This window comes from Triturus cristatus, chromosome 10, assembly GCF_964204655.1.
Source record: "Triturus cristatus chromosome 10, aTriCri1.1, whole genome shotgun sequence".
Classification (NCBI taxonomy): Eukaryota; Metazoa; Chordata; class Amphibia; order Caudata; family Salamandridae; genus Triturus; species Triturus cristatus.
The window spans coordinates 708,503,211-708,647,389 of NC_140593.1; positions in this window are offsets into that span (position 1 = coordinate 708,503,211).

Genomic DNA, 144,179 nt, shown 5'->3' on the forward strand with positions numbered 1-144,179 from the left:
GGAAAAGAATGTTTTGATTTTCCTATGGATAATTGGTCCTAACTCTAACGCTAACTACCTACTGGCGACCGCCAGTAGATAATATATATATATATATATATATATATATATTAACTGCTTCCCACTCCAAACGAAGAGGTAGAGGCCACTCGGGGAATGATGCTGAGAAAACTTTATTCAGTACAGCTCACGCATAATGCATTTCGGCCGTCATGGCCTTTCTCAAATGCCGCTGTGATCAAGGTGCAGCTCCTCCCCCGCTTTTCAATACTCAGAGGTCACCCCCATTGGCGGAAGTCCATTGACCGGTGGTCACTGCTAGCAACTACACTGTGGTTCTTGAAAAATACTACAGTTCCCAAGATGCTGTTTTTCGGGTAAGTGTTGCTAGGGGGGACTCTCGAAAATGAAGCCTCAGTAGGTGCTAGTAATTGTAAGAAAAGCGTTTTTAGAGTTCTTCAGCCCTTGACAAGTTGAATTCACAATTTTCCTCGCGTCCCTTTTAATGCTCCAACCGAGTCCTGCAAGTGTCTGCCGGGCCGAGAGTCACGATTTCAGTAAATCTGACAACCTCGTTAAGTAACGATCCGCTGTGCGCAGCAGCCCATGGCATGATTAGCAGTTCCTGGCGGGCCGGAGTGAAGTCAATACCTTGACAACAAAAGAATACTGCCGTAGCAGACGATGCCAGTGAAAACTCCAGCCTCTTTGTGGAACAGAGCCTCCAACGCGCCTCTGGCAGGCACGACAACATTAACTGCTTCCCACTCCAAACGAAGAGGTAGAGGCCACTCGGGGAATGATGCTGAGAAAACTTTATTCAGTACAGCTCACGCATAATGCATTTCGGCCGTTATGGCCTTTCTCAAATGCCGCTGTGATCAAGGTGCAGCTCCTCCCCCGCTTTTCAATACTCAGAGGTCACCCCCATTGGCGGAAGTCCATTGACCGGTGGTCACTGCTAGCAACTACACTGTGGTTCTTGAAAAATACTACAGTTCCCAAGATGTTGTTTTTCGGGTAAGTGTTGCTAGGGGGGACTCTCGAAAATGAAGCCTCAGTAGGTGCTAGTAATTGTAAGAAAAGCATTTTTAGAGTTCTTGAGCCCTTGACAAGTTGAATTCACAATTTTCCTCGCGTCCCCTTCAATGCTCCAACCGAGTCCTGCAAGTGTCTGCCGGGCCGATATATATATATATATATATATATATATATATATATATATATATATATATATATATATATATATATATATATATTATCTACTGGCGGTCGCCAGTAGATAGTTATAGTTAGGACCGAGTTCCCATAGGAAATCTGAAAATTCTATTTTGAATAACTTTGGCGCCGGTTGACTTATCTTCGTGAAATTTCAAAACTAATGGTGCGCTCTGTTCAGCTCCTACCCTGAAAGTCTCGGGGTGATTCGTCAAGCGGGGGCAGAGAAAGAAGGGGGGTCCCAACACATTTTCCCCATGCATTTTCCCATAGGACCTTTAGTCGAAGGTACAGCCCGAACGGCTGAACAGAATTACTTGAAATTTGGCAAAGAGGTAGTCCTCAGGTCAGGCATGTGCCTTTTGCATATATGATGTCAATCTGTTCAGTAGTTCCTGAGAAAATTGCAGCTAAAAGTACATAAATATCTATAGGCGCGCAGTGTGCGCGCACGGTGCGCGCACCAAATGTCCGCGAGCGTAATTCTGATTGGTGGTTAGATGTCAGTCAACATTCCAATCGGTCGAAATCAGGAAGTGTTGGATGCCATTTTGTGTGTGACAGTGAAAAAGAAAGGTGGAGAACGTGAAATGGGGGCAGGCTAGAGAGTTCCTGACCCCCTAGCCTTTGTCAGGAGGTCCCTGAAGGACCCCGAAGGGTAAAAAAACATTTTATATTTTTTCAAAAAATCGCGGGGTGCGCGCACCCCCTAGCCGCCATTTTGAGTTTTAGAGGCAGAAGAGAGCTAAAAACACAAGTGGAGAACGTGAAAAGGGGGCAGGGTAGAGAGTCCCTGACCCCCTAGACCTTCTCAGGGGGTCCCTAAAGGACCTCGTAAATCAAAAAAAAACATTTCGTTTAATAAAAAAAATTGCCTGTGCGCGCACGGTGCGCGCAGCGTGAAAAACCCTTAAAAGAAAAAAATACATTTTAAACTGTTTATAAGTTTATAGACGATATTAACTATGCTGTTCAGCTTTAACCAAATTAAAAAAAAAAGAGCTGAGCCATTCCATATTACAGGATACAGTCAATCTATAACTATATACATAGGTCGTTTATTGTAAAATAAATATATAAAAAATATAATAATACATACATAAGTTAGCATTTAAAAAAACTTTACATATTCACTAAAAAAAACATAGGTTTCACACACGTTATAGTTAGGAATTAGCATTTAAAAAACCTTGCAAATTCACTGAAAAAACCATAGGTTTCACACATGTTATAGTTAGCTGGACATTTCACTCGTAAAAAACAATTGAAATTCCCCCGTTATAGTTAGTTCAGCTAACTATAACTCGCGCGACCGCAATTCACTGCTGATGACGTCACATATTACATCACTCATGACATGGTCAGTGACATCACTCATGGCATCACTGATGACATCTCAAATGACTCACTTATAGAGTCAGTTACGCACCTAGAAAATCATCCATTCACACACTTGTACAGCCACTCATTATTCCACAGGCCTTTCCCTATATATATTCTACATATTTAAACTTTACAGAAACACACACTCACTGGATGACGTCATCAGTGATGTAATATGTGACGTCATCAGCAGTGGATTGCGGTCGCGCGAGTTATAGTTAGCTGAACTAACTATAACGGGGGAATTTCAATGGTTTTTTACGAGTGAAATGTCCAGCTAACTATAACATGTGTGAAACCTATGGTTTTTTCAGTGAATTTATATATATGTATGTGTTCACTGAAAAAAAACATGGGTTTCAGGGGCGTTATAGTTAGTTGGACTTTTCACTCATACAAAACCATTGAAATTCCCCCGTTATAGTTAGTTCAGCTAACTATAACTCGCGCGCCCGCAATGCACTGCTGATGACGTCACATATTACATCACTCATGACATGGTCAGTGACATCACTCATGACATCACTGACGACATCTCAAGTGACATCACTGATGACATCATCCAGTGAATGTGTGTTTTTCTGAAAATTAAATATGTTTTATATATGTATATCTCAAGGTCGATGGAAGAATAAATGGGTATATAAGTGTCTAAATGGATGTTTTTTTTTCAAGTGATTGTATAACTGACTGATTAAGTGTATCTTAGTGAATACATGGGTTAGTGAGTAATGTTTAAATATGTAAATATCTGTATCAGTCTCTCACTTTTTGTGTACAAGTGGCTGCATGGGTTGGTGAGTAGCAAAATGAGTGTCTATATAGGTTATTAGTTGTTTTTTTAAGTATCAGTATGAGTGTCTGAGTGTCTGTATGGTTCGGTGGGGGGTATTACGTAGTGCATAGATGCATGAATGAGTTATTCACTGTTTGTATGTGTTGAAGACAGCAAGTGTGCAGGACTGAATGGGTGGATGAGTGTGTGTATGGGTGTGTTAGTGAGTGAATCACTGTCTCAATAGTGTCTTTATGAGTAACTACATATGTTTTAAACTAGTATATGTGAGCATTGGTGTATATAAGTGAGTATATGTGAGAGTGAGAGATTGGAAGGGTTCCTGTATAAATTAGTATGTGTTTCTATAAGTGATTGCTTAAGAGAGTAAGTATGTGTACGTTTCTGTAGCAGTAAGTGTGGTGGTGTGTGTATGACTGCATATGCAATTTAATGGATGTTTGATACTTTGTTTGCATGTGTGACTATGTGTGTGAGTAACTCTATGGATGAGTGTCACTGTGTAACAGGATGTATAGGTGTATAAGTACATATGATGAGTGAGCACATGTATGAGTGACTGTATAGGACTGTTGGTGAATGAGAGGATGTGTGTGTAGATCTTGGAATTACTGAATAGTTGTGTTGTAAGTGGTATTGGTATGTCCATTGTTTTGAAAATGTTAGTTCCATTTTTGAGTGTGTGTATCAAAGGTTATGTTAGTGTGAGAGGAGGTCTGCCACTCTATCACAAGGATGATGTCATCAGTGATATCATTTGAGATGTCATCAGTGATGTCATGAGTGATGTCACTGACCATGTCATGATTGATGTAATATGTGATGTCATCAGCAGTGCATTGCGGGCGCACGAGTTATAGTTAGCTGAACTAACTATAACGGGGGAATTTCAATGTTTTGTACGAGTGAAATGTCCAACTAACTATAACGCCCCTGAAACCTATGGTTTTTTCAGTGAATTTCTAAGGTTTTTTAAATGCTAATTCCTAACTATAATGTTCCTGAAACCTATGGTTTTTTCAGTGCATTTCAAAGGTTTTTTAAATGCTAATCTGTAACTATAACGTGCCTGAAACCTATGGTTTTTACAGTGAATTTCAAAGGTGTTTTAAATGCTAGTTTCTGCCAATGCCTACAGACGTACGACATGTGAAGAAACAAGAAAAAACACACAGAAAGAAGCAAAAGAAATGCAGAATGAAGTAACAGAAGTCCTCAAAGACGAAGAAAAGTGCAGGAAGAAGGAAGACATGCAGAAAGAACAAACAGAGGAGCAGAAAGTCCTTGTTGCAAAATCATCCTGTACCCTCAACTTTTTTAGATGGGTACTGGTGGTTACTGACTGACTAACCAGTCCTAGAGCCAGTGCTATGCTAAAAGACACTTAGAATACAGTTAGAACACCTACATACACTAGGGAACACTATGCATCGCGGTACCCCTATGATTACCATGTCCTCCTCTGTAAGCTCCTAGTACAAAATAGGGAAGGGGGATTAAAACTACCTCTTAAAACGTGCCACGGGGTGCGTTTGCACACTGATGAAGGAAGGGGGAGAGCCTGAGGTGACATGTGTGCAAACACGCCCTGTGGGCATTTTAAGTTGGGGGATAAAGTCCCCTTGAATCCTGAGGGTCCCTGGGGGCCAACTAGCCCACCAGGTGCTTCCAGTAAGCACCACAGAGCGGCATTGCAGAGAGTTGTAAAAAGGGGCACAGCCTAGACCACCTCTCTGCAACGCTGCGCAGTGGCGCTTACTGGAAGCACTTGGTGGGCTAGTTGGCCTCCAGTGTCCGTCAGGATTGAGGGGGACTTATTTCCCCAACTTAAAACGTGCCACAGTCCGTGTTTGCACACGTCACCTCAGGCCCCGTTCCCTCCCTTCACCACTGTGTAAACGCGCCCTGTGGCCGTTTTAAGTTGGATGATTAAGTCCTCTTGAATCCTGAGGGTCCCTAGGGTCCAACTAGCCCACTAGATACCTCCAGAAATCGCCACAGAGCTGTGTTGCAGAGAGATGTAAAAAGGGGCATGGCCTAGACCACCTCTCTGCAATGCAGCGCCTTGGCGCTTACTGGAAGCACCTGGTGGGCTAGTTGGCCCCCACAGTCCCACAGGATTGAAGGGGAATTATTTCCCCAACTTAAAACGTGCCTCCCTTCACCACTGTGTAAACACGCCCTGTGGCCATTTTAATTTGGGAGGTTAAGCCCCCTTGAATCCTGAGGGTCCCTAGGGTCCAAGTAGCCCACTAGGTACCTCCAGTAAGTGCCACATGGCTGCGTTGCAGAGAGTTGTAAAAAGGGGCACGTCCTAGACCACCTCTCTGCAACGCAGCGCACTGGCGCCTACTGGAAGCACCTGGTGGGCTAGTTGGCCCCCACGGTCCCTCAAGCACCTGGTGGGCTAGTTGGCCCCCCGATGCCCTCTGGATTGAAGGGGAACTATTTCCCCAACTTAAAACGTGCCACAGGGCGTGTTTGCACACGTCACCTCAGGCCCCGTGCCCTCCCTTCACCACTGTGTAAACACGTCCTGTGGCCGTTTTACGTTGGGAGATTGAGTTCATTTGAATTCAGAGGGTCCCTAGGGTCCAACTAGCCCACTAGGTACGTTCAGTAAGCGCCATTGCAGAGAGGTGTAAAAACCACCTCTCCGCAAGGCAGCGCAGTGGCACTTACTGGAAGCATCTGGTGGGCTAGTTGGCCCCCAGGGTCCCTCAGGATTGAAGGGGAATTATTTCCCCAACTTAAAACGCAACACAAGGCGTGTTTGCACACGTCACCTCAGGCCCCGTCCCCTCCCTTCACCACTGTGTAAACGCGTCCTGTGGCCGTTTTAATTTGGTAGATTAAGTCCCCTTGAATCCTGAGGGTCCCTAGGGTCCAACTAGCCCGCTAGGTACCTCCAGTAAGCACCACAGTGCTGCGTTGCAGAGAGATGTAAAAAGGGGCACGGCCTAGACCATCTCTCTGCAACACAGCACAGTGGCGCTCAATGGAAGCACCTGTTGGGCTAGTTGGTCCCCAGTGTCCCTCAGGATTGAAGGGGAATTATTTCCCCAACTTAAAACGCGCCACAGGGCATGTTTGCACACGTCACCTCAGGCCCCCCTGTACAAACGCGTCCTGTGGCCGTTCTAAGTTTGAGGGATTAAGTCCCCTTGAATCCTAAGGGTCCCTAGGGTCAAACTAGCCCACTAGGTACCTCCAGTAAGCGTCACAGAGCTGCATTGCAGAGAGGTGTAAAAAGGGGTGTGGCCTCTGAACACCTGTCTGCAACGCAGCTCCCTGGCGCATACTGGAGATACCTGTTGGGCTAGTTGGCCCTCAGGGACCCTCAGTATTGAAAGAGAATCATTTCCCCAACTTACAACTCACCACAGGGCGCGTTTGCACACTGGTGAAGGAAGAGGGCGTGACCTGAGGTGACATGTCTGCAAACACGCCCTGTGGCACGTTTTAAGTTGGAGAATTTATTCCTCCTCAATCCTGAGGGTCCTTGGGGCCCAATTAGCCCACCAGGTACCTCCAGTATGTGCCAGAGAGCTGCGTTGCTGAGAGGTGTTCAGAGGCCAAGCCCCTTTTTACAACACTCTGCAACGCAGCACAGCAGCTGAACCAAAAAGGGGAAGGTTTTAGAAAATGTCATGAAGATTCGTCAAGCGATGCCAAGGTTTTTGGCAAAACAAAAATTGCATTTCCTATGTAAACTTTGGTTCTAACTACAGCAACCTACTGGTGACCGCCTGTAGGTAGTAAATATATGTAACTTCTAATTACACAGTGAATGCACTTTATGCACTTCAGTACTGAGCTCAAGTGCAATACTTTACATTAATAACATAAAAAATGCAGTGCTAAGTGCCCATATAGGGTTGCGTATTTGTGATGTGTAAGGGGGAGCCAAATTTACGATGCTCAAGTCCTCCCCCTTTCTCTATGCTCCACTGATCTCCAGGCGAACGGTCTCAGTGGGGAAGAAAGACGGGATCGTCGCCCACAGCATCCCCAATATCAAGGTAATGGGGACAGAATGGGCCATGTCACCTCCAAGGCCTGCAGTCTGCAGAAGGCATCAGATCCCGTTAGTAGATCTCAGCACAGGAGGGCTGTTGGCATGGCCAGTGGCTGTAGGTGGGTCCCGGTGCTTGCCCAGCAGTGCATCTTAGCCACGGCAGCGTGGAAGAAAACTGCGACGAATGAGGTGCTATTGGCTCCTGAATGGAAAGAGGCCAAAGCATTGCAAGGGAGTGATTGTTTATGCAGTGGGAGAAGGCCTCTCATAGATGTATTTGAATCAGGTGCAGAAAGAAGGAGGGCTGTGTGTTAAAGATTGTAAGCAATGTAAACGTTTAGGGCCTGCTTGTACCTTGGGAGCTCTTCGCCGGTGCTACCATCCCAGCCTCTGGCGCCTAGCCCTGCTCTTGATGCTTTCCTTTTCAATGTAAATATACAAGCCAGAAAAAAATGGAAATAATGATACAACACAATAAGCACTCCTGAAATGAGAATTAATAGAGTGAAGCAACTCAAATAAAAACAAAGATTAGAAATATGAGAACTAAACAACACAATGGAAAAAAGATGAAAGTTGAGCAAACACATATGACAATACAAACAAGAAGGAAAAGGCAGGAAAGATATGAAGGCCTATCCAACTAACTAAATAGAAACACAGACAAAAGAAAAGCTTAGCATGAATGCAGAGGTAAGCAGTTAAAAATGAGTCTGTATACATTTCCAAAATGGCTGCCCCAACACCAGCAAGTACGTAAGTGGTGCTGCTTCATTTGTATTAGAACATTTCAAAAGGGTGTTTGGAAGGACAGACTCCAGCTTGTAATGTTAGGGTCTTTTTCATATTTTTCTAAGAGTTGAATGCTTTTTTAGCCATTTATAGTATCCTTGCAAAACTTATTAACGCAATGTTGAATCTTCTCATTCAACTGCAGAACTGCGGCACAGCTTCACTCTTTGCAAAGTCATGACCTTGAGCCTATCTTTATGGGGTGGTCGATTTGAGTCCAATACTGCACAGTTGGCTTTTGTTCATTAAATTACTTAAATTACGTCTTATGAAACCAAACACTTTTACAGATAATCACTGATTTCCACAAGCACCTTGAACTAGTCAATATCCTTGGATTCTTCAAATCCATATACATTGTGCCTCACAAAGAAGGAGAACCTTGGTCTGCAACTCAGAAAAGGCATTTCACAATTAAACCATTCAAAATAGACACTGGCATGTTATATAGTATACTGTAAACATATACCTGGGGCCTGAGCAGTCTCTGTAACCATACTCATTAAAGAGCTATTTTTGGTGGGGAGGAGCTTTATATTGAAAGACTATGCCACCTTTTGGCATCTTGAGACTACTTTTAGACACTCGAGTATTGAGTAAGCATTGATAAAGTTAACAGATCTGACTATTTTTTGCCGATATATTTTTGTGTGCATTGAGCATGAAGAATTGTGGTTATTTTTCTGTAAAACTTCAATGAAAAGAGTATGGTTGACTTTGTTGATCAAATCTCCTATTAAAAAGACACCGTCCTTTAGGTTGTGATATACTTGATGCATCAAGCATATATTTGTCTAAACTAAATGTCTTTAATTTATCGGGGCGCTATTGTAGTTAATTTAATCAAAATTACATAAGGCAGGTGTCACAATGAACATTTTCAAATCTGCACGACTTCTCAACTCTGTATTTAGGAGTTTCAGGAATTCACATATACCCCTTAAGTTTTACGCTTGGAGAACTATCGCAGTAGCAGGTTTTCAGGCCTGCTACTATGAATGTCGTGTGAAATTCTTCTTAGTTTCTATTTCCCTCCAATGTAGTTATACACACAGCTCCCAGTTTGGGAAAGGCAGCGTAGATGAATATTTAGTTTGCTTTAGTTTTTTTCTTGAAGGAGAATGTATTACAGACACAAGGCAAGCACAAGGAGATGATGGACGGAGCACTGAAACTTTTCAGACACTCACCCCCAGTCACAGATCCAGGCTGGATCCATCATCGTTCTTTAGCGCACTTTGCCATCTCAGTTCAGACTCAGCTATATGCAAATCCGTCTTGACCCTGTGCCTCATGGGAACAGTCCAGCCTGAAATGCCAAGCCTGGTCTTCCCTGAACCAGAAACAAGCATCCTGTGGATTGATTTTAGGGTAACACCACTCATCAACCAGGCTAGCTTGACTCCAGTGGCAAAGTGAGCAAGGGACCCACGTCTGGGCATACCCTGCCAACTAAGGGCGAACAAAACAAACAGAAGGAGATGATGGGTGAAGCACTAAAACGTTTCAGCCACTAACAACTAGTCACAGATCTGGGTTCAATCCATCATCATTCTTTAGCTCACTTTAGCACTTCAGTTCAGACCCAGCTATATACAAATCAGTCTTGACCCTTTGCCTCATGGGAATAGTTCAGCCCAAACCGGTTTCGGTAACGCCCCTCATCAGCCAGGCTAGCTTGAATCCGGTGATAAAGTGAGCAAGGGACTCACGTCTAGGCACACCCTGCCAACTAAGGGAAAACAAAGCAAGCACAAGGAGATGATGGATAGAGCGCTAAAACCTTTCAAACACTTATCCTCAGTTCCAGATCTGTGTTTAATCCATCAATGTTCTTTAGCTCACTTTGCTACCTAAGTCCAGACCCAGCTATATGCCACTGAGCCTCATGAGAACAGTCCAGCCCAAACTGCCATATTACTCAGTGGGGAAAAAAACCTTTCCCTACACCACCAGTAGTGTGATAGTGTTCTGTACCGCTACCTACTCTAGAAGGGTGTAAGCTTCAACCATTTCCAGGGTCAGAATGCATGAAATAGGTGTTTGTGAAGGTTCATAACCTAACTATAGTTTCATGGGTGTTGTCGGCCCTTTAATACCCTACTTTCCCTAGTGCATGTGTGTAGCTTTATCAATGAGGATAGTACTTTTTGACCTACACATGCACAATGCACCGTGAAAGGAAGAGGGCGAGTAGCAATTTGGAGGTTGTGAGTATTTGCAACATGTCCTAAGGACACCTGTATGCCCCTTTTGTCCCTGCACATGGCGTGCAACAAGGTTTTCTCTAATGGAGTTGGTGTTTTAAATACTCCCTTTTTCTGGAAGGATTGTTTATGGGCTACTTTTTACAGATTGCCGGGTGCCTTCCTAACATCTCATGTGGTGTGGGCTTTATTGTGGCATATGAGTGGCGGTTGAGTGGCTGCTCTGTGGCTCCTGTGTGATTTAGATGTGGCAATGAACAGGATTGGGCCTATTGCTCCCTTGGATGATGTTTGTGAGGCCCTATGTATCTTATTCAACAAGCTGGGTGTGGTGGTGAGCCTAGCCGTGTACCTTGTGCAGGGACTGCGATCGTCATCTTCAGAACCCCTATCCCTTCAATCGCCCCCCTCTCCCTCAGATCCATGGTGCTTTGGTTCTGCTGCTTTCTGTGGGAATCAGGGAATTCCCACCCAGTGACATGCTACTACTGCTGTTTTGGAGGAACATGATCCGATGAGCAGACTTTGGATGGTTAGAAGGATTAGTAGAGAGGAGGTGGCAGAATGTCCTGGTTATGACGGGAGTCAGGTGTGTGGCTGGGGCCTGTTGTGTTGCAAGCAAGGAACTAAGATGGCTGATTGCCCTGGTGATTTTCCCTACTGACTTGGTGCCGAAATTGTGCGTGGACTTCACAGTTCTAAGGGAGAGACCGTTATCCCATGTGTGTAAAACACCTGGCTTCTGGCACTGGTGAGTCACCTCGTTTTTTAACTGAATGGGAGCCTCTATTAGCTGGAGCCCTAAAAATATTGAGAAATGGGGTCCTTTCAACCTAGTCAAAGGAACCCACCCCAATTGATTGGGACAATGGGACCTGGGTGCCTGTTTTTATGCACTGGTTGTGGGCCTCCCTAGTCCCTCATCAGACTTCCCTCCCACTGGAGCTTGACCAGCCACTCATTCCTCTGGGACTAACAGCAGAGTGGGGCCTAGGCCCCTGCAGGCACCAGAGATGACAGATGTTGGCGTGGATTCCCAATCGACCGAACATACAGCAGCCCTGAGTTTTTATTTAACACAAGTAAAGGCTTAAGTTTTCTCCTAATGCTGTGTCACTACTCTTTATTATTATGGTGAGTTTTCTGAAGCAGGTATGAAGTGGATGCTTCATTTTGGGGTTTGGATTTACTGCATATTTGGATTGGACAGTTGCATGAAGGTATTGCCTCCCCAGATAGTCACCCCTCCCTGTTGCCGCTGTGGCCCCGGTGCTTGCTTGGCTGGGTTCCCAGCCTACTGGGGTTGACATGTGTTTGGCCAGCCACCTAATCCTTGTTGTAGTAGTGTGTTGTTGACTGATTTCCTTGTGGCTGAATGTGCTGCATGCTTAGGTTGATCTGGGCTTTGCTTTGTGGATGGGGATTTCGAGGGGACTGTGTCAGACCAATTATTGATCTTTGCTCATGTTAAGCTTTCAGGTGGCAATGTCCAGTCAGGTAGCCCATCCGGAGGCAGTAGAAACACTCTCTAGGGTTTGACTGCTGCCAGCCTTCCTGACCCCTGCTGTTGTAACTTGGCTGGAGCCTTCTGGGGTTCCGCGGTGGTGTAGCTCTCAAGACTGGTGTCATGTGCATGATTGGGGCCAATGCAGCCTGCTTGGGGGTGGTTTTACTCAGTTTGTGAGGGTCCAGCTTAATGGAGTTTTTCTCTGCAAGCTACTGGTTCTGTCCTTTTGTAGTGGGCCATTGCATGGGGAGCAGGTGGTGGCCACTCCCCATCCGGCTCCAGGATGCTCCCCAAGTAGCAGATTGGGGCACTTCCTTGGGGTGGTGTATTGTTTACTTGGTGTGCCGAGTTCCCTCCAATGGTCTCCTGCTTAGGCACTACATTCGGCAGCAGGTAGGGGGCTTTGGGTGTGGTGAACGTGCCACATAGTGCCGGACTACCTTGTCTGTGCGACTTCCTCATTTGGGTAGGTGCCAGAGTGGCGACAGAGGCTGAGCTTTGTAAGCCCTGGGTACACACAGCCTGTTTGTCACCACCATTGTCCCTATGAACCTTGGGCCAACTGCCCACCTAACCTCAGGGCAATTAGAAGGCATGCACAAGTCGATGTCCCAGATCTCTTCCCCTTGTGTAGTTTACTGACTGACAGCATCTTCGTCTTTTTGGAAGTCACTATTAGGAGGTGGTGTGCGCAGCATGCCCACTACCGAGCTAATTCCCATAGCTCAGGGGACCTTCCCGGTATACTCCAGTACCGCCCCCGTGAAGGGGGTCCGGCTGGTCAGGGCCACCCTGGCTGTTGTTCATGTGGATTGGGAGTGTATTGCTTGTCAGTGCCCTGAGGGGGGACTCCAAGGGAGGAGCAGGATATTGCCCCATCCTCAGCAAACTGGATCGACATTTTTAGTTTGGTCATTAATTCTCGTCCGAAGATATTAGCCGGGGAGGAGGGAAAGTTCTTCACCCTTTTCCCACCCATCTCCTGCTCGAGGGTTTCTGTAAAGGGGATCCCTGCCACCATACCTGAGACCTCTTGTACATTGCAGTGCTTTTTGATAGGGGAACTCTCCCCTCCCAGAGGCAAGACCTTCTTGCCCCCTTGTCTAGTAGAAAGTGATACGGTGTCTCGTTTATCAGCATGGTGACCACAGTGTCCTCCAAAAGGCAGCCTGGTGAGGGCAGTAGTTGAAGCGCGCCTTTGGGTGTCCTGACGGTCTCTGGTGTGACTATCTCTTTTTGCCTTCTTCCTCTGATTTGTTTACCTGTTGTGTTGGCTTTAGGACTCTGGGCACTTTACCACTGCTAATCAGTGCTAAAGTGCATATGCTCTCTGTGTAAATTGTATTGGTGATTGGTTTATCCATGATTGGCATATTTGACTTACTGGTAAAACCCTAATTAAGTGCACTGTGTGTGCCCAGGGTCTATAAATAGTGGGCCTGCAGCATTGATTGTGCCACCCACATGTGTAGCTCTCCAAACACCTCTCAGACCTGCCACTGCAAGGTCTGCAAGTACAGTTTTAAATTGCCATATCGACCTGTCAAGGGCACCCACTTGCAAGGCCCCAAACCCTCCTTTTCTACTACATGTAAGGCACTCCTAAGATAGTCGCCAGGTAGTCCCATGGTCAGGGTGCAGTGTATGTGAAAGGTAGGGCATGTACTGGTGTGTTTTGCATGTCCTGATAGGGAAAAACTGCCAATTTTGTTTTTCACGATTGCAAGGACTTGCTCTCCCATAGGTTATCATTTGAGCTTCCTTGTAACATCTTACAAACATAACTTTCAATTCTGATTTGCAGTTTGGGTTCCCTGAATTCAGAATTTAAAAACACATCTTTCTGTGAATGTGGTTTTTAAATTGTGTGTTTAAAAATGCCACTTTTAGAAAGAGGGTATTTTCTTGCCTTACCATCCTGTACTTCTGCCTACCTGTGGAATCAACATCTGGATTAGACTGGCAGCTGGGTTGTTTGTGGTTCAATCTAGGCAGTCACACAAAGGGAGCTGAGGTGTGCCCTGCAAATCCTAATTGCCCATCATCAGGCTAATTGGCCTTCCTGAGCTAGAGTGGTGGCACCTGAATGGCCTGGCCTCTCACAATGTTGCCTCCCCCCCTGTAGTGTGTCTAGAACTAGGACAGGCCAAGATATAATTTTTTTACTACAACGGCTATCCTTTGAAGTATTCCTACTTCAAAGGCCAAAAGGGGTATAAGTATTGGGCCTGTAACCCCAGACAATTGGAACACTTCTGGGTCAAGAGGAAACTCTGCTAAGAGTAAGAGCAGGAGAGCTGTCAGGCATAATACTGCCCCTTTGCTGTGTTTGCTATGCTGGGCTGGCCTGCAGTGGCTGCTTTAACCTTGGAGAGACTAAGGACTGGACTTTTGTTTTAGTATCCTGCTTGAGAAGATTCTCCAAGGGTTTGTGTGTGCTTGCCTCTTGTTAAGAAGTATCAAGGTCATCCAAGACTTCACCTGCAGTCCCTTACCTCCTCTGCTGGGTGTTATGACCTGACAAGTGGTGTCAATCCCAGTTGTAGGCCCTTGAAGGTGGCTTCTGCTGCAAGAGCTGGAAAGCTATGAAGCCACCTTCCAGGACAGTTTTTCCAGCCGCAAGCTTGCTGTGCGGTTGAAAAACAAACCCATCAATGCAGTGTGGCTGACACAGTGCCTGTTTGCAGCCCGAAGAAACGCTGCAGCCCAAGTCCAGAGCACTGTGTCTCCGATTTCCGAGATCCCCGCTCCGATTCCGATGCAAGCCCTGATGTGCAACTGAAGGAACTGAGGCATCACCAACTTGTGGCTGGAAGAATCAACGCAGCGCCTGTTTCACCACCACAGCATCGACTCCAGCGCATCTGGCTTAATCATGCACCGCACCTATCTGCCAAGTCTACATCAATGCTGGGCTTCAATAATTTACTGATGCCACGTGGCCGGAGAATTGATGCATCACCTCCTCTCGCAAAAGGAAAGCGATGCATCGCCCCCTTCGCAGTAAGAAACTGATGCATCACCTTCTCTCTCAGTAAGGAACCGACACAACATCTCCCCTGCATAGCAGTAAGGAACCGATGCATCAACTCACCTGAAGTAAGGAACCAACGCATCACCTTCCCTACAAGTAAGAAACCGACGCATCACCTTTCCTGTATGTGGGGAACCAACATTTCACTTTGCTTTCCATCCCCTAACCTCCCCCGTGCCTGTTTTCGTCTTGTGATTTTGACGTATCCCATGTACTTTGTACAAAAAGTGACACATTCATAGTTTATTTGGACTGAACTCTTTTAAACCTTTATAAAGTGCTATCTTGATCTGTGTATGTAGGTTTTTAATCATTTTGGTCTTGTTTGGTTTAGATAAATGTAGTTCTTTTTCTAAAGTGTCCTGATGTCCATTTGTAGTGTTTCACTGTCTCACTGTTTGTCATGTACAATGCTTTACACATGGCCTTTGAGATAGGCCTGGCTGCTCGCTCCAAGCTACCAAGGGGGTGAGCAGGGGTTATCTTTAGTGGGTAACTCCCTTACCCTGACTAGAAGAAAGTGTTGCTACATGGAAAAGGTACATACCACTGCCAACTAGACCCCCATTTCTAACAGTCGCTATATGGCTAGCCTTCTTAGTATCTCTATGGGTCTCTATATATGTATGTAACTGGCTGCAAAGATTACTTACAGATTGTATTAGTAAATATTGGGGTTTATAATTGTGTGTGCAACTGGCTCTATCACTGCTGGATATATAACTTTCTCTATGGGCATATGACTGAATGTGTAAGTGCCTCGGTGCCTGGTAAGGTAAGTTTTATTATGCACAGTTAATTAAAACCAGTGCAAACATTTTACAAAAGTTTAAAATAACATAAAAGTTTGTTCATTATAATCATCATTTTTAAAAGCGTACAGTAAAAGACCCAGAGTAATTGTCCAGCAGCATTTTTTCCCTGGTGCAGGGCAGCATGTTACTTGGCGTCTTAATGACCTCCTACTTGTTATCTGTGTAGTTGATCGCCGGTTTTAGTGAGTTTAACAGACTGGCTGAGAGAGTGTCTCTATACTTTTGCAAATATGTATGTGAGTTGCAGTATGGCTGAGACACTATGTTTTGCTTTGCTTATGAGTATGAAAGTACGTATGTGAATCACTCAAACTTCAAACTACATGTTTTACCTTCTAAAAACATAACACCTGATCCTATCGCCTAGGTACACCCAACCTTAGGGGTGAGTTATATCTATTATAAGGAACATTTAAGGCTTAGTAAGCAGTTATCAATGCCAACTCAACCTGACATTAATACTACATGCATCGTCTCTGCAGCAGTAGACCCTACGCATGTTTAAAGAGCTACTTGTCTAAATTTCTGACTAGTCATGCTAATACTTCTCTTCAAATCTAAATAAGGATATCAGTTCCTTCCTGGGTGTGTTACTTCATAAGGTATTAACTTTAAAGCTATATGACTATCTGTCTTATTTTCTTTATGGGTCTCTACATTTCTATGTTAACCAACAGTATATATTACTTGCTAGCTCTATTTCTGAGTGTTGAGGTTTATAATTGTGTGTGCAGCTAGCTCTGTTACTACTGGGTACATGCATGCCGTATGGGCATCCAATTGAATGTGTAAGTGCCTCTGTCTCTGTGTGACTGACTAAGTGAGTGACCCTGCTATTATAAATACAAATGAGAGTTGCAGTGTGGGTGGTAGACTGTATGTTTAACTAGGCATATGCATCTGGAACTTCACATATGACTCACTGAAACTTCAAAGTACATGTCTTACTGTCTAAAGACATAGCACCACCCAAATGGCCTACTTGCATCCTACTTTAGACGTTTAAGGCTTGGTAAGGGGTTATCAGTGCCAAGCCAACCTGGCAGTAAAACTGCACACATAGGCTCTGCAGTAGCAGGCCCGACACTTGTTTAAAGAGCTATTGTCTGGATAGATGACTGAGAAATTCACTACTTGAGTACAAACCTAAATAAGTGCATCAGTACCCCTCTGGGTGTGTCACTGGATGAGGAAGTAACTATATCGCTATATGACTAGATGTCTTAGTATCTCTATGGCTGTCTATATGTGTATGTAACCGCCTGTATATATTGCTTATTGGCTCCACAAATGAGTGTTGAGATATATAACTGTGTGTGCAAATGGCTCTGTTACTGCTGGACACATACGTGCTGTATGGACATGTGACTAAATGTGTAAGTACTTCTGTCTCTGTCTGACTGGGTGGGTGAGTGCCTCTATGCTTTTGTTAATCAATATGTGAGTCACAGTATGGATGGTAATCAATTTAAAATCCCAACTGAACCTCTCAGTCAAACTGCCTGCACAGCCTCTTCCAATGCAGGCAGGCCACACATTTAAAGGTCTACTAGTCTGGAAGAATGATTGGGAGGATCACTACTTCAGTACACATCTAAATAAGTGTTTCCGTCCCTCTATGGCTGTGTCACTGAATGAGAAAGTAACTAAGTCACAATTCCTTTATGTCTATTTATGTGGCAGCATATATTACTTACTGCCTCTATTACTGACTGTTGGGTTTATAAATGTGTATGCAACTGCCTCTGTCATTGCTACATACATAAGGGCTGTATGGGTTTGTCACTGAATATATACATGCCTCTGTCTCTCACTTACAGGCAAGGTGAGTAACTCTCCTTTTGTAAATATGTATATAACTTAAAGTGTCGGTGAAAGACAACATTTATAACTATGTCCAGGGCTCTCAAACTGCACATGTGAGGTAGTGAGACTTTAAAGTGCATGTCTTGCCCTCTAAGCACATACCATTCTGCCCTATGATTTATCTACACCCTACCAAAGGGGTAAATTGTACAGAGTATAACAGAAGATTAAAGCTCAGCAAGGAGTTGTCTAGAGTCCAAATATATAATTGAATTACAAACAAAAGTCATACCGGGCTTAAATAATGAAGAAGAACTGGTGGTCTATAGAGGCCATTTAGGCAATATGATCCAGAGACTAGAGCCTATTCTCTTCCTCAGTGGAATATTTATTTACAAATAATTGTCAGTAATTAGTTTGGGTAGATACAAATACATATTTTTCATTTCCTTTTATCTATATTTTTCTAGCTTTTTATGTAACAACTTTGTAGTAATATGAATTCTAGAAGGGTCATTCATGCCTCTTGGCCCATTCAGGGCTTGATTGAGGAGAAGCTGATGGGCAACTAATGAAATTTAAACTGATATCTGACATCAGGCGGATTACGTGACTATGTATTTGGATGATGGTACCCTATTACTTTGATTGCGTCATACATTGCTTAATGATTAATGTTAACAGATTTATGGATCATCTCCCTGATACTCCACCTTTCACCACTGAGGTTATATTTATTATATACCATCGCCTTGATAATGTGCGGTTATTGACAACATTGACTCTTGGCCCATTTTAAGCCTGGGGAAGGGTTGTTATGTGATTTATGAAATTTAAATCTATATTTTATGCCAGGGAAGCTATGCTATAATGATTTTGGATTACTGCATTTTAGTAGATTGCGTAGAGATTTTGCCATAATTCTGGTCAATTGAGTCATGGCTTCCCATTGCTACACCTCCTCTTTCGTCATTGAAATTGAAATTGAATTTATTTCATATTTTGCTCCTTTTACTGTGTGGCAAACAATGACATTGTGATGAGAGCTGTAATTTATAGAGTGAGAAGTATCATTTTAAGATGGCTGCCACACTGACATCATATTATGTAGAGCGCCCAGACCTTCATCGCTTTGTATGAAAGGTTGTAAGTAAAGTATTCTTACTGGGTTTAAATTGCGAATTAATTACTGACTACACTGACATTGAAAAAGGCGGTGTGCTGAAAGGCATTGTGCCAAAACTCATCTGTCAGTGCTTTTCAACTAGCCAATAAAAACATTTTGTTGAAATGAGTGCGGTCGCCAGTAGTTAGTTATAGTTAAAACCTTGTTTCCATAGGAAAAGCATATTTTGATTTGCCAATAACTTTGGTGCCGTTTGACAAATCTTCACAAAATTTTCTAAACTAATTCTTCACTCAGGTCAGTTCCTGTCTTGAAAGTTTCGGGATGATTCGTCAAGGGGGGGGCGAGAAAAAAGGAGGTTCCCAAAATGTGTTTTCTCCATGTTAATTTCCATAGGAAACTTTAGACATGGCTACAGCCTGAAGTGCTGAACGGAATCACACCAAATTTGGCAGAGAGATAGCTCTGCCAAAGCACACTTTTTTTAAATGGTGTAAATCCATTCAGCAGTTATTGAGATATTTAAAGATTTACAGATATTGATATTTGAACATTGTGAGATATGATTGGCTGAGCCCTCCCGAGCATGAGATTGCCTCTGATTGGCTGCCAACACTTCAAACCAGGAAGAGTTGGCAGCCATCTTGTAACTCGGTATGAGGAGAAGGAAAAAGGTGAGTGAAACATTAAAAAAGAAGAAAAGGAGGCCAGGTAAAAACACCCTGAGCCCCTAGGCCTGGGCAGGGGGTCCCACAGGGACCCCCCAGGGCAAAAAAATGCATTTATAAAAATTAATTTGACCGGATTAGCGCACCCGGCACCACTCCGGTTGAAAATAAAAAAAAACAAAGTGAAGGCTCCCGAGCTTCGTTTTTTAAAACACCCCAGTGGGCCAAGTCCATTGATAATTTATGTAGCTGGGGCCTGGGGGTCCCCGCAGCCCCGGAGACTGCCACCTCCCCTGGGCTTTATTGTTTATGTGCTGGGGGCACGGGAACCCCCGCAGCCCCGGGGACCGCCACCTCCCAGGGCTTTATTTGTAAATGCAAATGCATGAGGGGCTCCTTCCCCCCAACTCTACCCCGTGGATCACCACCTCCCCAGGGCAATACTAGTTATGTTTGGGGAGGCCTTGCACCCCCAAGCCCCGGGCACTGCCAACTCCCCGGGGCCTAAGTAAAATTATAAAAAGTGTGGGGAGGGCTCCTGCCCCTCCCCACACTGCCTCAGGGACCGCCATCTCCCCAGGTTAAACTTCATTTAAATACAGGGGTCTGTTACAGACCCCCGGGCCTCGGGGACCACCACCTCCCCGGGGCTTTGAAAATGTTGGGAGGGGGGCCACGTGGAGCCTCTCCTGGAGCCATTGATGACCCTAGGGACCGCCACCCCCCAGGGCTGGCTCCTGCAATGTCCCACACCCGAGACATTGCCATTTGCTATCACAGGCCGGGATATGGCTACCGCCCTGTCATAGGAAACTCTGCTTTGCTTCGTTGAAGCAAAGCAGGATTGCTTTTGAGCAAGGGGAGCTGCATGTTAGCAATCGCTTTGGGGTGGGGGACCGTGCAGCCCCCCTCCTCAAATAAAAATAATGTAAATAATGGCCAAGCCCTGGAGGATGGGGTTCCTGGGGCCAATAATGGCCCAGGGAAGTGGGGGGCACACGGCCCCTGCCCTAATTAAATTTTTTTTTTTTTTTTAAAGCTCGAGGCACAGCCCCAGGGATGGGGTCGCCAGGGCCAATAATGGCCTTAGGAGGGCCACGCAGCCCCCTCCTTTAACATAATTTAAAAAAAATATTAAATATGTCGCCATGCCCCAGGGGATGGGGGTCTCCAGGGCCGAAATTGGCCTTGTGATGGGGGCCTCTCAACCCCTTCCCGTGTTTTTTTTTTAATGTTGCAGGCCCCGGGGGATGGGGTCCCCAGGGCCCAAAAAAGATGGAAAGAAGGGGGCCACACAGCCTCCCTTCTAACAATTTTTTTTTAAATGCCGGCATCTCGCAGGAGGCCCCGCCCCCTCCCTTCACCACTCTGCAAACACAACCCCTGTTGCGTTCTAAGTTGGGGAATTAAGTCCCCTAGAATACTGAGGGTCCCTGGGGGCCTACTAGCCCACCAGGTACCACCAGTAAGTGCCACACAGCTGGATTGTAGAGAGGTGGTCTGAGGCCACACCCCTTTATACACTACTCTGCAAACACGCCTCTTGGAGCACTGCTGGTGCAGTGATGAGATCCTCTTGCGTCCCGAAGACCACAGGACACAAGTGGACTTTATCCCCTGAGCAGCAGTTTGAGATGTCATCAGTAATATCATGAGTGATGTCACTGATCATGTCATGAGTGATGTAATATGTGACGTCATCAGCAGTGCATAGCGGGGGCGTGAGTTATAGTTTGCTGAACTAACCAGAACGGAATAATTTCTCTGGTTTTGCACGAGTGAAATGTCCAACTGACTATAACATCCCTGAAACCTATAGTTTTTTCAGTGAATATATATATATATATATATATATATATATATATAAATATATTACCTACTTGCAGTTCCCAGTAGGTAGTTATAGTTAGGACCTAGTATCCATAGGAAATCCGCAACATTCTATTTGGAATAACTTCGGCGCCAGTTAACGAATCTTCGTGAAATTTTCAAAACTGGTGGGGCGCTCCGGTCCGCTCCTATCCTAAAAGTCTTGGGGTGATTCGTCAAGCGGGGGCTGAGAAAAACATGTTTTCCCCATGCAATTTTCCATAGGAACCGTTACTCACAGCTGCAGCCCGAACTGCTGAACGCAATTACACCAAATTTGGCAAAGAGGTAGCCCTTGGTTCACACTCGTGCCTTTTGGTTAAATGGTGTAAATCCTTTCAGTAGCTGCTGAGAAAATGAAAAGTAAAATCATAGATATATCTATGGCCTCGGAGGATCCGCGCACCCTATGCTCACCCAGCACACACCCTCCTGATCACGAGCTGTATGCTAATTGGCTGTCAACACTCCAAATCAGGAAGTGTTGGCAGCCATCTTGTGCCTCGGTAGAACTGAGGCACAAGAAAACAGTAAAACAAATGCGCAAAACGCAAAAAGGGTGCAGGGTAGAAATACCCTGATCCCCTAGGCCTAGGCTGGGTGCGCGGATCCTGCCAATAAAAAAAAACAAAGCGCGGGCTCCCGTGCTTCCTTGCTAGTTAGCCCCCGGGGGGCCAAATCCTGGGGGCAATGATAGTATTGGGTTGGGGGGCCCAAAGGGGTCCCCCAGACCTGAGGACCACCACTCCCGGGGACCACCACCCACCACCCCCGGGGCTTTATGTAATTATGTGGGGGGGCTCACTGCCCCCAGCCCTGGAGACCGTCACCCCGGGGCTTCAAAACTGAATGGGTTAGGGGGCTCAAAGGCCCCCCCAAGCCCCGGGGACCACCACCCCCAGGGCTTTGTGAAAATATTTGCGGGGGACTCATGGCCCCCCTGCAGCCCCAGGGACCGCCACCCCCGAGGCTTGTGTAATTAAAAAAAAAAGAAATAGCCTGTTTGGGGGGCTCGAGCCCCCCAACATGCCCCAGGGCTTTGGAAAGGTTGGGAGGGGGGGCCATGGGGCCGCGCTCCTGGAGCCCTTGATGGCCCTCGGGACCGCCACCCCCCAGGGCCAGCTGCTGCAGTGTCCCGGTGTGCCCACCCCAGGACACTGTAGTTTGCTATGTCAGGGCGGGAGCCTCGCGGCTCCCACCCTGCTGTAGCAAACATGGTTTGAATTTTGAAAGAGAGAGCAGGAAACCTGCTCTCTCTTTCCAAATTCAAACCAAATTGCTTTTCCACACGGAGAGCTGCCCATGTGGAAAAGCAATGCCAGCTCCCGCAGGATGCGAGGAGCCGGATGGGACCGTGGAGGCATTGGGGCTCCCCCTCGGTCTCCAACGAGGTGGACAGGCTCCGGGGGATGGGGTCCCCGGGGCCATAAATGGTCTTAAGAGGGGGACATGCACTATAAAACTATAAAAAAATGCCCATGCCCCGGGGGATTGGGTCCCCGGGGCCCGTAATTGGGCACAGGATGGGGGCCCACGCAGCCCCCTTCACATTAATATATATATTTTTTTTATATTCGGGGTCAGGCCCTGGGGGATGGGGTCCCCAGGGCCCCAAAAAAGTAAAAAGAGGGGGCTACACAGACCTCCTTCCCCCAAGTTTTTTTTTTTAAAGATACGCGATCGTGTCTAGGCCCCACCCCCTCATGGAACCACTCTGCAAACGCGCCCTGTGGCGCGTTTTAAATTGAGAAATTAAATCCCCTTCAATACTGAAGGTCCCTGGGGGCCATCTATCCCATTAGGAACCTCCAGTATGCGCCACGGAGCTGCGTTGCAGAGAGGTGTTATGAGGCCACGCCCCTTTTTACACCTCTCTGCAACGCAGCTCTGTGGCACTTAATGGAGGTATCTGGTGGGTTAGTTGCACCCCAGGGACCCTCAGGATTCAAGGGGAGTTAATCCTCCAACTTAAAATGCGCCACAGGCCTGGTTTGCACAGTGGTGAAGGAAGGGGGCGGGGCCTGAGTTGACATGTGTTCAAACACGCCCCGTGGGGCATTTTAAGTTGGGGAATTAATTCCTCTTCAAACCTGAGGGTCCCTGGGGCCAACTTGCCCAACAGGTACTTCCAGTAAGCGCCACGGAGCTGCGTTGCTGAGTGTTGTAAAAAGGGGCATGGCCTTTGAACACCTCTCTGCAACGCAGTTCCCTGGTGCATACTGGAGGTACCTGGTGGGCTAGTTGGTCCCCAGGGACCCTTAGGATTGAAGAGGAATTTATTCCCCAACTTAAAATGCGCCACAGGGCGAGTTTGAACACATGTCAACTCAGGCCCCGCCCCATTCCTTCACCATTGTGCAAACGCACCCCCTGGCGAGTTGTAAGTTGGGGAATTAATTCCCCTTCAATACTGAGGGTCCCAGAGGGCCAACTATCCCACCAGGTATCTCCAGTATGTGCCAGGGAGCTGCGTTGGATTACTTTTCTAACCACAGGACAGGATCCTAGATTCAGTCCTTGGACATCTCCTGTAAACAGTTGTGTAAAAGCGTTTTGGTTACAGTAATGATTTTTAAGGAATATTATTGTATTTTAAAAGTTGTCATAAATTTTTTCACATAGAATCACCAATGTTATCCTACGGCAGAAAATTCACTTAGCAGGTAAGTAGTGTTATCGTTACTTTTTCTTACTCAGTGTTGGATCCTGGATCCAGCACTGGTGAGTCTCCTGTAAACAGTTGAAAGAATGTGTTTAAGTCATACAGACGATTTTTTAGGAATATTTTTAGTTTGTGAAAATAGACACTTAGAAACTTTTCTGCTGAATACCACACAATGGATTCCTATGGAAGGAAATACAAGTTACTGCTAAGTACGCTTAGAATTACTTTTCAGGGTCAGTGCTGGGCTAAAAGATGCAGCTCTGGGTTCTCTCCTGATCACAGGTAAGTAAATCGGAATTCGTAGTTCGGCTGATTTTAGAGGAATATTTGTACGTTTCAAAAATGGACACTTAGAAACGTTTCTGCTGAAAACCACACAATGGATTCCTATGGAAGGAAATACAAGTTACTGGTAAGTATGCTTAGAATTACTTTCCAGGGTCAGTGCTGGGCTAAAAGATACAGCCCTGGGTTCTCTCCTGATAACAGGTGAGTAAATTCCAATTCGTAGTTTGGCTGATTTTAGAGGAATATTTGTACGTTTCAAAATTGGACACTTAGAAACTTTTCTGCTGAAAACCACACAATGGATTCCTATTGAAGTTAATACAAGTTACTGGTAAGTACGCTTAGAATTACTTTTCAGGGTCAGTGCTGGGCTAAAAGATGAAACCCTGGGTTCTCTCCTGATAACAGGTGAGTAAATTGGAATTTGTAGTTCGTCTGATTTTAGAGAAATATTTGTACGTTTCAAAATTGGACACTGAAACTTTTCTGGTGAAAACCACACAATGGATTCCTATAGAAGGAAATACAAGTTAATGGTAAGTACGCTTAGAATTACTTTTCAGGGTCAGTGCTGGGCTAAAAGATGCAGCCCTCGGTTCTCTCCTGCTAACAGGTGAGTAAACCGGAATTCGTAGTTCGGCTGATTTTAGAGGACTATTTGTACGTTTCAAAATTGGACACTTAGAAACTTTTCTGGTGAAAACGACACAATGGACTCCTATGGAAAGAAATACAAGTTACTGGTAAAAACGCTTAGAATTACTTTTCAGGGTCAGTGGTGTGCTAAAAGATGCAGCCCTGGGTTCTCTCCTGATAACAAGTGAGTAAATCGGAATTCGTAGTTCGGCTGATTTTAGAGGAATATTTGCACAATGGTGAAGGAAGGGGCGGGGCCTGAGGTGATATGTGTGCAAACACGCCCTGTGGCGCATTTTAAGTTGGGGAATTATTTCCTCCTCAATCCTGAGGTCCCCTGGGGGCCAACTAGTCCACCAGGTACCTCCAGTATGCGCCAGGGAGCTGGGTTGCAGAGAGGTGTTCAGAGGCCACACCCCTTTTTACAACACTCTGCAACACAGCTCCGTGGCGCTTACTGGAGGTACCTGGTGGGCTAGTTCGCCCCCAGGGGACCCCAGGAATGAAGAGGAATTAATTCCCCAACTTAAAACACGCCACAGGGTGTGTTTGCACACATATCACCTCAGGCCCCGTCCCCTACCTTCACCATTGTGCAAATGTGCCCCGTGCCGTGTTTTAAGTTGGGGGATTAAGTCCCTTTGAATCTGGAGGGTCCCTGGGGTCCAACTAGCCCACCAGGTACCTCCAGTAAACACCACAAGGCTGCGTTGCAGAGAGGTGTAAAAGGGGGCGTGGCCTGGAACACCTCTCTGCAACGCAGGCCTGTGGCGCTTACTGGAGGTACCCGGTGGGCTAGTTGGCCCCCAGGGACCGCCAGTATTGAAGGGGAATCAATTCCCCAATTTAAAACGCGCCACAGGTCGCGTTTGCAGAGTGTGCTTCTGAGGGGGCAGGGCCTAGGGACGATCGCATCTTTTTTAAACAAAAATATTTTTTGAAAGGGGGTAGTGTGGCCCCCCTTCCTTTTACTCTTTTGTGTCCCTGGGGACCCCATCCCCCAGGGCCTCACCCCCAAACTCAAATTTCCCCAAAAATGTACGGGAAGGGGGCCGCATGGCCCCCTCCCATGGCCAATTCCGGGCCCCGGGGACCACATCCCCCGGGGCATGGCCAACTTGTTTAAACTTTTTATGGAGGGGGGCTGCATAACCCCTCTTCTCTGGCCACTTACGGCCCCGGGGACCCCATCCCCTGGGGCCGTCCAATGATTTTTTTAAAAAAAATCATTAATGGGGAGGGGGCCGCGTGGCCCCCTCCCGAGACACTTATGGCCCCGGGGACCCCACCCCTGGGGCCTGGCCACCTCGTTGGGGACCGTGGGAGGGTTCCAATCCCCCCAAGGTCCCTGCCGGCTCCCCGCCTCCTCCAGGAGCCGGAATTGCTTTTCCACATGGGGAGCAGCTAACATGCTGCTCCCCATGTGGAAAATCAATCTGCTTTGCTTCATTGAAGCGAGAGCAGTTTTCTCTGAAGCAAAGCAGTTTGCAATGGCAGGGTGAGAGCTGCGAGGCTCCCGCCCTGCCATTACAAACAGCAGTGTTCCGGGGGTGGGCACTCCAGGACACTGCAGGAGCCAGCCCTGGGGGGTGGTGGTCCCCAGGGCCTGTGCAAGGCTCCAGGAGGGGGGCCGCATGGCCCCCCTCCCACATTTTAAAGTTGCCCCGGGGGGTGGCATTCCCTGGGGCTTGGGGTGCCTGAGAGCCCCCCCACCCATTTTAAAGTAGCCCCGGGGTGTGGCAGTCCCTGGTGCTGGGGGGCCTGAGAGCCCCCCCACCCATTTTAAAGTAGCCCCGGGGGGTGGTGGTCCCAGGGCTGGGGGGCCTGAGTGCCCCCCACCCATTTTAAACAAGCCCCAGGGGGTGGCGGTCCCCGGGGCTGGGGGGGCCTGAGAGCCCCCCATCTATTTTAAAGTTACCCCGGGGGGTGGCGGTCCCCAGGGCTGGGGAGGCCTGAGAGCCCCCCCACCCATTTTTATGAATCTCGGGGGTGGTGGTCCCCGGGGCTGCGGGGGGGCCATGAGCCACCCTGCCGATATTATGTTAGTGCCCCGGGGGGTGGCGGTCCCCAGGGCAGTGTGAGGGGGATTGGGACTCCCCCTCGCCTATTTATTCACTATGGCCCCGGGATTTGGCCCTCCGGTGGCAAATTAGCATATTCAGCGTGGGAGCCCGCACTGAATTTTTTTTTCTATCGGGAGGATCCGCGCATCCAGCGCGCATCCTCCTGTTTTAAAAAAAAATAATTTTATTTTGGCCTAGGGGGTCCTTGTGGGACCCCCTGAGCAGGCCTAGAAGGTCAGGGTGTTTCTACCCTGCCCCCTTTTCGCGGTTTGTGCCTTTTTTGGGGGGTTTCTTGTGCCTCGGTTCTACCGAGGCACAAGATGGCTGCCAACACTTCCTGATTCAGATTCAATTAAAATTCAGCTCATGATCGGGAGGGTGCTCGGATCCTCCGAGGCTGTAGATATATATGTACATTTAACTCTAATCTTCTCAGGAACTACTGAACGGATTTACACCATTTAAGCAAAAGGCACAAGTCTGAACTGAGGACTACCTCTTTGCCAAATTTTGTGTAATTCCGTTCAGCAGTTCGGGCTCTAGCTGCGGCTAAAGGTCCTATGGGAAAATTCATGGGGAAAACGCGTATTGGGACCCCCATTTTTTCCCGGCCCCCACTTGACGAATCACCGTGAAACTTTCAGGATAGGAGCGGACCGGAGGTGGCCAAAAGTTTGGATAATTTCATGAAGACTCATCAATCGGCACCAAAGTTATTCCAAAAAGAATGTTTGGATTTCCTATAGAAAATAGGTCCTAACTATATCTACCTACTGGCGACCGCCAGTAGGTAATATATAAATATATATATATATATTCAACAATCCAGTTCAAGCTGTTTATGAAGAGGCGCTGACTCCGTGGGAGATTCGTCAAAGAAAAATATTTATTTACAGCAAATGGCCAAACGCGTTTCGACGGACTCGCCGCCTTGGTCACTGAACACAGGTACAGCACAATTACCACGTTATTTAAATCCTTTGTTGCCATAGTTACCCAACCAATTGGTAATAGACATAGAAATTTTTTTCATTTTGTCAACAAGAAAAGAAAAAGATACACAAATCAAACACGAGTAAAATACTCATACATTAGAACTTGCATATTGTCGACTACAAAGAATACAACTATGTAAATTTTTACCCCAGTGGGTAGTGATAACATGTGGCTCCATTAGTCGAACTACTAACATTGGTTGAGAGACAACATAAAAGAAAGAAATGAATATCTACATGTCTAAGGTGCTGCCTGTGTCGGTGGAGTGGATTAGAACAGAGAGGAGTAGACCCCATAATTTTCTAAAATAACTTGAGTTAAAGTACAATACTTATTGCAGATGTACACTTAGAGCTTCATCAGCGTTCAATCCTGTAGGGATTTTGCTGTCTAGTAACATGATGTACCTTGATTCCAATTTACGTAAAGACAACAATCTATTCCCTCCCCTGTTGTTCTTAGGGATGTTGTCTATTACAAAAAATGTAAGGTCTTCACTTCTGCCATTGTGTATGGTGTTTATGTGTCGGGCCACTGGATAAGTTGGATCATCCTTGTTAATGGCACGTAGATGCTGCAGTATTCTTACGTGAACTTGGTGAATGGTACTACCTACGTAGAATTTATTGCAGGTACACCTTAAGACATAAACAGCAAAATCGGTTTTGCAAGTGTAATTGCTGCGGATTTCAAACGGAGTGTTCCTGAATGGTAGTGTAAGGCTGCGGGTGTTAATACCATACTTGCATGCCTTACATTTAGCGCACTTGAAAAATCCTTTTTGCGGTTTAAGCCATTCAGTTTTGGCACTCGCTCTAGGGGAGTTACAGACAAGTTCTTGGCGCATAGATTTGGCCCGCCTAAATGTAATTTGCGGGGGTTTTTTACATAACTCGCCTATTACGGGATCATTCCGTACTGATGGCCAATGTCTAAGCAGTATTTTTCTTAGATTATTATGATAGAGATTATAGCCAGTGATGAGTCTGGGGGGTGTCTTTTTGTGATAATCTCCTGTCTCTTGTGACGTTTTCTTATTGTCTGGTTTCAGTAGCTCTATTCTCTGGATTTTAGCACTTTTATTCTCTGCTTTAGTCAATATTTGTTCATTATATCCTCTATGACTAAGTCTAGTAAAGAGTTCTTTCTTAGCTTGATTGAAAGTGGTGACAGAGCTGCAATTTCTTTTCATCCTCAAACATTCCCCATATGGAATGTTGTGAATAAGTTTGTTCGGATGAAAACTACTTGCGTGTAGTATGGAGTTCCCTGATGTTAATTTTCTGAAGGTTTTTGTTTCTATCCTTTCATTCTTCTGGTATATTTCTAAATCTAGAAAATGAATCACCTCTTTACTTGTAGTGCATGTGAATTTTAAATTTAGGTCATTTTTGTTTAGATCCATAGCAAATTTAATAGCAGATTCTTCCGTGCCTTCCCACAAAATAAAAATATCATCTATGTATCTGGTATACAGTTTGATGTTGTTTGACATTTCTTGTGGATATTGGTGCCTGAGTACCTGCTCCTCCCACCAGCCCATATGCAAATTAGCATAACTGGGGGCGAAGCAGGTACCCATGGCTGTACCTTGGATTTGTTTATAATACAACCTATCAAACAGAAAGAAATTATTGTTTAAACACCATTGTGTCATGTCCAATAACATGGCTGTGTGTTGGTAAAGTTCCATTTCCCTTTTGCTTAAAAAAAAGGTCATGGCGTTCAAACCGTCTTTGTGCCTGATACTCGTGTACAAACTTTGTACATCCAACGTCAAAAACACATAATTGTCACTCCATTGATGATTGTCAATTTTGTTCAAGAAGTCTCTAGTGTCTCCTATGTATGCTGGTAGACTCCGAACAAAGTGCTGAAGGAAGTGATCAATGTACCTGCTCGTATTTTCAAATAGCCCTCCAATTGCTGAGATAATTGGTCTCCCAGGGGGACTGAGTGGATCTTTATGAATTTTTGGAATGAGATATAGTTCCGGTGTAACTGGGAAGTCATTCTTTAAAAACTCCATCTCTTCTTTAGATAACAATCCCATTCTCTTCCAATCGTATAGTGCTACATGAAATCTTTCTTTTACTCCTGTCGAGTGTGTAGAGCTGATGCGACAGTAACAGTTATGGTCCTGAAGTTGTTTCATTGCTTCTTGCTGATACATGTCCGTGGGCTACAGGACTATATTGCCTCCTTTATCCGACCATCTAACCATAATGTCATTCCTGGTTTTAATCTTTTTCATTAGATTGTTATATTCAAAGATATTTTTATTCAGACTTGTTCTGAACTGCTTGCTACTCATTATGGCTAGTTCTTTCAGATCTTTAATCACATTTTCTGAAAAAATGTCTATGCCGTCTCTGGGCATCATTGGTAGAAAGATTGATTTTGGTTTGAAGGGACTTTGCGTTTTTGAAAATATGTTTATATTTGAACCTGTGGCTGCATCAGTAGGAGATATCTGACTCATCTCTTGATTCAATTCTTCTAGATGTTGAAGAAGAGGCATGTCTGCTACTGTTAGAATATTAGTAGTGGTCTCTGTGTTGTCATTCGAGGGCATTAGTGTCTGATTCCTATTTACATTATAGAAATATTTGCACAATTTCAATTTCCTGATGTAGTGGAATAGATCTATTCTCGTCTGAGTGTAATCAAAATTTGTGACGGTACAATATGAGAGTCCTAATGATAGAATCTTTTTTTCTTTTTCTGTAATATCCATCTTGCTTAAATTGATCACTGTGTTATCTGATTCTTCATTACTATTCATTTGCGATTGTTCCTTCTGTATGTTGGTTTTCCGATCTTTTGCTGCACTTTTCCCCCACCTCCGGTTTTTCCTTCGCCTTGATTTTGTTTTTGTGTTTGTTGATTTTTCTGTGTTGGTTCTGGTCTTGACGTTCGTGGTCTGAGACTCATAATTCTTTCTAGACGTAAAAAACCAAACTCTTGGATTGGTGTAGGAGCATTCTGGATTGAGTCCTTAGCCATTGCACCTTCAGGATCTGATTCCAATTCAGAACTTAATTCCGACTCGCTTGGGTCACTCATTCTTGGGATGTTGCTTGCCGATGTTGATAACTGTTGTCTTCTGATGTTATCAAATTTTTTTGAGAATGTGTAAATTCTTCCTTGGAGATAATCGTTCCTATCTCTTTGGAACTTCGTGGCTTTTCGTTCTTTTATGGTCTGTTCATGTTTGGATACCTTTGTTTCGATTTCCATTAGTAATTTAGTAACTTCATCCTGATTCTCTAATTCTTGCAGTTGCTTAAGGATTTGATTTATTCTTTCCATGAGTTTTTCACGATCACTTGCAGCGAATTTTATCAGAATTTGCAACATATTTTTCGATGACTGTGCGCTATTTTCCGCCCACATTTGTAGCATAGCGGGATCGGGGTTCTCATATGTCGGGGCGATTAAGATTCTCAAGCCCCTTGGAATGCGTCCAACATCCAAGTACCGCTGCAAGGATTTACACTCCCACCATTTGGAGACCTCCGTCTTCCTCAGTTTCTCTAGCTCATATGTAAGCCTCTTGACATCACTCACTGGTTGTAAATCTCTCGATATATTACTGCCAGTAGCTGAAGACCCACCAGTGTCTGCATCCCTGAAAATATCAAGGGCCTCTTCCTCCCGTTTTCTAACCCACTCCTCTGTCATCGCTGTAAATTATATGTCAGTCTTTGGCGCCCACTGCTCGCAATGAGAGTTTGCGAACTACCTTTCCCACAAGCCACTGTAAGGGATCGCGTAACGCGCACACCGCTCACTCACAGGCTTACCTGAGAACCCGGATTGCCCTCCAGCGACCTCGGGGCTCGGCTTGCCTGTTTCCGTGAGAGTGCACTGAAAACGCTTCGTTCCCGTATTTTTCGGCTCGTCAGGGGGCTCTTCGAATTCCTTGACTCCAAAGAAATACCATTGCGTGCACCGGTAACCGAAGAGCTCCAGAACAAGGAGGGTCAGCGTGTGAGATCCCGGCCGGTCTCTGTAAATTCAACAATCCAGTTCAAGCTGTTTATGAAGAGGCGCTGACTCTGTGGGAGATTCGTCAAAGAAAAACATTTATTTACAGCAAATGGCCACATATATGTATTACCTATATTACCTACTGGGGGTCAAGTGTAGGTAGTTATAGTTAGGACCTAGTTTCCAAAGGAAAAGCTTTTTTTGACTTGCCTATAACTTTGGCGTTGTTTGATCAATCTGCATGAAATGTTGTAATGTTAATTCCCATGGGAACATGTTGTTGAACCCACAGCCGGAGCCGCTGGACAGAATTACACCAAATTAGGTAGAAGCGTAGATGTTGTCATGCAGATTGTGCGTTTTGTTATTTTGTGCAAATCTGTTCAGTAGTTCTTGAGAAATGAAATCTGAACAGTATGGATATATCTTTTGTCACAAATATTTTGTGGAAGTTTTGCGGAGGTCGCAGTGAATCCGCGAGGAGTTCGCGGTAATCCACAAAAGCGCACGTGAACGGGGATGCTCTCATTGGCTGGACACAACCTTAACATAAAGTTGCAGTGGTTTTGCAGTGCTTGTGGTTACATCACAACATGTTCAAGGTAAATTTCGAAGGCGCACCAAAGGGAATCCTGTGATTGGCTGCAAGTAACCTGAACAGAAAGTTGTGCCTGCCATTTTATTTATCAGGGATGGTTCCCAGGGCTGAAAATAGTTTTTGAAAGTGAGAGAAGGGGTCATGGTAAAGGTACTCTCACCCCATGGTTGACAAATGGGGGTATTAGGGACACAAGGTATGTGTTCAAAATTGATTTTTTAAATCACATGTGTGGTATTCGTGGCGACAATGCGACCGCCAGCGCAGCCTTCTGTGTACTGTCTTGGTTATTGACTTATTCGCAACACCCGGCGTAACTGTGAAAATATGAAGATCGATTTTAAAGATGAGTTTTATACTAGGCCTGGGCTAAAATTTCGTTCCGTTCGCGGAAATTGCGATAATTTGACATTTTCGCGTTCTGCGGAGAGAGCGAAAATGTCAAAATTTCCGCTGCCCGCAGCTTGGCGATAATTTGTTTCTTGCTCGCGCTGTAAAATAATACATTCTCGCGCGCACGCGATCGCCTTACCTGAATCCCTGCGTTCGCCGACAAGTTTTCTTGATCCGGTCGCGTTCTCCATGAGATGTTGTATTGTTTTTAGCCATTTGCGCTGTCTCGCGACAGTTAGCGCCCGCAGTGACGTCATGCGTCGCGCGATCACGTCTTTCTTCTCGCGATCATGCACCGTGAGACAACTCAAAACAAGATGGCCGTGCCCGCGAGCAACCGGATGGGTAAGTTGGCGACCCGCAACCATGCAGAAAATCTCGCGAACATGCGGGAAAAAAACGTCCGCATCTTCGCGATATTTCCGCTTGTTTGCGATAATTTTAAACATTTTCGCGATAATTTGCGAAAGTGGATTTCGCAAATTCCGCCCACCCCTATTTTATACGAACTACCTTGAAAAATATTATTTTAAACAGTGCATTATTAAACCCCTAGTATCTACACAAACATGGAAAATTGGTTTACAAGATAATTTTTATACAAACTCCCTATAAAATATGACTTTAAACTGTGCAGAAATAAACCCCTAGTGTCTACAATAGTGCAACATGTGTGCATATAAATCTATGTTTCACTGCTTAATTACACTGCGGTTGTCAAAATCATTGCAACTCTCGGCCTTTTCACGTAAAAAACAAGTAGGGTTCAAACACAGTTTTTTTAAAAGTTACTACAAAAATTTGTGTACAAACTTGTTCTCTAAGTTATCAATGTGTGTTTTGTAACAATTAGAATTACATTTTTAAGTTAACATTTTGGAATGTGGTGGTGGTCATTGAATTTCTGCTTTTGTTTTGCGATTTCACAACACCAGCAACTGATGAAACTTTAACCCTCTCTGGCCAATCAAAGCAATCTCCACATTCGGCAGTCCCAAGTCCATGTCAATACCTGTCTTTTTTGGTGTCTCAATAGCCCAAAACACACAGTAATGGGCAAGAATACACACTCTAAACATTTTGAAGGAGCATTGGCAGTCAGGAGAAGGCTGGAGGTGAATGAGGCAGTTTTCCAAATGAAAAGCAGTTAAATTGGAGGTGTTTTCTTTTTTTAAAGATATGTTTTTATTGGATGCTGTTAGTATGTAAGTCAATAAAATTAGGAAGTGTGTTGGATGCAATACGAAGAAGTCCTATTATTGGCTGTTGTTTAAAAAGACAATGTCATGCAGACATGGATATGTTTTTGAAACAGTAGAATAAACCACACCTGCTGCATCTCATTTGGAAGTAGCGGGTACCCTCTGGAATGTACTGTGAACTTGTGACCTACGGGTTCCACTGGCTTGCTATAGACACTGAGTTGAGAGCGTTTTTGTGGTGTGAATGGGTTAAGAGACAGAACATTTTTTTAAATGTTGGACTGATAACATCATTTATTTAATGGTAAACTTTACATTCCAATTGAGGACTATGTAATGAACTGTTGTGCAGTATTTCAGTTTAAAGAAACTGATGCTAAATTTCTCACAATTACTCCACGATGATTGTGAAAACATTGCAAACACGCGGAGACCAGAATCTTGTTTTGAAGGCGAGAAAAAGGGTTAACAGATGCTAACCATTCACAAGTGGAGCTAGAGTAGTCTAAAATTAAAGACATTATTTCACGTGCAAAGTTGAAGAGGTTGCCATTTTATAGTTCCTTTGTATGAGAGTGGTGTGCAATTCTTGTGTTTAGTTTTTACAAAACTAAACAATGTCAAAACTATCCAGAAAGAGCTAAAACAACAATATCATCTACAGACTGAATTCACTGGTATGTATATAACTTTTGAATTATTTTAAAAATGTAGATTAGAAATGAAGATGTATATGAGGGTTTGACACATAACAGTATCGCAGTGATATGAAAATATATATATCAGATGAACGGAATCTGGCAGAGGGTATGTGGTTAAGATCTTGGTACTGCTGAAATTAGCCATGAACAATGGCTTTAAAAATGACAATATTTTATATGTCTAAGCATCATGTCTAGAACAGACAGATCTATGTTATTTGCATTGTAGGAGTTACAGTACTTTTAGTCACATTATTAAACAGGAGTCGTTGTCATGAATAAAAGGTAGGAAAATGTGCTGTGCTTGTATATGAATTATAAAGTAGTAATACTTGTTCGGTATACATTAGTAAGAGTTTGTCAATGTGATTTTAACTTATATGACCAGTTTGATATGTTTAGATGGTGAGATATGCTTTTTTTTGGTTGGAGATTGTTATATGTACGATAAGACTCTTGAGTTTATTTAAAAATGTAGAGAAGTATATATTTTTGGAAAGATGGCCTGAAAGTGTATTTCTATTATAAAATCACATATCTGTTTATATGGTGATCTATGTTCTTTAAGGCTGTTGAAAATGTAATGTAAATGGTGAGGGTGGTGCATTTCTTTAAACATTCTCTGTTTAAAATTGAGGAGGGTTAATAGTGCAGAATGTGACAAGAGTTTTTTTGTTAGCTTCACATGGTGTGTAACTTTTCTTTGAGAAATGCTGAATATTTGTTTTGAAGACTGAAGAAATATTTGAGAATAATGTAGGTATGATATTTAAAGAAAACTGTGCATTGAAACAGTGAGAATTGTTGTTTTCAATTTTAGAAAGTTAGTGATGCATTTGCATGCTGAGTAACAGAGCAATGTTTGCTCCGAGGGTGCCATGTTTCTTTTTTTTTCCAAGTGTGATGAGTTCACTCATACATAGCTCCTTAGAAAAGGATAGATGCACTAAAACCTTTAGTTTCATACTGACAGAAGGATTAAAACAATGTGAGAGAGTGTCTATTTTATATCATAGGGTACCCCAGGCCCGTTCTGCCTACATCTGAGGTATAAGACCCTTGTCCTTGCCCTGCCAGCCTAATTTGTAGGCCATGTTAAATTGACCGGAGGGTCCTGTTTTACTATATAACAAATGCCAATCAGCCAGTATGAACCCCCTACGTAGGCCCTGCCAGCCCAATTTGTAAGCCTCTCTCTCTGCAAGGCCTCCTGCTCCAAACTATAGAGCCCCCACCCTACCCGTGTGCAAAGATTACTAGTGCAGAGTTCACCGTTTCTCTATTCTGTCGACATATAGCACATCACATCCTGGGTCTGTACATGAGAAATAGAGAAGTTCCCACCACAGCAACCGTCGGCCCACGTCAGACCGGCGTGATGAATGTGGCAACCCAGAGACATATATCTATATACATATATATGTATTATTCCTTTGCATTACATATTTTCTGCTTGCCCTATGCAATTTACGACGAGCGCTTGGCCTGAGAAAATAACCTTTCACCTAGTCTACGTTCCGCATTTAGTGGGATAGACAAGACACGTCTGATAAAAGTTGCAAACCAAGCTTTAAGTAACTGACGTAGGTAGAAGTGGCGTGAGATGACGTTATTGTAGGCGCTTCTCGTAGCCTAAACCAGTATAAAAAGGGAGCTCACACAGTCCTCGGCGGACTACCCCACCGTCTGTTAGTAGATGGCAGGGGGGTGTGGGTGCTTCCCAAGAGCTCTTGTTTTTTGTTTTTAAGATACAATTTAACTTGCCAATATATTTGCTGTATATGCTATGTATGCTATTTTTCTATGGTATTTTATGGTGTTTTCTTATTGACAATTTAAAGCTTATGTTACATTTGCAAGGCTGCTTTTCTTTAGGTTTTAGGTAGGTACGTGAGTTTTTCTTGATTTAACTTATGTTTTTCATAATGCATTTATAAATGTGTCTTTGAGGTTTTCTGAAGTTTTTCTCTCCAAACGGGTTCAATGCCTTCTGATTCATGCGAGGTCCCTATATTTGTATTTTGTATTTTTATGTCTTTTTCTTGAAGTTTCTTGAAGTTGCATCTTCTTAATAAAACTGTTAAACTTTCAGCCTCAGTTTCCATGGCTCACATATCTGTTTCCTTAATTTTTAAAACAAGCGTTACCTGACACCCCGGCTCAAATTAAGGTGCCCCTTTTGTCCCTAACTCACTCCCTCGATCATACAGTGAAGGTTCCCTGAGCCCTGTGCTCAGCCCCATACCATCTAGACCCTTAAAAAATCTCCCTCCAACAAATGAGGCATATATATAGTCACAACTGTTATGTATCTAACAGAAATGGAGGTGCTTTCACAGTAAGCCAGGCAAAGCTCAGGCACTTATCCAATCACCTAGTCACTACTCACGCATTTATCCAATTACTCATGTACTGTCTACACACTTATTAAATTACCCACACACTACATATGCTCTCTTGCAATCACACTGGCACTAATTATGTAGTCATTAAACTATGCAGGCTGACCCTTGCATTCATCCAATCACCCAACCACTAGCTATTCACTTATACAATCACCAAGGTTGTACCTATGCAGTCATTCAAACATACAAACAGAACCAATGCAGTCATCCAATCATACAGGCACTACCCATGCATGCATCCAATCACCCTAGCAGTAACTATATACTCACCAATCACCCAGGCAGTACCCATGCAGTCATATAATTATGTAGGCAGTAGTCATGCACTCATCCTATCAGCCAGGCAATACCTATGCAGTCATACAAATATCCAGGCACTGCTCGTGGACTCATCCAATTTGCCAGGCACTAAGTATGCAGTCATAGAAATAGCTAGGCACTACTCATGCACTCATCCAATCAGCGAGGCAGTAACCATGCACTCACCCAATCACTCTGGCACTACCTATACAGTCATCCAATTACCCAGGCACTACCCATGCTCTTATCCAATCACCCAAGAACTACCCATGCACACATCCTATTGCCCAGGGACTACTTATGCACTCTTCCAATTACTCAGAACTAACATGTAGTCATGCTATCTCCCAGACAATAGTCACGCTCTCATCTAATTACCCAGGACAATTCTATGCACTAATACAATTATCAAAGTACAACTCATGCAGTCATGCAATTACCTATGCAGTACTCCTGGCGTTATAGATTCCCCCAGGCACTACCCATGCACTCATATAATCACCCAGACATTACCCATACACTTGAACAATTACCTGGGCATTACCTACGTCCATATCCAATAGTCCATGTACTACTCAGGCACTTATCTAATCACCCTGGCACTACCAATGCACTCAGAAAGTCACTCAGACAGTACCCATGCAGTCATCCAATAACTCACACTACCCATGTACTTTGACAATCACCCAGGCGCTCCCCATGTTCTTATCTATTCTCCCAGGCACTACCCACTCACTCCACCAAAAACACATGGGTAGCAGCCATCCACTCATGCAATCACTCAAACAGTACTCATGCACTAGTCCCATCTGCAAGGTGCTATGCATGCTCAGAAACAAACATGTAGGCACTATCAATGCACTCAACGAATCAGCTATATGCTATGTATGCACTCCTGCAATCATCTACAGATGTACTCATTTAATCATCCTAATACTATCTGTGCCCGTATTGAATCATTGAGGCATTAATCATGTACTTATCTAATGATACCCAGACAGTACCAATATACGCATCCAAACCCGCAGGCAGTAACTATGCATATATGGAACCTCCCAGAGAGTTCCATTATACTCAGGGAATCATCCAGGCACTACATATGTCCTCAGAGAATCACGTTGGCACTATGTATCTTCTCAATCAATCATTTAGGGAGTATTTATGTACTCAACCAAAAACACTTGTATTTATAAGGTTTAGTTATGAATATGTAGTCTTTTACAACCATCTGGTAAAATATATATGCAAGCTGTCACAGACTCTTTGCATGTAGTTCAAAGAACTAGTGAGCAATATGCTGTGATAGAGATTAATGTTCAGATTCTTATATGCAGTGTATCCCAAAATTTAAATGTGACATATTTAAGTAGAAAATTACTAAGATACCAAATATGCCACTAACACAGTGGTAGACTGGTTTACAAACTGCCCTTACATTGTGTTTTTGGATTTACATTGTTGAGACACTGTTTGTTCTTGTAGACTTTGGTTGATGTTCATTTTAAAATTTACTACAGAAGGCATAAACTAGTCTTTCACTATGTGTAAGTCAGAATTGAGATATGATGCAGTTGTATTGTAGGAGAGGGTGTTATAATGTTAAAAGTTAACTAATAAATAAAGTTTTGTCTTTTGCATTGCATTTGTTATATTGAAGTTAATGCATGGAGTTGTATAGCTAGGTTCATCTATAGATGTAAAACTGAAACATAACATATACATTGTTTTTGTATGATATGTAAGTAGTAGTAAACCTGGGAAGATGGCGGCCGGCTAACGTGACCGGTCGGGAGCTCTCTACCTACAGGCTGATTCCTAGTCACTACAAACTGTCTAAAAGATTTGTGGCAACCTCGCTACGCCGGAATCTTGAAGGAAACTTTTACTAACACCAAAAGAGATGTAAAGAGACCAGAAACGGGTAAAACCACGCTTTTTCTATTTTACCTGTTTCGGTCATGAGATTTGAGACCGATCAACTCATCGGGCTCTTGAGCGCAGGATCGGACCCGCTGCGGGTGCCGCGGTCGCCGCGTGTAAACGGCAGTGCACTGCTTGGCGTCTGGGCGGAAGCTCAGGGGGCGAGGACCAGCTTCTGGAGGGCCACTGCAAGGCTCTCGTTCCGGGTCGGTCAGGGCAGAGCTGCGGAGGTCGTCACCGCCCAGAACCAACCTCGGGAGTGTCGTAAATAAAGTATTACGCACTCATAATTTCTATAGGTATCAATAGGATCATGCATAAAGCAAGAGGCTGAGTCCGTGGTATCAGGTTCAAAAGGGCTTTATTCCAATAACTCGAGTTATAGGGAGAATGGTTCCATCACCACAAGGGATCAGGAAGGGTCTTCTGAAACCTTATTCACAGAGTACAGTATATATACATTCAATATTATACGTAAGCAGGAGCGCTTCAGGCAGAGCAAAAGAGAATGAGATAAGAGCATGTGGGCGTGTAAGTAGGCGTGAAGGTGGGCGTCCATGTGGGCGTCCACTTGATGAGTCATACGTGAGTGTCATAGGTGGGTGGGTACCTGGAGGGGGTTGCGTGATCAGCTGGAACTTTACTGGAACTTTGCCTTACTTGTGCTCAACTCGAGCATGACGTGTAACTGACGTGTAACTGGGGGAAGGCTGCTGTGCAGTCGGGGAGTCTGGAAGAGAGGCCTTCAGTGTCAGGACGACCAGCACATCTTGTATTATCTGATATCTAAAGTCCGGAGCAGGAACTGATCTGTGACATAGGTTGCCCATCACCAAGAGCCGATGTGGCTTCTGTTTCTTTATTCACTGCGTGGGCCTTACATGGGGGCTATGGGCTTTTCACTGACGTGAGCTTTGCAGTCACACAAAAGGAGACAGAAAGGCTAGGCTCTATCCTTTGCAGACGGGTTTTGTTTATTCCTCCTTTTCCAGGCAGGAATGTGATTCAGTAGGAGTAAGCAGATAACCGTGCTCAATACTATCTCGGTACCCCGGACTGGGCCCCTTTGGCTGAGGCCCAAGTGTGCGAGGCCAAGGATACGCAGCTGCAGCTCTCAGAGCGTCTGAGGCCTGAAACCTCTTTTCGGGCTCCAGCTGAGCCACAAAATGGGCTTTCATGAAAATGACACGAGTGCAGGAAAACATGATACAAAACGTGTAGGCCTCAGTGCAGATTTGTCGTTTCTCTCATGGGAGACTTGATGGCAGGCCATGTTATAGCATAGGCATCATGGTTGACAGGCCATGGAGGGAAAATGCATGGCGTACATGCATGTGCACAAAAACGTTGGGGAACACATAGGGGACACATAGGCTTTGTCATAATCTCTATTTTTCTCATTCCCTCCTTGTCCCCTAGTGGACCCTTCATGTCACATCTATTCTCATGAGACAGTCGATCTGTTCTTGCAGCATTATTTTTCCATTTTCAATGCTTTGTATATGGGGACGTGGAACACATGCAGTAGCACACAGGCCGCAAATGGCCGGGCCACACTGCAGACATAGACAACAACTGAATACCATTAGTAGTATTAACCCACAGACGGTCAACACTTTCCATCCCCATGCCGATATTACTCCCGAGAACCAACTGGACCAAGTCCACGTGCCTGGGTCTTGATGTATGCTTTGGGCAATCTTGTGGAGCCTTGTTATTGCTTTGTATACAGATGGTGCGTTATTAGGAATAAAAGAAATGATATGTAGCACGTCCCACCCCAGTCTAAGGGCAGCTGTACATAGGCTGTCTGGCCACAAATAAAGTAGGTGTGTCGTGATGCTCTGAAATAGGACTTTCCTTTGTCTTTAAACTCTATTATAGTATTACACTCGCTGTGCCCCAAATGTACTGAGCCTTCTTTTCTGACACACAAGTCCCCTTTTACTGGCAGGACTGTAATTGAGGATGGACCTACATTGTGTATGGGCTTGATATTCAACATTATAAAGTCGAGGGTCTCATTTCCTTGCTGATACTCTTCATTTTCTAGATCTGTACCTTTTCTTTGGGGAAGACCTTCTTTGTCTGGGAAACATGCTTCATTCATGACTTTATTCAAGTTACCTCATACCCAGTCACCCCTACACTCCTTGTCTTGACATTCTTTGGCATCACCGTTGATGGATGTTATTAAGGCAAACCATGCTCCGCAAGAACCATTATGGGAGAACAGAAAAGGGAAAAGAGGCAACACTCCCTTCACCTTCTGATACGGGGGAAGTCGGCCACAGACCCAGCAGTCTGTAGCATTGCTAGTCTTATGTGACTGGTGCAGCATCTGAATAAAGGTATTGTTGCGCAGGGCAAGTCGATAGGATAGCTCATAGGATGGCAGATCACTAAATGTGTGCTTTATGGTATCATTAGTGGAGGAGTGTAAGAGTGAGGCAATAGGAGGAAAAATAGCATGTAGTATTAAGCTGATACATATTATCGTGATGCACAGAAGAGATAGAAAAATCAAAGTCACTATACATCTACCACGTAATATTTTACAGTATTTGCTTTTCATCTTGCTCTTTTTTATGATTATCATTGTCCGAGATCTTATGCAAGTCAGAATACATGTTCAACCGATTCACCACCTAGTGGACTTAATTGATCAAACGGGGTCTGGCTTTCTAGATCTAAGTTTAGCTTTGTACTCCTGCTGAGGAGTCTCCTCTAGTAAAGGGGGCTCAAAGTCTGAAAAGTTTGTTTCCTTTTTAAAAGAGTCGTTATTCCCGAAGTAGCGCTTGCAGTGATGTATATGCAGCCATCCTTTCCGTCCTTCGACTTTAACGGCTGTCCTTGTGGTCAATAGCACTAACTTCGGCGCCTTCCACCTCGGCTCAAGAGGACTCGTCCTGTCAAAGTTCCTTATTAAAATATAATCCCCAGGAGCGATGGAGTGTTCCTTGACCTGGGTGTTGTCAGGGAAGGCGGCGGCAACCTGCGAACGACAAGAGAGTAGTGCAGACATCAAGGAAGCCAGGTAATCTGTCAGCATGTTACTATCAACATCAGTAATCTTTTTAGGCATCGGAGTGCCCCACATATTCGGTGGTCTACCAAAGACCACTTCGTAAGGGGATAAGCCAGTTCTAGAATGGGCTACCATTCGCATGTAAAAGAGGGCAACCGGCAGGGCTACCGTCCAATCTACACCTTTTTCTGCACAAATCTTTGCTAGTTTTGTCTTTAGGGTCTGATTGTGCCTTTCTACAAGGCCTGCTGCTTCAGGATGTCGCACACAATGAAACTTCCAGGCATACCCTAACAGAAGGGACACCTGCTTCATGAGTTCAGAGGAGAAAGGCTGACCGTTGTCGGAATATACGACACGCGGTAATCCATAACGTGGGAAAAGAAAAATTCTCGCACCAATTGTCTGGCGGTAGTTACAGCAGTATAATCAGGGACTGGATAAGCTTCTGTCCATCTTGTGAGTGCACATACAACTACCAGAACATATTTGTAACCTCTACATCTGTTCATTTGGATATAATCCATTTGGAGGACTTCAAAAGGATGGTCAGGTGGAGAGAACCCACCTTGTTCCACCGGAATGCATTTACCTGGATTGAATTGGCAACAGATCATACATGTTCTGACTTTTTGTTTCGCTGCTGCACGCAGGTGCTTGTTGAACCAGATATTCTGTAAGCTGTCTAGCATTGCTTTCTCTCCTAAGTGTGCAGGACTATGTGCGGTATTTATGATCACTTGTACCATTGAATCAGGAAGAAACCCTGTTGCTTTGCCCTTAGTCATCCAACCCTGATCAGTCAGTACCCCTCCTTGTTCCGACCATTTCTTTAATTCGTCTAGAGTAGCATGTGTCTGTATGTCTTGTACATCCCTGGAAGGATCCCTTACTGTCATGGCTTTGGTCATTGATGGTATCTGTGAGTTCGTCATGTCTAGTGGGGTCTGAGCTGTCTATTTAGCAGTTCGGTCTGCCAGATCATTGCCTTGAGAAATGGTATCTGTGGCTTTAGTATGTGCTTTGCATTTCAGGATAGCTATGGCTGTCGGTAAATGTATCGCTTCCAGAAGGGCTTGTATAAGGGGGCCATGCTGTATCTTGGCCCCGTGAGAGGTCAAGAAACCTCTTTCTCTCCATAGTACTCCAAAATCGTGAACTACCCCGAATGCATATTGTGAATCGGTGTAAATGTTTACTCCCAAGTGCTTAGCTCTTATGCATGCTTGTGTCAGAGCGATGAGCTCTGCTGCTTGTGCTGACAGTATGTCTATTCTTTTAGTCTCTATGATTTCAGTAGCAGTGGTCACTGCATACGCTGCCACTAATTCTCCCGCCCCCGTCCTCATGCATGAGCCGTCAACATAGAGTGTTAGGTCAGGGTCTGGGAGTGCAACATCTGTCAAGTCTTGTCTTGGTTTAGTCACGGTATGTATCACTTCAACACAGTCATGTGGTGGAACGTTTTCTGTACTAGAGGGCAAAAGAGTAGCAGGATTTAGTATGTTGCATCGTCTGATCTCTATGTGTTGTTGAAATAACGTCAGCTCATAACCTGTCAGTCTTGCTATAGTCAGGTGTTGGGTTTGTGTCCGGTTCAAGAGAACCTCCACTGCGTGCGGTACTTGTACTGTCAGGGAGTGGCCCAGCACTATCGAGTCACTTTGTCTTATGGCTAAGGCCGTTGCTGCAACAGATTTTAGGCACACAGGCAAAGCCTGGGCTACTGGGTCCAATGTACTAGAAAAATAAGCGCAGGGCTTGTGTTTTCCTGCATGATCTTGTGTGAGGACAGATAGTGCTGTTCCATCCCGCTCTGTCACAAAAAGCATAAAAGATTTGTTGTAATCAGGGATCGCTAAAACTGGTGCTTGACATAAAGCTCTTTTTAATTCTTCAAATGCCACAGTGTGTTCTTGTGTCCAAGGGAGGACATTAGTAGAAGCTGCCTCCTGTGTCGTCAACTGTATTAGGGGCTTGGCTATGTAAGCATACTGGGGAATCCACTGCCTGCAATATGAAGTGAGGCCAATGAATGCACGTACTTCCTTTTGTGTCTTGGGCTGTGAAAGGCCAGAAATCAATTGAATACGTTCCGGTGTCAGTCGCCTACCCTCCTTGGATAGCAAGTGCCCAAGGTACGCCACTTGCTGTTCACAGAATTGTAACTTCGAAGGGGACACTTTGTGCCCCTTGTCAGCCAGAAAGTGTAAAACCGTGAGTGATGCATCTTCGCAGTCAGTTTCTGATCTTGCTGTGATGAGGATGTCATCTACGTACTGTATCAGTGCTGTAGTGGTAGGCATATGAATACTGTCTAGTTGTCGTTTGAGTGCCTGACTGTAGATGCTAGGACTCTCTGTGAAGCCCTGTAGTGCTCTTGTGAATCTGAAGCTGCGGCCTTTTAAACTGAAACCAAAAAGATATTGGCTGTCTGGATGTATTGGGATACTGAAAAATGCGTTCTTCAGATCGATAACTGTAAAGAACGTAGCCTCTGCATCAATAGCAGTCAATAATGAAGAAATGTCCGGGACCACCGGGTACTGTGGGACTACACATTTGTTCAATTCTCGCAAGTCCACAACTAATCTATAGACAGGTGGTGCTTTGGGATCAGTTCGCTTAAGAATAGGAAGAACAGGTGAGTTGCATATGTTTGAATCAGTCTCCACCACCACCCCTTGTGCAATGAGTTTGTCGATTAATTTCAGTAACCCTACTTCAGCCTCAGGTGGGATCTTGTATTGTCGTATCCGTGGCAGCACTACTCCTGCTTTGAGGGTGACCTGGTGTCAGTCGGACCTTGTGCCCATAGGTGCTGTGGTACAGTTTGGAGCCTGATGTCAAAATCTTTTATTACAAAATGTCCCTTGAAATCACGTAAATACAGTCGCACTCGTTCTGGCGAGCAACAGATAATTGCTCCCAGTTCCTTTAATGTCTTTATACCAAGTAAGTTTTCTGGACATGATTTAGTAAGCAGTAAGTCTGTTGTATGTATCAGTGGACCAACTCCTAAAGAGACTGGTTCCGAAACCTCATTAATAATTGGCTTTCCTGAGAAACCCAGGGATATGCTCTTTGAGCCCGAGAGGGGTGCCCCTGGAACCTCGGAATGACTGATGGTAGTTCTACTCGCCCCAGTGTCAATCAAAAACTTTTTATCCTGTCCCAGTAAACGTGCATGTACATAGGGACCCTCTTGGTCCACAGGAACTGGAATAAGGGGCAAGTCGAATTCCCTCTCTAGGCTGCTTCATGAATATGCTTGGTATTCTGGATAGTTAGGTTGAGCGTGCTGATATATTTGTGCTGCAGCGTGGGTGGGTGCAGGTGCATGGACTGGCGGTGGCGGCGGTGGAAACGTATCTGATGTCTGATGCGTGTTATTTTCCTTGGGAGGATATGGACGTGGCTTTGTTTTACCTATAGCTATATTGTGTTTCAGGACTGCACATTCATTTACGTAGTGGCCTGGCTTCTTGCAATAATTACAGTTCCCTTTAACTGGTGTCGCGCTACTTTTGTTCGTGTTTGTGTTTGTGTTTGCCGGTGTCGATTGGGCCACCAGAATCTTCATCTTTGTGTCTTTCATGCGTCTCTTTTCCTGGTCGTGTTCTTCTCTAATTCTGTTTTGGTGATATTGTAACATTTGTAACATTTGGGAAGGGCTGTTTGCTTGCCAAGTACTCTCAACCTTCAGTACCCTATACTTAATCTCGGGTAGGGAATTTTCTACTAGTTTGCTTACGAAAAGATGGGGATATGATTCGCTACCGGGCTTAAGGCCACTATTGATAGTAAAACATTTCTCAAACCTAGAGTAAAAATCGCTTGTGTCCTCGTCTGGTTTCTGCTTACAGGCTGAAATAGCATCCCAGTCTTCCTTTTTAGTAACTAATAATCTAGGCAAAACTTGTACAAGGAGTTCAGGTAATTCTTTAGCTCGGGGACCCAGACCAACCCCTGCGGCTCTGGATGCATCCTCTCTTTCCAACACATCCCAGCTAATCTTATTCTCTCCCACCTCCCAGTCCTTTTCTTTAAGCTTCTCGTAAATACCAGCAGGCAATAGTACTTTTAATAACTTTAGAATGTCAGCATATGTATACTCTCCTAAGCGGAGAATGTCTTTTAGTTCTCGGTGAAAACCCCCCGGGTCTTTATCATGGGAGGGCAACATCTTTTTCATTTCCAGTATCTCTAATTTTGACAAGGGGGTGTAGACATACACCCGTTGTAGCACATTGTTTGTATCCTTTACAGGATGAACCTCTCGTAGGGGGTTCAGCTTGTCGTATAACTGTCGCCTATCTTGGGGTGGAGCGGGAAGCATGGACCTAGTCACGAATTCTATATATTTGTGTCGCTGATCTAGGATGACATTAATCAATTCAGTACCCATGTTCGTCCACCTGTCTAGTACTATGTCGTCCAGCAACTTATACAATGGACCGGGATCAGAATATTGACTCTCATACAACGTAATCAAATGTTGGACCATGTAAACACCAGCTATGCGCTGTTCGTTCGGTGGGAGGCTCAAGAACGTTTGGGCTACTATATCATTATTATATGTATCGTATTGGGACACCCACAGGGTGGCTGACCGTGCTAATTCATTTTCGGTCGGGGTGAGGGGCTGGTCGTTACCTATCCATTTATTCAGGGCCTTTTCGGTAATTTGGAATAAACTTTCAAGGGAATATCTTTCTTTTATAGCCGTTCCCTGTTTACGGTAATTGAGGCCCTTGAGCCTCTCGAACCGTCGGGCATGGCCCACGTATAGTACTTTGTCTTTGTCCCCGGCTTCGTCATCAGAGGATGACTAAGCCTTTCCGTCCGGTCCTGCTTTGTGTGAGGCTATTATTGCCTTTCGGATTTTGGTCAACATGCTGTCTGTCTGTCCTGATTTATCATGCTGACCGGCATCTATATGATCACTCCAACCTACATAACAAGGATGTACGTCCCCGTCACCTTCGTCTTTTTCCCTGATCAGACAGTTAATTAGGAAACGAAGGATATAGTTCTTAATAATTAGTTTTCTGTTTTGTGTGGCCTCTGCTATGCACTCAGGACCCTCCCCTGTTCTTATGAATTTGTACATTTTCTTTAGGTCTTTATCCATATCTGGTAATTTTTCCAAATATGCGACTGCTCGTCTAAGTCTTAGTGAAATCACGAGCATATTGCCCTTTCCTGGATCTGGATCGTATATACATTCGGAGATGTCAACTTTTACAGTTGGCCCCCCTCCTGATGCTGTCCCGGATCCCTCCCCGCCGTCCTCGAGCTCCTGGAGCTGGGCCTGTGTTGGGGGTGCAGGGAAAGATCCGTCTAGGTATGCTGGTGGGGATTCCTCTAGGTAGGTGTTAATAAACGCTTTGGATGCTGTTGGTCTTATTTTTCGGGGTACTTGCGGTGGCACTCTAACGGGTCTTTCTACTGGGGCCACTCTTGCTAGTTCCTCTGAAAGGACGGGATAAATACCAGCAACGTCAGTATTTCTTTCTCTTTCAGCCTGTTCTCTTTTGACCCGCTCCCCTTCCTCCTGTAACTTCTTTTCTTTGGCTTTTTCAGACTCCTGTCTACTTCTCTCTGCTTTGTGGAACTCTTTCTCTGTTCTTCTATGTGACTCCTTGCGACAAAACTCAATGGCATCCTTCTGAGCAGGTCTAAATTTTCTCTTCCATAGCTCTTCCTCTACCTTCATAATGCATTCCGCATCCCACGTTCCCGTGATAGGCCATCTATACTGTGTCTCTAAATCCTTCGTGTAATCCACCCATAGCTCTAAAAACAACACGGCATCTAAACCATGTTTACAGTACATGAAATGTCCAGGTGTGTCTCTAGGCGAAATGTTAACTGATTCCTCTAGTACACCTTTCCTGGTACATATTTTACGCAGTTTCGAAAACAACGGCATGTTGAAATGTAACCAAAAACAAAAAATCACAATGAAACAATCTTACATACAAACCTGACACATTCAAACCTAACTGAACCTGACTAAGACAACAACATTCATACAGTTGAATCGGTGCACCTGAATACTTGAATACTTGAATACTTGAATACTTTATGCATGCACTTGAATACTTGAATACTTGAAAACTTTATGCACTGGAATACAGCACAACCATACCGGTCTCACAAGTGAGACACGTCTTTACCGTGTTCATTAAATGAACCCGTCTTTATGCAACCCCCATGAAACTCACCAGGAAGCAGAACTTGAAGGCCTCGGACACTCGACGCTGCGCGGGAATGGCGTATCTTTGGTGGATCTCTAGAAAAATCGGACACAGCTCTCTCGCAGGGTGGGCTCTGGGTCGGGACGATCCGCAATCCTCACCGCCTCGTATGGATGCCTGGTCGCAGTCCGTCTCCTTCGTTGGCCTGAGGGAGTTGGCGGGAAAACCCGCGACGTGTACACTTGAAGTCCGTCACGGCTGTAGAAGGGGGCAAAACTGGACCTTCATCTCCGGCGCGTGGGGAAGGGGATTCGTCCCTATTCGGGCGCAATTAATGTCGTAAATAAAGTATTACGCACTCATAATTTCTATAGGTATCAATAGGATCATGCATAAAGCAAGAGGCTGAGTCCGTGGTATCAGGTTCAAAAGGGCTTTATTCCAATAACTCGAGTTATAGGGAGAATGGTTCCATCACCACAAGGGATCAGGAAGGGTCTTCTGAAACCTTATTCACAGAGTACAGTATATATATATTCAATATTATACGTAAGCAGGAGCGCTTCAAGCAGAGCAAAAGAGAATGAGATAAGAGCATGTGGGCGTGTAAGTAGGCGTGAAGGTGGGCGTCCATGTGGGCGTCCACTTGATGAGTCATAGGTGAGTGTCATAGGTGGGTGGGTACCTGGAGGGGGTTGCGTGATCAGCTGGAACTTTACTGGAACTTTGCCTTACTTGTGCTCAACTCGAGCATGACGTGTAACTGACGTGTAACTGGGGGAAGGCTGCTGTGCAGTCGGGGAGTCTGGAAGAGAGGCCTTCAGTGTCAGGACGACCAGCACATCTTGTATTATCTGATATCTAAAGTCCGGAGCAGGAACTGATCTGTGACATAGGTTGCCCATCACCAAGAGCCGATGTGGCTTCTGTTTCTTTATTCACTGCGTGGGCCTTACATGGGGGCTATGGGCTTTTCACTGATGTGAGCTTTGATTGCCCCCCGACCACCCTTAACTCAAGCGTTCCCCAGATTACCCCCGCTAACACTAAGAAAACAAGGGGCAGAAGAACTGATTTAACTGGAAAAACTCCATCAGCTCCCTTTATTAGGATCAAAAAACAACAGTCCAGGTCCAAGGCATTTTTGCTAGAGTCAGGCCCAAGACCGAAGGTTACACCTTCACTCAGATCTTTCTTTAAAATTCAAATTCAAGAGGAGCAGGCTCCTGAAACGACCCCGGAAAACACTCCAGATAGCGCTATTTCTCATCAAGATAATCTAATAAATAACACCACTGCGATTAAATCGATTGAAACAGAAGCAGAGATCATGATGGATTCTGCACCAGAGTTTGACCCGGTACCTAGGATAGCTGATCCATCCGAGTCTACAGACCCAAGTACGATCGACCAACAGAGTCCGAATTCATCGAACTATCTACTGTATTGCTAGAAATGAGGAACAACTTTGCCATTTCTGAAAGGAACCAAACGAAAATCCAAGAGACATGAGAGGCTTTCGATACCAAGCTAAATGCTCTGGACGAGAGAGTTAAAGCAGTGGAAACAACAATTGGCCTTCTTAGTAAAGAAATAGAATCTTCACAAAAAGAAATTAGTACACTAAAATTAAATGAAGCAGCTCTCCGAGACAAGCTAGAATCCATAGAGAATCAGTCCAGAAGAAATAATATTAACATTTTGAATGTACCGGAGGGCAGAGAAGGTGGTGACATAAAGAAATTTATAATAACTTTGTTAAATGAGAATTTTCCCTGGTCAGATCCTATATCTTTGGAAGATGATATACAAAGAGCGCACCGAGATCCATTCGGGAAAGATAAATTCAAGAAAAATCCAAGGAAAATCCTTATTAACTTTAAAACGTATTCCCTTAAAGAAAGAATACTAGGTGAAGCATTAAAAAAGGGAGTATATAATAAGGATGATTGGAATTTCTAAATTGGATCTGATGTTGCCAAGGTGACGCAAGAAAGACAGTGGCAACTTGGACAATTTATGCCTGAGTTAAGAGATCTTGGGGCGACAGTTCAAATGAGATTTCCAGCTTCTTTGAAAATTATGTGGAGAAACAAAATGCACAATATTAGAGATCCAAAAGAGGTTGAGCAGCTATTGACACAAATGAAAGAACAACAATAAGAGTTTAACCTTCGAGCCTGATAGGTAGGGAGCTCAAACGGGCAAAAATTATTTTTTTGCCAATGAAAGGAACAAGGGAGGCTTCCTCTGGGAGGGTTTTTAGATGTACTATGTTAAAACAAGCGCACCAAAAGGGTGGGGAGCAAAATAGGGAAAAAATTAAAAAATGTTCTCAAAACAATAAAAGGAAAGTCGAAGGGGATCTAAGGGTAAATGAACCACCCCCCAACTCTGAGAAACAATCCACTCTATGGATGACTCATCATTAATAAAGATTTTATCTTGGAACGTTAATGGTCTCAGAGTTAAAAACCGAAGGAGGTTGATTTTTGAATACCTAAAACTATCAGATTGCAGTATCTTGATCCTTCAGGAGACTCACTTGTTGAAGGAAGAGTGGGAAAGCATTTCAAAAAATCTTAAATGGATAGACTCTTATGTCTGCACCAACCAGAGCTGTAATGCTAAGGGAGTGGCCATTCTATTTAAAAAAACAGCCAAAGTATCGGTAGTGACAAGTATAGTGGATAACAAGGGGAGATGGGCCATTGCGAATATAAAAATACAAGGTACACCATTTACTATAGTTGGCTTTTATGGCCCTAACTGTGACGACCCTGAGCCTTTGCAAAATCTTTACACTCAGCTATTAACAACTCCCTCCCCTATAATTTGGGGAGGTGATTTTAAAATAATATTAGATCCAAAGCTTGATAGACATCCTCCTAGGAAAATCAATTTACCAAAAATGAGACAATGGATCTCACTGAGTATAAAGGATCTTGGACTGGTAGACATCTGGAGAGAAAAAAACCCTGGCAACAAGGAATATACCTTTCAAAATAAAAGACTGGGCCATTCTTCCCGAATTGACTTCTTTCTTCTAGACTCTAGTTTAATGCCAAACACTACCAACGTAGAACACACTCCGGCGCATTTATCAGACCACTCAGCATTAGCTCTAACCCATCAAGTGGGAAAAAATAACGTCCTCGGGCGTTGGACAGTAGATCGCTCGATCTTCCTAGACAACCAGTATATAGATTTACTCATGTCGGAATCTGTAGAATTCTTTAGGGTAAACAAAGAAGGGATGCCCCTACAGGTGGTCTGGGATACCTACAAGGCAGTTATGAGAGATAAAATCCTTAACAAAGCAGCCTGGAAAACAAAGATGAGTAAATCTAAGATCAGACTTAAGGAGGATGAGATAAAAATTCTCGACAACAAATTTGAAGGAGATCTACCAGACCCAATCAGAGCGCAATTAACAGCTGAAAGAACCCAAAAAAAGGAAAATTTGGCTGATCACTTAGAGGCGAGACTAAGAGAGAAATGGGAGACGAGCAAACCCTCCCACCATGAATATGGTGAAGGCTGTGGGAAGATATTAGCGTGGAAAACCAAGACTGAGCAAACCAGGAATAAGATATCTAGGATATGCAAAGGCCACTCGAGTGCATTAACATCAGAAGATGCAGAAATGAGAGAAGAATTTCAAAACTTCTTTAGTGGTCTATATAAAGAAGAATGCTTCCCGAATGAAGCTCAGCTCCAAAACTACTTGGAAACCATAGACCTTCCTTCCATTACTAACGAAGAGAGATTAGAGCTTAATAAAAAAATAGACGAAGAAGAAGTCAAAGAGGTTGTCAAAAGCCTCAAGAGAGGAAAAGCACCAGGTCCAGATGCTCTACCAAACGAACTTTACCAATCATTAAATAAAGTTTTAATTCCACACTTAACAGAACTAATGAATGATATCTTCATTAATAAAAAAGATCTCCCAGTTTCATGGAATATAGCGATTATCAGTATTATATTGAAACCTGGTAAACACCCAGATCACTGCGAATCTTACAGGCCCATATCCATTTTAAATTCTGACTATAAGATCTACACTCAAATCTTAACAAAAAGGTTGACCAAAGTAGTTAACCCCTTGATTAACAACAACCAGAAGGGCTTCATGAAGGGACGACAGATACAAGAACTGACCCAAGAACTTATTTCAGCAATAGATGTAGCAACCTGGGAAAAAATACCCTTAGCTATTATCACCATGGATGCAGCCAAAGCGTTTGATAGGGTTAACTGGCTATATTTGTACGCTGTCTTAAGTAGATATGAGCTAGGAGACAACTTTCAAGATTCAATTAAATCAATCTATAGATATCCAACAGCAAGAGTTTTAGTTAGCAATAATCCCTCGGACAAGTTACAGATCATGAGAGGTACTAGACAGGGATCTCCCCTGTCGCCACTTCTTTTTAATCTGTATATCGAACCTTTAGCGATTAAGCTAATGAATAATTCTAAAATATCGCCATTCTCCTACAATGGTTGGACGAAAAAAGTTGCTCTCTTTGCTGATGACCTGATGGTCTTTTCTGATAATTTTTTTAAATGTTACCATGATATCGAGGTTACAATAAATCAATTTGGTGCAATATCCGGATATATGGTCAATCAGTCCAAATCTGAAATTATGGAATGGAATTGTCCCAGTAACCACCCTCTTCTTAAAAGGAAAATACGATATCTGGGTCTTGACATAATTAATAATAAATAATATTGCGGAAGTTAATTTTAAAAAGCTAATAAGTGAAACCAGGAAACTCCTAAAAACATGGAGTGGGCTACCCCTAACCTTTATGGGGAGATCAAACATCATTAAAATGATGATTCTGCCTAAATTTACTTATATCTTTAGCACGATCCCCTTAGAGTTTGACCAAACATTATTAAGAAAACTACAGGGGGAATTAAACTCTTTTATTTGGGCTGGTAAAAGCCCCCGAATTGCTTGGAATAAGCTAAAAATGAAGAAAGAACAAGGGGGTATAGCGAGCCCAGACCTGACTCAGTATTGTAGAGCCTTTCAGTTCAAATATGCAAGAGTTCTACTAAAAGAATATGAACTTTATCCATCTCATCTCCAAGCCCTAGCAGGACCAGTGGGAAATTTTCTGTACAAATTCGGACACTCAAAATTCTTCAAAAAAATCAAATTAAAAGTTCTCTTCTCCGCAGCTAAACTCTGGACTCAGATAAGAAAAATAACTAAAATTCCCTACTACAGCGACTGGGCCGCGATTTGGGATTCTCCGGGCACTCCGGAATGTCTCCAAGATAGCCTCTCAGCTCCTTTAATCCTAGCTGGGATCACTAGATGGGGGCAACTCATAAAGCAGGACAAGATTATAACCTGGTCGCTTCTTGACAATCTTATGGGAGGCTCCCTATCCAAATTTAAATACTTTCAATTATCTAGTTGGATAAAAGCAGAGATGGAAATATACAAAGGAGACAAAGATCTGGAGTACAAAATGCTAACTATCGGAACCCAAAAGAAAGAAATTTCTCTCTGGTATTGGGCCCTTATTGAATCAGGAGAAGATATTCCCAAGATACCAGAGAAGATCTGGAGGAGGGCACTGCCTACAGCAGACATCGAGAACTCTTGGCAAGTATCTATGGGGAAATGTTGGGGTATTATAAAATCTGCTGCCCTAAGAAGGAACCACCTGTTTACTCTCCATAGAGCGTATTGGACACCGAAAAGGCTCTCAAAATTTAACAACTCTGATCGGAAAAAATGCCCATGTTCTGGCAGTGCCCCTAATCAACGATTTCTGGAGAGAAGTGGGTAAGACCTTAGAGAGGATATTTAACTACCCAGTTGATGTAAGTATTCACTTGGTTATCTTTGGGGTTAGAGAAGAGGGGGCAAACCTTGTCAAAGTAACGAAAGATCAAGAGAACTTGCTTTTTACTTTAATATTACTTGCTAGAAGGGAAATATGTGTTAATTGGATAAAATCCAACCCCCCCTCATTTATGGAATGGATTAAATATACACATAGGATTTCCAGACTAGATAGAAGAGGGAAGATAAGTAAAAGATATAACTTTTGGGAAATTTGGGAACAACAAAATATGTTAAATTAATTAAAATGCTATCTACCACTGGTCCAATGATTAAGCACTGGCAATACAGTAGAAGCATTGACTTCTAGAGTAGCCTGGAAGGCTAGCTCCACCTACTTTTCCTACAAGGGTTAAAGAGATGCAGAGATCTTGACAGACCAAGGGAAGCTCCCCTACTTGCAATTTGAAAAAGGGGTAGCGAAGGAGAAGTACATATCTGCCATAAAGATCCCTGAGAAATCTCTAAACCTAGTATTGCAAAATGAGGACAAAAAAAATAATAAAGTAGTTGTAAAGTTGTTCCTACGTTGGCTAGAGTACATTAAAATATACTTATTTTTGCTTACAGAACAATATTTATATAGGTTCAGACAATTAGAATGCCTACAAAACCTTAGATGAATAAGCAACAGCAGCAACTACAAAATCGCTGCAGAACTGAGACATTAAAGGGAGAAAAGACTGAAAAAGTGGTAAAAGAAAAAAGAGCTACTGGTAAGAAGACAAAGTCATTTCTTAAAAATATATGTGGACACCTTTGTCATTTCTTAAATCATATGTGGATATCTGCAAAGACTTCAAAATAATTTTAATAAAAAACAAAGTATGAGAAAGAGTAAGAGTGGACAATCTCTATATTACAAGAAGTGGAAAGCATGTAAGAAAAGATGCACACTTCTTAAACAGGAGACAGAAACACTTTAAGAAAATTAGAGCCACCATGTTCCATAGTAGAGTGTTTGTAAATCTAATGAGAAATATTTAAAAGTATACAAGGAAAGAGACACTAAAACAGAAATAACTTCTTGAGGGAGTAGTTCATAAGTCCTTTGCTACAAGAGGAAGCTTCCTATTTTGTTTATCAATAGAATGAGGACTCTTGAGAAAATAGTGTTGAACATGAGGAGACAAAACCTGAAGAAAAGATTTATAAATAGAACTACTTTTTGCACCGTTTTTAATGGAGAATCTATACATACTTCTACTATAGAGCCTATCTTTAATGGGGGAAAGTATCTCCAGGATAAAACCTTATTTGATGCTATTGATAAAAGAGAATGATTTTATGAAATGAAAAATGGCACTTGTATAGTAAAAGCGGAGATGGCGTCTAGAAATGTAGAACACATTATTGCAGAACAGGTACAGGGAAGGCGTAGCCAAGCCAAGTATACAAATAGAATTGTAGTAGTGGTTGTAGTATTCGACAACAATCCATTGGTCTAGTAAGAACATTTCTACATATCTTCCAAAGCAAATTTTAAAGCACAAAATAACTACTTTACAAGGATGGGATCCTTGCTAGGTTAGAAAGCATGCAAATTTGGATGGACACTCACTACATTGTTTATCGAAGAAAGTGTGCCAAAGCACCTTCCATTATTTCACGATGTAAGCAGTGCACCTCTCAACAATGGGATCTTTACTTATGAGGTTGTAGTATGTTAATATTCCTGTGTTATGTTTACAAGAAAAGAATAGAGCACTTTTGTATGGTACTGTGGTAGAGGTAGGAAAGGCTTGTGATGATGTGCAGTTTTATTTTCATTTGCAGAACAGGACTCTATGGAAAATAAAGAGTTGGTTTCATGAAGAACTGCCGAACATGACACAGGTATTCTAGTTGATAGCTTTGAAGAAGAGATTAGAAAATTGAACACAGTATGTGCTGAAAAACCAGAGTATGTTTGTATATGTTGTGAATACACTCTACAAGATTGAAACATGGACTGTTGACTTGTATTTAAAAGCTGAAAAAGAAAATAATAATAAATGAAGAAAGTTCACTGTACACCTATTTGTAGAGGAATGCTTTCTCTTGTCCACACAACAAGTTATTTTAAATACTGTTGCAATAAATTAGCTGATAATAAAATGCCTGGCAGAGCTATGCATATGAAGTTACTCATCATCATCAAAGCTTTATTTCGATAAAAATTGTATCATAAAAGCAACAACTTACATACATAAGAAATACAATTTATCGATTGGGAGAGAATAAAAAAGTTGAATAAATACATTTGATACAGAATATTTACATTCAAGTAAAAAGGAATTAAATTTCCATATACGTCCCAAAGCTTTTGATTTGATAGAAGACAAGCTAAAAAGTTAAAAAAGATTTTTAAAAAGACTAAGAAATCGTATCAGGGCAGAGATTCTTGACCCTAATTATCCAAGACCACCCAAGAAATTTGGCCACACCACAAACCAGTACTGCGCTGGTATCTGATTGCAAAATCCAGAGGGCTACACGATAGTTCGATGTGCCCAGCTGTCTGCAGACTGGGCTTAGCCATCTGCCTCTTGGGTTTTTATAAGCCGGGCACTCGAACATAAGGTGTCCCATGCTTTCAACTTTCTCACTACAGCTCGGACAAAATGCAGTGGTCTGGAGGGGAGGCTTCCATTTATTAGTATACTCTCGGGTAGGTAATGTGCCCAATCTAAATTGAATATAAAGTGTTCTGTCTCTTGGTTTCTGGATAAGATCAAGATAGGGCTCAAGGCTGACAATTTGTTTGTGTGAATAAAAGGCTTCTGTTAATCTACCTTGGTTAGGTTTGCTAATCTCTTGGGTATCAATCCATGCCCAGTAAACTCTTTTAAGATCAATCTTGTTTATTGGTTTACCGGACTCCCAAGCTTCTCTGAATCCTAGCTGTAGAAGAAGCTTTTTGATATTACACAGCCAGCCAACTCTATGTGAGCCCGGAGTGTTTATCACTTCTCTAAGGCCCTCTACGTGCTTTGATAACTCGGGGGTTCGCCATAAGCGGGCCCAAAAAAGCAGGGGACGCAGTCTTGCCAAATCCTTAATTGCACGCCTACCCAAGTCACAAAATAAAGATTTCAGGGGAGTACACCTTGGAACTGAGACCAATTCCCTCAAGAATTTGTTTTCTGACCCAGAAATTTCTTTGACGTCATCGAAGCCCCAAAGCTCAGCACCATAGAGGGCGGAGCTGACAGCTTTTGCTTGGTAAATCACTAAGGCGGGTGCGATGGGTCTGCTCTTTGAGGAGCGGTGTTCTTTGATGATGGCCCCCGCAACCCGCTTGTGATTAAGAAGCATCTTATCTAAATGGGGTCTCCAACTAACATTATCAGAGATTCTAATACCAAGATAATCAAAAGTTTTCACAAGCTTGAGAGGGACTCCATCTAACTTGAGAATAAATTTAGATGGTCTACGTAAATTAAACGAAAGAAGTTTGGTCTTTGAGGTGTTTATGATCAGTCCTCTTAAATTGCAAAACAGGTGGAATCTGTCCAAGAGCTTCTGCAACCCTGCCGGGGTCTTAGAAATTAGCAGGGTATTGTCTGCAAAAAGGAGGGCGGGAACCTTATCGCCCGCCAGGGCCGGAGCATCTGCTGGAATATCTTGTAAAAATTTTACCACCCCATTCACAAATAAGGAAAATAGGGTGGGTGCCAAAACGCAGCCCTGGCCAACTCCCCTATTAACATGGATTTTTCCTGTTTTTTGATTCTGGGTTCCCCATCTAATCTGGGCAAAATTGCCCTCATGCAGGCGAATCAGGAGGTCAAGGATTGGCGTGGGCACACCCATTTCCCTCATGACTGACCACAAACGGTCACGCGGGACCAGGTCAAAGGCAGTCTTCAAATCTATGAAAGCTAGATGAAGACTGCCTTTGCCGATCGTGACCACCTTCCAGTGCAAGAGGAGGAGTCTAAAGGCCTGGTCAATTGTGCCTGTATTTGATCTAAATCCTGCCTGGTAATGGGACAGAATATTATTCTCATTAACCCATAGCAGGATTCTCTCCAGCAATGCTCTGCCAACCGCCTTCTGACCAGCATCAATGAGGCTGATCGGTCGGTAGTTTGCAGGGTCCCCCCTAGAGCCCTTTTTGAATATTGGGACCACCTCAGCTCCTTTCCATGAGTCCGGGACAGATGATCCATTAATGAGGGCATTGAGCAAAAGAGTAAAATACTTTGCCCAGTTTTGAGAATCAGCTTGAAACATGTGGTCGATAACATCCGACGCAAGGTGGACTCTGGCCAAACCACGGTCCTAGTTCTGTTGGACCTCACGGCCGCTTTCGACACCCTCTCCCCCGCCATCTTGTCATCTCGGCTAAGGGAGACGGGTGTCACTGGATCGGCCTTGAGTCTCCTAAATTCCTTCCTGACCGAAAGGGAACAGAGAGTGATGCTTGGGAACCACCTCTCCCCTGCCAAGTCTCTGCAATGTGGGGTGCCACAAGGGTCGGCCTTAAGTCCGACCCTTTTTAACATCTATGTGGCCCCCCTTGCAAGACTTATTAAATCTCAGGGGATGGAGGTGGTATCCTATGCAGACGACACGCAGATTATGGTCTCTCTTGCTCACACCTCGGTTAGCACATCTGCCGCCAGCTTCAGGGTTTGCATGCAGTATGTGGCAGACTGGATGACTATAAATTCCCTGAAGCTGAATGGTGAAAAAACCGAGGTGTTGATATTTGGGAAGAACCAGAATCTGTGGTCGAGCGAGTGGTGGCCCTCTTCTCTTGGCATCTGCCCCACCCCCTCCCTATCTGCCAGAAATCTGGGAGTGATATTTGACACCTCACTCTCTATGTCCCTGCAAGTCAACAGGACCGTTGCTACCTGCTGTGGTGTGATCCGGGTACTCAACAAAATCCGTGGGTACCTTTCCCCCCAGGCGCGTAAACAGGTTGCAGTCGCCCTGGTGGGTTCGAGACTGGATTACTGCAACTCCCTCTATATGGAAGTCAACAAAGGGCTGATCCACCGTTTGCAGACTCTTCAGAACTCTGCAGCACGCTTTGTTTTGAATCTCCCCAAAGCCTCCTCTGCCACCTTAGCCAGGAAAGAGCTTCATTGGCTTCCGGTACAGCACAGAATCGCCTTCAAAATCCTCTGTCTCACCCACAGAGCATTGATGGATGGTCCTGCCAGTGCCATTGGCTCTCTTCTCTCGCGCTATGTCCCCTCAAGAAACCTGCGCTCTGCGGGACTCTGTCAACTAGCTGTCCCCCGCATCAAATTTGTCAGATGGGGAGCCAGAGCCTTTTCCGTCGTCGCTCCGCAATTGTGGAACTCCCTCCCCATGGAGATAAAGACTCTCCCTTCCATCGACTCTTTCAAAAAGGCTCTAAAAACGTATTTCTTTAAGAAGGCCTACTCATGATTAAATAGGACTAAGTAGGGTCTTAAGTTGCTGTATTTAATCTAGGCGCCTTGACGCCCACTGGGCTAAGTACGCGCGATACAAGAAACTCCTCATTCATTCACAAGTCACCAGGGAGACCATCTGGGCCAGAAGCCTTAGCAGGGACTATTTTATTAATAGCAATCAAAACCTCAGACTCAACAAAGGGATCACATGTATCCACGGTGGAGGTGGTTACTATTGGATGATGTAAAAGTCTAGGGCTTTGTGCATCCTCCCCAGAATAACGTTTTTTAAAATGTGTGAACCACTCTTGACTAGAAATATGATTAGGTGTTATGTCAAAATCCGAACCTGAGGACATTCTACACAATTTCCAAAAAGAATTTGCGTCCTTGGCCAGACTAGCGGCTTTACGATCCTGCCAATGGGATTCCTCCCATGCGCGTTTTGCTTGCGTCACTGCCTTTCTGTACTCTTTTCTAGCTCTTTGCACTAGGCAAGAGTCAGAGGTTTTAACGGCGGATATTAGTATAGTCTTTTTATGCCTGCACTCTGGACTATACCATGAGCCTGATACGTTATGAGATTTGTTAGAAATTCTCAAAGGACAGGATATCGAAAAAAGTGAACCTATCTTTGTGACTGAGTCGTTATGAATGGTTATACACCCATCAGGATCGCTACTTGCTTTTTGTAGTTCCATGATGTTGGCTAGCAGGACCTCCTTAATGGCTATCATTTTCTGCTCATTACAAATAATTTTAGGCCATTTGAGGTATCTCCTGCAATTTGATGGAACTACTTCTTTGGAAAGAATAATAGGACCAACACCAAAGCCTGATGGAACAAAAGACCATGGACTCTTCAGAGTTAAGCACAGAGGGTTATGGTCACTTTCAATAGATGGGACTATGGCCATATCCACTGCGTTTTTCCATAGTCGTCGATCAATCAAGATGTAATCAATTCGCGAAGGGCATGACATTTTATTGAATGTATTAGCACCGTGGAGATCAGATGGGAAACGTCCATTGGCTGCTCTTAGGCCAAATTCTAGTGTTATAGCATTTAGTTGGATTGCTACTGGTGTCCATTTTTTAATTGGAGGTAGTGTTAAAGGTGGAATAAACCACCTGGCATCCTCATTCTCCACCTCAAGAAAGTCGTCTGTAGCCAAGGGTTCGATTGTACAGCTCATGTCACCTGCCACCAAAATAAAAGAATCAGGTGAACACAAAGAGAGTTTGTCTCCCAAATCTGTTACTATCGATGATTTAGAGCCGCCACTTGTTCCTCTGATATAGACATTGAAAAGCTCAATGACAAGGCCGCCCCTAGACCCTCTCAACGTCAATCTCATTATATCAGAGGAAATGTTAAAAAAAACGCAAACCTCAAGATTGAGGGCGATGCTCACCCAGACTATAAGTCCCCCCGAAGGGCGTCCTCGCCCCTTCGAGATTGCTGGAACACAAAAAGAATAAACAACAAAATTGCTAGTACTGCAACTGAACTAGCACCTCAAAAAAATTGATGAGGGCACATTTTGGGAGACAACAAAATGCGTCTAAGACCTTTCGTCGATTTAAACAATCAATTTATTTATATCAAAAATAATTTTTTATCCTTCCATATTCCAAAGATGGGAAAAAGTGTTACACATCACATCAATGAGACATGTTTTAAACAGTCTATTTCACACCATCCAGTCATACATTTCAGACATTCTAGACACCAAACAATTCTTCACTTCAAACACACTGGTACCACAAACCATTCATTCATTTCAGTCAATCTCTCAAAAAACATGAAAAACTAAATATACTTTTCTGAGACCACAGAGAATATTGCTGGACCAATTACTCTCAGTATAATTTCTTTAACAAGTACAAGATTCAAAATTCTTGTGGTCACACCAAAAGGTCTACGCGTTTCGAAACCCCTTAATTTTCAGGGTCTCTCATCAGGACCTGTGGATCAAAAATGACAACAATTTGTGTGAATAACGAAGGGACATACACCACTTCTTACAGATATCAGCAACCCTTAAAACTAACTAGTTTACCTCTAACGAATAAAGAGAAGATCAGCCGATCTTACACGGATGGCTCTAAAAGTAAGGGAGAAAAAACATGGCACTTTGTTGTCTCCCAAAATGTGCCCTCATAAATTTTTTTGAGGTTCTAGTTCAGTTGCAGTACTAGCAATTTTGTTGTTTATTCTTATTACGGGTCCAGCTTTACTGCCTTTGGCCTACCTCCAGACTTGGTTTGGGGGGAACACAAAAACAGGCATAGCCATGTTTATGTAATGGAACAAGGCTCCAGGTCTCTTGGAAGATGCATATATCGTGGCCTGTAATCAACTCATTCTAATCTGGAAGAGAAAGTTTGGTTCACAGGCCAGCAATGTTCCATGAGATTATTTTAAGGTTTGGGAGAGGGGGCGATGAAATGTCAGTAACGTTATCATGGAATAGATGCAATTGGGGTGTATTCGCTCCACCTACATTGATAGCATTAATATTATGAGTCGTAACAGAAGTTTTTTGGGGTTGGGCCATTTGCATATCATAACCAGAAGAAGTACCTAGATTACTTGACAAAATCACATCAGGAATTAGTCAGTCAATATTGTCAAGCACAGAGTGGTTTGCCTCTTTTGGGTCCTGTTCTACACCCCTTCTCCTATTGAGTTTAACGGGGGGGTATCGCCTAAATTGAATGGCAGATGAATCTGAGGAAGAAGTTCTAAACTCTAAAGCTAGGAGGCCTTCAGCCAAGGAGTGGTTAGCCAGAGTAAGTTCAACAGTTTCTGTGAGACTATCCTCGGATCTATGTCTTTGTGCTCGAGTAATATCATCCCTTATTAGGGATCGGCAACCTCTGACATAACGTATCCAATGGGTGACCTTATTTTTTAATGATCCTTCATCTTCTCTACCTTTTACTAGCAGAACCCCAACCATATAGACCGTGGGCTTGTTAGGGGCTAAAGATGTTTTGGCTAAATTGGGGGGCATAGGTAGACAAGAATTAAAATTATTATGCAATTGGTTGGTCTGACTAAAATGGTTGGATGGGGTAGAGATCGAATGGGACTTCTTAGGAAGGTTAACAAAGTTAGGGCCTACTCTGCACGCTACCCTTGGTTCTATTCTGCTACATTCAGATAAAATAGTAGGGGAAGTGTGAGTTTCAGTATATCTTAAGGTGACAGGCTGAGTTGGGATACCAGATGCAGGATGTGGAGGTTTGTCAGTATGGGTTAATACAAAGTGGGGGACAGATTTTGTGATAATCGACATCAGTTCAGAGATTAGTATTTTCATTTCACCAATTTCCTGTCTTAACAAATCAACAGTTTGCCTGACGTCTAATGCCCCCCCACCCGTTCGATCTTGGGGCTCACATTCCTTTGTCATATTAGTCATAAATCGTTGATCGGGCTCTAGGTCGGGTTCAGGTAGTACAGACAAATCAGAATTATCAGTTAAGGCCGCATAGCGGTTGGAGCACCCATCACTACAGGGTCAAGGGGTACTGGGATTACATCAGTTGTCATAAGGTCTGGTCCAGAATTGACCGCCAGAGCGCTTCCCTCATCACTCCCTCTCTCCTCATTTTGAGGTGCTGGGTGACGAGGGGGTATTTTGCTGAACATTTGAGGGATGGACTTAGTGCCAGATCGGTTTTTTTTATGTGAGAGGTTCCATATCGGGTGTGGATATAACATCCGGGGCAGCTTGTAGTATCAGTTCACAGTCCTCAACCAATGACTCAATGCGATCCATTGCGACAGGGCCATTCAATAGGGCTTTCTTACAGGACTTCTTAGCTTTTTTTCGTTTGACTGCCCCACCTATGTTTGCTTGAGTCACTCCAGTAACATCTAGCAACTTCCTCTTACCCATAACTTACAATGTTAGTATCAGAGAATCGTAATAGGTGACCAAATCAGGAGGAGACAACAAGGACAAAAGGAGAACTGCAACACAGATGAATATCCCCGTAGTGGTTGGAACGTTACCTTTAGCAGGACGCCGAGGGGCCCAATATGCCTCAGAGGGTAGGCCCAGCCCAGCCTCATACAGCCCCAGACGGCCACAGATGGCCAACCCTTTGCCCGGGCTTAGCCCGGCGCCACCCGCGTGCGGTCCTGCGACGCGGGGCTCTCCTAAAGTTAAATACACCTCTGGCCGCCGAGGAGGCATGTGCGGCTTCCTGCCGCAAGTGCTGGTGGGAGATGTAGTACTCCCCTCACTGCGGCCGCGCCGAGATGCAAGGACAGCGGCAGCAGCAGGGGAGACAGGCGGCAGGTGAAAGGAGCAGCAAGCGAAGGGAGCAGCAGGGTATGGTAGCCTGGACCTCTCGAACAGCAGTAGACAGAGCCCCCGCTCCACCGGGGCTCTCCTCAAGTTAAATACACCTCCGGCCGCCGAGGAGGCGTGTGCGGCTTCCTGCCGCAAGTGCTGGTGGGAGATGTAGTCCTCCCCTCACTGCGGCCGCGCCGAGATGCAAGGACGGCGGCGGCGGCAGGGGAGACAGGCGGCAGGCGAAAGGAGCAGCAAGCGAAGGGAGCAGCAGGGTATGGTAGCCTGGACCTCTCAAACAGTAGTAGACAGAGCCCTGGCTCCACCGGGGCTCTCCTCAAATTAAATCCACCTCCGGCCGCCGAGGAGGCGTGTGCGGCTTCCTGCCGCAAGTGCTGGTGGGAGATGTAGTCCTCCCCTCACTGCGGCCACGCCGAGATGCAAGGACGGCGGCGGCGGCAGGGGAGACAGGCGGCAGGCGAAAGGAGCAGCAAGCGAAGGGAGCAGCAAGTTATGGTACTGATTGCCATTTCAGAACCATTTCAAGGTTTAAATGTTTATTAGTGAATTCTTATACAAAGTATACTTCCATTTCACACTATTGTTCATATAGAGCAAAAGCAGGCAAGTTACCACCAACTGAGTGGCGGAAAGGTCTAAAAGGTAGAGTAGTATTGTGAATTACTAGTGTTTTCTCAAAATGTCAGCAGTATTCTCAAGAATTGCTAATGGTACTGTTAGGACTATTAGAAAAAGAGGATGTGAATATCAAAGAGTTATTTGGTTTAAGGTATCAATGGAATCATAATTGTGAACATTGTGGATTCAGCTCCAGCACTGAAATTAAATTGTGACTATTTCTCTATTTGACGTTACCAGATTGTAAAACTGTGGCCATTGAAAGGTAAGCAAAAACACCCATTAAGATATGATCTGTCCAAACTGCAGATTGGAATTTAGGTGTATGTTGTTACTAGAAACGTGCGGGAAATATGTCATACTCGTGCTGCAACAATGTAGAGTGGTGGTACTAAATTAGAAACAGAAATTACAAACTTTGTAGCGGGACACATTTAATGAAGGGGTTAATATACCCTCTAAACACTACACAACATATTAAAGATATCAAAAAAATGGACAGAGTGCTTTGACATGGAAATGTGATTCAAATCAAGACTATGTAAAAAGTTAAACTTATATCTGCTATTTCTAGAACTGAAGTTGTGAGGATAATTTAGGAAAATAAATTGTGCTATTATGTTGAAATGTATATGAATTATGAGATTCTGAGACAATATTTTGTACTTTAGGGGTATTGTCTACCGCCACTTATGAGAAATGAAAGACACTTTTTAACTGCAAGAAAGGAATTTATAAAACATTACACAACTACATTCTGTTAGTACAGATAAAAACAAAACGGAGGTACTATAATACCAGCAGTCTTAAATTGCACCAAAGAAGTCCCTTTTCCACTTCACAATTGTATCTTGTTTTCATTGCCTGATGTTCAAAATTAAATTCTAATAAGTGTTTTTAGTTTACATTTTTTCAGGGGGTTGAACTGCTGCAATAAGAAAATGGTCAACAGTTATCTAGTATAGGTTTTCACTTTCTGCAAAATTAAATCTAGAGACTGCCCCTCAGCAGTTATGATGGTGTTACAGTTCATGCTGAAGGAAGCAACGCACTTTAGCTTTGGAGACGTTTCACTGCATTTTCTTACCACTTAAGCTAGAACTTTGCTTTCAGGAGCAGGAGCTTGAGGTCAGGAGATTGATCATCTCTCTTGTTTTTTTTCTTTGTGGAATTTTAAGTTTCTCCTTTTCCTATGTTTTCAAGGTGCACAGCATGCTTCTTGTGCCACATGAAAATTCATATCTGCTGTACCCCACCACTTTAGTTGTGGTCTTTAATTTGCCAGATATAATAGAGTACAAATCCCAAGATATACTTTGTTTATTCATTGCAGGTTCTTCATCAGTAGCCTGCTTATGTACAGCTGAGCCCTGCTGGTGTAAAGAACTTCAACCAGTTATAGCTCTTCCTCTGATTCTTCTCATTCACATTTTTTGGTTGGGGGAAATAATTTTAAAAATTTAAATAGCAGCACAATTTTTTTAATCAGTTTGCATGACAATCCTTAGTTTGATGAGTGTTTGGTAGTTATGTTCTATTTGTTAGTTTTGATGTTGAAAGTAATTTTTTGAAACTGTTGTTTTTTATATATGTGTTGTTAAAATGAAGTTAAACCAATATATTACTAACCACCTACACTCAAAGATGTTGTAAAATATTTCTATATATCTGATTTACAGGTTGTCATTTGTATTTGTGACTAGTGACACCATCGCAACCTCTGGTGTTGTGAAGAAGGAAAATACATTTGTGATGAGGTTTTTTCAACAAATTAATACAAAGGGGAAAATTAAATTAGTATCTTACTAAGCAGGTACACTGAAACTTTAGCTAAAACATGTCTATATATGTGTTTTACACTTTATCAAGAACACAAGGTATTCACAGTGTGTTCTTGGCAACTGCAACATTATGACAAAAATCAAACGTTTCTTGAAATAAGATGATTAATGTACTTTTAAATTATAGATGACCAATACAACAGTAAGTGGTGCCACCATGCAGATGTAATGTTCAATCTCTAATTGTGGAAAAGAATACAAGGACGTTATAGTTAGGAAAAATGATTACAAAATCCTTAGAAATTCACTGAAAAACCAAAGGTTACTCTGATGTTAAAGTTAGGAAATAGATTTAAAAACCCTTAGAAATTCCCTGAAAAAATCAAAGGTTACAGGGATGTTATAGTTAGGAAATAAAATTTAAAAAATCTTAGAAATTCATTGAAAAAAACCAAAGGTTACAGGGACGTTATATTTAGGCTGACATTTCACTTGCACAAAACCAGAGAAATTCATCAGTTATAGTTCGCTAAGCTAACTATGACTTGTGTGCAATGCACTGCTTATGACCTCACATATTACATCACTCACGTCATCATCAGTGACATCACTGGGGGCAACATGCGGCCCCCACATAAATGTACAACAAAGCCCCATTGAGGTGAGGTCCCTGGGGCTGGGAGGTCCAAGAGGCCCTCCCATTAAAAAAGATAGTGAGGTGGTGGTCCCTGGGGAGTCAGAGGTAGCCATATGGGGTCCCCCTACATCAACAATTAAAGAAGCCCCAGGGAGATAGTGTTCCTGGGGTATAATAAGTATCAGGAGGGGGGCCGTACTTCCCTGTCCTTTTCAGCAAAATGCCCCCAGGACCTGGCCCACCCGAGGCTGATAATCAATGAAGCACATGAGACCATGCTACATTTTTTAAAATCTTTTTGGCTGGATACATAAATCCAAACAAATCATTTAGTTTGGGGCTCTGGGGGGTCCCAGTGGGACCCACTCAAGAGGCCTAGGTGGTCAGTGTGTTTCTTTCTTGCCCCCTTTTCTTTTTTCATATTTTGGTGGGACTTTGTTGAACCGAGTCTGAAGATGGTTGCCAATACTTCCTGGTTGAAGTCTTGGCAGCCGATCAAATTTCTGTTGCATTTTAGTAGGCTGTTGGGTTCCCAGATATCTATATTTGCTAAGCTCGAATAGCCCTGAAACTACTGAATGGATTCACACCAAATCACAAAAAGCACGCTTTCTGGACCAACATTTAGCTTTCTCACAAATTTAGTATAATTTCGTTATGAGGTTGGGGCTGGGGTCGGTTTAAAAAAAATGAAAAATCTCCATAGACATAACATGGGGAAAACGCTTTTTGGCCCCTGCTTGACGGATCATTCTGACATTTTCAACACAGCAGCTGGACCAAAAACTGGAAGTTTTGTGACAATTTTAGTGAAGATTCATCAAGGGGCACCAACTTTATTGGTAAAACAAAAAATGCTTTTCTTATGGACACTTTGGTCCATATATATATATATATATATATATATATTACCTACTGGCGGTCGCCAGTAGGTAGTTATAGTTAGGACCCTGTTTCCATAGGAAAACCGCAACATTCTATTTGGAATAACTTTGGCGCCGGTCGACGAATCCTCGCAAAATTTTCAAAATAGGTGGGGCGCTACGCTCCGCTCCTACCCTGAAAGTCTCGGGGGGATTCGTCAAGCGGGGGCTGAGAAAAAAGGGGGGTCCCAAAACGCGTTTTTCCCATGCATTTTTCCATAGGACCTTTAGACACAGCTACAGCCCGAACGGCTGAACAGAGTTACTTGAAATTTGGCAGAGAGGTAGTCCTCAGGTCAAGGAAGTGCCTTTTGTAGGTCTGGTGTAAATCTGTTCAGTAGTTCCTGAGAAAATAGCATTTAAATCAATATATACATCTGAGCCAGCTTACGGTGCGCTTACCGTGCGCTTACGGTAAGCTTACCGTACGCGTACGGTGCCGTGCGCGAGCGCGAATCTGATTGGCTGTTAGATCTTAGTAAACATTCGAATCGGTCGAAACCAGGAAGCGGCGGCCGCCATTTTCTCTCTCGCACTCTGAGGGGGGGTTGAAAAACAAAGGCCAAAAACATGTAAAGGTGCTGTTTAGACAGCTCCTAATCACCTAGCCATGATGAAGGAGTCCCCAAAGATCCCCCAAGGCCAAAAAGGCATTTTTAATTTTTTTGAAAATTTCGCCGATTACGCTTACCGTACACGTACGGTAAAAATTATTTAAAAAAAAAAAATTATCCATACTCTCCCCACCCTGTGTGATAATGGTGCCCGAAGGCCACCATTTGTACATGGCATATCACACGTACAAAAAAATTAAAAGATTACCTTTCACAACGAAGCGCATAATATGTCCTCCATGTGCGCACGGTGCGCGAAGCGCATCGTGCGTACATGGCCCATCTAGTGTAACGTGGGCACGCGGTGCGCGTAGCGCACCGCGTGCCCACCGTGTGTGCACGACACTAACTGCGTAAAGTGGGCACACCGTGCGCGCATGGAACGAACTGCGTTAAGAGGGCGCGCACGCCACAAATGGCGTAAAGTAACTTAGCATTTAAAAAACCGTACAAATTCACTGAAAAAACCATAGGTTTCACACACGTTATAGTTAGGAATTAGCATTTAAAAAACCTTGCAAATTCAGTGAAAAAACCATAGGTTTCACAAATGTTATAGTTAGCTGGACATTTTACTGATAAAAAACCATTGAAATTCCCCCGTTATAGTTAGTGCAGGCAACTATAACTCACTAACTCACGCGACCGCAATCCTCTGCTGATGACATATGTGTCTTTATGAAAAAAAAATATTTGTAATATATGTATAGCTAAAATTTAATGGAAGAAGACATGGGCAAATAAGTGTCTAAATACAGTATTAGCATCAGCAGAGGATTGCGGTCGCGTGAGTTATAGTTGCCTGCACTAACTATAACGGGGGAATTTCAATGGTTTTTTATCAGTAAAATGTCCAGCTAACTATAACATGTGTGAAACCAATGGTTTTTTCACTGAATTTGCAAGGTTTTTTAAATGCTAATTCCTAACTATAACATGTGTGAAACCTATGGTTTTTTCAGTGAAAATATATATATATATATATATATATATTACCTACTGGCGGTCGCCAGTAGGTAGTTATAGTTAGGACCCTGTTTCCATAGGAAATCCGCAACATTCTATTTGGAATAACTTTGGCGCCAGTCGACGAATCCTCGCGAAATTTTCAAAATAGGTGGGGCGCTACGCTCCGCTCTTACCCTGAAAGTCTCGGGGGGATTCGTCAAGCAGGGGCCGAGAAAAAAGGGGGGTCCCAAAACGCGTTTTCCCCATGCATTTTTCCATAGGACCTTTAGACACAGCTACAGCCCGAACGGCTGAACAGAATTACTTGAAATTTGGCAGAGAGGTAGCCATAAGGTCAAGGAAGTGCCTTTTGCAGGTCTGGTGTAAATCTGTTCAGTATTTCCTGAGAAAATAGCATTTAAAAGCATATATATATGTGGGCGGAGCCTAACCACACATCTCATCCTGAGATCTGATTGGCTGTCAGCACTTCATCCAAGAAGTGTTGGCAGCCATCTTGGGACCAATATACATGATAGCACCTCATTAAAAAGCATTGCAGTTAATAGAAGGTTTTAAGACTTTAGTTACATTATAAATCATTTGTTGATGGTACCATACTCATTTTAGGAATTGTGGTATGTTCTAAGGTGATTTCACCATGTGAAAAAGCCTTCTGCTGGGATATCATGATTGAGAGAAAAATATTTTCTCATGCTTTTACCACAGAGGTTTGGAAGGTGATCTATAGGCTAAACTGAGAGCTTATTTTCTGTAAATTCACATTATCTTTCTCAGTCATGTGAGAATGAAGTCGGACATTCTCAGTAAAACATGTACATCCAACAAGGGCAGAGACTGTCAGTTGATTCCTTTGTGTTCTACTGCAGCTTCCCAGAGTGTTCCAAAGAACTACTAGAGCGCTAACAGTCCTACTTATGATAAACGTATGGCACACCTGAAGCCATCTTGCTCGGATTAAAGTGGTAACTCTTAAAACATTTAATTTAAAAAGGAACAAAATGAGGGGGTTCATTTTTCCATAAAAAGTATGATTAGTGCTGCAGAATGAAAAATTAGGGCACATTTTGAGTGACTTCTCAAATCCTCTTCTATTTCATTAAAAAATTCTGACATGCAGACTGAAACATGCACTTTCAATACCAGCAGCAGTTTTCCCTGGTGAGCAGTAGCTTTACTACAGTGATCTAATGAGCAAAAAGAGTGCTAACATTCTGAATTTATGGCAAATGTGTGACACATCTGAATGCCTTCTTGATGGAATCAAAGTAAAAAACTGAAAGTATTTCCTACTGAGGAGACTGCAGTAAATGAGGAAATTAGGAAACTTCATAACAAATAAGTCTCCCAAGATGGCCACCAGAGACAAAAGAGCCCAAATGTAGCCCAAATATCACCCAGATGTAGCCCAAGTATAGCCCAATGACAGAATGTCCCAGAATGTTCTTAAAAACAACTAGAGCGCTTACTGTCTTCATTATGACAAAAGTATGGCACACCTGAAGCCATCTTGATTGGAATAAACTGGTAACACTTAAAACATTTAATTTAAAAAGGAACACAATGAGGAGGTTCATTTTTCCATAGAAATTATGATTAATGCTGAAGAAAGAAAATGAGGGCACATTTTGAGTGACTTCTCAAATCCTCTTCTATTTCATTAAAAATTCTGACATGCAGACTGAAACATGCACTTTTAATACCAGGAGCAGACTTCCATGGTGCAGTAGTTTTACTACAGTGATCTAATGAGCAACTAGAGTGCTAACATTCAGAATTTATGGCAAATGTGTGACATATCTGAATACCTTCATGATGGAATCAAAGTAAAAAACTGAAAGCATTTCCTACTGAGGAGACTGCAGTACATGAGGAAATTAGGAAACTTCATAACAAATAAATCTCCCAAGATGGCCACCGGAGACAAAAGAGCCCAAATGTAGCCCAAAATCACCCAGATGTAGCCCAAATATAGCCCAATGACAGAAGTGTGCAAAACACTTATTATTTTGTGTTTTTGCAGTGTTATATAGTGCAGACTTGTCAGGTATTGGAGTGCTTTACATGAGCATTGGTTACATCACACAAGAACAAATTCATTTTGGTTGTAGACATGGGGAGACTAAGTGATTTGACCAGAATCACAGAATGTCGAGCTGAAGCAGAAACTTCAACCTGGTTCCCCAGTTGCAAAGTCTGCAGTTCTGGAAGTAACACCACATCCTCTCCCCTAAGTGCAACATTTAATCAAGTGGTCAACTGGATAAAAAAACATAAAGATAACAAATAATTTAAAAGTGCTTTGTCGCTATTTGAAAACTCAGAAAATATGTCCTTATTTTAGTCTTTTAGAGCACTAACCATAATTTTGATGCCAATAAGACCCTCTCATATATGTAATTTCTAAAGGAAATGCTCTAGGTATTACAGTTTTGATTACATCAAGATGATGTCAGGCGTTCCACACTTTTGTAATAAATATAGAATGTTAGCAATCTAGTTGTTCATTAGGATACTGTTGAGAGGCAGAGGCCAGGGGCACGGACTCTGAAAATTGAAGGCAGGTAGGAGGGTGCAAAGGCAACAATTTAACCACACTGAGCAGGCAGGAAGGGCCGTGGAAGCACAACAGACTATGGAGGGCAGTGGAAAGGGGGGCAGGGGCAACAAACCAACAATACAGGACTTGCAAGAGAGGCTGTTGGAGGGAAGATCTATTACGGGTCAAGGAAGCTAGGGGCGGTCCCCAGATCCCCGGGAGCCACCACAGAACTGAGCAGGAGAGTGAGTCAGGGACAAAAGGGGCACCTTAATTTGAGCCGGGGTGCCTAGGAACGCTTGCTCCAAAAATGAAGAAAACAGACATATGAGACATGGAATTGGAGGCAGAATACAATGGCAGTTTAATGAGAAGATGCAACTTCAAAGAAACCGCAGAATAGAGACATAAAGTACAAAATACAGAATCCAGATAATCATAAAGCTGTCATAATATTCTCTGTATCTCAATTAATGTACTGACAGAGAGAGAGAGAAAACACATCAATAAATGCATCATGAGAAACAAGTTACACCAAGGAAAATGTTACCTAGGAACACTCACGTTTACTCTTAGAGCAAGCATTCCTGCAATTACAATACAAAATCTTTTAAATGCAAAAGTAAAGAGAACAATGGTTAAACATAACATGACATTTCATATAGGTAAAATAGAATAAGATACTTCAAGCAAAGCAGAGCAAGACATTTTAAGCAAAGGAAGACAAGAGCTCCCAGCTCTTGGGGAAAACCTGCACTGCCTGTTAACCTACATACAGACGGCGAGGTAGTCCGTCGATATCTGTGGGTGCTCCCTTTTTATATCATTTTGTGGGCTCCTTTGCACGCTACATCTACCTACGTATGCTACCCAAAAGCTTCGTCTGCAGATTTTACCAGACATTTCGTCATTTACCCACTTAATGCTGACAATGGACTGGGTGAAAAGGTCAGTCTCTCAGGCCAATCGCTTATCGTAAGTTCCATAGAGCAAGCAGAAAATAATGGGTATTGTACGGGAATTCAATATATTCATGTATAAAATCTCCTCAGTTCTCCTAACTTGACGCTCTGCGGTTGCCACTTCCTTAAAAGCGGGAAACCTGCCCAGGAAGCAAGTACCAGTCCAGGATGCAGCCTACTGTATGTCGACAGCTTCAGGGGGATGTTGAACTTTGATACCGAGCACGGAGCACTCGGGTAGGGTGGGGGCTACTAGTTTGGATCAGAAGGCCTCGCAGACCTGCCTTCAGACTGCTATACACTAAAATTGCAGAGCTATGGTCAATTTAACAAAGAGGCCTACATATTGAACAGAAGGGCCTACACAGGGGTTTTATGCTGGCTGAGTGGTAAGGATGTCTCAGGATAATTATATAGCAACACAGGACCCGCTGGTCAATTTAATACGGCCTACAAATGCAGCTGGCAGGGCAAGGACAAGGGTCTCATACTTCAGGTGTGGACAGAACGGGCCAGGGGCCCCCTGTGATACAAAATCTACCCTCCTTCAAGGCTGTGGCAATGTAATAGACCATTGTGGGCAGAAGGAAGAGGCAATGGTAGTACAACCATACATGCCAACAGACCCGATTCAGCCAGGAAACGTCCAATGGTTTTAAGCTCAAATGGGCTTTATTTGATCTGTCTCCTGTCTACAATATCCTCTTTTTCAATGTAACTCAAAGGGGAAAATCAATACCCCAGTTTTTTTTCAAAATCTCCCTCTTACCAAGTTCAAAATGTTCGCAAGTATGGTACATTGGATCATGGAAGGAAATGGGATAGGGACATGGACTTGGATAACAGAGGACAGGAGGGACATGGAGAGGTGCACCAAACTGACCCTGCAGGGCAGGCATCAGGGTTTGCAGCAGCACAATACACCACACAGGGCATGCAGGACGGGAGTGCAGCACAACAATCCATAGAAAGCAAGAGGGAGGGGACAGGACCATGCACATGGACAACAGAGAACAGAGCGGCAAGAGGCAATGGTAGCTAGCTGACCATAAGGGACAGACAGGAGAGAAAGCTGCAGCATAACAGACCATAAAGGGCAGGAGGGACGGATCAGGGGCATTACAATGGAACAGACAAGCCAGGAGGGAGGGAGTAGGGCTGGGGGCAAGGGGGCAGGGCAGGAGCAGCAAGATAGCTATGGAGGTCAGGCAGGATGGGCACTAGAAGCAAGACACACCATGAAGAGCAACAGTGAGACTGTGATGGCATACACACAGACCATGGAGGGAAGGTGGGAGGGGGTCAGGGGCAGCTAACTGACCACACAGGGAAGGTGGGAGGGGCCATGGCAGCACAGAAGACCATGCATGGCAAGTGGGAGGGTTAGTGGCAGCACAATGGCTATGATGGGCAAGAAGGAGGGTGGAGGGGCATGCACAAAGGACGATGGAGGATAGAAGGGAGGGTCAGGACCTGTGCACAGACAAGAAAGTTCAGGGGAAGGGACCTCACAACAGACCACACGGGGCAGGCAGGAGGAGCAGTTGCAGCACAACAGACCATGACCATGTAGGACAGGAGGAAGAGAATAGGGGCATGGCATGTGGACAGGCAGGGTGGAGGTGGCAGGGACAGGTTACAGTCATCTGACAATGCTAGGCAGGTGGGAGGGGAGTGGCAGCTCAACAGAACACTCAGAGTAGATAGGAGTGGCCGGTCCATGGGACATGGTGGGCAAAAAGGATGGAGCAGGGGCATGCACAAAGACATCGGAGGGCAGGGGGAAGGAGAATAGGGGCAGCAAGCTAAGCACAGAGTTTAAGCAGGAGGTCAATGATGGGGCATAGAATTGGGCAATGGAGGGCAGGAGGAGTGGACTGGTACATCATACTAAATTGAGGGCAGTGGCAGCACATCAGACCATGCATGGCAGGAGGGAGGAGGCTAGTCCATGGATTCACACAACAGAGGATAGGGAGGAAGGGGATGGGGCAGCAAGCTAACTGTTCAGAGAAGGCGGGTATTAGGAACTTTATTGTTTTTAAAACATTGTGTCTGTGCGAACTACTTAAAATATGAACAAGTATGCAGCATAATCTCACTTTTATTCAGGAAGAAGAGGACGTTTGTGACTGTGACTCCGGGCTCACTTGGCAGAAACACCCCCTGACCCTCCACCCCCTATCGCAAAATGTAATGCCCGTGAAAAGGGTAGGTGAACACAGTGTTATATAGAACATAGTCCTGAGAGCACGATTGAAAATGAAAACTAGATATAGTGTATGGTATAAACTATGCACCAAAAAGTGTGATATAAGATGAACCGGGCGTGAAATATAATATGCAATACATTGTGCGCAATGACAGATTCATTGGAGAGCGTGAGATAGCACAGGCACTAGCGCGTGCTATGCGATATGCGCCTTGGAGTGTAATATGCACAGGGCAGTGTTGTGTAACCTAACTAGTCTCTAAAGTTGTAATATAAAATATGTGCTGGGGAGTGTAACGTTGCATATGCACTGTGACAAAGATATGGATCCCAGATTGTAATATGTATGGCATAGCACTGTGCGTTATAACATAGGCATCGAGAAAGGCACGTTAGATGGGGCAATATAACCCGTGCGAAGACAAGTGTGGCATGACATATTCACGGGGTGGTGTTACAGTGCACATGGGCTAGAGAGTGTCATAGCATATGCACTAGCTAGTAGAATACAACACAGAGGTGTGTGGCACTCGGCAGGCAATGGTGGGTGTAACACAGCATTGGGCTCTGTCAGGAGCACGCTGTGACTCTCAAGTGATGTTCGTCCCCTTTCCAGAGAGTAAAATAAAAAGTATTACACATCCGGCAGTGGATGTGTGTTTTATTAACCGTGAGGGGGGTTTCTTGCATAGTTTTGGTCGAATTTTTGTCGAATCCCCTTTGAATGGCTTGGTGTGCATGTGTATTAAATGTGCCCGTCAATAGCTACCCATGTTTGTATAAATAAACGACAAGGGTGTCTACCAGGATTAGGCACGGTAGGGCATCAGACATGTCAGAGCTTCACTAGTGGTGTAAATACATTCCACGTGGATTCATTGCATGCATAGTCGCCTTTTAATGAATATCACGCAAATCATCATGGTGATAGGTACGTACGGTTTGTCCAGCATGTCCTAGGTGTGTCTATAAATATATATTTTTTAAAAATAATAAAAAACAGTGGCCGGCCCTGGGGATTGGGGTCAAAAAAATATAATTTGGAGACTGGCCCTGGGGGATGGGGTGATCAGGGCCAATAAATTAGAATAAGAAGGGGAACCAAACAGCCCCCCTTCTTAAAAAACTAAAATAAATAAAAGACTGGCATCGTGCCGGAGGCCATGCCCCCTCCGTGCAGCACTCTGCAAACGCGCCCCCAACAGGCATCTCCAGTATGCGCCAGGGAGCTGCGCTGCAGCCAGGTGTTCTGAGGCCAAGCCCCTTTTTACACCTCTCTGCAACGCAGCTCTGTGGCGCTTACTGGAGGTACCTAGTGGTCTAGTTTGACCCTAGGGACCCTTAGGATTCAAGGGGACTTAATCTCTCAACTTAGAACAGCCACAGGGCGCGTTTACACAGTGGTGAAGGGAGGGGACGGGGCCTGAGGTGACGTGTGCAAACACGCACTATGGCACGTTTTAAATTGGGGATATAATTTCCCTTCAATACTGAGGGCCCCTGGGGGCTAACTAGCCCACCAAGTGCTTCCAGTAAGCGCCACTGAGCTGCATTGCAGAGAGGTGGTCCAGGCCGTGCCACTTTTTACACCTCTCTGCAACGCAGCTCTGTGGCACTTACTGGAGGTACCTAGTGGGCTAGTTGGACCCTAGGGACCCTCAGGATTCAAATGAACTTAATCTCCCAACTAAAAATGGACACAGGGCGTGTTTACACAGTGGTGAATGGAGGGGACGGGGCCTGAGTTAACGTGTTCAAAAACGCCCTGTGGCCTGTTTTAAGAGGTAGTTTTAATCCCCATGCCCTATTATATACTAGGGGCTTACAGAGGAGGTCATGCTAATCACAGGGGGACCCCAACGCATAATGTTCCCTAGTGTATGTAGGTGTTTTCACTGTATTCTAAGTGTCTTTTAACATAGCACTGGCTCTAGGACTGGTTAGTCAGACTCAGTTACCACCAGTATCCGTCTGAAAAAGTTGAGGGTACAGGATGATTTTGCAACAAGGCTTCTTTCTGCTCTTCTTTTTGTTCTTTCTGCACGTTATCCTTCTTCCTGCACTTATCTTCGTATTTGAGGACTTCTGTTGCTTCTTTCTGCACTTCTTTTGTTTCTTTCTGTGCATTTTTTCTTCTTTCTTCACATGTCCTATCTCTGTAGGCATAGTTAGAAATTAGCATTTAAAAAACCTTTGAAATTCACAGAAAAAACCATAGGTTTCAGGCACGTTATAGTTAGGAATTAGCATTTAAAAAACCTCAGAAATTCACTGAAAAAACCATAGGTTTCAGGGGTGTTATAGTTAGCTGGACTTTTCACTTGTACAAAACCATTGAAATTCCCCCGTTATAGTTAGTTCAGCTAACTATAACTCGCGCGCCCGCAATGCACTGCTGATGACGTCACATATTACATCACTCATGACATGGTCAGTGACATCACTCATGACATCACTGATGACATCTCAAATGACATCACTGATGACATCACTGATGACATCATCCTTGTGATAGAGTGGCAGACCTCCTCTCACCCTAATATAACCTTTGATACACACATTCAAAAATAGAGACTAAAATTTTCAAAACAATGGACATACCAATACCAGTTACAACAACCTCTTCAGTAATTCTAAGATCCACATACACATCCACTCATTCACCAACAGTCCTATACAGTCACTCATACATGTACTCACTCATCATATGTACTCATACACCTATACATCCTGTTACACAATGCCACTCATCCATAGAGTTACTCACACACATAGTCACTCATGCTAATAAAGAATCAAACATACATTTACTTGCATATACAGTTATACACACACCACCATACTTACTTCTACGGAAACTTACACATACTTAGTCTTTTAAACAATCACTTATAGAAACACATACTTATTCATACAGGAACTCTTTCCATCTCTCACTCTCACATATACTCACATATATACACCAATAGTCACATATTCTAGTTTAAAACATATGTAGTTACTCATAAAGACACTATTGAGACAGGCATTCACTCACTAACACACCCATACACACACTCATCCACCCATACAGTCCTGCACACATGCTGTGTTCAACACATACAAACAGTGAGTCACTCATTCATGCACCTATGCACTACGTAATACCCCCCACCGAACCATGCAGACACTCAGACTGATACTCAAAAAACCAACTAATAACCTATATAGACACCCATGTAGCTACTCACCAACCCATGCAGCCACTTATACACAAAGTGAGAGACTGATACAGATATTTACATATTTAAACATTACTCACTAAGCCATGTATTCACTATGATACACTTAATCAGTCAGTTACACAATCAATTTTTCAAAAACAAATCATCCATTTAGACACATATATACCCATTTATTCTTCCATCGACCTTGAGATATACATATATAAAACATATTTAATTTTCAGAAAAACACACATTCACTGGATGATGTCATCAGTGATGTCATCAGTGATGTCATTTGAGATGTCATGAGTGATGTCATGAGTGATGTCACTGACCATGTCATGAGTGATGTAATATGTGACGTCATCAGCAGTGCATTGCGGGCGCGCGAGTTATAGTTAGCTGAACTAACTATAACGGGGGAATTTCAATGGTTTTGTACAAGTGAAAAGTCCAGCTAACTATAACACCCCTGAAACCTATGGTTTTTTCAGTGAATTTCTGAGGTTTTTTAAATGCTAATTCCTAACTATAACGTGCCTGAAACCTATGGTTTTTTCTGTGAATATATATATATATATATATATATATATTACCTACTGCGGTCGCCAGTAGGTAGTTATAGTTAGGACCTATTTTCCACAGGAAATCTGCAACATTCTATTTGGAATAACTTTGGCGCCCGTTGACGAATCTTCGCGAAATTTTCAAAACTTTTGCCCAGCTCCGGTCCGCTCCTATCCGGAAAGTCTCGGGATGATTTGTATAACGGGGGCTGAGAAAAAAGGGGGGTCCCAAAACATGTTTTCCCCATGCAATTTCCCATAGGACTTTTAGCCGCAGCTACAGCCCGCACTGCTGAACGGAATTACAGCAAATTTGACAGAAAGGTAAACCTTGGTTCAGAGTCATGCCTTTTGCATAAATGGTGTAAATAAGTTCAGTAGTTCCTGAGAAAATCTAAATCAAAATCACATATATATCTGGGCGGAGCCTAATCACACATCTCATTGTGAGATTTGATTGGCCGTCAGCACTTCATCCAAGAAGTGTTGGCAGCCATCTTGGTACCAATATACATGATAGCACCTCATTAAAATGCATTGCAGTTCATAGAAGGTTTTAAGACTTTAGTTACATTATAAATCATTTGTTGATGGTACCATACTCATTTTAGGAATTGTGGTGTGTTCTAAGGTGATTGTACCATGTGAAAAAGCCTTCTGCTGTGATATTATGAATCATGTTTGAGAGAAAACTATTTTCTCATGCTTTTCCCACAGAGGTTTGGAAGGTGATCTATAAGCTAAACTGAGAGCATACTTTCGGTAAATTCACATTATCTTTCTCAGTCAAGTGAGAATGAAGTCTGACATTCTCAGTAAAACATGTACAACCAACAAGGGCAGAGACTGTCAGTTAATTCCTTTTTGTTCTACTGCAGCTTCCCAGAGTTTTCTAAAGAACAACTAGAGCGCTAAAAGTCCTACTTATGACAAACGTATTGCACACCTAAAGCCATCTTGCTTGGAATAAAGTGGTAACTCTTAAAACATTTAATTTAAAAAGGAACAAAATGAGGGGGTTCATTTTGCCATAGAAAGTATGATTAGTGCTGGAGAAGGAAAAATTAGGGCACATTTTGAATTTCATTAAAAAATACTGACATGAAGACTGAAACATGCACTTTTAATACCAGCAGCAGACTTCCGTGGTGAGCAGTAGCTTTACTACAGTGATCTAATGAGCAACTAGAGTGCTAACATTCAGAATTTATGGCAAATGTGTAACATATCTGAGTACCTTCTTGATGGAATCAAAGTAAAAAACTGAAAGCATTTCCTACTGAGGAGACTGCAGTAAATGAGGAAATCAGGAAACTCCATAATAAATAAATCTCCCAAGATGGCCACCAGAGACAAAAGAGCCCAAATGCAGCACAACTATCACCCAGATGTAGCCCACAGTTAGCCCAATGACAGAAGTGTGCAAAACACTTATTTTTTGTGTTTTTGCAGTTTTATATAGTGCATACTTGTCAGGTATTGGAGTGATTTACATGAGAATTGGTTACATCACACAAGATCAAATTCATTTTGGTTGTAGACATGGGGAGATTAAGTGATTTGACCAGAATCACAGAATGTTGAGCTGAAGCAGAAACTCCAACCTGGTTCCCCAGTTGCAAAGTCTGCAGCTCTGGAAGTAACACCACATCCTCTCCCCTAAGTGCAACATTTAATCAAGTGGTCAACTGGATAAAAAAAACATAAAGATAGCAAATAATTTAAAAGTGCTTTGTCGCTATTTGAAAACTCAGAAAAGATGTCCTCATTTTAGATTTTTAGAGCTCTAACCATAATTTTGATGCAAATAAGACCCTTTCATATATGTAATTTCTAAAGGAAATGCTCTAGGTATTACAGTTTTGATTATATCAAGATGACGTCAGGCGGTCCACACTTTTGTAATAAATATAGAATGTTAGCAATCTAGTTGTTCATTGGGATACTATTGAGAGGCAGAGGCCAGGGGCACGGACTCTGAAAATTGAAGGCAGGTAGGAGGGTGCAGAGGCAACAATTTGACCACACTGGGCAGGCAGGTAGGGCAGTCGCAGCACAACAGACTATGGAGGGCAGTGGAAAGGGGGGCAGGGGCAACAAACCAACAATACAGGACTGGCAAGAGAGTCTGTGGCAATATAATAGACCATTGTGGGCAGAAGGAAGAGGCAGTGGTAGTACAACCATACATGCCAACAGACACGATTCAGCCAGAAAACGTCCAATGTTTTTAAGCTCAAATGGGCTTTATTTGATCTGTCTCCTGTCTACAATCTCCTCTTTTTCAATGTAACTCAAAGGGAAAATCATTACCCCAGTTTTTTTCAAAATCTCCCTCTTACCAAGTTCAAAATGTTCGCAAGTATGGTACATTGGATCATGGTAGGCAGGAGGAATTGGGGTAGGGACATGGGCTCGGATAACAGAGGACGGGAGGGTCATGGAGAGGTGCACCAAATTGACCCTACAGGGCAGGCATCAGGGTTTGCAGCAGCACAATACACCACACAGGGCATGCGGGACGGGAGTGCAGCACAACGATCCATAGAAAGCAATAGAGAGGGGATAGAGCCATGCACATGGACAACAGAGAACAGAGGGGAAAGAGGCAATGGTAGCTAGCTGACCATAATGGACAGACAGGAGAGAAAGCTGCAGCATAACAGACCATAAAGGGCAGGAGGGACAGATTAGGGGCATTACAATTGAACAGACAAACCAGGAGGGAGGGAATAGGGGTCTGCACATGGAAACAGAGGGCTGTGGGCAAGGGGACAGGGCAGGAGCAGAAAGATGACCATGGAGGTCAGGCAGGATGGGAACTAGAAACAAGACACACCATGGAGAGCAACAGTGAGACTATGATGGCATACACACAGACCATGGAAGGAAGGTGGGAGGGGGTCAGGGGCAGCTAGCTGACCACACAGGGAAGGTGGTAGGGGCTGTGGCAGCACAGAAGACCATGCATGGCAAGCGGGAGGGTTAGTGGCAGCACAATGGCTATGATGGGCAAGAAGGAGGGTGCATTGGCATGCACAAAGGACCATGGAGGATAGAAGGGAGGGTCAGGACCTGGGCACAGACAAGAGAGTTCAGGGGAAGGGGCCTCACAACAAACCGTGCGGGGCAGGCAGGAGAAGCCGTTGCAGCAAAACAGACCAGGGAGGGCAGAAGGGTGTGGCAGTAAAATGGACCATGGAGGACAGGAGGAAGTGGATAGGGGCATGGCATGTGGACAGGCAGGGTGGAGGTGGCAGGAACAGGTCATCTGACAATGCTAGGCAGGTGGGAGGGGTGTGGCAGCTCAACAGAACACTCAGAGTAGATAGGAGTGGCAGGTCCATGGAACATGGTGGGCAAAAAGGATGGAGCAGGGGTATGCACAAAGACATCGGAGGGCAGGGGGAAGGAGAATAGGGGCAGCAAGCCAAGCACAGAGGCTAAGCAGGAGGTCAATAATGGGGCATAGAATTGGGCAATGGAGGGCAGGAGGAGTGGAATGGTACATCATGCTAAATGGAGGGCAGTGGCAGCACATCAGACCATGCATGGCAGGAGGGAGGAGGCTAGTCCATGGATTCAGACAACAGAGGATAGGGAGGAGGTGGATGGGGCAGCAAGCTAACTGTTCAGAGAAGGTGGGTATTAGGACATTTATTGTTTTTAAAATGTGTGTCTGTGCGAACTACTTAAAATAAGAACACGTATGCAGCATAATCTCACTTTTATTCAGGAAGAAGATGACGTTTGTGACTGTGACTCCGGGCTTACTTGGCAGAAACACCCCCTGACCCTCCACCCCCATCGCAAAATGTAATGCCTGTGAAAAGGGTAGGTGAATGCAGTGTTATATAGAACATAGTCCTGAGAGCACGATTGAAAATGAAAACTAGATATAGTGTATGGTATAAACTATGCACCAAAAAGTGTGATATAAGATGAACCGGGGCGTGAAATATAATATGCAATACATTGTGCGCAATGTCAGATTCATTGGAGAGCGCGAGATAGCATAGGCACTAGTGCGTGCTATGCGATATGCTCCTTGGAGTGTAATATGCACAGGGCAGTGTTGTGTAACCTAACTAGTCTCTAAAGTTGTAATATAAAATATGTGCTGGGGAGTGTAACATTGCATATGCACTGTGACAAAGATATGGATCCCAGTTTATATTACGTATGGCACAGCGCTGTGCGTTTTAACATAGGCATCGAGGAAGGCACGTTAGATGGGGCAATATAACCAGTGCGAAGGCAAGTGTGGCATGACATATTCACGGAGTGGTGTTACAGCGCACATTGGCTAGAGAGTGTCATAGCATACTGTTGGACCTGGCCTCGTGGCGTGGTCCTTAACCCCCTGGATTGTGGCCGTTCCCCGCCCCGGCCGTCACGGGCCACCCGTCTGGACTGCACCAAGGCCCTTCACCCGGAGCTACACGTGGTTGCATACTCCTCGTGGCTCCGCCATCTTGTTGGCATCCACGTCACACCGTGCCCCAGCCGGCGCGACCCCGCTCAACCCAGCCTCGACCCCAACGAAGCCCCGACATCGAGGCACCACGAACTGGCCAGGGGGTGCCGCAGGAACCATTCATCGCCCCGGCGGAGGACAGTATCGATGGGACCCCCAACTGTCCTCCCCTCTCGAGGTGTGATCACCCTGCAAACTCCCATGGGCCTGGCACCTCTCCTGCTGGGCGTCTGGCCACCTCCACCCGGCCACTCCGCCCCCTCGGGCGCATAGGTCCGGACATCAAAGGGCTCCAGACCTATATCTGGGGCGACCCCACCACAGCTCGGCAGTTGTATCCCGGAGTCGAGAGCCCTGCTGATTGAATCGCGGCTGACCCTACGGAGAAGAACTCTTGTCGGAACCATCACGAGCCCTGCTGACTGCGTCGCGGCTCCTTCCTGTGAACCCTTTCTGAACCACCTGGAACATCGGAGCCCTGCTGACGCCGTCGCGGCCCAACCTCGCTGAAACCTCCCTCGGAGCCCTGCTGACGACGTCGCGGCTCGAGCTGAGCAGAAACCATCTTGAGAGCCCTGCTGATTGGATCGCGGCTCTCCACGAACTGTACGCCAGAGCCCTGCTGACGCCGTCGCGGCTCAACCCCTCCGAGATCCGGAGGTCCTCCAGCTTGAGGATAAGAACTGGGCCCCAGGTACCCTCGTACCGCATTCCTGCCAAAGACTGTCCCGCTACCCCGACCCTTCCAAAGAGACACTGAGACTTTTGGTGGATCCCTCGATCCCTTCGTGGAAATATTGACTTCGTAACCTTTTTATTGCTGATAAAGAATTGCTTGTCACAAGACAACCTCCTTGAGTCCTGTGTGGTGGTGTTACTGTGCTAGGACGTGATAGGAGAAGGATCTCTCAGGAGACTTCTCGGCAGCGCTCGGCTACTTCGTGCAGTGTGAGGGCCCCCCCTTGGTGGTCGCACCGACTCCTCGGGGTCCGCCTTCCAACATTTGGTGGCCAGCGACGGGATCCGAGCCGAACGCAGTACGTACCAGCCAGTACCCACTAGCTACCCATCCAAACGAATAGCATCATGAGCAGCCAGGAAAACAACGCGACAATGGAGTTCCAGCCCGAACGGCTGGAAGAATATACGCACAAAGAATTAAAACAGTTCTGCAGAGACAAAGGCATTGCAACCACCAGCCTCGGTACCAAGGAAGAGATGCAGAAAGCTCTGAGGGCATGGTTGGAGGCTGGGGCAGGCCCCTCCCAGGAAGAAGGGCCCTTGCCCCTGACGGAGACCACAGCAACCGCACTGACCCCAGCAACCGGAGGAAGAAAGAGCCTAGAAACCGGCCTCTCCGAGGAAGAAATACGAGAGCGGGAAAAGGTCCGGAGCCACGAACTAGAGCTCGCCCGACTGCGGCTGGACGGCGAACTCCAGCTGGCAGAAAAGAAACTGGCCCTCGAGCAGCTACGCCTTCAAGAAGAAATAGAAGAGAAGAGACGACACCGGGAGTTGGAGGAAAAGAAACTAACTCTTGAGCACGAGCGCAGTCTCAAGGAGCTCGAGATCAAGGCCAAGAACGGAGGGACCAACACCCCCAGTACTAGAGACACTCTACCGCCCCCCGAGGCCAAGGTGCATATCCCGAAGGAGGTCGTCAAGGAGTATTACAAGAATGACGATATCCAACAATGGTTCAAGGCCTACGAGGTGGCCATGACCTCCCATCGGGTGCCCCGAAAAGACTGGGGCGCAGGCCTGTGGGGGCGATTCCTGAGTGAAGGGCGGGACACGCTGCTCCAGCTACCGGAGGAGGTGATGACCTCCTACGATCACATGAAGGAGGCCCTGCTCACCCGATACGGGCTAACAGCGGAGATGTACCGCCAGCGGTTCCGAGACTGCAAGAAAATCCCGGGTACCACATGGGTGGAATATGTGGACTTTTTCAGTCGGGCCCTAGAAGGGTGGATCAAAGGCAGCAAAGTAACCACCTACGGACAACTGGTCGACCTCATCGTCTGGGAACACCTTTCCAATAATTGCTTCGTGGAACTGAGACAGCACCTCCTCGACAGCAAAATGACCGACCCGCGAAAACTTGCCGTCGAGGCCGATCGATGGGTCAACTCCCGGGTCCCCCGGAGCCCAATGGGGGAGTACCAGAGGAACCCCAACGGACCCCCACGCCAGCGCGGTGGGGGGGGAGGGCCGAACAGGAACCGAGACCCTCCCGCTGGGGCCCCCAGGAGCCCCCCTCGAGGGCCACCGCAGCCACATCTCTCCCCGAGCCTAGCGCGAAGGGCGGGCCCGGCCCGACCCGGACCACGGCCACCCGTGACCTGCTATGGCTGCCAACAAACCGGACACTTTGCCAGCGACCCGGCCTGCCCCCTGAACCGAAGAAACGGGGCCGGCGGGCCCCCGCCCCGGCAGCTGACAGCCGCCGCCTTGGGGGGAGAGGAGGAAGAAGAGGCCCTCGACCAAGAAAACACTGAGTGGGAGCCGGCAGCCATGTCCCTGGTCTGCCTGGGTAGCCGAGAGATGGTACCCTGCACCCCCATCCCAACCAACACCCAGAAGTACCGGCAGCAGGTCACGGTCAACGGACAACGGGCCGAAGCCCTTCGCGACACCGGCGCCAGTATCACCGCTGTCCGCTGCCACCTGGTGACCCCTGAACAGATTCTACCGAATGTGCTGTGCCCTGTGCGGACGGCCGACAACAGTGAAAGCCTATGCCAGATGGCCCTGGTCCCCTTCGAGTGGGGAGGGGTGACGGGCCTGCTGAAGGTGACGGTGCGCGACGACGCCCCGGTCGACTGCCTCCTGGGGAACGACTTGGAGAGTTCCCCCTGGGCTCAAGTAGAACGACGAGAGCACCTCCGAATGTTGGGACTGGCTGATTGGGCCTGCGCCATCACCCGGTCCATGACCGCCCAGGCCCCCCGCTCCTCCTCGACCTCCGGGACGGCCCGACCCGAGGGGCTCACACCCCCTCCCGCCAGCAGCGAGGAGGAGGCGGACACCGACCCCGGGCCCAGCGAATCCTCCCCCGAAGAGATGGCTTCTCCGAGCGCCCTACCAGAACTGACGCAATGGCAACATGAAGGGGGCCCCACCCGAGAGCAGTTCCAGCAAGAGCAACAGTCCTGTCCCTCTCTCGAAGGGGTCCGACAGCAGGCGACCGCGCAAGCCAACGGTGACCAGACCGGCACCCACTGGATCTACTGGGCCGAGGGCCTGTTGTACAGTGAACAGAAAGTGGCAGAACTCGGGGCCGGCCGCGTGTTGGTGGTCCCCCTCCGCTTCCGGGAGTTCCTTCTCAACCTGGCCCATGATGTGCCCCTCGCCGGACACTTGGGGCAAGACAAAACGTACAGTCGTCTGGTGACCCACTTCTACTGGCCTCGGATGCGGAGAGATGTGGACAACCACTGCCGGTCCTGCCAGACCTGCCAAGCCAGCGGAAAGACGGGGGGTCGGGTCAAGGCCCCCCTCCAGCCCTTTCCCGCCGTCAGCACCCCGTTTGAACGAGTCGGAATCGACATTGTGGGACCCCTGGACCCCCAAACCGCCCTGGGCCACCGCTTCATCCTGGTCCTCGTGGACCACGCCACCAGGTACCCGGAGGCGGTCCCGCTCAGAACTATAACGGCCCCTGTGGTAGGCCGGGCCTTGATGGGGATCTTCTCCCGAGTGGGATTCCCCAGCGAAGTGGTGAGCGACCGTGGCACGAACTTTATCTCCAGGTACATGCGGTCCCTGTGGCAACAATGCGGGGTCACATACAAGTTCACGACCCCATATCACCCTCAGGGGAACGGGCTGGTTGAGCGGTTCAACCGAACATTGAAAGGGATGATCCAGGGCCTGGAAGAACCCCTCAGGCGGAAATGGGATGTCCTGCTGCCCTGCCTCCTGTTTGCCTATCGGGAGGTCCCGCAGAAGTCCCTGGGGTTCAGCCCGTTTGAACTATTGTATGGGCACCCGGTCCGCGGACCACTCAGCCTGGTCAAGGAGGGCTGGGAGATGAAGCCTCGAGGCGCCCCTCCTGACGTCTACCGATACCTCCTGACCCTCCGAAACCAGACCCGCAAGTTCCGAGCCATAGCCGAAGCCAACCTCGAGGCCAGCCAGGAGGACATGAAGCGGTGGTACGATCGCAACACTTCTACGGTAGAATTCGAGCCAGGTCAGAAAGTATGGGTCATGGCCCCGGTCGAACCCGGCGCCCTCCAGGACAAGTGGACCGGGCCCTTCAAGGTGGTGGAGAAGAAAAGTCCCGTCACCTACCTGGTCGATCTGGAGTCCCCCCGGAACCCCCTCCGGGTCCTACATGCGAACAGGCTAAAACCCCACTTCGCCCGGACCGAACTGAGCCTGCTGCTGGCGACCGACGAGGGGAGCGAGGACGACTCCGAGCCCTTGCCCGACCTCTTGCAATCCGACAGTCACGATGGATCGATCGAAGGGGTCCAACTCGCCTCGTCCCTGACCCCGGAGCAGCACAACGACTGCCAGCGATTACTGCGGGACTACGCAGCCCTCTTCTCTCTCACCCCGGGGGTGACCCACTGGTGCGTCCACGACGTCGACACCGGGGAGAACCCCCCCATACGACACAGAGCCTACCGGGTGCCTGACCGAGTGCGGGCCTGCATCCAGGCCGAAGTAGCGAAGATGCTGGCCCTGGGGGTCATCGAGCCTTCCGACAGCCCGTGGGCCAGCCCTGTCGTCCTGGTGCCCAAGGCCGCAGCTCCCGGTCACCCCCCGGAGTTGCGATTCTGCGTGGACTACCGAGCCCTGAATGTAGTAACCAAGACAGACGCACACCCGATACCCCGGGCCGACGAACTGATCGACCGCCTAGGGGCCGCTCGCTACTTGAGCACGCTGGACCTCACCGCCGGGTACTGGCAAATCCAGCTCACCCCCGGCGCCCAAGAAAGATCCGCCTTTTCGACTCCGGATGGGCATTACCACTTTCGGGTGATGCCCTTCGGAATGAAGAACGCCCCGGCCACCTTCCAAAGACTGGTGAACAAGGTTTTGGCCGGGCTTGAGGCCTTCAGCGCGGCCTACTTAGATGACATTGCCGTGTACAGCAACCACTGGGCCGAGCACCTCCTCCACCTGGAGGCCGTCCTGGCCGCCCTCCAGCGGGCCGGGCTCACAATCAAGGCCAGCAAATGCCAAATCGGCCACGGATCCGTGACCTACCTGGGCCATCAAGTGGGGAGCGGGCAGGTGGCCCCCCTCCAAGCGAAGATAGATGCCATCCAGACCTGGGAACCCCCCACTACCCAGACCGCTGTCCGGGCCTTCCTGGGCCTCACCGGATACTACCGGCGGTTTATCCGGGACTATGGGAGCATTGTTGGCCCCCTCACAGAGTTAACGTCCAAAAAACAGCCCAAGAAGGTACACTGGACACCCCGCTGCCAAACAGCCTTCGACACCCTCAAAACGGCCATGTGTACTGCTCCGGTGCTGCAAGCCCCGGACTACCAGAAGGAGTTCGTGGTACAGACGGACGCCTCCGAGTATGGGATCGGGGCCGTCCTCTCCCAAACTGATGAAAGGGGGCTCGACAGACCAGTGGCCTTCATCAGCCGGCGACTACTGCCCCGGGAGCAACGCTGGAGCACTATTGAGCGCGAGGCCTTCGCTGTGGTGTGGGCCCTCAAGAAGCTCCGGCCCTACCTCTTTGGCGCCCACTTCCGGGTCCAGACCGACCACCGGCCCTTGCAATGGTTAATGCGAATGCGGGGCGAGAACCCCAAGCTGCTGCGATGGTCCATCTCGCTACAAGGGATGGACTTTGACGTCGAACACCGGCCCGGCAATGACCACGCCAACGCCGACGGCCTGTCCCGCTTCTTCCGCCTTGACGAGGAGAATCCCCAAGGAGATGGGTGACTCTCCATGCCTTCGGCTGGGGGGGGACGCCTGTTGGACCTGGCCTCGTGGCGTGGTCCTTAACCCCCTGGATTGTGGCCGTTCCCCGCCCCGGCCGTCACGGGCCACCCGTCTGGACTGCACCAAGGCCCTTCACCCGGAGCTACACGTGGTCGCATACTCCTCGTGGCTCCGCCATCTTGTTGGCATCCACGTCACACCGTGCCCCAGCCGGCGCGACCCCGCTCAACCCAGCCTCGACCCCAACGAAGCCCCGACATCGAGGCACCACGAACTGGCCAGGGGGTGCCGCAGGAACCATTCATCGCCCCGGCGGAGGACAGTATCGATGGGACCCCCAACTGTCCTCCCCTCTCGAGGTGTGATCACCCTGCAAACTCCCATGGGCCTGGCGCCTCTCCTGCTGGGCGTCTGGCCACCTCCACCCGGCCACTCCGCCCCCTCGGGCGCATAGGTCCGGACATCAAAGGGCTCCAGACCTATATCTGGGGCGACCCCACCACAGCTCGGCAGTTGTATCCCGGAGTCGAGAGCCCTGCTGATTGAATCGCGGCTGACCCTACGGAGAAGAACTCTTGTCGGAACCATCACGAGCCCTGCTGACTGCGTCGCGGCTCCTTCCTGTGAACCCTTTCTGAACCACCTGGAACATCGGAGCCCTGCTGACGCCGTCGCGGCCCAACCTCGCTGAAACCTCCCTCGGAGCCCTGCTGACGACGTCGCGGCTCGAGCTGAGCAGAAACCATCTTGAGAGCCCTGCTGATTGGATCGCGGCTCTCCACGAACTGTACGCCAGAGCCCTGCTGACGCCGTCGCGGCTCAACCCCTCCGAGATCCGGAGGTCCTCCAGCTTGAGGATAAGAACTGGGCCCCAGGTACCCTCGTACCGCATTCCTGCCAAAGACTGTCCCGCTACCCCGACCCTTCCAAAGAGACACTGAGACTTTTGGTGGATCCCTCGATCCCTTCGTGTAAATATTGACTTCGTAACCTTTTTATTGCTGATAAAGAATTGCTTGTCACAAGACAACCTCCTTGAGTCCTGTGTGGTGGTGTTACTGTGCTAGGACGTGATAGGAGAAGGATCTCTCAGGAGACTTCTCGGCAGCGCTCGGCTACTTCGTGCAGTGTGAGGGCCCCCCCTTGGTCGTCGCACCGACTCCTCGGGGTCTGCCTTCAAACACATACGCACAAGCTGGTGGAATACAACACAGATACGAACCTGGTAGATAACTCTGAAGGTCGGGAAGACCACGGACATTACGCTGGCCTGAGGGGAACGGCTGCTCTGCCCCTGTACTCTGCCTCTGCTCTTGTTGAGCCGTGAGGTGAACGGCAAACCTGCACCGTGCAAACTACATCTCCCAGACGCCCTGACAGCGCGCACACCATCCGCGTCATTGAGACGCCGCCTGGAGCCCTCAAAAGCGGCAAGGGTATACCGCAGCGCGGGACGCGCGCGGGCGTGCCCGGGCGCTGCCCGGGCGAAGCCCGGGCCAAGGGCGGGCCCGTCCGCGCCCGTCGGAGCCAGAAGGAGACTGGGCTGGGCCACTCCCCTGTCATCTGCAACATGGGTAAGAGGAAGCTGGCTGCAACCCAGGTACAGGGGATCTCAAATGCAAAAGTCCCTCGTAAATCTACCTCTATTATTACCTACCTGACTACAGCGGTGGGTGTGTTGAACAATGAAATCGAGGTTGTGGAAAGGGAGTTGGGTCTAACAGCTAGAGAGGGTGTGGACTCACCACAGGTTGAACTGCCATCTATACCATTGGAACCGGAGGTGATTGTAAATAAGGGTCCTGGAACTGTCATTGCTCCCTCGGGGATTGCTGGTAGCGATATGGGGGAGCGGGACCGGCTCTTGGAAGTAGCTACTATTGACTTGGCAAAAGGATCCAAACATCAGGCAACCAAGATAGAGGGACCCCGCGCTTTACTTAAAATAAACGGTAAAAAACAAAAGGGGCCCAAACCAAACACAGTAAAACCTAGCCACGGCCTGTATGAAAATATACAAATAGCACTGCGGAATCTGGTCGAAGAGATTTTCTCGTCACGGTTTGAGGCTATTCTGACAAATGTTGCTAAGGATGTCATTGATACCATGAACAAGTGTGTGGCGGACCTACGGTGTAAGTGTGACCGTCTAAATGTTATGATTGATTCATTTAAGTCTGACGCTAATCGTCTTTTATTGAATAGTCGGCGGTCCAATTCAGGTCCGAACACACACCTTAATGCTGATTTGGTTGAAAGTCCCCTACAAAGGAATTGCCTCTTATCTACGGTTAATATAAATCAAGAGCCACTAACGAACCATTTGGCTTCTAATGTACGAAATCCTGGTGGTGAATCACACTTGGCTGGGGACAAGAACTTTGGGATTCAACTCGCTGAGAGAAAGAAGGTGGCTTGCAACATGAATGTAGAGGCCTGTAATAAGAACATAGAGCAATTGGGGAAGTTGCTTTCTCCCAATTCATCCATAATTAATCTACCTCCAGAAGCTACCCCCTTGGTAGTCGTTTTGGTGGGGGTCCCTCCTCTACCGGCTGGTGATGTTGAATCCACTGCCGCCCTATTGAGAAAAACTAAGCATTGGTGTGAGCATCATTCCTCAGGTTCAGCGGGGATTTCTGCCAATTTTATTATGGCAAGGCGAGTTGGCTGGGTGGGTCACGGCCCCAAACGTGTTACTGGGGACTGCATTATTGTTAATTTTAATAACCAAAATATACCAGGAAGATTGCTATGGAATGCAACGGATCAGCTTGGTGGGGCTATTAGAGTTGTGCCCCTGGGGTTTTTCTATCCACCCTCTAGGAGAACCCATGATCCCTCTTTCCCCCCCATGTGGATAGGCCCGTCCCTCAAGATGGAGTTATTAGTCCACCTAAAGACAGAGTGAGCATGGTAGTGTTACCACCAGCACAACATTCATCTCTATTACCCACTCCCAGGGATACAGGGCTGTTGGCCTCTAATAGATTTTTCCCCCTTTCTCAGTTGGATCAAAATGATTGACCATTAGGGATAGGGGCGACTAATTGTAAAATTATTACGTGGAATATTGCTGGCCTTAATTCAAAGAAACACGACCCCATATGGCTGAACAACATAAAGCAATATGACATTATCGCCCTTCAGGAAACATGGGACATGGAGGACAATTTCTGGTTAGATGGATATAGAACCTTCTCCCTACCGCCACGTCCATCTAAGGCTGGTAGAGCAAAGGGTGGCTTGTTGTTCCTCTTGTCCCTTAACCTTACAGGTTCTCTATCAAGACTAGAGGTTGATTCATCGAATATATTGGCTCTAGAAGTAAACCGTCCCAATAATTTTAATCTGTTATTAATTAACTTCTATAATTCAAGTGAATGTATAGAGAAGAATAAGCATTTGGGAATACTGAATGATTTTTTACATGAATATAGGAGAGATCATTCCACTAATTCTTTTATTTTGCTTTTGGGGGATTTTAATATACACTTATGTGAACATGCTTGTCACATAGTAGACAACTTGGTCTATACTATTTCAGAAACCCCGCACTTTGAGCACTCTCCTCGAGGTGTTGCCCTAGAAATTTTTTTGTCTGATTCAGATCTTTTCGAACCCTCTTTTGCTAACTCCTCTGATCGCTATTATACATTCAAGAATGGTGAGACCATCATTGATTACATTTTTTTGACTCACAATCTTCTTGAAAAGATTATTTTTTATAATGCTATATCATCTCCCTTTAGCGATCACAACCCTGTTCTGCTGGAATTAGCTTCAGATTGTGGGTTTTTGGAATTGAGTAGGAGAACACTTGGCCCTAAAAACCTGGTAACCCGGGATCAAGATAGGAGGCTTAAGTGGATTAAAGTGATACCAACACTATTCTTTACTGATTTATGTGCGAATACCAGGGATCTCATATTATTATGTAATGATCCCCTAACTTCGAAGGATGTAACTGTGGAAGCCTTCGTGGGTATTTGCTCGCAGATTGCTAAAGATCTGACCACTAAATCCAAGGGATCTGTCGAATTGCATGAAAAATGGTTTGACCGAAGTTGTTCGCAAGCACATAGTGCCTTAATCTCAGCATTGAAGGCCTCTCCGCAAGATAGGTCTTTGATAGCGAGCCGTAGGAAACTATATAAATTGGCGATCCATAAGAGAAAATCTGAAATTAAAGCAGACACGTGGGATGCCCTGCTATCAGTCGACGTCTTAAAAGATAGTGCCAAGTTCTGGTCAATTGTAAATACCCCCTTTTTTTCAGGCTTGGCTAACAGTTTCCAGGAAACTAATGTTACAGAAGCCCAATGGTTAAATCACTTTGAAGGGATCTATGGCACTAATGACCCCAACAATCATGAGTTTAATAATTTTCTACAGCATGGGAGGTCACCTCTTATTTTTGATATTGAGGATATAGAAAAGGCCATAAAGGACACAATGAGTAATAAAGCACCAGGCCCTGATCATGTCCCAGCGGATGTCTACAAACATAATCCTACATTCTGGGCAAAAATTCTGGCCAATGTCTTTAACGCTGTGGCTTTGATTGGGCCTCCTCCATCTTGGTGTCACTCGACAATTATTCCGATTTTCAAAAAGGGCCAACGGAGTGAACCAAGGTGTTACAGACCTATATCCCTCATTGACTCGGTAGTGAAAATTCTTGGCAACGTGATTCTTGGAAAGATCACAGCTTGGGCAGAAGATAACAAAATTATAACTAATCTACAATATGGTTTCCGTAAAGGTCGTGGCACTTTAGACCAATGTTTGAATTTGTTTATGTTAATGGGTAAATACACTATGGCCAAGGAGTGCACGTTGAACCTTGCTTTTATGGACTTGTCCTCAGCCTTTGACCTGGTCAACAGGTCAAAGCTGTGGACAATTCTATTGGAGATGGGTCTAGATCCACCTTTGGTCTACTTTTTAGTAGATCTTCATCGTAATCTTACCGCATCGATCAGGTTATCTCGGGATGGTAGTTGTTCCAAGCCCTTCAAATCTAGAAGAGGGGTAAGACAGGGATGCATTATGGCACCTCTGTTTTTTACCCTTTATATTAATGCCCTGGACAAAACCCTGGTCAAAGCTTGTTTGGATATTCCGCGTGTAGGAGATACCTTAATTCCAGTTCTCCTATACGCGGATGACGCTGTCTTACTGGCTAGGACGGCGGTAGGTTCTACAGTCCCTACTCGATGCTTTTGGAAAATTTATGTCGTCCCTGGACCTAATTGTAAATATAGGCAAGTCACATGTCATGGTAATTGGCAGGAGAGCTAAAAAAACAAAAACCTTCACTTGTAATGGAGGACTAGTGTCGCACGTCCCCTCTTTCACCTATCTTGGGGTAGTTTTTGATGAAAAAAATACTTGGGTCCCTCAACAAAAATTAAAAAAGATCGCAGTAACCAGATCAACTTCTGCTGTTCTAGGTTTTGCGAAACGCTTGGGGGCAAGACCAATGGAGGCCATTTTAAAAATATATTCCTCCAAGTGCTTGGCCATTGCGGGATATGGCTCCGCGATCTGGGGATATAAACCCCAACCAGATCTCCAGGTAGCTGAAAATAGTTTTCTGCGGAAACTACTCTCATTACCCCAATCTGCCCCCATTTTCTCTTTGCATCAGGAATTAGGTTTGGGCTATTTATCTGACACCCTGAGCATGGCTCCGTTACTCTGCTGGCTCAGAGTTTGGCTTAATCCAGACTTGAGTTTAAATCACGAGATACTTAGAGATTGTGATAAATTGGATAGAGTTGATAAGATTAACTGGTTGGCATATGTTAAAACTATGTTCGCCAAATTGGGACGTCAGGAGTTATATGACCATCCGGAAAACATCAGGAAGGATGATTTGAAATGGGTAAAAAGCAATTTTATAAAACTAAAGACTATGGAAAGGGAAGGGATTGAAATTCAAAAACCTTTGGTGAGGGCTCATTCCCTAATAAAAACTACTTTGTTAATAGAACCCTATCTGCTTATAGTCACTAAACCATTTCATTGCTGGCTACTGACCAGACTGCGATTCAATTTACTACACTTTATTTTGGGGGATTATCCAACTTGGTCGAAACCCGAGGATGCTGGGTTATGCTCCTGTGATAATTACTCCATCCAAGATACTCTACATTTTGTATTATTCTGTAAACACTATACGGGGGCCCGCAAGAAGTTCTTGGTTCCCTTGCTTAGACAGAAGGGTTTCTTCCAGGCCAAACCTGCCCTACTATATTTACAAATGCTAGCCAATACTTATGAAACTTTTTGTATAGCGTCTTTTCTTGTGGCCGCAGTTAGGGTGAAGGGTAGGATGATAGCCAGTAGGACCTTGTCGATTGATTAAAAAATGGCATGCACTTATGGCAAGGTTCTCCTTATGTGATTTTCTCTGTTTATGCACTATGGCTTCTCTATTATGAATTATTTTTAAAGCTGGTTTTATGATGATTGTAATAGTGTTATTTATTGTATTTTGTATGTATATATGAATGTATATGTTGTGTGCACTTTTATGATTTTAATTAATCGAATAAAGTGGAATGAAACGAAATGAAATGAAAATGAACACAGAGGTGTGTGGCACTAGGCGGGCACTGGAGGGTGTAACACAGCATTCGGCTCAAGTGATGTTCGTCTCCTTTCCAGAGAGTGAAATAAAAAGTATTACACATCCGGCGGTGGATGTGTTGTTTATTAACCGTGAGGGGGGCTTCTTGCATAGATTTTGTCTAATTTTTGTCAAATCCCCTTTGAATGGCTTGGTGTGCGTGTGTATTAAATGTGCCCGTCAATAGCTACCCATGTTTGTATAAATAAACGACAAGGGTGTTTACTTGGAGAGTACCCACCGGCGGGGGCGCCGGGATTAGGCACGGTAGGGCGTCAGACACGTCAGAGCTTCACTAGCGGTGTAAATACATTCCACGTTGATTCATTGTATGCATAGTTGCCTTTTAATGAATATCAAGCAAATCGTCATGGTGATAGGTACATATGGTTTGTCCAGCATGTCCTAGGTGTTTCTATAAATATATTTTAAAAAAAAATTAAAAACAATGTCCGGCCCGGGTAATGGGGTCCCCGGGGCCATAAGTAGCCTGAGGAGGGGGGCAACGCAGCCTACCTGCTAGAGATTTTTTTTTTAAAAGGCCATGCCCCGGGGGTTGGGGTCCCCGGGGCCGATTAAGGCCTTAGGAGGGGGGCCTCGCAGCCCCCTTCCAAATTTAAATAAAAATAAATAAATAAATAAATTAGGGGGCAGGCCCTGGGGGATGGGGTCCCCAGGGCCAATAAATTAGAAAAAGAAGGGGGGCCACACAGCCCTCCTTCTTAAAAAAATAAAATAAATAAAAGACTGGCATCGTGCCGGAGGCCACACCCCCTCCTTGCAGCACTCTGCAAACGCGCCTCCTGGCCAGTTGTAAGTTGGGGAATGTATTCCCCTTCAATACTGAGGGTCTCTGAGGACCAACTAGCCCAACAGGTGTCTCCAGTATGCGCCAGGGAGCTGCCTTGCAGACAGGTGTTCAGAGGACACGCCCCTTTGTACACCTCTCTGCAAAGCAGCTCTGTGGCGCTTACTGGAGGTACCTAGTGGGCTAGTTTGACCCTAGGGACCCTTAGGACTCAAGGGGACTTAATCTCTCAACTTACAACGGCCACAGGGCACGTTTACACAGTGGTGAAGGGAGGGGACGAGGCCTGAGATGACGTGCACAAACACCCCCTGTGGTGCGTTTTAAGTTGGGGAAATAATTCCCCTTCAATCCTAAGGGACCCTGGGGGCCAGCTAGCCCACAGGTGCTTCCAGTAAGCGCAACTGCACTGCGTTGCAGAGAGGTGGTGCAGGCTATGCCCCTTTTTACACCTCTCTGCAATGGTGCTTACTGGACGTACCTAGTGGGCTAATTTGCCCCTAGGGACCATCAGGATTCAAGGGGAGTTAATCTCCCAAATTAAAACGGCCACAGGGCGTGTTTACACAGTAGGGAAGGAAGGGGATGGGGCCTGAGGCGACGTGTGCAAACATGCCCTTTGTCGCGTTTTAAGTTGGGGAAATAATTCCCCTTCAATCCTGAGGGCCCATGGGGGCCAACTAGTCCACCAGGTGCTTCCAGTAAGTACCACTGTGCTGCGTTGCAGAGAGATGGTCCAGGCCGTGCCCATTTTATCTGCAACGCAGCTCTGTGGTGCTAACTAGAGATACCTGATGGGCTAGTTGTACCCAAGTGACACTCAGGATTCAAGGGGACTTTATTCCCCAAATTAAAATGGCCACAGGGCGAGTTTGCACACGTCAGCTCAGCCCCCCCCCTCACCAGTGTGCAAACGCACCCTGTGGCGTGTTTTGAGAGGTATTTTTAATCACCCTGCCCTATTATATACTAGGGGCTTACAGAGGAGGTCATGCTAATAACAGGGGTACCCCAACGCATAGCGTTCCCTAGTGTATGTAGGTGTTTTAACTGTATTCTAAGTGTCTTTTAGCATAGAACTGGCTATAGGACTGGTTAGTCAGAGTCAGTTACCACCAGTACCCATCTGAAAAAGTTGAGGATACAGGATGATTTTGCAAGAAAGACTCTTTCTGCTCCTCTGTTTGTTCTTTCTGCACGTCTTCCTTCTTCCTGCACTTTTCTTCGTCTTTGAGGACTTCTGTTGCTTCTTTCTGCATATCTTTTTCTTCTTTCTGTGTGTTTTTTCTTCTTTCTTCACATGTCCTACCTCTGTAGGCATAGTTAGAAACTAGCATTTAAAAAAGCTTTGAAATTCACTTAACAAACCATAGGTTTCAGTTACGTTAAAGTTAGAAATTAGCATTTAAAAAACCTTTGAAATTCACTTAAAAAACCATAGGTTTCAGGCACGTTATAGTTAGGAATTAGCATTTAAAAAACCTTAGAAATTCACAGAAAAAACATAGGTTTCAGGGGTGTTATAGTTAGCTGGACATTTCACCCGTACAAAACCATTAAAATTCCACCTCTTATAGTTAGTTCAGCTAACTATAACTCACGCGCCCGCAATGCACTGCTGATGACGTCACATATTACATCACTCATGACATGGTCAGTGACATCACTGATGACATCACTGATGACATTTCAAATGACATCTCAAATGACATCACTGATGACATCATCCAGTGAATGTGTGTCTTTCTTAAAATTAAATATTTTTTATATATGTATATCTCGATGGAAGAATAAATGGGTAAATAAGTGCATAAATGGATGATTTTGTTTGTGTGAAATTGATTGCATAACTGACTGATTAAGTGTATCTTAGTGAATACATGGGTTAGCGAGTAATGTTTAAATATGTAAATATTTGTATCAGTCTCTCACTTTGTATAAGTCTGCCAAAACATGTCTATTTTAACTACAGGGTCATGGGAGGCCCATTGCAATAAAGATTTATGGTGAAGATTTTACGGAGATCATGTGCATGCCCCAGGACTGCTTGGGAGACTGTGCGGGCCACCACATTCATTTATTGAGCCCTGGGAAGGTAGCAGTCCCTGATTTAGCAGCCAATCATGTGGCCTCCCCACATGATTTTACAAATAGTTAAAGAGCAGTGGCCGGGGAGGTGGCGGTCCCTGGGTCTTTATTATGCCTATAGAGGGGGGCTCCATGAGTCCCCCTTCTAAGTTTATAAACAGCCATAATGCCCCCTGGATTTGACCCACCGAGGGGACTTCCTTAAAAATAATTTTTAATTAAGTTTTGCCAGAAATCTGAGGATCCACCTGTGAATTTGTGGCAGTATTGAAAAAAACTCTTTTTAACCCCTGGTGGGGTCACTGTAGGACCACCCCCCAACAAATCTGGCAATTCAGGATATTCCTATCCTGCCCCTTTTCTTTATTTTCCAATGTTGTTGTGGGACTTGGCTTCAAGCTGAGTCCCAAGAAAATTTCAGCATGTGGACTGTGGATCGATGAGTCCACTGCAAGGATCTGCATCCCTAGATATCTAGATTTTTTTAACCTTAAATAGCTCTAAAGCTACTGTAAAGATTTAAAACAAATCACAAAAAACACACTTTCTGGACGAACATCTAGCTTTCTGGCAAATTTGGTGTAATTCCGTTCAGCGGTTCGGGCTGAAGTCATGTTCAAAATCCTTATGGAAAAATACCTGGGAAGAACATGTTTTGGGACCCCCTCTTTATTCTCAGGCCCTGCTGGACAGATCACCCGACACTTTTTACACTGCAGTTTAACCGGCCAGTTTTGAAAATTTCTCGACAACTTTTCAAGCGGTGCCCAAGTTATTTCAATGAGCTCCATGGAGGTGGCGGTCTCTGGGGCACAGGGGCTCTGCGAGGCCCCCATGAATTATATTACAATAGCCCCAGGGAGGTGGTGGTCCCTGGGGCACAAGGGGGTTTGCAGAACCACCCCTTTGAAAAAATACCAAAGCCTGCATGCCCCAGGGACCTGCACCACCGGGTGGCCTATTAATAGAGAAGTGTGAGAGCCTGTGCTTCTCTTTTTTTATTTTGCAGTGTTTGCTGCGGCTACTACTGTCAAATTTCTTCCTTAAATATATTTTTTTTGCCCAGGTGGGTTCTCTCTAGGACCACCCCCAATAGGCTAAGGGGGTCAGGATATTCCTTCCCTTCTCCCCTTTCTTTTTTTTACATTTTATTTTGGGGCTCAGCTCAAGCTGAATCCCAAAATGGCTGCCAAAACTTCCAGATTTTGAGAGTTGGAACGACATCCCTATATATACAAATTTGAATTACCTTTAATATCTCCAAAGTTACTGAGAGATTTTCAACTTTTCACAAAAATGCTGCTTTCTGGAACAACACCCACCTTTCTGTCAATTGTGGTGTAATTTGGTTCAGCGATTCGGGCTGTAGCTGTGTCTAAAGTTCCTATGGGAATTAACATGGGCAACGCATGTTGGCAAAACAAAATGTTTTCTTCCTATGGAAACTAGGTATATCTATCTCAACAGTAACTAGGTTGTGAGCTGCTGCAAATATTGTTATTTTTGAGTGGGCTAATACTATTGTAGGTTTGGAGGGGTTCATGTGGGTATGTTTCTTTAAGATGAGGAGGTATTAGTATGTCAGAGTAATTTTTTAGATTCCCAGTAGAAGATTCACTCACCTGTCTCTTATGATTTCCCATTCTTTTAAAATGTGTTACCATAAGTATTTGTTCAGCAACACTGTAGGAATATTTGTAGACATTTCTTTTAGTAGTAAATCAGAGGGTTCACTGGATGTGTTTGCTAAGGTTTTTAGCTGTTATACAGTGTCTTTTACCATCTTCTTTCTTGTGTGATTATGAATGTGAAAAAAGAAAGAACAGTTTTTTTTATATTGGCTTAATTTTTTCAATATTAAATTTATGGTTGATGTTTTTTCTTAAAACCTCTGAAAAGTAATGAATTTGTGGTTTATTTTTTCCATGTTTGGAAATGGAGATACTAATGTTGAAAGGACATATACATGGTTATTCATTTTTGTTTTTTCCCAAACTTAGGGCCTGATTACAAGTTTGGTGGTGCCAAGTACTCCGTCGAGTCAAAGGTTTCCCTACGGCCATATTTAGATGTCACCACCAGCCCAGCAGCAGTGTTTCTGATGGCAGTGAACTGGAGCAGGACACAATCAGCAATTCAAAAATATTTTTTCATATCATAAGTGTTGATGCAGGTGTGTACATTTTGACAATAAAATATACATATATGCATGATAAATGTGAAAAAATACATTGTATGAGTACTTTTCCATTGCTGGTATCTGGACCATATGTGTCCAGTCCAGTCAATGGGAGAAAAGTATGAAACAGACTTAACTGGATTTCAGATACTCATGCACTCACTTACAGACCTATTCACAGACTCAGGCATCCACTCACAGGCCCACTCAGAAGTTCATGTACCTACTTACAGAACCACTCAGAGACTCATGCACCCACTCACAGACCCACTCTGACCCTCTTGTAACTACTCACAGGCCCACTCTGACGTTCATGCACCCACTCACAGACCCACTCAGAATCCCGAGTACCAATTCCCATATCCACTGAGACATTCCACACCCACTCACAGACCCTTTTAGCAACTTATGCATCTACTGATACACCAAATCAGAGACTCATACACCCATTCACAGACCGACTCAGACACTGACATACCTACTCACAGATCCAGTCAAGGAATAACACACCATCTCACAGATCCAGTCATGCACTGATGCACCCACTCTCAAATGCATTCAGACAGTCATGTACCCACTTACAGACGCACTCAGAGACTTATGCAGTCAGTCACAGATCCACTCAGACACTGATGCATCCACTCACAGATCAATTCGCACATTCAGACACCTACTTACAGATCCACTTAGACACACACATTCACCCACTCGCATACCCACTCAGACACTCATGCATTCACCTACATGGCCATTGAGAGATGGAGAGAGTCAAACATATAATTGTGAATACTAAATATGTTGGTCTGTATTAAATCTATGTTTTTACTTTATGGATTCGAGACAAATTCACAAACCAAAAATGTGCTGTTGTGAATTGAAGGTGTCTTTTTGCTTTGCGGATTCAAGAACAATACGCCAATTTTGTGGTCTCTAAGGAGTGCAGAAACAGTTTGATTAACATGTTTCCTGGCTTTGTCTATTCGTCTGGCCATATCCGTTTTTTGGCTATTGGAAAATGTTGGAGAATACCAAGGAAGTTTGAGGGAAAAGTGGCCAAAGGTCTCCTTCATTGCAATTTCCAATCTTACCTCAGTAAGAGTGCCTAGGTCAGTCATTGCAACCACAGTGCACAATTAAGAGGTCTGGATGTGGGCAATCCACAACGCTCTCAACCAAAGGCAGCAATTGCTGCCACTTTAACCCTCCCTGGCCAATCCAAGTAATGTCCACATTAGGAAAACCCAAGTCGCTGTTAATGCCACTCTTTCTAGCACACTCTCTGGTCTGGACCAAAACACAAAGCTGTGATCCACAATCCTCAATCTGACCTTTTTAAAGGCAAGGAGCAGTAACACTCAGGAAAAGGCTGGAGCTGAATGAGACAGTTTTCAAAATGAAAGGCAGTTAAAATGAAGGTCAGATGCTGCTTTAGAAAAGGACATATTTGAATGGATGCTGTAAATATGTTGGTAACTCAAAATAGGTTGTGATTTAATATGAGAAGAGAGTGGATCTGTGATTGGTTATGGTCAATAAAAAAAGACGTTATGCTGTTTTGGATATGCTAACATTTTCAACGTCTCAACCACTCCTGCTACATTTGAACTCAAAGCTATGATGCTGCTGACTGAAAGTGTTGTGAACTAATGACCTACTGGAACAGTATAGTGTTGCAAAGGAGGTTACTATAGCAACTGAGGTAAAACAGTGTGTGGGGCAGGGTTCTAAAGGCACTGTACTTTCAAACAAGAAAGGAAAGTGGTTTAAATATAATTCCTATTAGGAAATACTTATTTCCAAAATTAGCACTTTTACAGAATTTGAAATGGAGAGCAAACATAATAGTCATTTTATGGTAAATGCATTAACAGACTTTCCGTATAGATTTTCAAATCTGTCGCAAAGTTACATGGTGTCACGCTGAGGGGCAGGACGAATTCGCCAATTCCCACTCGGACACCACCAGATTGGGCCTCTAAGCAGGAGATTACGAAAGAATAAAAAAAAAAATTACCACTCACAAGTGGAATAGGAGATGAAAAAAATGAAAGAAAAGTTATTATTTGCAAAGTACATCAGCATCACTCAAAAAAGAGTGGGAAAGAGTGCAATTACTGGTGCTTTACCACAGAGAGCAATAGTGTTTTGCTGATTACAAATTGCAAGTAATGGCCACTACAGAGGTAAGTTAATAATGGTGGATAAGAAAAATGTATATATAAATGCCTAGTAAGTTATGACTACTAGATGTATTCTACATCTAGTTGTGCAACCCAGAAAGGTAGAACTTCAATTAACTGTGAGGTGTGCTAGTCCAGAACCTGCTTTTAGTTTAGACGTGTATGTAGAATTGACTTTTAAACATGTAGAGAATCCCTAAGCTTTACATTTATTACATTTTTTTTTAAAAACGAAGGTAAACTGCATGTAGTGAATCGGGGAGGAAGGTGTATGTTCAAAGGCAAAAAATGCAATTTAATGTTTTAGGGAGTTATAAATACAGTTAAAGGTCAGTATATCTCATTAAACATACTCTCATCTATCTATGTGCTCATTGACATATGTATTTAGAATACAATACAGCCACTCAGAAACACAGACATACAATGACAAACTTACACAGAGACTTACTCACACACTGGTACACTAGTTATATATTTACCAATAAAACTTACATGCACATTTAGACTTCAAAGACGCACTTACATAAACATTTAGATAGCAATAGAGTAATTATTACAGTAAGTGATCTACTGGAATTGTAATTTCAACATCTGGTGGCACACCCATAGAAGGAGTGACACACTCATTCAGAAATGTGGCCAAGCAGTGTCAGACCTAGACACCCATTGGCCGAAGAAGCCTTTAAATCATGGGTTGGGCCTACTACTAAAGAGCTTCTGTGATTGTTTTACTGCCAGTTTTCTTGCCAGGATGAGTTGACATTGAAAAAATGTTGCTAAGCCTTAAACTCCTCTTCTACTACCTTAAACTCACTCCTGAGATAGGTTGCAGGTAGGCCACAGGGCAGGAAGCTATGAGATTAAAATGACATGTTGTTTCCAGGTTGATTGAGTTACACTCGCACTTGAAGACCCATAGGTCCAGTTATACATGCAGTTGTATATCCACACTGGAACTCACATACCTATATGTATAAGGATGGAATCAGTAATACACCCAGTCAGAAAGTGACAGTTAAACATTCTCACACACACACATATAGCTCTTATGTATCAGCAGTAATAGAGGGAGTTGCACACACAGTTAGATTCCTCAAAACTCACTAACAGATTCAGTACGCAATCCATGCAGCTGCTTATTTACACATTGAGAGACTCATAGAGTGACTAAGAGATCCAGACATATACCAGAATACTTACTTACATGTGAAATATTATATCCACATAGACTTTCATTCGAATATCTACTGCAGAAGTAACACTAAGAAGTAATCCATCCAGACAAGTAGGCATTTAAACATGTCTCAGGCTTGCTACAGTAGAGCGTATATGTGCAGTTTTCCAGCTAGGCTCAATAGACATTGAAAACATGAAAACATGTTGCTAAGCCTAGAACTCCTCTGCTACATATAAGTCACTCCTGAGATGGGTTGCAGGTAGGCAATAGAGAGGAGCTATGAGCTTAAAAGATAAGACATGTTGTTTGAAGTTTGATTGAGGTATATGTGCACTTGTAGGCCCATATGTCCAGTTTTACATCGTCTTCTATCCATACTGGAACTCACATACCTATCTTTAAAAGGATAGATCCATTAATACAACCAGCCAGACAGTGACAAGGGCATTTAAATGTTCACTCATGCACACATACAGCTCTTATGTATCCAGGGGTAATGGAGGAAGCTGCACACACAGTTAAATATGGCACTCCTAACTAACACCACTTGTAAAAAATCCATGCAGCTTCTTACATACAGATTGAGAGTCCAATAGAGTAACTAAGAGACTCAGACATATATCAACATACTTACTTAGATATCGAATGATACACTCACATAGCACAATTTACTAATCCTTCCCCCACATTTAAATTATGCCACAATATTACTCTATCAGTAACACTCAATCAGATGATTTGCCTGTGTATTTAGTTTTCCGGCTAGTCCAAGTTGACCTTCACAACACGTTTGTAAGCCTAAAACTCCTCTTATACTACATATATGTTATCTCTATCATAGGCTGTAGGTAGGCCTTAGGGAGTGAGCTATGTGGTTAAAACGTAGCTTATGTACTTTCAAGATTTAGTGAGTTATATGCGCACTTAGAGACACATTTGACTAGTTATTAAGAGTGGGCGGAAATTGCGTAATAGCGTTACGCAAATCTTCGCGAAAACGCAAAAAATTATCGCGAACACGCGGAAATATCGCGAAGACGCGGAAGTTTTTGTCCCGCCCGTTCACGATGTTTTTTGCGTGATCGCGTTGGAAATGTGTCGCCAACTTGCCCATGCGGTCGCTACTGGGCGCAGCCATCTTGTTTTTAATTGTCCCGCCCGCTCGCGATGCTATTTCCTGTTCTGGGTCGCGCAATGCATGCTCGCGCTTTTTCGCGTTAGGTATTTCCTGTTCGGGAACGCGTATTGCGTGTTCGCGATGCTTTTTGTGTGCTCGGGGGGAAAATATCTTGCGAACTTGCCCATGCAGTCGCAATGGGCGCGGCCATCTTGTTTTTCACTCTATGCTGTGGTTCTGGGGCCTGCTTTTCAATCCTCTCTATATCTTTTCAATCCTTTGCTTCTGAAAACTTTTTTTTGATCTTTTTTATTTATTATCTCTCTCTCTATTTTCCTGACTCTATATTTTTTGTTTTTGTCTACTTTTTAGTGTTTTTTAACTACTTTTTCATTCTTTTTCTATTACCTGCTTTTTTCATTTCTTTTACTTACATTTTTACCTTTTCTTTTCCGCCCCCGCCTACCCCAGAACCATGGCAAAGGGCCACAGGGGGCATCGCAGCCTGAGCCACGAACGCCTTCCTTGCGGAAGGCGGCGCCAACAAGGGGTGCAGGCACGGGCCTTATTTGGGGAGGTGGAGTTGGCTGCAGTGTTTTTTTTTGGGCAGTGCCACCTCCCCTTAACCCTGGCAGCAGGCAGCAGGCCTGGGTCCGGGTACGGGCTCCAGGAGCGTCAGCAGTGGTGGGGGAAGGTGTGCCGGGCAGTGTTTTGCTGCTCGGGTGTCCAGCGCAGCCAGAACCAGCTGACGCACCGGTGGTCCAATATCCTGGCTCGGGAGCAGGACCTGCTGGACCTGCTAGCAGTGGAGGTCCCGGGTCTTGGTGAGTAGCTATTTAATTATTACTACTTTGTGTCTGTTCTTCTGCTGTGTTATATATTACGAATATATTTTTTTTCCGACCAGCCAGAATGCTGCTGCTTACATACATTACAGGTAATTTACGTTTAAAAATCTTCTGTGATTGTTATAACACTGGTGCTCTGCGCTACTAATCTTGTTATTTGCAACTTTGCGTTTACGCTTGTGTTGCGTGATTATGTACGAGATTATTTTAGAAAACCTAAGTTAGGTAATGCTAGAGTGACTCTAGTCCTTCCTTTGCCCTGTCACTAAGAGAAAGGGGTGGATTGATACTTAGGTTTAGTTACTTATTATAAGTTTTGTAATTTTTTAGTGGTCTGCGACGTCCCCTCTATTACGTCACGTGCTGCTGAGTGCTGCTACTGCTTACCCCAGTCCTTAGTAGATAGAACCTTTTGTAGTTTTTTCAGTGAGTGCTAATAGGATTAGCACTAGCAGAACATCTGCATCCACGAACCAACAATTTTGAGTATGCAAAAATACAGGCATATGTCCTCCATTTATGCATTTTTGAGGACTAAAAGAAGTGGAAATACTTACTTAATGTACAATTGGCACGCCTGGAATAGGTGGGCTCGGTCAGCTGGTACGTACTACTTAGGCTTAGTTAGTATTCTGTAATCACAATGGAACACTGAATTAGTCTAGATAAATATTAACTAGTCGGTCCGCGAATCCCCGAGATACTATTTGTCGACCAGATTAGATAGGTCAATTTTATTGCAATTGTTGTTTACACAAATGTTTTTTGACAGTCTTATAAAAATATTTGATTTGTTTCACACCAATCATTAATGTTTGTCTCTTCCTTTCTTATATCTTTCATGATCAGCACCCAGGGGCAAGAAGACGGGGGCAGAGTCGGCGGGAGCAGTTCCAGTCCAGGAGGCCCAGAACGAGGGCTCTTCTGCTGGCCCAGTAAGTCTTCCTGTTTTTAATATTAATTCTTATTCACTAACTTTTACTGCACCGTATTATTTTTCTCGAACTATTGCTTCCATTTCCTAATACTATTTTTTACCAACAATTACCCTTCGATCTAGATCTGTTTCTAGATTCTTGTTATCCCTGCCTCAAACTGCCGCTGCTATGACTCTCTATACTACTACTATTAGTCTGTCTGTAGCTAAGCATGCCCAGTTGGCCACTCTTTATTTAAAAGGTTTTAAATAAAACTCAGATTCACCAGTAGCTCTAGCCATTGATTAGTCCAGTCCTTTGGGTTGTCCTCTTGTACTCCTTCTATTCTTCTTAATCTTTGAGGCTTATTAATCTTGATGTTTTTCGACAATTCCCACCAACAAAATGCCCAACCAGATTTTACTATTTTGACAGGATAGGACATACTACTACTGTTGTAGGGATTTTCCAAATACAGAACATTGCAGTTGCACAAGAAAATAGGATGTTGGTGATGGGAGGTTGGACCTTCCTCACACTCACACCTCAGTCTGAACAGAACCCACCACAATCCCCTGCCCGACTAGTTGTAATAATGTTTTATTACCTATAGCTCTCCGAACCCCCCCCAATACCCAATGAGTAGACAACCCAGAACATAACTCTCCCGACCTCTCAGTCGTGGAAGCAATGCACAAGCACAATTTGCACACCCTTCCTTTCGCTCGCTCACTCGTGTAAGTCCATCCACACCAAATACCACCGTGTCTATGTAAGTTCAAAAATTATTTTATTTGCAACTGACAAGCTATATACGTTGTTCTATAATCAACAGCAAAATCCATAAGATTAAAAATATAAACATTGTTGCACTGAGTTACACTTACAACAAGTACAAGTCCATAGAACGAAGATAAAAAATGCAAAATCAGGATTAATAAATAAGTGAACAGTTGTAGGAATAGGAATATAGTTTATATAAAATTATAAATGAAGATCTGAGCGAATTATGTGGACCCCTCACCTTAGAAGAAGCTAGTACGGGTTACATCATAAGCTCTGCAAAGATCTGGTTCTTAGAATGGAATCTTCCGTCTGTTAGGAGAAAAATGGTGCGCATTAGTATATTGCAAGCATTTCTCAGTCGTGGCAAAAAGTGTAGCATTTTGGATAAGCAATATGGACTAACACCAGAACTCCATAACAAAGTGGCTTGTTTTGATTGACCTTGTACGCAGCGCTTAGACAGTAGCAGTATGAGCTCATGTGGGCTCAAAGGCGTCACTCTTTATACAACAAGCTGCGAGGTAAAGACGCGTGTGCTAAAATAAAAGACACTAAGGTAAAATGGTAGAATGGCTCGGGCTAACGAAGCAAAGACTAGAATGACTCTAGGGACCATATAACTACTAGTGTCTACTCTACTACTACCTGATTTGTACTAGTGATGTATGTTGTATAGTACCTATAAAGACCCTTTTTTATCATAAACCTATTAGCTCACTTACAGATGAGGTTCTTAGACATATAAATATTAAACTGAACTTTCTGCCTAGAGTATTGGACTACATACATACTTAGGCAGGATATACATGTGTGTTTGGAAAGTTTTAACTCTTGTTTTGTATGTATATCTGACTAATATGTCGAAATTTTAAATATTGTCTGTGATGTATTTATACGTGAAATTCATTTTGTATGTTCTCTGTTCTTTCTTCATTATTCGTATAGAAACATATAGCAATGTCACTTTTTTATGTATTAGTAGTAATGTAGTTTGTTGTGTTTTATGTTGTACATGATGTGTTTTATACATATATATGTTTGTATTTGTATTTATTCACAGCCCTGACGAAGTTCGTAAAGAACGAAACGCGTTGGCTGAGTCTGATACCTCTAAGAATTGAATAAGAATAAAAGAACAACAATTGGAATACTTGAAAAGACTTTTCTTTGGTGCACCGTCCCTTTGTAAAAAAAAAAATGTATGTTGTATATGTATGTATTACTATTAACTCATTTTTCAATCTTGCTAATGAAAAATAGGGGGAGGTTGATAATGACACCTAAAAAATGTGTGCCAGCAGCAGTGGCGGGCGGTGGTAAGTTAGATACCTAATCCTTACTTATTGACATTACACTCACTGCAAGGGTGCACTGTTTACTAAGTAAGAGGCTGTTGTGAACGGTTGAAGACACCATTTACTAAGCATTAGTAAAAGCATTAGTGGCGGGAGTGTTGTTGAGTAACCAATGGCCTCTTCTATCTGATGATTTCAACTCAGCTGTGAAAGTTTTATGGAGAACAGATGACCTTGATAGATGAGTTGAACGAAAAGGGAAAGAAGAGTCGAAGGAAGAAGGACGGGCGAGATTTAAGATTTATGACTGGCAGAGAAGGATTCGTGGGATGCATGCAGCATGCATACTGATGGCTGATAGGAATCAGATGCATGGTTGGTTGACTGCCTGAAACTCCCACAAATGTTAAAGTCCAAGAAAGTGGGAGGAAAGTACATACATACCACAAATGTTATGTGCTTGTTAGTGCTACCATGACACTATGTGTAGAAATATTTGTCTTACTGCTTTGCTAAGAGTATATTTTACAATAGTCTTGTTTTTTCTTCTTCATATATAGCTACTCCTTCCAAGGGGAAACCTGACCGGAAAGAGTTGGCAGCCAAGGCCCGGCGTCGGAAACTGGAGGCAATACAGAACGAATATCGACGGCTGGTGGTCCTGGAAGAGGAGGAGGAGGAGGCGGCAGCAGCTGCTGCCTCCTTCGATGCCCCGGGCCCCAGCCAACGCCCTCAAGTGGAACGGCGCCACCGTCTGGCAGCTGCCCGCCGCCACCCCTCTATCAGTGCTACACCCCGCGGATGCAACTGCTGCGCATTGAAGCGCCGTGTTGCCCGCCTGGAGGAGCAAGTTTGTGTCCTCCTGAAAAAAGCTCGTCGAACTTAGACCCCGTTCTTATTGCCCCTTTTTTAATTATTCTTGGGGTGGGTGGGATCTGGGCGTTGGGTTTCCTCTTTTGGACAATGACATTTTCTTTACGGACATTGGTTGGGGTTAGGGAGAGAGGTGGGTCAGGTGTGGGATTTTTTTTTTACATAGTTTATTTTTGTTAGGGTATTAAATAATATATTTCTACTTAAGTTTACATATGATGTTGTTAATGTTTTCTGGGTGGGGTTACTGTTTTACATCACACTGTATCCTTCTTTCCTTGCTGGTGCAGTGCCGCACAAAGCCAGTGTTTGATTTTAATAATTGGATGACTTTGTAAGACAGAAACAGACAGATGCAGCACCCCTCACTGAGTGACTTGTCCTACTACTAGTACTGTCAGTCTCTTCTACTCTAGGCACTCTGCAACTGGACTCAAAGGGGTGTGTGAAATTGAATTAATGAAAACATGTCCATTATTAATTATGCCTCCCCCAAACTTCTCTTACCTTTGCTTGATGTTGAACTTAGGCACAGCGATGGCTGCATGGTGATGATGGTTTTCTTTCCTAACATGCCATGGTTGTGGTGGTGGTAGTAGTAGACACTGGCAGCAGCATTTGCCAAAATAGAAAATGAGACAGTCAGTAGCCTCAGAGAGAGTCTTCGAGGAGTAGTAGAATGAAGTACAGTACAGAACAGAACTTACTGCCAAACAATAATATGCCCAAATACAACAAAACATAATGGGGGTGGAGATAGCCTAGTAGTACACAGCAACTCTAGTTGTGTCGAGTCACTTGACTAGGCCTACAGCACACTGACACAAGCGTAACTGTTTGTGCTGTGTAGGAAGCAGACAACGAATGAAATCCATTAATCCAATCAATGCCGTAAATTAATGCTGATGTATTAGCCGGTTCCTTTGGTAAAAAAATTACCTCACAAATATACTGCTCAGGTGGGCAAGCAGAAGAAGATCCCCGCCCTGCCTTGAAATTGAAGTACTGTTGCTTTTGCCACATCCGCCCCAGCAAGCGTGTGATAAATTATTGATGTACATTAAATGTAGTCATACCTCAATAAGTCACACAGCCCGGGGGAAGAGGGTTAGGGTTTGTTGAATGGTTGGGAAGGGGGTTTTGGGGAAAGGTTTGAGAAAGAAAAACAGTATGCAGGGACAAACATCAAACAACAGAATCTTTGTAGACTACCATATCCATATCAATATGTTAAGGGAGAAAAAGGAAATAAGGCATGAATGATGATTGATGATAAGGAGAGACCCGGATTAAATACAGTTTGTGTTCAGTGTTACCGGGCTTACTTTTACAGACAGCAAAGAAAATTTTAAAATATCTGTAGGGATGAATTATAGACAGAGAGCAAACCTAATAATAACAGTAATAACAACAAGAACACACTGTTGTAATGATTGTAGACAAAAAAAGTATCCAAATTATTTAAAAGATGAAAATTGATACTTTTACTGTGTTATCCGGGTCAAATGGTGAGTTGAATCTCGGTATTCCTCTTGGTCCTCCCTTCCATGGGTGCTCCGTCCAATCTTGGGTGACGCCACTGCTTGCCTTGCAGATGTAGATTCATTGGTAAGGTAAGTGTGCATTGTTGTTTTCCCAAGTATAGCACAGGGTAAGGCCATGCCTGTAATTGTAGATGCAAAACCAAAAGGGATATTGAGATGGAAACCAAGTTGAAAAAAATTTACAAGTTAATGTTGTAGTGCAACAAGAACACTTTCCGAGGCATCATGGATGCATCATATCTACTCTAGTCTGTTTCCAGCATTAACCTACAATACCAACAGGACAGAGCAGGCCCACGGTGACGGCACGCTTTGCACATCCTCATTTAGCGTACATGTTTTGAAAGAGTTGGACAAAGCAACATAGCATTTTACAATTTACCGCAGTCATACCACCGCTACACTTGACTCCACCGCTACACAGACATTTAGGTCTGCTGTGGTTGTTGTTTACTTGTTTACTTTATATGCCACTCAAGAAACGGCTTGACTTAGTTCATCAATCATCTCCGATCCGTGTACTGAGTGACTGTGAAGATACTATGTCACTGTGGTCATCATGATGGTGTTGTTCAACTCAGTCTGGGTGTACCGAGTGAGTCCCCTTCCTATATTCAAAATGCAATGTATCGGCCTGCAGTAGAAGTACAAATTTGGTATTAAAAAAACAAGAAGGGAAAAGGGACTTGAGTTACTTTTAGTGTGTAGATTATTACATAAAGTACACAATGAAGTAATTTCATGCACACCAAACAAAAACAAAATCACTCAGTCAGCGTCCAATGCACGGCATTATTCAGTTCCTGTTCCTTCTCATCTTCAGTTAATGGGCAGTCTCTCTCGGATCACAAAGGAGGATAGCTATAGTAGTCATCATCAATCATGTTCCACTTATTTTGGAGGGACTTGGAAATATTTTTTCTTTTTTCTTCTATTTTACATAATCCAATCATAATCATCTGACTTCTTGAGGGCAATGGATTTAGGGAGATTCAGGAGGATGGAGGAGCAGGATTTTGAGGAGTGTACTGTGATATGCAGCGTAGCCAGCCGACACTTGTATATGGCAATAAAACAATTAGAAGACGGTGGTGATGGATTTGCTGTGATTCAAAGTTTCTAACCAGAAAGACAGATACACCAATAAAATAAAATAAGTGAGGAAGACAGTAAGAACTAGAAGTGCAAGCTAATTGTCAGGGAAGCATAGCTCGTCCTCAAACTCTGGGGGTTCAACCAGAAGTAGGTAATCATTATCTAACCCACCAGTTCCGTCACCTGAGCCGCTGCCCTCATCTTCCTCCCTTAATTCATGTATTGTGTAATTCGGTGGTATAAAGTGCTGATTCATTTTGATCATTGTTAACCTCTCCACGTTTTTGGGTGAGAGACTGGTTCTTCTCACTGTTACAATGGAACCAGCAGCACTGAAAACACAATCTAAAGAGACACTTGCGACAGGGCAAGCCAGATAGTTTATCGCCAGCCTGCTGAGCACTGGCCATTGGGCCCTTTTGCCATACCAACATCTCAATGGGTTTTGAGCAATGTACACCTCTGTTGAGTCGTCCAGATAGGCCTGAACCATCCGCTCAATGTTCAGGGGTGCAAAACTTTTTTCGGGCTCTTTTCTTGTTGCATCAGCACTGGACTTACCAATTACTTGCTGTAAATACCAATCCTGTAACGATTTTATTGGGCCTGAAGATACAGCTCTTGCTGTTGTGGATAGTGTTGGTGAGTGTTCTGAGCCAAACGCACTGTGCTCAGGCTCCCAAGTTGAACTTGTCGCCGGATGCCCTGCTGCAGTACTTGTTGTGGGTTTATCTAGCGGGCTTTTAATTAGCAGCCGTTCATTTTCCAACTTACTCGCTGACTCAGCTATCCACATTTTGTACCGGGCAGCATCCATTTCTGAAAAAGGAATTAATGTCTTCAGTGCCCTTTTTGTCCATGGATCCAGAATTTTGCCACAAATGTAATGTTTTTCTGACAAAATCTTATTTTGCACCCTTGTATTGTCAGCTAAGCGACGAGCTAAGCTCTCCACCAACTCATAGGCTTCTTTTTTTCCTCTACATCTTTGTATGCTTCTGACACCTCCTTCAGCTGATGCTCTAGCATTTGCAACAATGGGATAGCTTGGCCCATAGTACAGTCCTCCTTGCTGACTTCACGTGTGAAGACCTCGAAAGGAAGAAGCATCTCAGTCAGGCATTTAACTAGGCACCATTGGTCCATCTGAAGGCTCATGCCTTTCACTGTAGCATCCCCTCTTCGCATTACATATTCACTGATTGGCCTGTACTGCTCAAACAGATGGTCAAGCATGTAATAAGTTGAGTTCCAACGTGTTGCCACCTCCTGGACAAGTGCTTTGACTGGCATTCTATAGTCACGTTGAATGATCCTCAGCTGCTTCCGAGCTTTAAAATAATGGCTGAAATGAGTGCATATTCTTCTGCAGATGGTCAATAAGTTGCTGACTATGGCTTCTTTTTTCAGAAAGTCTTGAACAATAATGTTAATGCAGTGCGCCAAACACGGAACCCTGAAATAGGAACCAAGCTCCATGGCCTTAAGTACATCACTGCCATTATCCGTGGAAACAAAACCAATCTTAAGCCCTCTTGGGTGCAGCCGTTCAAAAACCTTGCTCTGAAACTCTTCCAATATGTTTACAGCAGTATGAGATTTCTCCATGGCGAACATGGATACAGTTGCATGTTTCAGAGTAGCTTTAAAGATCTCAGCTGCGTCAACAGCACCTTCGGATAGCTTATCTCTAACCCCCACAAATGAGACCCAGTGTGCAGTGATGCACATGTAATCAGTGGCTTGGCAACTGGTCCACATGTCTGTTGTTCGGTGGATATTGTGAACAGCACTCTGCTGCAAAGCTTGTCCAACCAATTCCAGCACATCATGATGTAGTGCTGGAACAGTAATTCTTGCAAAATAGGACCAGCTGGGAACCTTCCATTTAGGGCAGATGGTTGACACAAATTTAAGGAAACCCACCCATTCCACAAATCAAAAAGGGAGAAGGTCCAGCGCTAACATTTTAGCCAGCTTCGCATTGTACAACGGTGCCATTGGGTGGTTGCGTTGGTACTGCCCCTCCAACCTAAGCATGCTGTCAATGGTTGTCTGGATTATTTTCCTTTGTGGTGCAGTTTTCTTCAACCCAGTTAGGCTCAACGACGCACTTTGTTACATAATCATTGCAGTACTACTTGGTCACCTTGGTGTCTCAGCCTGACTCAGACTCTTACTGCGGTGCCACTGAGATGTTGCTGAGGAGGATGTGGGCGGTACTACTACATCACTGGGGACAGGGCTAGAATTATCTCCCTCTTGTTCACCTTCCACCGCGATAATATCGTCCCCTGATTCTTCATGCCCAACAACAATGGGTTGAGTTTTACTTTGTTCTAAGCGAAGTAGGTGAGCCTCCCACACGATAGCGTGGTGTATTTTGAGATGACTTGTTTGGCCTCTGATACCATAGTTTGTACCAAGCTTACCCCGCCGAACAGCATGGCGACAAATTAAGCATGCAGCAATGTTCTCCTCCTTACTGCCAACCGAAAAGAAGTCCCAAACTGGGGAGGTTAACTTTCTGGTGTTACTGGATGTGCCACTTTCAATACCAGATGAACTGAATGGTGTGCTTGGAATGTGACTCTGAGCAGCTACACTGCAACTTCTGCCACTACCTACTGAGGTGGTGATTGAGCTGGATGTAGGTCCCTGCATTTCCTTTGCAAATGAAAATATGGAAGCTGGAGGTCGTGGTGGTGTTACCTGTGTTGGTGGTATCTGTGCTACATCCCTTGCAGCCATTTTGGATAGGGTAATAATGTTGGTCTCCATATCCTTTGGGCCGGGAGTGATGTCCGTGATGATTGGCTCTTCATCATCATCATCTCCCTCTTGTACATCTACCACAATAACTCTAAGGCTTTCTGGAACCTTCCATTTCACTAACCTTTTCTTTTGGCGTGCATCACTCTCAGACTGAGCTGGTGGCTTCCAAGTGGCATCAAGATCATCAGAAGCGGGGCTTGAAGAAGAAGATGATGGAATAACCCTCCTTTTCCTTGCTGGGGGTCTGGAAGACAATGGATCTTCTGAAACAGTGGCTTGACCTGCTTTGTCTGCAGGAAGCTCGATTTACTGAAATGCCCCTCCTTCAGGAGGAACAACTACTATTGTGGGCTGTTGTTGTGGCGGTTCTTGCGGCTGCTGCAGTTCTTGCAGCTGCTGTGGTTCTTGCGGCTGCTGCGGTTCTTGCGGCTGCTGTGGTTCTTGTGGCTGCTGTGGGTCTTGCAGCTGCGCCTGCTGCTGCTGTTCTTGCGGCTGCGCCTGCTGCTGCTGTTCTTGCGGCTGCTGTTCTTGTGGCTGCGCCTGCTGCTGCAGACTTATCTGCTGAGTTGCCGCATGCATTGATTGTGTAGTACTTTGCGATATTGACATTTCAACATCGCTGCTCATTAGTAGACTGGCTACCTCTGCGACACACATGGGCTTGGGCCTAGGTTGGTGGGGTTGGCCCGCTGGTGCGGATGTGCGGCCCCCAGCTTGGTTCCCGCCGGACAACGATGCTGCAGGCGTGTATTTTTTGGTCCCAAAGACACATTTGCCGGCACACCAGTCATGATTAGTGCCTCTTTCTTTTTCTGTTCCTTCTTCTCACCGGCAACTTTCTTGGTACTGGAGGACCTGGTACTTTTCTTTGGGCCCATTTTCTTCAGCGGTCAGACAGGACGCAGGTGCACAAGTTGCAGAGATGTCTGTGGTCACAGTTGGATGTGATGTGGTCCGCAGCAGGACTTCTGTCTGGCTGTACAATGGATGATGTTGATAGTTACCTCCTCCTGTGTCTTTTTGTGCACCTAAAAGCAAATAAGCCAGGAGAAGAACATCAGTGAAATGTTGCATTTGTTGTTGTGGTTCAATTCCTACTAGTACAAACGAAAAAAATAGAAGATATAGTGTAGCCATTTGTGAGACTTTGGCAACAAGGGCTATGGTATACTACTTACTGTGTACAGTATACACACACTACACTCTCAGGAAGGATAGGAAAGAATAAGCACAACCACAAAAATACAAATGTAATGGAAGGGAGCTGCTGCTGGCAAAGGGGATGGATGGAAGCAGTAAGCCAATAGGAAAGCCATGCAGGCCCATATTAACTCCCACCAGAAAAGGCTACAAGCCACATGGACACTCACAAGCAACAAGCTGGAGGCCTGGCAATTAATGAACTGCCAAAAGGCCTGTAAAGAAGCCAGGCAAAAGGTGCATGCTAAACCACACTGCTGTGCCTTTTTAATGCAATAAAATGCAAAAACGAATATCCACAGGGCAAAACAGGGTCTGCAGGGTGTACACCAAAACACCAGGCACACACAACAAAGGCATTTCTTTAACACACCCCCAAAAACAGAAATCCCACCCCAAAAACACATTTTCTAACTCAATCCAATGCCATCCATGCCCTACATGATGTTTAAATTCAACAGGACACACAGATAAACACTTGTTTAATGCACTTGTGACTACCTACTCTGAGCCTACTGGATGAAGGCAGGCCCGTGGGCAGACAAGGCCACACAAGCTTGCAGGCCTAGGCTTCAAAATGGCCTCCAGCCACATGGCCAGGCCCACCCAACCACAAGAAAGAGAAGACAGACAATGCAGGCCTGTTGCAAAAAACACACTGCCTGCCTTCAAAATGGCTGCCAGCCTCATGGCCAGGCCCTCAACAAGAAGCCTAGGCCACAAAGGAATACCATGCAGGCCTATATATATATGGCAAAAGCTGCACACTAGTAACTCCCACCAGAAAAGGCCTACAGTCACATGCACACTCGCAAATCACAAGCAGTAAGCCAATAGGAAAGCCATGCAGGCCCATAGTAACTCCCACCAGAAAAGGCTACAAGCCACATGGACACTCACAAGCAACAAGCTGGAGGCCTGGCAATCAATGAACTGCTAAAAGGCCTATAAAGAAGCCAGGCAAAAGATGCATGCTAAACCACACTGCTGTGCCTTTTTAATGCAATAAAATTCAAAAACGAAAATCCACAGGACAAACAAGGTCTGCAGGGTGCACATCAACACACCAGGCACACACAACAAAGGCATTTCTTTAACACACCCCCAAAAACAGAAATCCCGCCTCAAAAACACATTTTCCAACTCAATTCAATGCCATCCATGCCCTAAATGATGTTTGAAAAACATTCAACACACACCAAAGGAACAGTTGCTTCATCATGCACACACCCATGACTAGCTCTGGGCCTACTGGCTACCCCCAACAATTTAAAAAAAGAATGATAAGATTGTAGTTTCAGCAACTGCAATGCCCCCAATCAAACAGACACAACACCAACTTACTTGTAAAATATCAAATTCAAAAGTCCTCAAATCCAATGATAATGATGCAGCAGACACAAAGAGTGATCCTTCCAGCTGAAATCCAAAGGCAGGAGCTGGACAAAGCACTGGGAGGAGACTGATGGACAGGAATAGGAAGTTGGAGAATCTGTGGCACTTCCTCCCTCTCCCCCCCAAAAGTTTTTTTTTTTTTTAAACGGACTCCTTGCACACAAAAGGACAGCAAAATGTCAATCAGAGGAGTTTTTTCCATCCAAATCATCATTTAGAGAAGGTTTTATGCAGCTAGAGTTAATATTCTTCTCCAAATCGAAAATTTGCCGTGTTCGCGATCGCGACCTTCACCCCACTTCTGCCGGATGTCGATGGTGCGTCCAAAATGACGTGTTCGCGATCTTATGGTCTTTGTCGCGGTAGAGATTGACATGTTTGCGACCTCACGCTCTCTCTCGCGCTGGAAAATGACGTGTTCGCGATCGCAGGCTCTTGTGGTGTCTGATGGCGAGGAGAATGACGTGATCGCGATCGCGAACTCTCACGGGATAGCGCGACTGGCTGTCAACATCTCGTGGCGAACGGATTGGAAAACTCGTCGGCGAACGCAGGGATCCCGGTAAAGCGATCGCGCGCACGAGAATGCATTTTTAAAGCGCGAACAAGCAAAATACTTCCGTTTCGCGGCAGGTTGCGAAAGTTTTGGCATTTTCGCGCGCTCCGCACAACGCGAAATTGTCAAAATATCGCAATTCCGCGAGCGGAATGGAATTTGACGCCCACCCTTACTAGTTATATATCCACTCTGTCATCCATGCGGTGACTGAATTAGCTATTTACAAAAACATAGTGCCATTCACACACATAGTCAGACAATGTCAGAGGTGTTTACACATTCACTCACACACCCACAGAGCACTTATGCATTCAGCATTAACAGCCTCTGTTGCACACACAGTTAGAAATCCCAGAACCAGTGCTCAATAACACAGCCAATAAGCAATCCATAGACCCATTCACATACAAATGTAGAGACACATACAGCTACTTGGAGAGCCAGTAATATAATGAGATAGGGCCATATTCTCAAGGTGCTATCGCCAAGTTATCTGCACCTTAACACAGCCAAATTTGCGCTACACTTACCACCCCATTCACAAGCTGGTGCAAACAGCCCATATCACCAGTTTTCCGGCGATAGCAGCCGCAAAAAACATCGCCAAGGATGAACCCGGCAACTATCGCTAATGAGATGCAGAGTAGGAGTTCCCAAGCAAAAAGTCACTTCAGAACATTCTCAACTAACACCTGCTCTGACCTTGTGTAAAGTCAGACGACAACCGGCACCAGACAAGGGAGCACAGCCCAAAGCCAAACATGAAAAACAAAAGATGCACCCGGGCAACTGAACATGCAGCCCTGAGCCCCAATAGGGCCACAACACCCACTGCCACCACACCCAGGACCCCCCCGCAACACCCCCAGACCACCAAAGAGGCAGCACGGACAAAGACAGCGGACCCACAGGAAACGCACCAGCCTCACAGACTCAACACCAGAGGATGCCATTGCCCACTACAGGCTCAAAAGGATAACCATCCTCCGCATCCTGACCATCATCGCCCAACAGGCCGACGGTACCAACACAGCGGACAACCAACATCCCACCCCACACAAGGCTGCTGGCTATGATGCACCTGTTGGCCTCTGTTACCCCTCAACCAACACCCGCCACAGTCGGAGGAGTCTCACAGCCAGCCGCATCCAAGACCGTCACACCTGTCCTGGATGCCATCATCAGCCTGGTACCCCAGTATCTATATGTCCACCACAATGCACAGGATCTGCTGGAGACCAAGCAAGGACCATACGCCATAGCTGGATTCACGCACATGTTGGGGGCAATCCACAGCACACATCTCCTACGTGTGCTCCCTGGTGACACAGCACACAATCACTACAACAGAAAGCACACACATCCCATCAATGTGCAGGCAATAGTGGACCACCAGGGACTCTTCACCAATGTCGTCGTCAACTACCCAGCTAGTGTCCATGATTCCTTCATCCTCAAACAGTCCATCATCAACCAGTGCGACCAGGATGGCACCAAGGGAAATGCACAGCCCCTTGGCAAGTTCCAAATGAATACCCCACACACCTCCACTCCACAACCATGCAACTCACAACTCTGGCAATACATGCATCACAAATCACATACAACATGCAAAACAAAATGCCCACCCACCAGACACGACAGAACAACTTACAATGTTAATCTGGGCAAGCCGTGAACATGAACCATCAACGGCATGACACCCTAACCACACAATAGCGGAATGTGGGGAGAGGTGGGAACAAGACATGTGTGAAGGAGGCAGGAGAACCATGATTGGGAAAGGACACAATGCCAAGAGTGGCAGCAATGTGCTGGACAGACTACAGTATGCAGAACACACCCATATCCATGGCGAAATACACCGCTGGTGTATGGTGTGTAGTGGACAGTGGATGCAACCATGTCACACCAGCCAGTGGGGGAGTACGCAGAAATATTGCCTGTTATGTCCCCCCGTAAGCATGAGCAGAGTGGGATAGCCCGGTGTACGCCAGGCCAGTGTAGGGGTGTGAATAAAAAGCATGTAGCCCTGGGCGTGGTCCTCTTTCGGAATGCCCAGCATCTCTGCCTGGGGCGGCGCCTCTTACCCACCACAAGGCCGATGCCATCCTCCTGAGAGGAGTTGCTTGCGATCCTGTGAGCCTGACGTACCCCGGTCCACTGGACACCGTACCCGTCAGGCCAGCCCCTGCACAGCCAGGCCACACTGATCACCTGCCGACACCGGCGTGGTGCAAGGAGGGCCCACCACCTGCCGGCACAAGCTCCAAGGCCCGCGACCCTAGCAGCCTTTCAGACCATCACGGCCTCTACGACACAGGCCCGCTTTACTCCTTTCTCATTGACGTACTCCACTGCTGCACCCGGCCTACACTACGGTCAAGTAGGTCACACATTTAGAATTGAGTCTTGATTACACAATGCCAGAGTACATATGTTCATTGCAGATCTTATGTCAGTGTACTCCCTTTGATGTGGTGCCACCAACTCTGTGTATGGCATTCCTATGACACATGTCTGTTGTCCCCTGCTGACTATTGCCTTCGTCCTACTCTACGGACAAGTAGGTCACACAGTTGGAACTGAGTCTTGATTACACCATGGCAGTGAACACTATTTAAGGCAGAGGTTATGTCACTATATTCCCTTTGATGTGGTGCCACCAAGTCTGTGCATAGCAGTACAACCACACGTGTCTGTGGGCCTACGCGGACTACTCCCCTCGGCCTACGCTGCGCACAAGTAGGTCACAGAATTGGAAATGAACATCGATTATTCAAAGGCAGAATACATATTATTGCACGCAAGGAGAGGCGTAAGAGGATGATGTGTTGCAGTCCGGAGGGAATAGGATCATCGTTACGGAGGTGATCAAGCACTACCGACAACTGCCCTGGTGTCACTAACTCTGTGCATCGCGAGCCAACGACACGTGGCTGTGGGCCACTGCTGACTGCTGCCTCCAGCCTACACTGCGTCCAATAGGTTACAGAGTCTTGATTTATAAATGGCGGACTTCATATTGGTGTACCGGAAACATCGCAGACTGCATCCCCTCCCAGCACCGGTGTAACTAAGTCTGTTCCCCAACATTCATGGACACTCTCTGGTTGATGGCGTCTGAGTCCATGGACTAGGGGCTAGTTTTCATCCTCACGTGGCTGATGCCTAATTGGTGTTGGCAACGAGGCTGCCACTTTCCACTCCCCCATTTACTGCTTCCGGATAACATCAGACCTCTGCATCATGTCCTGGAGGATACCTTCCACTGTCCCCCGCAACCCTCCACCACATACACCTCAGACATTGATGAGGACCCGCTCAGCTCACGAGGCCCATCTGACTGCACTGCAAGACACCGTCCTGTGGCGGGGTGCCTGTGCCGGCCACTGTACATCCGGGGGAACTGACTCTGTGCTGGTCAGGTCCAGGACCCCTTCTTCTTCCGAGATATTGGACGGCCTCTGAGGCGATGGCCTTGGGGTCATCAACGCCATGTGTCTGTGGCCCTGCACTGTCCGCTGCCTCTGGCCTCAACTGTGGCACTGGGGTGGCAGAGTGGGCTAAAGAACGGTGATGGATCAAACCCAGATCTGTTGACTGGGTGTGAGTGTTTGATTGGTTCTGATGCTCCGTCCATCACCACCCCCTTTTGTACCGCTTTGTTCGCCATAAGTTGGCAGGATATGCTCAAACGTGAGTCCCTTGCTCACTTTGCCACTGGATTCAAGCAAGCCTGGCTGAAAACGGCTGAAATGCCAGAAACTGGTCCTAGGAAGATTGTTTCCGGTCCAGGGAAGGCACGGCTTGGCAGTTCGGGCTGGACTGTTCCCATGAGGCACAGGGTCAGACTGATTTGCATATGGCCATGTCTGAACTGGGGTGGCAGAGTGGGCTAAAGAACGGTGATGGATCAAACCCAGATCTGTTGACTGGGTGTGAGTGTTTGATTGGTTCTGATGCTCCGTCCATCACCACCCCCTTTTGTACCGCTTTGTTCACCATAAGTTGGCAGGGTATGCTCAGACGTGAGTCCCTTGCTCACTTTGCCACTAGATTCAAGCAAGCCTGGCTGAAGACGGCTGAAATGCCAGAAACTGGTCCTAGGAAGCTTGTTTCCGGTCCAGGGAAGGCATGGCTTGGCAGTTCGGGCTGGACTGTTCCCATGAGGCACAGGGTCAGACTGATTTGCACATGGCCATGTCTGAACTGGGGTGGCAGAGTGGGCTAAAGAACGGTGATGGATCAAACACAGATCTGTTGACTGGGTGTGAGTGTTTGATTGGTTCTGATGCTCCGTCCATCACCACCCCCTTTTGTGCCGCTTTGTTCGCCATAAGTTGGCAGGGTATGCTCAGACGTGAGTCCCTTGCTCACTTTGCCACTGGATTCAAGCAAGCCTGGCTGAAGACGGCTGAAATGCCAGAAACCGGTCCTAGGAAGCTTGTTTCCAGTCCAGGGAAGGCATGGCTTGGAAGTTCGGGCAGGACTGTTCCCATGAGGCACAGGGTCAGACTGATTTGCATATGGCCATGTCTGAACTGGGGTGGCAGAGTGGGCTAAAGAACGGTGATGGATCAAACCCAGATCTGTTGACTGGGTGTGAGTGTTTGATTGGTTCTGATGCTCCGTCCATCACCACCCCCTTTTGTACCGCTTTGTTCGCCATAAGTTGTCAGGGTATGCTCAGACGTGAGTCCCTTGCTCACTTTGCCACTGGATTCAAGCAAGCCTGGCTGAAGACGGCTGAAATGCCAGAAACCGGTCCTAGGAAGCTTGTTTCCGGTCCAGGGAAGGCATGGCTTGGCAGTTCGGGCTGGACTGTTCCCATGAGGCACAGGGTCAGACTGATTTGCATATGGCCATGTCTGAACTGGGGTGGCAGAGTGGGCTAAAGAACGGTGATGGATCAAACCCAGATCTGTTGACTGGGTGTGAGTGTTTGATTGGTTCTGATGCTCCGTCCATCACCACCCCCTTTTGTACCTCAACTGTGGCAGACCAGGGCCCATACGTCAAATTGAGTCCTGACCGGCCCAGACATTGCATCCCCGCAGGAGGCACACACCACCACCGCCAGGACCAACTCCAAATGCCAACTGCCAGTGTCAAAACGGTCATACTGGCAGACTGACGGAGTTGCACGCACATGTTGCCATCACCTTCCTGTTCCCCTGCTCAGCACTCCAGGTGCCACTAACTCAGTGCACCACAAATCTTATTCCATTACTGTTTTGGTTATGTACTGTGGCGAACTCATGCAGCAATGTCAACTCAGGCAGTGTGGGAGACCAGGGACGACAATGAGGAAGATGATGCAGGTGTGACACCCCCCCGCAGCAGCACCAGGAACAGCCTGAAGGGACACAATTCTAGCAATTTCTTCATATGAGTGCGCTCATCTCTGGTGCCCCGACCTCAGTGCACTGCAACCCACGGACACTTCTGTTTGCATGTTGGGTGATCTCTGTCCTAGCTCCGGCTCCTTCCATGTTGCTCAGCATTTGTCTCTTATTATGCAGGTGTTTTCTGTTTCCATTGCACTGGTGTCCACTGTTCAAGTTGTTGCCAGCTACAAGCACTCCGTGCAGGCTGGATTATACTCACAAAAAAAACAGTAGAACACGGAGGTCAAAGGGAAATTTAAAGACCTGCACGGAGAAAATCCCCTAGTACCTATATCTGAAAACAACAAGAAATTCGTGGGTCTGAGAAAGAAATGCTAAATGCTAATGCCCACACATCTGAATGCTGTAAGAAAACAAAAGTCCTCATAAAGAGGACGAAGTCCCATCACCCACCGAGGTGGCATGCTTCATCATCTGGGGCCTCCTCTTAACCACAACTAGTGTGGTTAAGGAGCTACAACTCCTGAAAGGATGGAGAAGGAGGAGCTCAGGGATGTTTTCTTGACTCTAACACCCTAGATAAACTAAACAGGGACTGAAGCTGCCTAATGTGTAGTGGAATAGCGTGGGAAGTGCAGTGTGAGTAAATATAGAGTTAAAATTGACTATCTGAAGAAAAATATGTTTATTCAATATCCTTGGATGTCAAGGAATAAAAACATGGTCAACATGTTTCAGCCATTAGCGATCATATCCTGTGATCATGGCTTTCTTCAGGACTGAATGTTACTACTGCAACATGTACAACAAAAAGGTGAGAAAGGTCTCAACCTGGACTAAGATGGAACGATACCTCCGGCAGATATACCTACTCATCTGGTAGTAAGTGGAACTGCAGGGGTTCTCATAAGTCACCTGTGCAAGACAAAAAAAGGAAAAACACAAGAACAACATATCAATACAGCAAAGAGATAGGGGGCCGGGCATGTAATGACTTATGCAGTTGATACCATCAGGTCTACAACTGGCCTGCTTACCCGTATTAAATCGGGGATAGTCGCCTCCACTCCTGGTAACAACTCAGGGCGTGAGGCAGCGCTCTATTAAAATAGATAAAAACAAACTGGTATAGAGAAAGATCTCGTTGGTGGTACAGTGATCTTTAAAACAATACAACACACACTTAGCTGAAAAACATGTGTGTCTGTAAATCCTACAACAATGGTGATAAAGCTGGAGTTAACGTGCCCCGCAATCAAACTGTTATGTAAGTTAGGGCCAATGAATACACCAAAGGTGTAACAGGCTCACCGCCTGAATCAATAGTCTTCGAGCATTATAATGTGATCCTGTCACTCAATACACGGTGAAGGGTCAGGAGATAAGGCACTCAGATTAGGGCTGCCAACTCTGATGGTGTAAACAGACTTGCAAAAGATATAGAAGTAGATCAAATCCACTCGGAATATATCTGGCGTGATAGCGCTATAGACGCTCTTGTAATGTTAAATGCAAGTGAGGCAAATGGATGGTAGTCGCCAACACGGTGCAAGCTGGAGACTGAACAATATAGTCTCCGACAAGAAATGAACTAAGCACTAAGCGTAATTTCATTTAGATGTCTTAAATCGTAATTCAAACGCGCAACATTTAACAAACACGTAAAAGTTTAAAATGAAAGAGCTCGCTGAGGGCGAACCCATGACTGCCAGTAAACGTCGACAATGGCCTACCTGGCCGTCGCTACCCCGGGCGGTCTTCCTAGTTGTACCGAACGGTACTGGGGCCATGTATGCCGCTTCGTCATAAAGCCGGTAAGCACCCGGAAGCTATCTGAAAAGGCGGGACCATGGGAGGGACCATGTCACGTGACCGGGATTCTTCGTCCTATCGGAAACACGAGACTGCGTACAAAACTCTCGCCTTCTGGGAAATGTAGTGTAAAGTGCATGCATTACAAAATTGAGTGCAAAACTAATGGCGTAACGCCTAATAAACTACACAGGATAAAACCCCTATAGGCAGTACTGTTTGATTGCGGGGCACGTTAACTCCAGCTTTATCACCATTGTTGTAGGATTTACAGACACACATGTTTTTCAGCTAAGTGTGTGTTGTATTGTTTTAAAGATCACTGTACCACCAACGAGATCTTTCTCTATACCAGTTTGTTTTTATCTATTTTAATAGAGCGCTGCCTCACGCCCTGAGTTGTTACCAGGAGTGGAGGCGACTATCCCCGATTTAATACGGGTAAGCAGGCCAGGTGTAGACCTGATGGTATCAACTGCATAAGTCATTACATGCCCTGCCCCCTATCTCTTTGCTGTTTTGATATGTTGTTCTTGTGTTTTTCCTTTTTTTGTCTTACACAGGTGACTTATGAGAACCCCTGCAGTTCCACTTACTACCAGTTGAGTAGGTATATCTGCCGGAGGTATCGTTCCAACTTAGTCCAGGTTGAGACCTTTCTCACCTTTTTGTTGTACATGTTTCAGTAGTAGCATGTGGTCCTGAAGAAAGCCATGATCACAGGATATGATCGCTAATGGCTGAAGCATGTTGACGATGTTTTTATTCCTTGACATCTAAGGATATTGAATAAACATATTTTTCTTTAGATAGTCAATTTTAATTCTATATTTACTCACACTGCACTTCCCACGCTATTCCAATACACATTAGGCAGCTTCAGTCCCTGTTTAGTTAGGTCTATCTAGGGTGTTAAAGTCAAGAAAACATCTGTGAGCTCCTCCTTCTCCATCCATTCAGGAGTTGTAGCTCCTTAACCACACTAGGTGTGGTTAAGAGGAGGCCCCAGATGATGAAGCATGCCACCTCGGTGGGTGATGAGACTTTGTCCTCTTTATGAGGACTTTTGTTTTCTTACAGCATTCAGATGTGTGGGCATTAGCATTTACCATTTCTTTCTCAGACCCACGGATTTCTTGTTGTTTTTGGATTATACTCACCCCACACACATCCAGCACAGGTATCACTGTACATGTGGCCCTGCCTATAAAGGCGCCGGGCGCACGTGCCCGTAGCCAGTTCTACATGATATATGCGTGTGACCCTGTGGTCTTGCTGTATGCATGAGGGCCATACGACATTGCATTGTGCTATGTACAGCAGATGCAGACAAGTCACTGCAGGCAGCAGGTTGGAGCTTGGACATGTCGCTTTGTCTTCAGCCACTCGATACGATAAGACGGGTGTACTTGGCCATTGTACGCAGAGCCAACGTGGGTGTGTGGCTGATATGTGCGTGCCCCTGGGAGTGATTCTGTGCTAGGAATGTGCATCTGCATGGGTCTCTGTCGCAGTGTGGGTCTCCTTTGTGGGGTGTAGGTGGTCCCTGAAGGGACTTGAACACCCATGATTGTAATCTACTTCGGCTTCCATGAGCTCTGAGCCCACCCACACCTGTTCAGCCACCTCCATTTGGCATTCTGACACCTGGCATTGGAATGCGATGCGTGCCTCGGTGGAGTGTTGGGAGCCAGCCGTGGCGGCGTGTGCTTCCTGCTGTGTAGTCTGTGCAGGGGCTGGGATCTTCTCTATGCAGCTTGACATGTATGTTGGCGCATTGTTCTGGTTGACATGCAGACTGTGTGACAATGTACATTGTGACTGTTTGGGCGGGGATGGCAATTTGTGGGGGACAGTGGACATTTGGACTACGTGACGGATGTGAGGTTGTACATGTACATATGCATCTCACAGTTTCCTTCTCTGTTCAATGTGAGTGGCCTGTTTCTGTGCATGTGCGGACCCAGTTGTGTCCCCTGTTTTGCAGTGTCAGTGTTGCACTTGGTGCCACATTGTCATGGGATGTGCAGTGATTGCTATGTGTGTGTGCTGCAGTGTGCCACATGGTTCAGGGACATGATCCAGGGTCATTGTGGTTGTGCAGTGTGCTACACATCGTCGTGCATGTGTGCCTTTGTTCCCATCTCCTCCCGTACTCCCAGTCCCTGGTCGTTACTCACCCTGTTGTTGTTGTCAGGTCCTCTCGGCTGTGTCCGTAATCCCACCTCCTTGCACCACCTCCACACTGATAACTGGCCTCCATTTCCTCCTGCTCCTATCGCCGTAGCTGCCTTCTTGTTAGCGGCGTCTTGGTGCCTAGTTTGGGTTTTGACATCATGCCAGCACGTCTTGGCCTCCTCCATTGGCCTCCACGACACTCCGGCTGCATTCCAGGTAGTCTGATTGTGGGTCAGTTGATGGTAGTGTTCTGTCACCTCAGTGACACTGGTCTTGTTTTCCTGTGGACTGCACCCCGTCTTCCTCTTCCTCTTCTCCCTGGCTTTCCCCGACCCCGTTGTACCTTGCTGATGGTCTGTTGGGCTAGTGGGGTTTGCGTTCGCCTCTGCGCTCGGTCAGGGGGCATCCATGTTGCTACGCACTTTGGATTGTTTCTGGTGTGTTTTACTAGTTCTGCTTTTATAGTGCATTTTCCCACCAGACGTGTGGGATTTGCAGGCCTGTGGCTGGTTTCCTCTGATTTTTGTATCGCGCTTGACCTCATCGCAGCTTTTTTACGTTCATGTTTCACATTTTTGCAGCATGGCGTTGATTTTAATGCAGCCATTTAATGCGTTATTTGGTGACTATCGCATGGTACAGCCGTGTTGTGAATACTTGGTTAACACGGCGTGAGTTTCCCACAATAGACTGCGATGTTGGAGGTTGCGTTAAGTAACTTTTGCGATGGTTATCACATGTTCTTGGAATATCATCCATAGTTGCTTACACATCTAGTGACATATACACAGAGGGAGTGAGACTCTCTCTCAGGATCTGTACTCATGTGCTTATGCTATGAGTCACCCCATTAGACAATTTGCCCTTTTAGCATGTGTTGGGCCTGCTGCACTGTGTGTGTGCAGTTTTACTGCCAGGTTGACTTGGCATTTAAAATGCTTTGACACGCCTTAAACTGTGCTTCTACTACATATAAGTCGCCCCTAAGGTAGATCGTAGGTAGACATACACTGATGCATACACTGACACTCAGAAACACATTTTAATGCACACAGTAACATACCTAGGCAGACACTGATGCATATACTAACACATTGAAGCCCACACTTATGCATCAACTAAGACACCCAGGCACATATTGATTCACAGACTGACACACCCAGGGACACACTCATGCATACACTAATGCAGCCAGGGACACATTTATGCATTCACTCAGACACCCAGACACATACACTGAGACACCCAGGCACAGTGGCGGCTCGCCGAAGGTGTGCTGCAGGGTGGTGAGGCGGGGCGGGGAAGGGGAAGGGGCAGGGTGGGGGGGTAGTAAACTCTGGCATACGTCCGAAGAGAGTTAAGTAAATAAATAAAACAATTTACATTGCGCGCGCTGCATCGCCGAGTTAGCATTGCAGCGCTCGCAATGTAAATTGTTTCAATTATTTATTTATTTACTTAACTCCCTTCGGCTGTATGCCGGAGTTTACTACACCCTACCCTGCCCCTCCCTGCCCCACCCAACCACCCCGCAGCACACCCTCGACGAGCGGCCGCTGCCCAGGCATACATTTATGCATACACTAATACACCCAGGTACACTCTGATGCATATAGTAATACAGCTAGACATACACTAGTGCATATGCTGAGGCACTCAAGCACCCATATCCACACACACACTCATGGATATGCTAACACTGGCAGAGACACACAGAGGTAAACATGAAAACAATATTGATAAAGTGGCTAGTCTATTGTAATATAACTGCCTACATTGTTAAATGTTTCAAACACGTAATGTGATACTATGCATGCTCATTTGTTTTTCTCTCTGTAGATATTTACTTCCAGTTCAAACAACATAGTTACAATGCCATCAAAAGCTGAAAAAAGAAAAAAAAGAGGAAAGGATACTATATCTTCATAACTGAAAAACAAAAAGAGCAAAATAGAGACTATGTAGTGAAAGAGAAAAGAACTGCTGGTATGAAAACACAAACGTTTCCTAAAATTGTAAATGGAAAACTAAAAAGTGACCACAAGTAAGTAAATAAACAGCAAACTTGCAGCCCAGCTAAGAGGGGACAAAAAATTCATGACAACAGTAAAACATTGTATAAGAAATGAGATAGCTTAATAAGAAGACATAAGCAGATTAAAGAGATTAGAGTCAGAATGATTCGTAGTATGGTAATTCACAATCTCATAAGAAGTATGAAGCAGTATGAAAGGAGAAGCAAAGCAGGCAAACAAAAGGAGCATGTTGAAGCTGTAGTTGATAAGGCCTTTGCTCTCAAGAGGAAGGTATTTATTTTGATTCTGCCAAAATAAGAGCACTGTGTAAAATTGAGTTGACTATGAGGAATAGAAGCCTAAAGAAAAGACTTATGAATAGAAGTAACTTTTGCAAAATTGTCAGTGGTAAATGGAAGCATACTTCAAGTACTGAGCCTTTCTTTAATGAAGAAAGCTACTTGCAAGAGAACACATTAGTGCATGCAGTTAAATCAACTGGACAATGTTCTTAGAAGAAGGATGGGAATGCCATTGCAAAAAAAGAGATGGTACCTAGGAATGTGGAGGAAGTGATAGCTGAAGAGGTACAGGGAAGGCGTAGACAGGCCCCTGTGTACAAATAGAACTCTAGCAGTATGTGCAGTGTTCAGCAGGAATCAATTGAAATATTGAGAACTTTTCTTTGAATGTTCATATGCAAAAGTCTGACACAGAAAATAAGTATGTTGCAAGAATTAGATCCATGCAAAGTATACACATTTCCAGGGACATTTACTAGAAATTCTCTTTAAGAAAGTGTGCTAAAGCACCTTTCATAATTTCAGAATGTGTGTTGTTTTTCATTCTATAATGCGAAAGTCAGGAGGCTTTACTATTACTATGTCAAAACTCCTGCTCTATGTTTAGGTGAAATTAATAGAGGTATTTTGCATGGAACAGTAGCAAAGGTAGAAAAAGTTTGTGAAGATGTTCAGTTTCATTTCTTTTTTCCTGAACAGGAGTTTAAGGAAATTGAGGAGTTGGTAGATGGAGGTGTACAGGAACCCAAAACAAGTATTAGTGCTGATAACTTTACATAAGAGATTAGGAATTTTAACACAGTTTCTTTGGAGAAACTAAACTATGTTTGTATTTGTTGTCGATGCACTCACTTCAAAAGTCAAACTCACGATGAAGCTGTATTCTCAAAAACTGAACAGGAGAATAGAGATGTGTTGGACTTGGCCCTTCTGGCAAGTTCACCTGTGGCAAAAAAATTGCTGTTGGTTTATTTGTAGAGGAACAATTTCACTTGTCCACCCAGCACATTAAATGTAAGTGCTGCTACGATAAGTTAGAGAATAACAAAATGCTAGCTAGAGCAGTACATAGCAAGTTAGAATTAGTAGCTATTCCACAAGAACTGCGAGATGCACATGTTTCTGAATCCATTCTGATATAATGCATACACCCAGTTCAGGGTGTAGTTCGTATGGAGCCACCAACTGACCTTCAGAAAGGCCTTAAAGGATGAGTTGTCTACTTACCTTTAGATTTTAAACAAAATATTGAAACATTTGGTGTACGTAGAGAGGATCATAAGCCAGTTGTCATTCTAGTAAATTGTGTGCCTATGATGGAGCAGGGTTTTTACTTTAAAACCGAATACCTGTTTCACTTTCGCATGTGATAACTAAAAGCACTACTGATTAATTATTAAGTATTAAAAGTTTGTCAAATGTTGTCTAATCAACCTTATTAACAAGAGAATTACACGTGGGAAAGCTATTGCATGGCTACAATAATAAGTGAACTAAGTTGGTGAGCAAACTGACAGAAATCGATGGTGCTTATGTGATGTTATTGTGTTTGCGCTTATAATTAATATGCATTAATGGCTTTTGATGTCGCAAATGGCTAGATAAATACACACACATAAGGGTATTAGCAGGGGAATAACACTGTATAATCATTTCCGTGCAGTATTTCTGTTTTATGTTTATTTTTGCTTAAGTTGTCCAATGTGGCCTGCCCGAAAATGGCTACCATCTACAGCCTGCACTCGAGTAGATGGAAATTTACAGTAAGGCTTCGCTCTGCCTGTGACCTTGCACCTCCGATGAACCGAAAAGCCATAAGCATGATGACAAGTCCGGGACATCTGTCAAGAGCCCCTGGAAGACGGAGAAGTTGCAAAAGTTGAAATATTGACTACACAAACTTGTTATGATCCCATCATTTGAAACAAATTTTATCCGGTAGAGACATCCGTAAATGTATCGAAATTAGTCATGAACATTCAATTTTCTATTCATTATTTGGGACAATCTATGCGTGAGAAAATCTCGCATAATATCGAAAAAGTACCAAGATGACATTATTTCCGCCATTCATCCGTTCTGAACAAAGAAATGTAACTTTATAGAATGTAAATTTAGTATAAATATGAGCAGACTAGAGAGGTCTAACGCCACTTCTTCCCGAGCTGATGATCCGAGGTCCCTACGCTGACGGAGAGGACGATGACTCTACATGACTGCAGGAAACTCTGTTTCTCCTACTGAGGACCGGTTCTGACTTAGGATCTGACATTTAGACAGATTAGGTAAATATGAGAGAAATGAATTTTGCATTTAATTGGCTTTTCCTACAATTTTAGATAAAATGAACAATCTGTTTGAATTTCGGTCTCGGGTGGTTATTTCTTGTCATGTTTATTGAATTTATTTGTGTATTCTATGAAATGTTCTTGGCTAGATTTACAAGCAACTAAGCAGATGCCATTGACCTCAAAGTACAGGCAGATCTGATGAGTTTTGTGAAAGTGTTTCTCCTTTACAAGGCACGGATACAGTAATTGAGGATGAATGTTAGTGTAATGGGCCCCACCAGCGTGTGATGTGTGTATGCTTGTGTGACTGTGAAATCATTCCGTGCATGGAAGTAGAGGGGATTCGGAAGCTCTGATCTGCACCAATTTCTTGGTAGCAGAATGATGGTTTGCTATTGTCTTGATCTGGCGAAATTGCGTGTATATAGGCTTGTTGATTATTGATTGATATTTGTACTAACACTATATGTTGAAGTTGTGTTGAGTTTTATGTATTGTGACCGGCTTCTGGGACGTAGGGAGTCGATGACATTTCCGTAGTAGAGCAGAGGGAGTGTTGCTCTCGGAAAAAGGCGGGATTGTTGGCCCTGTATGCAGACAGGGGAAAACGTGTGACAATTGAAGTTGCGCATCGCATTGTCTGGGTTCGATGAGGTAGCATCGCCGTGTGTTGCCATTAGAAATGTATTTTCTGTGTGAGAGAAGTGTATATGATAGTGAAGGTTATCTGTGAAACTCTGGTTTTAGGTCCCAGGGATCCGTAAGGTATTCCGTTAAAGCTTACCGCCGGAGAAGTAATAGGTATTCTCGGAGCTTGTTAGAAGGACAGGGCAGAGGTAAGCGCTGCTTTGTTAACGTGTGATATAATTCTGTAGTAGGACAGACTGTTCGCTGTTCTCGGGAAAGACAGAATTCTGTGTGAATGTACTACATTTTCTGGTGTGTAAGTGCATGAATGAGAAGGCATTCTGGTTAATTGTGAAACTCTTAGGAGCATTCCGGAGGGAAACAGTTAATTGGTGCTTGTTAGAAGGGTAAAGTAGAGGGATGTGCTACTTTATCAATGGAAGTAACGATTCTGTAGTAGGGCAGAGGTAAGCGCTGCTCTCGGGAAAGGCAGAATTCTCGTGGGAAAGGTCTTTTGCTGTTCTGTGGCTAGCGAAGAAGACAATGGAGATGTTTGTATGTTGTAACTAACAGACTCGTAGAAATTGAAACAAAGTCTACCAAGTAGTTTTGTAAAGGAGGGGTAGACGAGAGAAACAGGAGACAGGAGCAGAAGCAACTGCAGCGACTGCTGACGTCAGGGAGACCGCGCTGTGATTGGACAGTGGGTTAGAACGATGGAAGCGCAGAGATTGGTGTACTAGTGTACGCCGCGCTAGGATTGGGAGACATACAGGGTGACGTAGACGCCCTGGATTGGTGTGTTAGTGTGAGTCGCGCTGGGATTCGCGGACTGAGTAAGTGACGTAGACGCTCCAGGATTGGTGCGTTGGTGTGAGTCACGCTGCGATTGGACAAGAGATCGTACAACTGTAGAAAGAGTAAACAGCTAGTGGAAACTAAGAAAGATGTATTACCACGCTGAGGAAAAGAAGAAAAAATCCTTGCTTAGTAAAGTGAAGAATTGGTTCAACAAGGATAAAGACATAGTGACAAGGGAAGGACAGTTATTGCCCCCGATAAGAACCCCGGCATCCTTCATGGTTGCAAAATATGGGTATCATACCTGTATTTGGTTAGATAACTGGGTGAAGTACACTAAAGATGATGGAGTGTTAGCGTTCCCAGAACATGGCTCATTTAATCTGGCCATATTGAGAAACCTACGGGAACAGATGATGAATCTAGAGCCTCGGCCTAGGCCAACACAGTTTGAGGCGTTGACTGAATGGGAAGATGAAATGCATGAACGAGAAAAGCAGAGAGGTGGAGGTAGCTATAGGTACATGTTTGGGCGGAAGTATGATCGCGAAACCCATCATGACAGGATGAGAGGGTGGCGAGATGCCAGTGTGACCGAGGGATTATATCCTGTGAGGACGGTAGAGGAATCAGGAGGGAGAAAGTGTACTGAGAAAGAACATAATGCAGAACCTAGGAGATATGGAGCAAATGAGTCTGATGATGATGTCTTAGAGGACATGCTCTATAAAAGACCACCCCCGTATAGACGAGAACCAGAGGTAGGAACAGCAGTGACCCCGATGAGAGACACCCTGCGGATTATTAAGACAGAGGGTACCACCCCTGGGTTAAAAAGCAGTTGTTCTCTGGCGGAAAGAGAGATAGAGAAAGAGAGAGAGATAGAGAGAGAGAGAAAGAGAGAGAGATAGAGAGAGAGAAAGAGAGAGAGAAAGAGAGAGAGAGAGAGAGAGAGAGAAAGAGAAAATGAACTTGAACTTGAGGATGAAAAGACCAGAGAACTAGCAGGAACTACTTTTGAACTGACAGAGAAAATCAGGGAACTGACTAAAAATCTTGAGGCTGTTACAGTGCCTGTGACAATAGGCCCGGTTATGCCGATTTTTGACAAGCAGAGGACGGGTGAGAGTGGTTTGACGGTACCATATGTGGGCAATAGATTGATTGTTCCTCCGGAGCAGGCAGAAATGAGAGCGGGAGAAACACAGTGGAGAACAGGAGAAAATCAGTGGAGACATACCATATGTGGAGGAGAATTGAGTGTGCAGACTAACTCAAGTTTGAATTCTGGGTGTATGGAAGGGAACAGAGGATCAATTTTAGAACCACAAAGAGTGACAGAACCAGGGAGTGCAGAAAAATCTGTGATAACTGCTGAAGATTTGAATGATTGGCTGAAGACTTTGCAGAAGAAAGAAAGAGAATCACAGGGAATTGATGTAGCTAGGATGGAAATGGAAGAGATGATTGTAGGTACACTCCCTACAGAAACGCTGAATAATTATCAGGAAGGGGAGATCCTTTTCCTTTGCAAGAGTGTCACATGGAGAGCAAAGAACATACATGACAGGTTGAAAGGAATAGCCAGTGAATTGGGAATTGACATGGACAAGGTGAAAGCTTTACAAAAACCTTACCGAGTGGATTTTTCAGACAAAGATATTGAGAATCTAAACAATGCAGGCCGAACAGGACAGATTAAGGAAATGATTGCTTTGCTAAAGAAATGGGGAGATGTAGAGAAATGGAAAGACAGATGGTATCGAAAGCGAGAGGATGGGGCAGATAGAACTTACTCAGCATCTCCCCTGAAAGAAAAAGAGAAGGCCGTGACAGCTTACCCCATGAGAGAGATTCCAGGAGGTGGGTACGTACATGTCCCATGGACCAGACAGGATATTTTGTCATTTACGAATGATTTCCCTCGACTAAGGGAAAAGCCCGTTGAGTGGTACAGACAGGTCGACAGATTTGTAAAGCTGTCAAAAGTACTGTGGATTGACCTGAATAGTCTGTTTGATATAATTGTACCAGCAGACCTGTGGGCAGAATGTAAAATAGTCATAGATTGGCCCACTAAGGAATACCCGAGAGATCCAAAAACAGGAGCTCCAGACCCGGAGGTCATGAAGAAGTATGAGCAGGTTATGGCCTTTTTGAAAAATAAAGTACCCCCAAGGAGACAGACTGGGTTAAAATAGATCGAACACACCAAAAATTGAAAGAATCAGTCCATGCTTACTATGAAAGACTGATACTAGCTTTTAAGCAGTTCAGTGGAGATGAACACCTGGGTGACAAGAATCTGACTCATTTTGTGTATAGATTTGTGTACAGTTTGCGGCCAGAAATCAGTGACATGATAAGGCAGCACACCGTAGACTGGCAGAGTAAGAAAATTGATGAGATTCTGAGACATGCAAAATACTTCAGTGATGAGATTGAGGCAAACCAGAGGAAGTTGAAAGAAAAGGCAATGTGGGCACAGGTGAAAGTTGCAGAAAGACAGGAAGCTCAATTGATTGAACAAGCAAATAACCCAGGAAATAAACCCAAGTTTGGTCCAGGAAAAGGGAAAGGGAACATAGAAGAGGCCAAAAAGAAGTTCCAGTGTCACAACTGTGGAAAATTAGGGCACTGGAAATCCGAGTGTAAGAATCCACTGTCTACTAACTACGATAATTCATCATTGAATTTGCAGGTGCAGAGTGAGGGGTGTGGTCAGCATCGGCAACAGCAGAAGGCTGATAAGCAGCAGAATCAGGTGCCAAAACCACCCTTGCCGCAGAGAAAAGGATCCCAGAAGTACAGCCAAGAATCGGGGTTCTACGATGAAGAGCAGGTAATCAAACCAAAACGCGCAAGCGCAGTTTCTCAGTATTGGCTGAAAAATGAGGGAAGTGACTCCGAGGGAGACTTCTGACGGTGCCGAAGAGAGGAGGAGGAGTGCGTACTTGGCGCAACTCTAGAAATAGACCAGGCAGGGCCTTTTGTAGATGGGAAAATTAATGGTGAAAGTGTTACTTTCCTAGTTGACACTGGGGCCACGAGATCAAATGTCAGGTCAGCTGATATAAAGAATCTTCCTCTCTCGGACGAAGCAATCCAAGTGGTTGGTGTGTCTAACACACAAATCAAAACACTACTTACTGAACCAGTAAGGGTTAGAATAGGGAAATTTTCAGACATGCACCGATTCGTAGTGTGTGACACAAGTCCTGTGAACTTGTTAGGCAGGGATCTGCTGTGCAAGATGAATTGCACTATTTTCTGTACTCCAGATGGAATAACCTTTGAGACACCTGATGAAGATGTTCTATACAGAATGACCATGGATAACAGAGAATGTGAGGCTTTGGGAACATATGCAATATTTAATCCAGATGCATTACCCCCAGAGTTGAAAGAGACAGTGAAAGCAGCAGTTTGGGATTTTACTGGAGAAGATGTGGGTCTGATGAGAAATGTAGATCCAGTAAAGATTACTGTAAAAGAGGGAGTGGTTTACCCAAACATACCGCAATACAGATTGACACCTGAAATATTTGAAGGAATAACACCCATAATTGAAAAGATGATTCAGCAGGGGGTGTTAAGAGAAATATTGAGCAGCCCATGCAATTCACCAATAATGGGACAGAAGAAACCTAATGGAAAGTTCAGAATAGTACAGGATTTGAGAAAAATTAACAAGATTGTTGTGCCATGTTGTCCTATTGTGCCAAATCCATCAGTGATTTTGTATCAGATTCCCCATGATGCAGAATGGTATACGGTAATTGATTTGTGTCATGCTTTCTTTTCAATCCCATTGCATCATGACAGCCAGCCAATATTTTCTTTTAGATTTGGAGAATGGATTTTGGCATGGTGCCGAATTCCACAGGAGTATACAGAGAGCCTTTCAATATGTATTCAGTTGTTAAAGAAATCTCTGGAAAGTCTGACAATGCCTGAAAATTCAGTCCTGGTCCAGTATATTGATGACCTACTTGTGGCATCAAAAACTCTGTGAAGCTTGTGAAGTAGACACCATTGCATTACTAAATCATTTGGCAGATGGAGGATTAAAAGTATCTCCAGCCAAATTGCAGTTCTGTAAGAAAGAAGTTCAGTATCTGGGACATAATATTGAGAAAGGCCTGAGAAAAGTGACCATTGACAGGATCAAAATCATTAGAGGAATGAGAGCCCCAATGACACAAAGAGAGGTGAGAATGTTCCTGGGAATGGTGGGTTACTGTCGTCAGTGGATAAGTAATTTTTCCCTGATTGCCAAACCATTGATTAAATTGACCAAAAGTGAGGTGAAAGACCCATTAGAACTAAACTCAGAAGAAATGGCTGCATTCAGAGAGCTGAAAGACAGACTTTGTGAAGCTCCTGCCGTAGGAATGCCTGATTATGAAAAGGAATTTGAGCTGTACTGTAGTGAGAGAAATGGATGTGCACTTTCAGTGTTAATCCAGAAACATGGACGTCTGAGGAGGCCAATTGCCTATTTCTCAGCAACTCTTGACCCAGTAGCTGTGGGTTTGCCAGGTTGCCTGAAAGCAGTAGCTGCTACCTGCAAAAGTCTGGACCAAAGTGAAGGAATCATAATGGGATATCCTGTAAGGGTATTCGTACCTCATGATGTGGCTATCCTTTTAACAAGGAGCCGGACACAGTTCATGTCTCATAGTCGGCTGACTAAATATGAGAAAGTCATTCTTGGTGCAACCAATGTAAGTCTGGAGAGATGTGTAAATGTGAATCCAGCGACACTGTTGCCTGATGCTGAATGTGTGGGAGTGAGAAATGATGTTGATCATGATTGCCTGGATGTACTTGATTATTGCACAAAGCCAAGACCAGACATAAGAGATCTGCCACTGCCTGAAAGTGATCATGTGTTGTTTGTGGATGGATCTTGTCTGAGAACAGAGGAAGGAGTGTTGAGTGCTGCATATGCTGTGTGCAAAGTCTCAGAAGTTGTGGAAGCATCACCTTTGAAAGGAGTTAAATCCGCTCAGGTGGCAGAATTGGTGGCATTGACAAAAGCATGCAAGATTGGAAGGAGTGTGAGAGTGACTGCGATGACTGACAGCCAGTATGGCTTCGGAGTTGTCCATGATTTTGGCCAGCTATGGCTACAAAGAGGTTTCCTGACCTCAAGTGGAACTCCCATAAAGAATGCTGAAGTGGTTAGAAAACTGCTAGAGGCGATACAGCTGCCTAAAGAACTAGCAGTTGTAAAATGTGCTGCTCATGGTCATGGTGATGATTTTGTAACAGTGGGTAACAAGTTTGCCAATGACAGCACAATATTGTGCAAGAAATAATCACTCAATTAACAGGAGTAAAGAACGGGAAATGTCTTCTTGTTCATTAATGTTTACTAATGAAGTGGGAACATGGGAGGAAGTAAAACAGCTGCAGGATGAGGCAGGAGATGAAGAAATGAGGGATTGGGTGAAAGCAGGTTGTGCACCTAGAGAAAAAGATCATGTGTGGGTCTATAGTGATGGAAGTCCAGTCATGCCCAACAGCATGCTATCAACAATGGCAAGGATGTATCATGGCCAAGGACACCTGGGGAGGGATGCTATGATAAGAGCCTTTAAGCAAACCTGGTACAGTTCAAAGTTCAGACTGATAGCAGAAAGTCTCTGCCAGAGATGTCTGATATGTCAGCAATTCAATCCTGGAAAGAAAACAGTGGTGAGCCTAGGAACAATAGGCAGGGAGGGAGGACCCTTCACAAGAATGCAGATAGACTTCATTGAAATGACCCCAGTCAACATATTGAGGTATGTCCTGGTGGTGGTTTGTTTGTTCTCCAGGTGGGTGGAGGCATATCCAACAAGAAGAAATGATGGGATAACAGTGGCCAAATTTCTGTTAAGAGAGTTCATCCCAAGGTATGGGTTCCCAGTAACCATTGAATCAGACAGAGGAGGACATTTTTATAATGAAATCATGGGTCTAATTTGTGAAGCATTGAGTGTACAGCAGAAGTTGCATTGTGCTTACCGACCAGAGGCTTCTGGTGTAGTTGAGCAAATGAATGGTACCATCAAAAACAGAATTGGCAAAATGTGCTTAGCCACAGGAATGAAATGGCCCGATGTCTTGCCTCTAGTCCTGATGACCATTAGGTCTACTCCAGACAGAACAACAGGTTTGAGTCCACATGAAATTATCATGGGACGTGCTATGAGGCATGCATATGTACCAGGGAACAAGCTGATGACTATAAATGATGACATGATTTTGGATTACTGCAAAGGCCTGGCTGACGCAGTTCATTCTGTGTTTCACCAGGTTGGAGAGGACGCCACCACACTTGAAAAGAAACCAGCCCATGATCTGAGCCCAGGGGACTGTGTAAGGATAAAAGTCCACAGAAGAAGGAAATGCCTGGTTCCAAGGTGGGGAAGGCCAAGACAAGTCATCTTGACCACAACGACTGCTGTGAAGTGTGCTGGTGTGAAAAATTGGATACATGCAAGTCACACACTGAGAGTTCCAAATCCAAGAGATGGTACTGGAAAAGAATGCTTTGAAGAATCAGATTCCAGTGATGATGCAGACAGTGAGGCAGTAAGAAGGAAAAAGAATCCTGAAAGTGGGGAAAGTGAGTCAAGGGAAATTTTCATCCCACCAGAAGAGGTTCTGAAGAGAACAGTGCAAACTGCAGAAGCGAGTTCAGACTCAGAGGAATTGCCTGAGGTTCAAATTGACAGTGACCAACACAAAAAGAAAGAAAGAAAAGAAAAGAACATTCCAACAGAAGAGACACCTGAATCACATGGAAATTGGACAAGTTCCACCTGAGATAAATGTTGAAGAAAAAGGGACAGACAAAGACAGAGAGGGACAGATTGCGGAAAAACCCCGAGGAGGTGTAGGGAACATCAACAGCAAGCTAGGTGAAGGGACAAGTAGACAGCAAGAAGATTGCGTGTCGGAGACCCGACGAGGGACAGAGATACATGGAGGACGAGTTCTGAGAAAGAGAACTTGGCTTGGAGAAAGAAACAATAAAGAAGGAAAGCAAAAGAGAAATGCTAAAGGAGATCTTTGGCCAAATAAGATAAAGAGACTAAGGTATAGACTGACACGAGTTAACTCTTCGAAAGCTGAACAAGTGAACGAAGTGTCAAGTCAAAATCCAACTAAAGAAGAAGAAGAAACGAAGATACTTGAGAGAACTAAAAGAATAAGGAAACCAAACCACAGGTACAAGTCACCGGAATGGACGTATGTGGCACTGCCTGAACAAGGAGAAGAGGCGGACAGCCAAGGAAGTCCAGAGGAGGCTTTACTGAAGGAGGTTGCTGTAGAAGAAGCTGTGGGAATCCTGAGAGTTATCTTGTCCGACATTGGAGAAGAGACGGATGTTCAGGACCTGACACAGTTTGATGATGATGAAGAGACAGTGAAAAGTGATGAAAATCCAAATTGAGTAAATCCAAGGAAAAACACTTGGAGAAGAAAAGAAAAAGAAAATACTAAAATTAGTAGATTGTAATAATCCGTTGGGTACTTGCTGCCCTTAAAAGTTCAGTAGAGGAGTAGAAGAGGCTAAGTCAAAAGACACGGCCAAATTAACAAAATGGCTAACACAGAGAATAAAAGTAGATGTACATTTCTGAAAAGATGGTGCAAGATGTGCTGCAGCTGTACAGGTTTATTAATGCTGCTTTGGAGCGTGCTTGCTCTACTGATTTCATTTAGAGTCACTATAGACACTTTAGAAGGTCATGCTGAGAACAAAACTAATATAGGGAAAAGTCCACAGAAAATAGTACCGACTAGAACTAGCAATATACATATACATAAGGATAGGTCAATTAACGATTTTTCTAGCAATGTTTTTTCTAAATTGTTGTATGAGTACGTAAAGACAATGGAAGTAAGGGATTGCTACGTCTGCATGCAATTACCTGCCTCTGTTTCGGAAGGAGTGACTTATCATCATCTTCCGGCTACGTATGGAATTTCCTGTAGTGTGTTGATTAGTATATTTTATCAGTTAGGGAAATTAGATTACAATATGTCTAATATAGATAATATTCTTGGGCAGTTGCCTATGAATAAAGCACTGAATCCTGCAAAAGAAGCTAACACTTTAGGTGAGATTTTTCTAGAAACCAAAGAATTAACCTTAGAATATGTTGTTAGAAATAATTTAACTTGCAGTTTGAAAGGAGAAGAGAAGAATTTTCTAGACATGGTTGAGAGAAGAAGATTGAACATGCACAAGAAAGCAGAAAGGCATAAAATGAGTGATACAATGTGGGATATTGAGAAAGAAAAGGAGTTAAAAAATGGAGCCAGTCCAACTATGGCTATAGATGCCCCACAGAAAGGAAAATTGTGCATTACCAGGAAGAGATCCCAATATGATTATTATTTCATAGGGACAAGTGAGTGCCATGATACATACTTTATTGCAACCGGATGGGGATTTAGAGGAGGAGAAGATCCAGTTTTTCCGGGAGTCTATTATATTTGTGTGAACAAGGCTTATTACCGTTTGCCTGACCATTGGTTTGGTACATGTTATGTTGGCCTGGTCTTTCCAAAGATTTTTCACATGGATAGAGTAGATGATGCTGAACATTCTAACACATTAACACGTTATAGAAGAGAAACATGGACAGAAATTGTAGGAGATATTTTTGGAGCTTTAATTCCAGCAGTGGGAATCTCTTTGAATGCATTTGGCATTCGGAAGCTGTCAACAGTGGTGGATCGCTTGTCAACAAGCACCGCTGGAGGCTTTCTTTTGGTTAATACAGAAATGGTTGCTTTGCGTGCTATGGCGATGCAAAATCGACTTGCCCTTGATATTCTTTTGGCAAAAGAGGGTGGAGTCTGTGGAATGCTGAAAGTTCAACATTGTTGCACTTACATTCCTGATGAAAGTTAAGATCTAAAAGTTTATATCAAAAATATTACTGATTTGCATGAAGAATTAGTACCACTGGAAGCTGAAAGTATCTGGACTAAAATGGCTAATAAGATGATTGCTATTAAGAACTTTGCAGCTAAGATAGGTAGTACCATTTTTGGTAAGATATTATTTCCATTAACTTGTGTAATAGTTGCATTATTGATCCTTAGATTAGGATGTATGTGTTGTAGATATAGAAGAAATAAAAAGAAAATCACAAAAGAAAATGTTAAAAGGAGACAAAAGAAACCAGAAAGAGATCCACAAGAAATAGAATTAGAAGAGCTAAGAGAAAGCATGTATATAGAAACTAAAAAGGAAGATGAGATGGAAACTAGGGTTTAAAAACATGAACAAGAACAAGAAGATATTTCAAATTCTTCCAAAAGGGGAAACTAAATTGATTTTTGTGGTTTTGATTTTTGTGGTGATTAGTTATCACCAAAGGGGGGATTGATGGAGCAGGGTTTTTACTTTAAAACCGAATACCTGTTTCACTTTCGCATGTTATAACTAAAAGTACTACTGATTAATTATTGAGTATTAAAAGTTTGTCAAATGTTGTCTAATCAACCTTATTAACAAGAGAATTACACGTGGGAAAGCTATTGCATGGCTACAATAATAAGTGAACTAAGTTGGTGAGCAAACTGACAGAAATCGATGGTGCTTATGTGATGTTATTGTGTTTGCGCTTATAATTAATATGCATTAATGGCTTTTGATGTCGCAAATGGCTAGATAA